Genomic DNA, 112,433 nt, shown 5'->3' on the forward strand with positions numbered 1-112,433 from the left:
TTTCTATACACTAATAATGAACAATCCAAAAAGAAAATTAACAAAACAATTCAATTTATAATAGCATCAAAAAGAATAAAATACTTATGAATAAACCTAACCAAAAGGTGAAAGACTTGTACTCTGAAAACTACAAAACATTGTTGAAAGAAATTAAAGAAAGAGCAAAGATGGAAAAGCATCTTGTGTTCATGAATTGGAAAATTTAATATTTTTAATATGTCCGTATTACTCAGCACAATCTACAGATTAAACACAATCCCTATCAAAATGTCAAAGGCATTTTTTGCAGAGATAGAAAAATTCACCCTAAAACACCTCTAGAATCTCAAAGGACTCAAAATAGCCAAAACAATTTTGGAAAAGAAAAATGAAGTTGGAGAGAGATCTCACACTTCGTTATTTTAAAACATACTACAAAGCTATAATAATCAAAATAACATGGTACTGGCATAAAGATAGATACATAGACCAATGGGATAGAATATAGAGCTCAGAAATAAACCCTTGTTTATACAGTCAAATGATCTTTGATAAGGACCACTCAATTGGGAAAGGACAGTATCTTTACCAAATGGTGTTAGGAAAACTGGATATCCAAGTGCCAAAGAATGAAATTGGACCCTTAGTTTACACCACATACAAAAATTAGCTCAAAATGGGATAAAGATCTAAATGTAAGACCTAAAACTATAAAATTCCTAGAAGAAAACAGGGGGAAAGTTTCAAGACATGAGATTTGGCAATGATTTCTGGATATGACACCAAAAGCACAGGCAACAAAAATAAAAGTAGACCAATGGCACTACATCAAACTTAAAAACGTTTGTACATCAGAGGATACAATCAATAGAATCAAAAGGCAACCAATGGGGCTTCCCTGGTGGTGCAGTGGTTGAGAGACCACCTGCCGATGCAGGGGACACAGGTTCGTGCCCCAGTCCAGGAAGATCCCACATGCCGCGGAGCAGCTAGGCCCATGAGCCATGGCCGCTGAGCCTGTGCTCCACAACGGGAAAGGCCACAACAGTGAGAGGCCCACGTACCGCAAAAAAAAAAAAAAAAAAAAAAAAAAAAAGGCAACCAATGGAATGAGAGAAAATATCAGTAAATCATATACCTGATAAGGTTAACACCTTATCAAGAATATAAAAAGAACTCCTACAATTCAACAACAAAAAAATCAAGTAACCCGATTAAAAAGTGGCCAAAACATTTGGACATTTTTCCAAAGATAATACTTAAATGACCAAAAAGCATATGAAAATACACTCAACATCACTAGTCATCAGAGAAATGCAAATCAATACCACAATATTATGTCACGCTCATCAGGATGCCTACCATCAAAATAAATAAATAAATAGATAAGCATTGGAGAGGATGTGGAGAAATTGGAACACTTGTGCACTGTTGATGGGATTGTAAAATAGTGCAACTACTGTGGAAAACAGTATGAAGTTTCCTCAAAACGTTAAAAAATAGAACCACCATATGATCCAGCAATTCCACTTCTCTGTATTTACCCAAAAGAATGAAGACATATTTGCACTACCATGTTCATAGAAGCATTATTCATAATAGCCAGGAGGTGGAAGTAATCTAAATGTCCATTGATGAATAAAAGAAAATGTAGCAACATACACACAATGGAATACATTTCAACCTTAAAAAAAAGGAAATGCTACAACATGGATGAACGTTGAGGACATTATGCTAAGTGACAAAAGCCAGTTACAAAAAGACAAATACTGCATGATTTCACTTATAAGGACGAATCTAAAGCAGTCAAATTCATGGTAATGGAAAGTAGACTGTGGTGGTAACCATGAGCTCGGGTGAGGGGGAAAAAAGAGTTAATGGGTATAGTTTCAGTGTTTGCCAGAAGAAAAAGTTCTGGAGATGTATTGTGCATTGTAACACTTCTGAAGTATATGCTTAAAAACAATTAAGATGATAATTTTTAATTTCTTTTCTGTAATTAAAAAAAAATTGGTTTAGGGACTTCCCTGGTGGCACAGTGGTTAAGAATCCACCTGCCAATGCAGGGACGTTCAAGCCCTGGTTCAGGAGGATCCCACATGCCACGGAGCAACTAAGCCCGTGTGCCACAACTACTGAACCCGCATGCCACAACTACTGAGCCCACGGACCTAAAGCCCACACTCCGCGACAAGAGAAGCCACCGCAATGAGAAGCCTGAGCACCGCAACGAAGAGTAGCTCCCACTGGCCGCAACTAGAGAAAGCCCGCGTGCAGCAACGAAGACCCAACACAGCCAAAAATAAATAAATAAATATTTTTTAAAATAGGTTTAAAAATAGTCTCTTTTAGCGTTAACCCAGGAATTTTATAAGTAATTAATTTCTGACACAAGAGACGTCAAGATAGTGGGGACAGAAAACTGGTACTATGCATACGCCTTTTCCACCACTGTTGGGGGTTGAGAGGGAGCAGAGACAGGCTGCCTGGGCAACCCTGGGCACAGAGGCCATCCCCTCTGTCCAGCGGTTCTCACTTTCGCCCTGTGAGTCTGGGCATGGTGAGTGGGAGTCACTGTGCTTACAGCTGTGGGTTGCAGCACATTGGATCCACTTCAGCGATCCTGTGAAGGGTGGGAACAACAGCAAGGCTGCCTTCCAGGTGGACTCAGCCATTCCCCGATGGGCAAGGCCAAGCTTTCTAGAGCGCCCCATAAGGAAAGCAGAAACACAGAATTGAAGAGAGGCGGGAGGACAGGGAGGACAGAAAAGGCCAGGCCCATACTGGGCAAAGTGAGCCCAAGGATTTAGCACCCCCTTTCTGAGACCTAAAGAGGAGGGTTATTTACTGGAGAAAGACTTCAATTCTCCCGTCGGAAGGGGGAGAGAATGAACAGAAGACAACACTGCTGGGCCAGGGGCACCAACTCCATCTCCTCTTAATTTCCTCAAGCAGATTCAAAACAAAGTGAAGTTGATTCTCAGTTTATTGTAAGTCCTCTTTTTACAGTATAAGTCTCCAAAAGGTCAAGGCAGTTTTATCTCATAAATAACATGTCAATCATATAAAACAGCTGGAACCAAAGTAGAGAAATATATACAATATAATACATTAAGTATTTTCAATATTGTTAATTGAATTTTTCATATTAAATTAAAAGAGGCTATTCTGATTTACAATGTCATTTCTCTAGTTAAAATTAAACCTGTCAAAGACGTAATATACATTTTTTACAAAACAAGCAGAGCAGCATTAATAAAACTGCTCATGATTGTAATTTTTATTTTTCTATAATACAACTGCACCCGTGTTACAAAAACAAACAAAAAAGGCATTGCACTAGATGGTTTGAATACTGCCTAAGTCAGTATGTTAACACTTGAGGAATAATGAATGGCCTGATCTATTTCACCACCAGGCTCATTCGCAAGGGTTTTCACTCTGCCAGCTAAGCAAACTTTCTATACAGGTAGATTACTTTCCTCAGCAGTTTTATACAAGCCCACCACACTAATGGGTAAAAAGCCAAGGAGAAGCTGATGCCACAAAAAACAATACAACCCTACTATTTACAATACCCAATAAAGGCCAAAGCTAGAAAACCACTCACTGCTGGATCAAGGAAAAAATTATAAGTAGGACATTCTGTAGGAAAATTTGAATATCTATAAATTTAAAATATTCAATAGACTACAAAAGGGCTTGCAACAGCTTATTCCCCTTATTTTTCTTAGGCTTGGGTAAGAAAAAAGTGAATCTTTTTTATTTTTAAATAAAGTTTTGATGGCATCAAAACACTTCACATTTATAAGTAAGATTTTTATACAATGCAACATGTTCACATAGCTTTCTTGTGCTATCAATTATTCTCAGAATTCATTTTTTTATTCTAAAGAAGAAAGTATTAAGATTTCTTCCTCATTCTTAACTTATCATCATCAAGGTTCTCCAGGCCTCAACGGGGAATTCAAGAGAGGTAAACAGCCATTCAGTGCCTGACACTGAGTACACAGTATATGAAAAGCCTTATGTATCTGGTAGTGGCCTAAACAAGAGCAGCAAGAGGCCAGGTATATAGTTCTACCACTCAAAACAAATTAAATTTTATATCTCCCCTTCATTAAGACAGTTTTAAAAGGACAGATCACCCTTGCAAGGCAACAAATATTGTTTCAGATTATATCATATTGGAATTTTTTTTAGCCACAAAATTACCTAAGCAGCAGCAGTACTTTAAAAAAAAATCGGTTCTTCAAGTCATGGGCAAGGAAAACAAAATCAACATGACACATTATTGTCAAGAGCTATTCCAATGGAGCATTCAAGCTATACACGTGGTACTGAGACTGAAACAACGTGATTACAGCTGTGGGAAGACACCTGCCCCTGGAAGTGCTCCTGACTGGGGTTAGGGAAATGGACAGGATAAATAACCCTAAGTCTCCTGACAGAAAAGATAAACAGCTGCAAAATATGTTTGCATTCAATATGAGATGCAAAATCCATGTTCCTGACACATGAGCAGTGAATAATGTTCCACATCTTTCAGCCCTGTACAACTCCTTTACTGGCCTTTGATGTCAAAACTAAAATCGTCATTGTTCTGTAGATTTTCAAAAGGCACATCACATGTTAAAAAAGAAAAAAAGTGCTTATCATCAGATCAGTAGTGAGTCCTTGGTCAGTTTGTTTCTAGTACAGAACCATGTTTCTAATAAGCACCAAACACCAAACTAATGCTTTCGTTTTCTTGAGCAAACTTTCCAAAATGTTCCTATTTTACATACTTAGTCTCTTTAATTGGAATGTAACCAGATTTCTTTCTTTTATGTGAAAGTTGCAATAGAAACGTGCTACTATAGGAAGCCTGAAAAGAGTGGAATCCTTAAAACTTTACAAACCCCAAATTATCCTTATTACGGGAAAGAAACCAAGAGAAAATATTCGGGGTTGTGTTATTTCCTCAAAGACAGTTTAGTATACTTCTGATCACTTTTTAAATAAACAAAAACTCTAGTGAACAATAAGTTTCTCACTAAGAATATCTTAACTGTTAACATTTCTCAGTAGTCAGAACTGGTCTAGAAACTGGTACAGAAAGTTAGAAAACAGGGATGTCCATACTGGAAACTTCTTAATTTTATAGATGCCACATAAATTGCTAGTTATATTGAAAAGGATACTTTACCTTTATAAAAAATAAAGCAAGTGCTTCTCTCACCCAATTTATTGGATCAGGCCTAATTTATTTTGTATATTAAAAAAAACCCTTCATTAATAATTATCCCTTTGGGGATTTAGTCACTGTAGACTAATTTACTAATGTTTCCCTGAAAGTGGGAGAAAAACCTAGAGTATGAGCATGTGTAGACAAGTGCAGTTCAGCATATTACTTGCACAAAAGCTGTAAACAAGCTTAAAAAAACAGCTCCAGAAAAAAGGCTTAAAGTTAATGGCTGTAGCCTCCTGTCACCCACAGACAAGTAGAGACAGAACTTGAAAAATATCAAACACACTTGAAAACAGGGCAAGATCCAGAACATGACAGGATTCTCAATTTAAGTCAAATTCCTCAGTAAAACAAGAATAGATTGCATCAATCTGTTTGTTTAACTGGCCACTAATAAAATAATTCAGAATTTTTTTAAGGTTTCAGAAATTCTGATAAGAGGTAACATTAAAGTGTTACATAAGAAACACAAAACAAATTCACCAGCTCTACAAATGCTTTCTAGGTAAAGAATCTGTCCAATATGATGCTGGGAGAGTCATAATCTATGAGACACTGTTTTCTCAACAGGATTGTTAGCAAATATGACAACCCATTTTTTCACCCTATCTCATCTCTAACCATACATTTGTCCTCAGCCCTTTGAAATGTGCCTAGATTTCAGCTTAAGTGAACAAAATGTTCATGCAACGTCCCAGCCTATGGATAGCTCATTTGTAGGTATCAAAAACCAAAGTGCAAATCCATGGAGTTTTAACCCTTCAGGCTACAGATGGCCTCCACAGCTGCAGAACTGAAAGAGCTTTCCATACAGTGGTGAATGTGATGAAGGAATAAAATATGTAGCTTATTTTTAGTCCTTGGTTCCAGGCCCCTTTTCTTCCTGGTCCATTTCAAAATATGTGCTTTATTTCAGCAGTTCAGACCCAAGCCTGTCCAGTGGTCTGGTACCATCAGGAAATACTTGTCCATTGCTTCACAAAATCTGGTCCTATACAACTCTGGAGAGACCACAGTTGGCATTTTACCTAGGATTATGAAAGGGAAGAGGGAAAAGGAAGCTGTTACATAATTGATAAGACAACTGACTTCAACGGCTATGTTCTTTCACGTAAACAGACATAAAATGCCATGGTCTGTAAACAAACGCACCACGGCGGGCTCAGAAAGGAGGGAGGGTGTTCACTGTGCCACATGACAAGGGACAGGTCCTTCTTGGTAGGAGTTTTTTTTTTTATTTTAAAAGATTCTCTTGCTTAGAGATGAGAGATGTCTAAAAGCACAAATGGCGCTGGCAGCTCTCAGAGAACTTAGAGGATTTCAAGTGTTAATTCAGGACAACCTGTTCAGAACTTCTGGCCTTTTTAACTTATCATTTTGAGAACCTCTGGCATCTTAACACAAATTTAAAACCCCGTATTTCCCCACCTAAACAATTCCCATTATTATTTGATTACCTTGGAAATGATGATAAAATCAAAGATAACCACTTATATTTTAGAATTTTTTTAAAGTATCCATTTAGTATATGTTAACTGATGAGGAAGATAATGAGAACAGTTTAAAGAGTAAACAGAACAAAAATTCTGCTCACCTTGTCCTCCTAAAATTCCTGTTGATTTCACAACCATCTCAAGTTTTTTGTCCCATGTAAATGTTCGGATATAATCTGTTGCAGGGGGCGAGATTAGCAGTAAAGGTTCTCTTAATAAATATAAGCAGATGACAACCGTAATTACCATTACTATTACTTCTACAATAGTTATTGAGTGCTGGCAGTACTGCAGGTGCGGACAATATGCCAGGGACTGTCCTAAGGGTTTTTACCATATTAATTCATTTAATCCTCATAACAACCTCATAGGGCTTCATCTTCAAATGACTTTTTTTTTTTTTTGCGATACGCGGGCCTCTCACTGTTGTGGCCTCTCCCATTGTGGAGCACAGGCTCCGGACGCGCAGGCTCAGCAGCCATGGCTCACGGGCCCAGCCGCTCCGCGGCATGTGGGATCTTCCCAGACCGGGGCACAAACCCGTGTCCCCTGCATCGGCAGGCGGACTCTCAACCACTGCGCCAGCAGGGAAGCCCTCAAGTGACTTTTGAATACAGATATTTTTGGTAAAAATAATGAAAATGGAAATGAGGAACCTGAATAAAAGGTACCAGAACAGAAAAACTATTATTTTTAAAATTTCAAATGAAAGTTTGTGAAATTATTCAATAAGCTATTACTAGACCAGATAGTCTTCAAATTTTACTCTGGCTTCAATCATGAACTATACATAAGGCATGCTCGTCAACTTACCTATAATTCCAACTACCAGCTCATTGCTGGTATCATCTCGCCCAACCAGCAAAGAATAATCTATAATGAGGTGGCTAGAAAGGAAGTGGGAGTCGCTACGGATTGAGGCTCTCAGCACAGCTTTGGAATGAGAACGGATATACAGAGGGTTGTCTCGAACCATCTTTAAGAGATTTTCATCCAACAGGACTACATCACAACTCTCTTTCCCGGTATCGGTTTTTACATTTCGATTCCTAAGTGAACCCTTCAAATCAAAAACCTAGCAGAAAGAAAACTCTCTGTCATTTATGTGTGAGTTGTTACAACTGGTTAATTAAATTAAAAAGGCAGAAAGCGTCCTTGTAGCCACTACTGTTATAAACACTTTAAAATTTAATTTTAAAACCTAATAACTTATATAAGTCACTAAATGCATACACTGTAATTGTATAATACATAAAACACATGGTGATGTAATTGTATCATATGAAATTAATAGCTAGGTACTCATTTATTGAAATATTTCAGAAATATACTGACCCACTTAATCAACTGTAAGAAACATTAACAAGTAACTCCAAAAATATATTGTTGAATCATAAAGCAGTTTAAAAAACAGATGCAAACATTCAGAGGAAACTTTAAGTATTGATACCAAAACTGCAATTACTTAGGACAATGTAGAAACAACAGCATATCTCTAGGAATTTCTGGGCATTAGGAAAAGCAACGCACTGAAAGGTCAGGGACTTGGGTACTAGACCAGTGCAACCTGAAGTGTTATTCGACAGACCACTGCTAGACAGGCTTTCCTGGCTCATGATGACAGAGAGGCTAGTGCCAGAATGTAAATCAATTACATCATTAAACCCACAATTTAGTACAGCAGATGCTTCTGCCATAGCAAGACATTCTCGATGAAGAAAGCAGTGCATTAAATTACATTCTATTGATTAGTACAAGCTCTTATCTCACCATGGACTGGAAACAGTTCAAAGACCAGCACATTGACGAGTACTGTTCTAGAATCTAGACCAACCTGAGTTCTAGGCATAGCTGTGTGACTTTGATAAAGTACTCAAAGTCTCTGAGCCTCAGTTTCTTCATCTTTAAAACTGTTATGTTGCAGCTGCCTTCTTTTTCTATAATTCTGTGTTTCCAGGATGTTGGATATGTTAAATTTTAGGACCAGTCCACAATATTCCTCTTTATTCTTTCCTACAGGGTTCAATAACTCAAAAGTTAAATTTTGCCTAGTAACCAAAGTTTAATATTTACTATCAAATATCATGTTACTCTCTGATTCACTATGTTCAGGAACCAGAAATACAAAGGGTAAATGCTAGCTAAATGCTTTGCATAGTCCAGTATCCTTACCTGTGCCATCTTTCTCCCATAGAAAAGATTTTCCATGACAAGGAGATCTAGCTTCTTCTCAGTGTTGTTCTGGGAATTCTTATAACCAATTCTGTAAACTCCAAGAATCTTGGCCAATGCAGTGGGCCTCTAATCAAGAAAAAAGTAAACTCTTATCAAAAAGGACTATTTATGAATATTATGCTTAGTGAAATAAGTCAGTGAAAGATAAATACTGTATGATATCACTTATATGTGGAATCTAAAAGTAATACAATTGAATGTACATGCAAAACAGAAACAGACTTAGATATAGAAAACAAGCTTGTGGTTACCAAAAGGGAAAGGGAATGGGGGAGGGACAAATTTTTTGAATGAGATTAATAAACTACTCTGTATCAAACAGATAAGCAATAAGGATATATTATATACACAGGGAATTATAGCCATTATCTTGTAACAACTTACAATGAAGTATAATCTGCAAAAATACCAAATCACTATGCTGTACACTTGAAACTGATATTGTAAATCAACTATACTTCAATTTTTCAAAAGGATTATTTATAATTTAATACCAATATCTGGATTATTCATGTATCACCCAAACATGATTTTCTATTAATATGATCAGTCAGAGGACCTTAAAACAACTCAAACCTTTGAATCTATGCAGCAAGTAAAGCAGCAATGCCAACGAAATTATTAGATCTTTAACATTCTCCCAAAGGGTAATCGTTTTCAATTTCTCAAACTCACAAATTTTATTATGACATAATTTCTCCAATAATAGGCAATAAACCCATAAATGGAAAAAAAAAATCTATGTGACTCTTTCATACTCACGGGAGGGTCACTGCTTCATGACAAGTGGGTAATCTCTGTCTATATATATATGTAGGAAAAAGAGTTTGAAATCCCTGCATTCTACCACACCTCAATAGCATAGCAGAGATCTAGTCATGTTCTGTTCACATATTACCACGGAGAAAACTGCCATTAGGACTCTCAGGATGTGAAAAAGCCCAGTAAACTTACAGATCAAGGTTTGGGTTTCTACCTTTTGTTGAACGGCATTTGTAATATAATTGAAGTAGTGTGGTGCAAAGTCAAGGAAAGACTGGACTTCCAGACGAGGCATTTGCTTCAAAATGAATCTATCATCTAAAAGGCAAACATTTCATGTTTATTCAATTGCAGTATTTACTGAGGTATTCCAAAATAAATCATTCTAAAAATCCCAAATGATTTGTTTGCTTCACATTTTTAAGGGATATTTTCTGACACCACTGAGAAGATTTTGATCAGAACACAGTTCTCAAGTAATTGAAGGTTTGGAAGGGCTTCTGAGGATTTATATAGTCAAGAAACCTCTACTTTTGACAGTACCACACCTGAAGTCATAGCTAAATGATCTATTTTTTTTTAACTACCAAGTAAAATGTTATAAATTCCTTCGTTGAATCCAATAAGTAACAGTTATGAAAGTTCTTATCTAGCACATCTTTCCTGATGCATTTTCTCAAATAATTTTGCTTTCAGTGAGTATGAAAAATGGAATGTGAAATAAAAATGGTCATGATCTTCTGTAAAACTTTGTAGGTTAAGAACTTGGCCTTCTGGTTTTCAGGTCAAATGTTTCTATTTTTATCTTTCTCTCATGAGCTCTGAGGTACCTTTTGAGTCTTCTAGAAGTTCTCTGTTATTATTTACATTTGGAAACCTCAGGACTAGAAAGAATTTAGTAAGGATTTGATCAATATTTGTCTCTCATTACACACCATACACCATATATTCTTTTAAATATGCTTCTTTCATCCTCTCAAGCATAAAAAGAAAAACATGTTTGCAAAAAGACAGTATCGTATTACCTCAGTTCAAGGGATTCATAAATTATCCAACGGAAAAAGATGGATACCGCTTAATTAGAAAACGATTAAAAAGACTTACCTTCAGTCGCGTAAAAGGCAGCTCCTGATTTGCCTCCTCGGGCCTGCCACGGAGAAGAGTGAGAAAGGGAACGAATGAAATCTTCTTCGCTGCTGCCCAGAATCACTTCTCGCATCTTATGAAACTCTCCCGCATAGTAGAGCCGACAGTAAAACTTGGCGTTGGCATCGGAAAATTCTATAAACAGAAGTGTTTTTTCAAAAAAAAGCTCCTCTGGATCAGAAATACCTTTTCCTTTTCCTTCTTGCTCACTCCCCACCCCCACCAAATGCAATCATTTACGTTTCTCCACGATAGCATTTTTTACATTAAGTCTACTACATCCCTGTTTATCACAATTCAGTTAAAGTTATCTTCAGGAAGGATTAAAGAGCATCTTATGACCGCCCTTCATATTTCTAGAAAACTCAAACAGAAAATAAGACCCATTTCTAATTTTATGCTGGTTACTGTATTTTCATCATTGTACTTTTACATCTTAAATGTTTCTATAGTGTTATAATGCTGAATAATAAATTTTTGGCACTCACATGTACACACACAATTCTAGATGCCTTATTAAGGCTCTGTGGCTCCAGATTACACAAAAAGTAATTATTTAAACATCAGACATTGCATTAAATTATAATTTATAAACTAAATTATAATTTTAATTAAATTTATAAATTTCCTTCTAAATTAAATAATGTATATTTTATAAACTAAATTTAGACTAAACAAATGTTCATCAATACACAGACTTAATATTCATTTCAAGAAGTAGAGTATTTATCTAGTGAGAAGCTGGAAGCTTCAAATAATGGAGTTTGCTCAATTATAGTCCTGGTCCCCAAACCAAAGGTATTTATCTCATACTTACGGAGCTCCACATGAGGATTTGTGAGTTGTTTCTTCTGTGTATCTCCTCCATCTACTTCATCTAAAAGATTTAACATCATTAGTAAAGCCAAAGTTTTAGATAGTTATCAGGTCATTTTGTCTGTTCTTTTCCCCGTGATATAATACTAAAAACAAGTCAATTCATGATATCCTAGTCAAGTCACTCTCAAGCAAGCATCATGTATACAATTAACTGTATAAATTACAATAAAAATCTATGTACCTTTTGAAAGATCAGTTTTTAGATTAAATATCAGAGAATTCAGATTGAAGAATAATTTTTCTTATAGTTAAGTAATCTCTATGATAGCAATAAAATAACTCAGCTCTAACATCACAACTTTCTGTGGCTTCTTTACCAGAGTTTATGACCAGTTTTCCCTGTGTATGGAATAATGCTTCCCCAATAGTCTGAGATGCTTTCTTTATCATATACTAAGATATATGTACAATATAGAAAATATACTAGTCTCTACTTCAGAGCTATTTTTTTTTATTTGACTGATTTGTCTGGCAAACCTACTGCCAGATCCACTCTAATTATTGCAGAGTTGTGATACATTTTAATATCTAGAAGAACAAGTCATCCACTAAGTTTCACATTTCAAAATTATTTTTTTCAAAGCACCAATGCCTTCCAAGGATCACAGCCCAATAGCAGCCTATAGAATACTTAACGCATATCTTAATTACTGATGAAAACTTACCATGCAATTCCTATTTTTTAAACTAATAATTCATGATCTAACCCAGGGGTTGCCAAACTATTCCTGTAAAGGGCCAGGTGGTAAGTATTTTACTCAGTTGCAACTACTCAACTTGCCAATATAATGCAAAAACAGCCAGACAGTAAGTAAATGAAAGGGTGTGCCTGTGTTCCAACACAACTTTATTAACAAAGACAGGTCAGCATAGTTTGCCAACTCCTGGTCTAATAACCCTGTATTCAAACACAATCAGGTAGATATATTTTTTAAATATCCAAATGAAGGTGGTTATCAACAGCTTCCACTTTACAGAGACTGGAAAAGAAAGGAAACGTCTGAGGGGGTAGTGGGATGAAAACATTTGAATATATACTGTGAGCTACATAGTGAAACAGATGTTTTACATGTAAAATGTCACTTAGTCCTCAGTAAACCCAGTAAACCTTGGAAGACACTGCTTTTCCAGTTTACGAGTACAGAAAGTAAGGATTTCTGATTCCACCACACAGTAAGTGATAGCAATGACATCTGAAACCAGTTGGATCCTCCAAGCACCATGCTTTTCCCACTCTACCCCCATCAAGGTGTGAGAAGAGAGGGAATGCCCTGGTCTCAGCAATAAAAGCATCTACTTCAAGCTATAAGGAACATAACCAACTAAAATAAGTAAATTGAAACCTAGAATAAGCACATTTGGTCTCCTTTAACACACCTTGAGGCTCAATGCCTTGATTCTCCGTTCCCTCCTTGCCCGTCTGCCCAACCTGGTAGTAAGCACTATCTGCTCCACGTAAGGTCTCTCTCTTCTGGGAAGAGAGATCAGGGCTTTTCCCTGCTGTCCCTCGGAAGAAGGACAACATTCCAGAAGCCTTTTTGGCTAAAAATAAGAGGTAACATATTAAGTACAGGTCACTGCAGGTAGAAAAATAAAAATTTTCAACTCATTCCTTTGTTAGCAGTAACCATTATATGAGAGTAATAAATATGAGTAACACTGATAGTTTTATTTGCACAGATTATTATTCCACATGTTTTATGGGATCTTTAGGGGGCAGTCAAGCACTCTTATTGTCAGAAACATAAAAGAAGAGCAATGTTCAAATAGCTATATACCAAAATGTGAGAAATTATATAGAAGGCCTTTTAAAAATATCTTTCCAAGGCTGTCAGAATATCTTAAGCAACAAGATTAAGTTAGGGGTGGGTTCTTACAGTATCACAGTATAGTTAATTCAACTAATACAAAACAGTATTCCGAGCTACAATGCGTCAAAGTTAAAGGTTTTTATATCATGTGTCTTCCTACATTTCAACAGAGCAAAACATACAATTTTAGTTTTAGCATTTTTCAAAAATAAGTAGTACAGGATGACCAAAAATATCACTAAAGCTTGCTCTATACTTTTATTCTCAGTTTTGAGCTTCATCATATCACTAATACATATGATCCTAATCTTGTACATTTACCATTAACAAAACCCACATCAAATGTCGATCATGAAGTGCTTACTTAGGGCAGCAGACACCATTATGGCCTCCTTAATATCCAATCCCACTTTGTTCCTTGCTAACAGAACTCCAGTTTTGTTTGAGGCAGCAATGTGTAGAGTCCCAGGAAATGAATCATGATTTATGTAAGCCAATCAGGACAATGCTGCTTACCACTTTCTCAGTCTCCTTTGCAGTAAAGGGTGGCCATGAGACTCACTTCTAACCAATGAGATTGAAGGGGGAAGGGAATTTCCCAATAAAAGAGAACAGTTGCACCTTGTACCTCCCTTCCTTCTGCCTCAAATGCAGAGATTAAATGGGACATTTTTGACCATAAGTAAAACTTAAGAGAATCAAAGAGAAACTACCCCTATGTTGTCATGACAATGCTGAGTAGCTGAACCAATGCTAGCAACTGTCTACCTGCAGTTGCTATCTTAGAAAAATAAACTGTCATTCAAGACCCAATAGTCACTTGAGTTTTCTGCTACTTGTAGTGAATATTCCTGACAAACTCAAAGAGATCCAAGTTCAAATCCCAGCTCCCCATTACTTGTGTAACCTTCAGCAAATTGCATTATCTAAGTCTTAATTTACTTTCTGAAAAATGGAGATATGTCAAATAACTCTTATGGGGTTATTATGGGAATTAAAGGAGACAATACATGAAAAGTTCTTTTCACAATGCCAACAATGCTACAAAAACAAACAAACATGCAAAAACTGCTGTTATATTTCTTCAGTTATATGCTTTAAACTGAAAGCTCTAGCCAGGAAGGCAGATTCTGCTTCTTTTTGCATAGACCTATGAGTTTCTAGGAGTTTCAAATTCAATAAACTTAAGGTAAGAATCAAAGAAAAGTGAAATATGTACAAAAGAAGATATACAAAAAATTTTACATCCATACTATATTTCAAAGACCAGAAGTAATATATCCTTGCCAGATGGCATTTCTTATTTAATGAGTTTTCTTCTTCAAACCACAATTACAAACAAAACTAGGAATTACTTCTCCATTTGTAATCTTACTTGGTTGTGGTTCTACTTCTGCTGTACGGTTTGTCTGTCCTCCACTGATCTCAGGTAATCTAATAGGGCTGCTACTCTTTGGTCTGCTGTCTAAAGTACTAAAATGAAAAACAAAAGAAAAGTTGGTTTTATATGATTCAGACACAAAATAGCAAGTACTCTAATTCCTGTATTAATCTACCCCCCACCTAACCCCACCCACAATATCAGAAATCTGATTCATAATTTATATAAACACAGGGTTAGCATGGAAGAAAAAGGCTTGAAATGTCTACTGGGCTTAAGAAAAAGCAAAATGATAAAGCTATAAAAGCGTATGGAAAAATATATGAAAGTATAGGCCCTTATAATATTTTTCACAAGTCTATCAGAGCTATATTAGCATCCATAAGTCCAACAATTATGACAAGTTCTGTCTCAAATGTCTAAAATACTGAACACACTTAAAGAACTGGTTTGGTGGGAGGCTGTTTTATTTTTTAACTGTTAAGATCTTTAATTATTATGGAAAATTCATAAATACTTTACTAATTTCAGAGGTACTATTTTTTAAACGAAAATGATAAAGAGAACTTAAAATGTTAAAAGCTTAAGTCTGTAATACACAATGAACTTCTATGACAAATTATCAGAAAATTGTATCCTAAGAGACTTAAGGTCTTTTGCTATACCTGAATTTTGTTCTATCAACTATTGGCTAAAGGATGAGTGCCACTGACTATATTCTAGAAACTTTTATATTGACAATAAGCTAAAATAAAATTGGAGTAGGAGCACCTAGAAAATGATGACGTAGCTCAATGAAAATAGATTTTACTCAATCGCAGATCACCTGTTTGTTGAAAGCCCTTCTTCAGCACTGTTCCGCAGAGTCACTTTGGACAATTCCTCTAAGGCATTCCGGTATTCTTTACAACTTAGGGTAGAAATAGGTTGAAAATGTTAAACATTATGGTCTTCTTTTAAAGTAAATCATATGCTTTAGAATAAGCTTTGCATTGTAGAAACACAATCATTGTAAGCATCCATAATTAAACAAACACGAGTTAACTAACAAGTTATCAAGTACAAGCTTCATGAAGAAGGTCAATGTCTTCACAAGAAATAATACAAAATATGACCCAACACACCAACCAGGCTCAATATCCTAAACTATGATTGTCAAGGCCTCCACACTAACATTTAGATCAAATGCCTTCAGGGGTTGAACAGCTAACTGAAAAGCATGAAACTTCGCTGTTTAGTATAATAGGAAAGGAACTTAGAGTACTTTTCAACTTAAAGGTACTGAACTTTAAGAAAAAGCATATTTTTTTAGTTTGCATTGGCCAAAAACATCCAACTCTTGGACTAGCAGTCTGGAAGCCCTGATTTAGATAAATCAGATGTTAGGGAACAAGGGAAGCATCTTAGCATGTATTATTTTTCCAAGACATTAGAAAAAGGTGACCTCAACTAGAAAACTTGCTTCCTCATAGTACAAAATATATGTTTTTCTTGGCTGACTTTCTTGCCTTTCTTATCTATTAATGTAGTATGTCTAACCAATAAAAGGAGAAGCAAATACTATCTTCATAAACGTCAAAAGGCAAAGATAAAAAATTTATCATATGGAATCTTCTAAAGGAAAAAAATTCCTCATTATCCAAATAGTAACTCTAAACTACATAAATGCTGAAGCCTATAAATCTATCTTGTTTACCCCTGTATACCCAGTACCTAGTATACCACACACTGCAGACATTCAAATATTTGTTGATAAATGGACAACTTGTAACCAATATTAAAAATAAAATTTTAATTTCCATGTCTTCCAAGAGGAAAAAAAAAGTTTTTTATTAAACATCTTAGATTCTACTTAAACTAGGTTCTACCACTGCCAAGGTACCATTAAGGTTAAAAAGCTTTATTCTTTTAGACATGATATATAAGTATTTTTAAAGAGGGGTCCTTCTTTAAGACACATGATAACTGTGGGCATGTAAATGGGTTAGGACATAGGAACAGCATTACTCTAAGTAAGGAAACTTTACCTGCTATGTGTGGGAAGCAGGGAGGAAATGAATGAAGAATACAAAAAAGACATTCAGATGATATAAGGCAGATATGTTCCAAGTATTATGTCAATAAATAAAGCAACGGAAAGGATACAATGGATTCATATTATAACACAGAGAATGGTTAAAGGATATTAAGGATTAGTAAATAACTTGCCTAGTTAATTTAATTATTAGGAGCTTAAGAATCATCCTGTTATTATTTGGGTAAAGAGTACATTATCAGATACAAAAAGAATAAGCTGTCACACCCAAAGAATATATTCTTTTCCTTATATTTAATATTTTACATTTACTTATATTTTGCTCTACTCTATGTAAAAGAACTCAAAATACAGCGATTAATAAATATACATAAAATATAAAGATACAACCATAGGTGAAAAAGCCCCATGAATAATACCTGAGAGCAAAAGCAATGATGGAGCTGGGCTCCTTCTCACAGACTGCAATGGGCACTCGTTCATGTTCATACATTAAGTAGTGTTTATCTGGGTCACTGTTCAAAATTTTTAAATATATAAATCAGAACAAAATTAGCAGAAAATCACATATACAAACCATTAGCACTATTACAAGTAAATCTCAGGACAATTTTAAGTTAACTAAATAATGCACAATTACAAGAATATAATTAAGCCAAAATGTATGCAGAACTTGAACAAACAGCCAAGGAAAATACATCAACAGAAAGTTTTTGAAGACAACTGAAAATTATCAGAATTGTTTTTCAAATCAGAGCGTTCTGGAATCATCACTCCAAACAAAGCTTTCCACACTAGCAGTGTAGAAAGCCAGCCTATGTTTTTCCCCACTCTGAGTGAGTCCAGTACAAACAAGATCACATGAAAACTTGTATAGCCATTGCAATTCATCATCACTATTAAAAAAGCATCATGTCCTAGTAGATTACTGGGTCAGTAATATCCTCATATACAATCAGCAATATGTTTTTATGATTATGAGATCAATAGATGTAGCAGTATACCTTAATAACATATATATATATATAAGCAATTCTTTTCAGAATCAGTACTCTTAAGCATTAAGTAATATTAGTTAATGCTTTTTTGTGGGGGGGGCGGTTGCGGGCCTCTCACTGCTGTGGCCTCTCCCGTTGCGGAGCACAGGCTCCGAACGCGCAGGCTCAGCGGCCATGGCTCACGGGACCAGCCGCTCCGCGGCATGTGGGATCTTCCCAGACCGGGGCACGAACCCGTGTCCCCTGCATCGTCAGGCGGACTCTCAACCACTGTGCCACCAGGGAAGCCCAGTTAATGCTTTTTTAATCCACTCATTTACTATATAATGATTACATGTTCTACAAATTATAACAAAAGACATCTCTTTTACTATGATGAAGTATAATTTTGGATTGAGAAATATATACAGTTAAATAAACATATTTAAATATGTAGAGAGTATATCTATAGAGAGATTTTTTAAATGAAGTAAAAATAAAACCACCCAACAGCCACTGGCTTTTATAATACTTACAAAGGAAACGGAATAGGGTTATAGCTGTTCCCTGGAAGCAAATTTGCAAAGATGGCTTTCATGGTTGATTTTTCCTTCACTTGGCTGTCTGCGGATCCCAGCAAATGTCCATCAAATACATCTAGAATGAAAAATGTTCTACTTTTATGTTAATATTCAGAAAGAGTAAAAGAAAGTATAAAGCGTTAACTATATTTCATTTCCTTTTTGGAACAGACACGTGCACACCGTAATTACCAATTATGGTGTAAAATTTTTGATCTAGGAATAATGACTATCAAACAGGAAGCAATAGTGAAGCATACATAGCACTGACCCCAAGTGGCTCATTTTTTTTTTTACATTTCAACATGTTTGAAGTTGAGATCATCCTGCAACCGATGGCCTCTTACCATCACAGGGCCAGGCGGCAGCCATGACGTAATTACTGGCCGAGCATGCGTGAACTCAGTCACAGCTGTTCCTGTTGCCACTTCAACTCAGTTATGCACACTGTGGCTATTACATCTGAGTTTAATTGCAATTTAAAAGATATTTCTAAAGTTTACGCTACAATTAAGTAGTTGGTGCTTAAACAGAAAGCAAGGAAAGAAAAAAGATATAAATTTGTTATTAGTGAAACAAATATTTTTTGTTAGACAAATGGCTGCAATTTTTCTTTCTTTCTTACAAGGCAAAAATCATGTGCTTTAATGAGACTTAAGAAAGTAATACCCCCAGAAAGTAGATGAAGCTGAATAACATTTTGTTACTGAGATATTTACATGTCAAGCAGTGCAACTGAAGAAGGGATATAGTAAAAAGCTACATCTGAAAGAGCCCTTTCAATAGTAAAAACTTTAAATCCTAAGGGCTAAGAAAGCATTGTGTCACAGCACTCAGAGTGTTTGTCTCTATTGGATGAAGTGCAGTAAAAGTGACTTGACCTGTACCTTCGGAACTGCTGGTGGTATCAAGTTCTGGGGGCCCTCCCACAGCCTGCTCTGGCACGCCTTCGGGAGGAGTGGGCAGCTGGAGGTGGGGGGAACTGGTGGAGCTCTGGCTGGACAGGGTAGCTAAGAAGCGGTCCTCTAAAGAAAAACAGAGTGCAAAGGAGTCACTTTAAAACATTATGTCCATTTCTATCTAACAGCAATGTTTTTAAAATGCCAACTCCTATTTCTGCTTCATAAACCAAAGAATTTTAGCTTCTTAAAAGTTACGTAGGCTATTTCAGTGCGTATTTTAGAAATGGATACAAAAATCCAGACAGGTTATATGACTTGACCCCAATCAGATCTTAGTGACAGCACTGTGACTGGTAACCAACCAATTCCGGCTCCTATGCCATATTCTTTGCACTAGACCATAATGCCTACCTAAATATTAGTTCATTCAATTTAATAGAGAATGCAATTATGACACTACTGGGGGGAAAAATCACGTGCTTATTCTCAAGGGGGAAATTCAGTTACTTATGATAGAAAAATGCCAAGAATTCTGAGTTGAGCTCTTGTTCTACAAAGATAGTCTAAGTAAATTTCCCTACCAATTTTCTCGGATAGCACCTAGAAAAGTTATTCTATGAAAATACTGAGGAAAAATTAAGTCTGGAAAAGATTTTAGTGATATAAAAATATAAATTAAACTTTATAAGATTTTTTCCATGAAACCTGGCAGTTGACTTTATAACAATCAAGACAGAAATTCAGTTTCCTTTTGTCTTTTTGTTCTTTCCCTAAAAGCAATCTTCTCTATTTATCATGTATTTCTATATCCTAGCTTATCTTATGCAATGTACTTTATGATAATCTTAAACTTAGAATGCTACAAACGTTTTACAGGAAGGAAAAAAAAGTCTATGTCCAATTGCATCAGAAAAAAATTCTCAATATTTAGTAGCTAAAAACAACTTATAGACTAAGAAATGTCTTAAATTCAATGACAGGTGATCACCAGACTCAAGGACCAACCTTTTTCCCCATTTTGAAGTCCTGGAGAAGCATTCCGTGGAGATGCATCCATTGCACTTATCTGTAGAGAACAAAATACTTTGTTCTTAAGGAAACATTAAATTTAAAAATTTAAATTAAAAAAAAAATTTTTTTAACCCAGTGAATCTTAACCATTTTGGCCTCAAGACCCTTTCAACCTCTTAAGAATCATTAAGACACTCAGATAGCTTTTGTTTATGTGGGTTATATCTTCCAATTTTTCCTTATTAGAAAATTGAAACTGAAAAAGTTATAGAACATGCATTTATCAATTCATTTAAAAATAACAATAATAAACCCATTACATATTAACATAAAAATACTTTAATTAAAAATAGATTTTTTTAAAAAATTGTTAAGAGTGGCATTGTTTTATACTTTTACAATTACTTTAATGCCTAGCTTAACAGAAGACAGTTAAATTCCTCTCTGACTTCTGCATTTAACCTGTTGAGCTATACTATTATGATTGAAGTATATAAAGAAAATCTAGCCTCACACAGATATACAGTTGAAAAAGCGAAGGCTTCCCCGGTGGCGCAGTGGTTAAGAATCGTCCTGCCAATGCAGGGGACATGGGTTCGATCCCTGGTCTGGGAAGATCCCACATGCTGCGGAGCAACTAAGCCCATGAGCCACAATTACTGAGCCCGTGTGCCACAACTACTGAAGCCCGCACGCCCAAAGCCCATGCTCTGCAACGAGAAGCCACAGCAATGAGAAGCCCATGCACCACAGCAAAGAGTAGCCCCTGCTCGCCACAACTAGAGAAAGCCCGTGCACAGCAACGAAGACCCAACACAGCTGTAAATTAATTAATTAATTAATTAATTAAAAAAGGAAAAGAGAAACCTTGTGGAGCCCTTGAAAGGGTCTTGGACCCCCAGGATTCTTGAACCATACCTTGAGAATACTGTTCTAAACAATAGCTCACAGACCCATTAAAGCATCTAGGAACTACTTATGATTATCCATTAAGCCTAGTAATCTTTGATTACCCACTGGACTTTCACAAGTCCCAACATCCATAGATAAGATACATTTTAAATGACTATCAGCCCTGCGTACAATTTCATTACAAAGTCATTTCTTAGATTGCTACTTAAAATGTTCTTTGATTTGTTCACCATACCAGAGAGACCTCCCTGGGCACCCTATGTAAAATAACTCACCATCACCTACTCCCCTAGCAATACTCTCCATTTCTTTTAATTTTTTTCTTCATAGCCTTGTTTCCATTTGTTTTTTAAATGTTTATTGGTTCATCTGTTTATTGTCAGTTTCATTAGACAAACGTTCCATAGGGACAATAACTATGGTCTTCATTCACAAATGTGAATTCCTTGCACTCAGAACAGTGCCTAAAAGCACTCAAGAACTATTTATCAAATGAATGAATACAAAGGCAGTGCTACAGATTTTCAAATCAACTTTCGATCTTTCAAAAAGATAATCATCTACTGACTGATTTTGTATTTTCAATTCTATGTCTCAATATTATAATTAGAGGTCTTACACCACTAGCTTCACTGTTTCATCAGTAGGCAAACAGAAAGGCCACTAGCAGTTTGTGATAGCCATTAATTGTCCTAAACTACTTGGCAAATACTAATAAATCATCTTCAGTAATTCTTATTCTTACTCTCACCTAAACTTAAAGGAAAAGTGATTCCTACACAGTTATTTATGAGACAAAAAGGAGGAATTCAGATACACAGTGTTACTAAATAACACAAAGATCCAAGGCACTTGCCCATCATTCCATGAAAATACTCTGCTACAGGTACTACACACTTGTACAAAAAGATATTCTCTCAAAAGCCCTCATGATAACAGAATATTAAGCCCTTATAATATACTGACATTAATTCATCTGTTCATGGTTAGCATGGTAAGTAGAATTCTGTGATGGCCCCCAAGAACTCCACCCCCTGGCACACACACACACACACAGTTATTCAACCAAACATTAATCCAGATACTGTTGTGAAGGGATTTTACCATGTATGTAAGGTTCCAAATCAGTTAACCTTAAACTACAGAGATTAACCAGGTAGGCCTGACTTAATCACATGTGTCCTTTAAATCTGTGTCCAGAGGTCAGACACAGCAGAAGAATTCAGAGATTTGAAACATGAAAAGGATTCAATCCACTGCTACAAGCTTTGAAGATGAACAGAGCCACGTGCAAGGAATCAGGCAGCCTCTAGGAGTTGAGAATCGCCTCTAATCAACTGCCAGCAACAAATGGGGGACCTCAGTCCTATAACCACTAGGAATTGAACTCTGCCAACAACCTAGATGAGCTTGGAAGAAGGTCCTGAGCCTCAGGTAACAGCCCTGGCCAAAACCTTCATCTCAGTTCTGTGAGCAGAGAACCCAGCCACACTGTGCCAGAGTCCTGACACAATGAGATAATAAATTTATGTTTTAGGTCACTAAGTTTGGGGTAATGTGCCGTGCAGCAAGAGAAAACTAATACAGTTAGGAAAGGTTAATTAAATCAACATGTAGAACCTGGTACAGACCCCTTAAGAAAAGTTTCTCACTTAAGCACAGAGATAAGAACACCCAAAACTCATAGTAAAGTAAATTAGGACTCTATTATACACTCAGCACATCCACACCTTCTCCTTTATAGCACTTACTGCCTCTGTGATACTATCCTCAGTGATGCCAGTAGACAGTAGCTTTTGATAAATGTTTCCAATAAATGAATTATAATGTATTTTATTTCAGGCTAAGATAAAAAAAATTAATCAAGGTCACATCACCAAGAAACCTCATAACTTCAAAACTAAAAAATCCTACTATTATTAATAAAGTCTATATTAAGCTACCACTTTATTTTTTTTTTGGCTGCATTGGGTCTTCGTTGCTGCATGTGGGCTTTTCTAGTTGCAACGAGCGGGGGCTACTCTTCGTTGTGGTGCGCGGGCTTCTCATTGCAGTGGCTTCTCTTGTTGTGGAGCACGGGCTCTAGGTGTGTGGGCTTCAGTAGTTGTGGCTCGCGGGCTCTAGAGCATAGGCTCAGTAGTTGTGGCACACGGGCTTAGTTGCTCCGTGGCATGTGGGATCTTCGCGGACCAGGGATCGAACCCGTGTCCCCTGCGCTGGCAGGTGGATTCTTAACTACTGCACCACCAGGGAAGTCCCTAAACTACCACTTCTAAGTGTCATAAGAGAAATTAATTATATCTATACCAATATATATATAGGCTCAAAGACAAAACTACATTTCATTACCTTGCTTTCTTCCCCTTGCCTCAGTCTTCCAGGACTTGGAGGAACTGAAGGCCGCTTTCTACCCTTTTCTTGCTGGAAAAGGTCCTGCAACCTATAGTTAATGAAAAAAAGGAAAAGAGAAAAGAAGAATATGATGTTCCTTCTAATATCCTGAATAATGTTTACACATATTCTCCTTATAGCTTTGAAACCAGAAGAATTAGATTTTCCTATTTTGAATGCAATAGATTTTAAAGCTGTACATAACTAAGACTAAATTTTTGTTTTCTTTCTAATCAATTACTCACTTGTTACTGATATGACTATAGTTATAAAAGAATAGCAAGTTATAATGAGACAATACAACATAACGTAGAAAACACAGGTGTTAAAGACCAACAGACCTGGGCTCAAAGCCGAGCTCTGACAATTAACAGCTATAGAACTTGGGCAAATCCCTTAGTCTCGTGGAGCCACAGTTTCCTCTGCAAAATGGAATCAGCATATATACACTGTAGGACTCAAAATCAAATAGAAGAGTGCATGTCCATCTACTGCCTTATTTAGTGCCTAGCATGGTCCAAGTGCTCAATAAATGCTATAATAATCTAACTGAACGTTTCAATAAGCATTAAAGGGAAATATTTCCCCAAATAAATATTTAAATAAAGGTATAAGATACACAAAATAATAGAGTTGAAAGTCATGACCTAAAACCCAATAATCACTCCATGACATACTAATACAGATAAATTAGATTCATTAAGCACACACACTGTATTTGAAACAGCAATGAAGGCTATTCTCATCTTTGTTTTTTTTATCTTCACAACCTACACCTTAAAGGATGAAAGAGGTGAAGGGTGGTAGTGGCAATAAAAATAAAGCTCCTACAACCTGAGAGTAAAAGGAAACGTCCGAATTAATAAGGACATCTACATCAAAAACATGATAGCAGAGAAAATTTTGCAATAATATAAAAGAAACACCCGACTGCAAAGTCACACCTGTTATTCCAAGCCTGCAGCACTTCGCAAAGGCTTTGTTTCTTGGCGATGAGTGACTCAAAGACCGACTGCAGTTGCTGAGGGGTCTCCACAGAGGAAGACAGGAGCCGTGCTTGCATCTTCTCAGTCCAGCTCTTGAACTCGCTTTCTTCCATCTACGAGGAACAGAAACCACTCCAGCAATCTGAGACACACCCCAAAAGGAACCTCGAACAAGTTCACAGCTAACATTTGGGTTTCTGTCAGAAAAATGAATTACCTCTTTTTGTGCAAAGATATCTTCCATTTTCTCCTCTCTTGTTTTGCTAAATGTATCAGTTTTCAAAGATGCGAGTCTTTCATCCACAGCAATATATACCTGTGAAACTCTAACAATATAAACATAAACAATATTAAACACTTTAGAAAAGTCAGAATCAAATTGTCTAATCTCACACAAGTAGAAAAAAGATGTACACACAAAACTTTAACTAGGTCTTATCTAATTAAGAATCACATACAATTTTGCAGAACAAAAAAGGACGTATATCAAAATTTTAATAGTTGTTATGCCTGAGAGCGTTTGACTTCTTTGTTAATACTTTTATGAACTGTCTACACTTTTCCTTTTTTACATCAGGCATAAATAACATACAATTAGAAAAATAGGTTATCTCTGCTTTCAAAGAAAGCTAAATGAACAAACATGATATTTAAAATAGTTTAGATTTCAGGCAGTACTAAACAAAAACAGATGACCAAAGAAAATAAAACTTACTTTTGAAAGAAGTCCTTCAGATCCTGAAGGAGGGACACTTTTAGTGGGACCTGACGTTTAATGAATATTTTGGGAAGTGGAACACATACTTCAAGAAGCCGAATGGGAGAATAACTGAGAGGAAAAAATACAAGTAATAGTAGAAAAGTGAAAAATATTTTAATATTTTGAGTTGAGGTGTATCATGACAGTCAACTAAGTCCTATGAGGTGCAAGAGATCATAAAGTTTCTATGAAATGGCATTTTTAAAACAATCAAAAATACTGAAGGCAACTTTCAGCCATTACAAACACCCTCCCCAGTTTTAAAAAGATTCTGTTTTATTTTTCCTCTGCATTGTGATGTCATCTTTTATCCCCCGAGGCCATCCTCATGTGCTTTAAAAACAAATGACTGGGATATAAACCTCCATGAATGAGGAGAGGGACTCCTTCCTACAATTAACTTAGACACAGGTATTCACTACCTTCTCAGTTCCCAAGGATTCTTTGTGAGTTTCCTTTCCACCTGAAGTTCACGATGTCTAGTAAATGCTATATCCCACCTAGGCCCTAGGTTCATGGCTAATAGCTCTTGCTTAAAAAAGGAAATAGGGTTCAATTAAAAGGATTTCCTATTTGTGTGCCTACTTATGCCTATTATGTGTCAGATGCTGTTTTAGGTGCTGAGATACAGCATGGAGTAAGGGCCAAAATTCTTGCTCTCGGGATTCAGGAATAATAAGACTTGGGCAATAAACAAAAACAAATACTTCAAACATATCTTACACCAGACAGTAGGTGTTACAGGGCAAAATAAAGCAGGAAAGGGAAGCAAGGAGTGCCAAGGGTGAGAGGGAGTCAGGGCAGGTGAAATCTGAACAAAGACCTGCAGGAAATAAGGAAAAGTAAGCAGGTATCTGGGAGCAGGCAGCTCAGAGACAGACGAGCAAGTGCAGGGCTCCCAGGCAGGAGCCTACCTGACACAGCTGAGGTCCAGCCAGGAGGCCAGTGAGGCTGAAGTATGGTGAGCGAGGCGGGAGTAGTAGGGGGTGAGAAGCCAGAGCATGTAGGGGCTCACAGGCTCATAAATGGACTCTGGCCTTCACTCAGTGAAACAGACACCCACTGGAGGCTCTAGAGCACATGAGTGGCCTGAGTTGATTGTCATATAACAGGACCACTCTGACTGCTGTGTTGAGAACAGGCTGCAGCGGGTAAGGCCAAAAGGAAACTGACTGAGGTTAGTGCAATAATCTAGTAAAAGACAACAGAGGTTCAGTCCAGAGTGGTAGTGGTGGAGGTGGTGAGACATGTTCTGGGTATATTCTGAAGGCAGAGCCTGAAGGCTTTCTCAAATCATTTAAGAACAAGTGTAAACACCCATCCTTTGAACTAGTGATTTTAGCTCTATCCGGAATATCCGATTACCCTTATGCTAAGTAATGTCTTAGCAAAAATTCTGATAAGCTCTCAGATGCAAAAACAATGGTTAAGAGTAACACCTGCAGTAGCAAGAATCATGGATCATGACTTGCTAGCTCTATTTGTCAGCTATAAGCTAAGTTAGGGTGATAATCATACATATTTCTTAAAGGATTAAATAAAATAATAACACTGAAAGCTCTTCACAGAGTATGGCCCTCTACCTTTGCAAGAGTGGGACTGGGGAACAACACACACCAAAAATTAATTCAATCTAGTAATACTGGAAATGTTACAAAGCCTTCCAGGGAGTATGTGATTGTGACAAGGTCGCTCAGACTTCTTACCTGAAAGATGCCACCATCTGGTTATAAGAGAAATACTGGTGATAATCATGGTGGATGGAGTGACCACACGGCTCAGCATTGGCTCTACGGGTGTACTGGTGCCCATAAAACCTAAGTTCAAGGTATTTTGCAAATGACATGGACCAGGACTCATTGGAAAGAGCAACAACTGGTGTTACCTGAAATTCAGCATAAATTGTTACCTAATCACATATTGAGAATCTCTTTTTTAAAAAACAATGTATTTTCTTCTCTAGTACAAATCTAGTATATTCTGACTGCAGAAAACTAGAAGAAGAAAAAAATGCTTTGAGGTGGGTGGAGTTAGGGATGGCTGGGGAAAACTGTCTTGCCAGTAATCCCACTACCACCATCAATATGCTAGTATGTTTGCTTTCTTTCTATACATGAATACATATATGCTTAGCTGGGATGTTTATAAATAGAAACTGTTCCCTATAATTAGCTTCATAACCTTTTTTTATTAGCAATATATCATATTTTCCCACATAGAATATTCTTGTACAATTTGATTTTTAATGGCTGCAGAGTATCCCATAATATGGAATTGTTTAACCAATCCCTATTGATGTGCATTTAAGACATTACAAGTTTTTCACTGTTTTGATGAACTTCCCTGTTTGTGTGTGTGTGTGTGTATATATATATATACATATATATATACACACTTATAAATATCCATAATTATTATTTCCTTGGAATAAATTAATGAAAATGGAAATTGGTAGGTCAAAGGTCATGGATATTTATATGGTCTTTGATACTTTCTGCCACATTGTGTAAACCAGTACACCTGTTCTGGGAGACAATCTGCAACAGTATCTGAGAATATCAATTTCCCTACTTTCTTACCAATCTCAGGAATTATAAATCTTTGAAATGTAACTTCTTTAAAAAATAAATAAATAAAAACACATTCCACTTATTTTATTTATTTATATTTATTTATACTTCTTTATTACTAATGAGTAAAATGTATTTGCACATGTCTACTGGCCATTTGTATTAAATTGCTTTGTCACATCCTTTGCCCATTTTTCTATTATCATGGCTTACAGAAATTTAATAGTAAGTATACTAATATTTGGTCATATATAACTTTTTTGGACACCTAAAAGTTTCCATTTCTGTGTAACAAAAACTGTTTACCTTTTCCTTCCTAACATAACCCCAAAGGCAGAAGTTTTTGTTTTAAAATATAAAGTGCATACACCAAACATGCAAGATATAAAGATCGAATTTAAGTTATTCATTTAGTTCACTGGTCAATCTACAGAAGTTCACATATTCTACAACAAAATATTGCCAGCTGTCTAACAGCAACTAAAGGCCTAGAAGAACAAGTATAAAAAGGCCAGTCATTGCAAGAAATGATCTCATGGCTCTGTGTTCCTACCAAAGAAGGCACTACCTTTGACTTTGCCCTCCTCAACCTCTGATACTGAAATGGGTTGCGCTATTATTTTATCTATAATTCCCATATGTGCTTCCAAACATACACTCCAAAATAAGCCAATTAAAGTAACAATGAAGTTAAATTTGGCATATGCTCACTGTTAACAATTTGAATAAAAAGTATATATTAAAAACATAATATTGGCACCAAATATTCCCTCCAGACTTAGAAAAACACACAGAAGAAATAAAACACATGGTTCTTTCCTCAAGAATGTATATGAAAACTAGCAGAGATCAATTAAACATGATATCTCATCTGTATGTCTTAAGATAGAAATGTTGACATAGACTTAAACTTACACAAGCATTCTAGCATACTGTAATCACTGTAAGTCTGTCTCCCCCACTAGAGGACAGGAGCCTTACCTTTTTCTCCCTTCTTTCCTAGGGCCTAGCACAGTACCTGGCACCTAGGTGGTGCTCAATAAGCGTTTACTGAATGAATAAACAAACATAATGGAGAACTGTCAAGATAAAATCTCCATCTATTTTACTGGACATGGTACCTATGTTTTATAGAATGACTGATAAATCCTAAAATGGAATCTTTAGGAAACAAACATTAAAGGGAACATACAGCACTAGAAGGTAAAATAAATAAGAGCCCAAAGACAAATACTAAATCCAAAAAAATAGAGGCCACCCTCCCCCCCAAAAAAGAACTATATAAATACAGAAATAAAAGATACTATGTGATATATTATAGCAACAGGGTACACTTACCTGTTTGCAGATTCTGCACCAGGAATAGGTGAGAATTGTATGCTGATATCCAGGTACTGGAGAATCCAACTCCTTCAGGATTATCTGCACACAGCCTTGGCCATGGACAAAGCGTCGAATGTGATGCACCATGGGGGTATCACAGAACATGCTAGGACACTGATAGGAAGGCCTTTGACAAAAAGAAAGTCCTCACGTTAACCACAAAACCGAGGAGCAGTGTACAGTGAATCCTGGCTAATCAGGACCACTGTAGAGAAAGTGCAGCATCCTCTCAAGAGTAAGGATGACTGGTGGATGATCTGCTCAGGGTACCACTCATCCTGCTCAAAGCCTGCAGCTGAACATCCTGCCTTCAGCCACATCACAGTGATAGGTTCCACTTGTTAAGCACCTTCTATTTGCCAAGTATTTCTAAAACATCATCTCATTTTACCTATTAAAATTCCTGACATTTGTGGAGTTTGTTAATACCTATAAAGGGGGCTGGTAAAGATTAAACTACTTGTTCTTTGTCATATTAAGTGGCAGGTGATAGCTCTAAGACTTAAACTGAGGTCCTTAGCTTCTCTTGCCTCTCATTTGAATCACTGTAAAAACAGACATCCTAAAAAATGTCTGTGGGATTGCAGGGCAATTAGGTGGGCAAAGATCTGAGGAATGAACTGGAGAAGACATGCCGGGTTGAAATATGAAAGGATTACTTCTCTGTATAGTAAACCCTGGCATGTGGCATGAACAGGAAGGTCACACAACAGTGCTCCAACTCATGTTTATATTTAGGTTGAAATTCTGGGCATCAAAAAAGCATAAATGGAACATAAGGAGAAAATTGGTTCTTACCGGAAACAGTATCTCTCTAAAAATATTCCTAATGTAAGATCATTTTTTCCATAAAATTCCATTGTTACAATCCTAAAAGAAAAGATTTCTTAGAAACATATCATATGAATTACCACCCAGCAAAAGATATTTCATGAGACTCCAAACTGATACCTGTTAGATCTGCTTATAATACAGTATTAAAACAGGTACTATTCTTTTGTTGTTACAGAACAGGTTTTACCTCAACTGATAAAACAGGTGTGTACTAGCCACACTACAGCATTGTATCCATTCCCAGTCCATTAGTATCCCATGAAACTATTTAATCAGGATGCACAAACTGTAATATTAAATGAGTAAAACTGATTTGAGTTAGGAAGAAGTAGAAGTTTCCTCTACAAAGCCTTAAGCCCAGTCAGTATAAAATGGGACTCCTGTCTCTGCTCTCTAGTCCACACCATCGCTGAGCACAAAGAGCAGCAGCTCACACTCCTCCAGGAAAGCCAATTCTTAACTTTATACCCAAGTTATAAATGCCCACAAATAAGAGAGTTCAGCTACACATAACCTGTCGAAACCCACATCTTATATCAAGCCTTGACCTAAACTCCCAGAGAAAATTTCCATGGGCTCACCCAGCCCCAAGTCAGACCGCTAGAGCTCTACTGATGCTGGAAGAATCCCTGATCTCACTGGTAGAAATAAGTGTTTCTGGTGTCCAAAATTAAAATATGCAACACATTTTGTCATGGAAAGTACTCCAAAAACAAGCAGTTATGTTCTTTAGTACTTTTAAAACTAAACTATGTAATAACTAGGCTTTTGTGACTATCACTGGAAATAAATTATAACATTATAAAATGCGTTTCTATCTATCTACTTAGAATTAAGTTTTAGAATAAAACTTAATACAAAAGACTGATGGCTTTTATGAAAACGATGCCTAAAGAAAACCTGCCTGATTGGTACATGTTATCAAAATGCTTAAAACTAGCTTTTATGTATCAACTTTCTCACTTTTATAACTACAAATTTCTCTTCCATCCCTCACATCCGTTTTCACGCTCACTAAAGGTACTTTCATTTACTTCTACCTATGAACAAATACAAATTTCATAAGTAAATCAAAAGTTCAAAAGTTCCATCAATTCACATATGACCAGCAGCATGCCATACACCTAAAAACAGAGCCTAATGGCTGAATTTTTTTTCAGACTTGCTGGAATTCTATCCTCAAGTACAACAGTGTGGGGGTGCAGGGGGGTGGGCAAGGAATCCTACCACGGACTGACACAGGCACTGGGAGCATTGCTGGACTGGGCAGAAGAGCTGCTGAAGAGCACGCACAGCCTCTGGTGGTTGGCAGGATTCAGACAGTCCACCTGGAAGAGAAGGAACATCCAGATGAGCACCCGCAAGTCATAACGCACTCCAACCCCAAGGCCCGCCTCCGACATCCAACACACTCCACTCGATTTGTAAAGCCTCTGTCATCGCTACAGGGGTTTCAGTGAAGATTCAAAACTACAAGACACTAAATATAAGGAAGAGCAGTTAGTTTTTGAGGTAAAACAATCCAAAAGGTTTAAGTGAAAACGTAAAAATACCAATAGATGTCTAAATAGCTTGTTTTCTTAAATACTCTTATTTTTACAAAACTACATTAAATTATCTTGGAAGTAAATAGTTAATTAAATATGAAACTGTCTGAATTGATAGCTGGATATAACATCAACCTGAGATACCCAGAAATCTAAATCCTGAGGTATTTATTTATTTGTACTTTATACCTGTTTTTGATCATTACAAAGGTAACACCTGTCTCTGCTGAAATTCAAACAGTACAGAGGTATATCAAGACGTTCATGAAGTACTTAAAGCCTCTCCTCCTTTGATGCTGCCCCACCTCCCAAAATGACAAATTTGACTGTATGGTTAAAAACCATGTACTTTCGCTAGCTCATACACATAAACACACAAAAACACCCACATAAGTATACACAGGTGATTTTGGTTTTTTACAAAAATGGTTTGATGCTACATATATTAAAACACAATTTGCTTTTTTAACACTAGAAAATATATCATGGGTTCTCTCTGGGTCATTAAACGAGATCCAACTCATCCTTTTAACAGCAAACTATTAGAAATAATGCTTCAGTAAACACCCTTGTACATATATTATAATAAAATGTAAGCATCCTTATACCAAATGCTTACTTATCTGCAGGAATAAGTTATAAAAGATGGGAATCCTAAATCAAATATATATATGTACTCATGTAAATTTAAAAGACCTCCCTATCACTTTTAATAAGTTTACATAAATGTATATAAACATAAATTTATTTAGTTTATTATAAGTATTTTTCCATACCTCATTAACCATGGCTCTTATCACATTCTTTTTTGCCAATTTCATGTATTAAAAACGGTGTACCATTATTAATCATTCCCAGACTTGTGAAAGTGAACATCTTTTTGTTTTATTAAAAAACTGTATTTCCTCATCTAGAGAGAGATTTGTTCATTAGTTTTATTACCACCATTATCAATAATATATCCATGAATAAATCTTCCTTATTTTTTTAAAACACATCCATTTCCTACAATAAACTTCCAACCCTTACTGTCCTGCTCACTGCCATTAAAAGGATCAAGGACGCATCACACTAAACCCAAGTCATCATGCCAGAAATTTTAAGCAGCTCCACGCTGCCCCCCTACCTCAGAGCTCCTCCTAGTTTACTGTGAGCTTAGCCTAAAACCCTCAAAATCCAGTTTCATTACATTACACTCCTATTTCATACATTTTAAGGAAACACATAAGCCGAAAGACCTAGACAAAAAAAAAAAAAGCATAGAGGAAATATTTAATAAATCTGCAGACAATTTGTCATATGTGATTATTTTTACCCTGCCATAGCAGAGATTTTCAACACTTTTTTTTTTAAAGACGTGTATGTTAAGTAGATTTATTTATTTATTTGGCCGCACCTCAAGGCGTGTGAGATCTTAAGTTACCCGACCAGGGATCGAACCTGTGCCCCCTGCAGTGGGAGCGCGAAGTCTTAACCACTGGACGGCCAGGAAAGTCCCCAACACATTTTAAATTTACACAAGCACACAGAGTGGTCTTGCTCACCTTTGTTGACCACACTGCATCACTTGTAATCAACCCTTTCTCTTCGTCACCTTCATTTTTGCTTCCGGATTTGCCACTTGAAGTACCCGATGCATCCTTAGAATAAGCGAAAGGGTCTGCATTTTTTTGCTGAATTCTTCCTCCTCTGGCCCGATAATCGGCCAGCATTCTCCCCAGGCTCTGGCTATCACCCAGGTGCTCGGCAATTCTGGTGCTCACTAGCTCGTGTGAGGGCAGGACTTGAATAGACTTGGCCTGAACACTTCCATTCATGCCCTGAAGGCCAGAGAGATCCCTGAGCATCTGTTTCTTCCGTCTGCTCTCCATTTCTTTGAACTCTTTATTGAGGAGAGGAGACCAGTAAACCTGCTCTGCAAAGTAATCTCGGGTAGAGCATCTCATCCCCTTTTCAGTTAAAAGGAAGGGCTCCCGGAATGTGATGACTGGGGAGATACAGAGGATCACATCTTTCAATTCCTGTTTAAAGGTCAAAGAATAAGTCTTTCGTTTATCTTCAGAGGAGGTAACTTCCTCTGTAATATACAGGCCAGTGTCATCCTGTAGAGGGTCTCTAAAGGCTCTCATCTGGCTTTTGGGATCCTGTAGCTCCTCTGTTTGCTGCAAAGCCTCGGGCTGCTCACTGCCTATGGCATCCTGCTGATCATCTATATGGAGAGGCAGCAATGATTCCGGTACCGATGGAAAGAGAGCACAGGGGGCACCTGCTGGGCAAGCTGCCGGGGCATGCTCTTGATGCTTCGAAGAGGCAACATCCTGTGGCACACTTTTAGTTTCCTGATCACCCTTCTCAAACAGAATCCTTGATTCGAGCAAACTGCTATCATCAGAGGGCAGAAAGTCCGGAGGGAAGTCAGGCTCCCGGGGGAGGGGACTTCCGCTGAATGGCTCTTGTGCAGCCCCTTCATCCTCCTGTCCCTCAATCAGAGAATGGAAGGAGGGGTTTGGTGTTAATGTAGGAGGCATAGCAAATTCATCCATGAGGAAGGAGATTTCTAGTTGAGAATGATAAGCTACACAGATCATAAATATTAGGATCTCCTTAACTCGAGCCAGCTCATAATCAGAGCCTCCTCTAAGCTTGATTGTACAGCCCAAGTGCTGTGGACAGCCTTCAAAAAACATCAGTGTTTTGGTTTGTTCTACAAATAAACAAACACAAGGTTAGGAAGGCTTAGGTGGCAATCCAGAAGTCCAGACAGAATTCACCATCTTAACATCTACCAGAGAAAAACCCTCAAGTAAAACCACAGTTGCCTGTCCTCATTTAACCACTGCTAATAGCTATTTCCTACTAAGTCAACCTTGTAGTACTGATGAATTTACTCATGTCCTCAGGTCCCCAATTCCAGGTAAATCTATACTAGAGATCACTCACCATTAGGCAACTGAAACATCTGCATGTAAAATTTGTGACAGGTGCCCAGGTGAGGTTTTGTAAGCAGCTGGTCCATCGACATCACCAAATCACCTTGGGTCATCCGACTGATTCGTTCTAAAACTTGCTAGAACACAGAACAACATTATATTACAAAATTAGACAGAGAAGAATAAAATTCTTAGAAAATTTAATATGAAAAAATAATAGGAACATATGAAAATGCCCTCGCAACGAACTTCCTTGATTTTAATCATTAAATGACTTTTACTGACTCTAGATTAGTCTACACTTAGAAATCAATGTGCCTACTAAAATAAACCATACTCATATTAATGACATTATCAAAAGACATTTAAGCATCATGCACTGACAAAAGGTACTGATTCAGGGGCAGAGGGTGGGAAACTTCCAGAACTGACCTCTGTTCTGAAGAGGGTAACTTTTCAAGGGAGAGAACATTTTCTGCTACAAAATGAAGTCTCCACAAATACTACTTATTAACTAATGTCTATCACACCTTTGGTCTTGTAGAACCTATGATGAGCATTATATAACTCGTATGAGTGCTATATGAAATCGTACTTTCTTCCAGCCTGAGATCCTCCAGTCTTATAAATAATGAAATCACTGCCATGCCTGTCCTACTTGCAATATATATGGCACAGCAAAGAAATAAATAATTAAAGATCCCTGCATATCTACCATACATGCATATAAATTTACAAGCCGTGATTATTTTTAAATGATATAAAAATAGAAAAATAAGAACACTCACTGATTTTACATTAATGACCAAAGTAATGCCATGTTCCAGTAACATATCCTGGGCAATTCGAGATACTGTTTTCTCAACTAAAACCAATGTTGGCCGAACATCAACTATTCGCTGAACGTAGTTCTTCAAGAATTCCCTTTCCTAAGTAAAATAAATCAAAAATATTATGTGTGATACAACTCAAGATCTAGACATGTAAAAATATCAGGATAGTTTGACTATTACTATCAAACTCAGCCGAAGTTTTCTTTGCCCACAAACCACGACTAATAAATATTTCCTACTAAGTAAACACTGTAGTACTGATGTGTTACTCATTTCTCAGGTCCCCAATCTCAGGTGAAACTATGCTAAAGAAAGATCACTTACCACTGCTATAAGCAAATTAACTCAAACACAACCAAGAATATTTTTCATCATTTTAATCTGCTGATTATGCTGAAAAGAGTTTCAGGAGAAATTTCCTTCTCCAACTCACTAACTTTACTTCGAAGGATTTTGAATTCTTAGTAACCTATGACATAAAAGCCAAGAATCCAATTAGCTAGCTCTCAAAGGTTATAAATTAATTAATTAATTAAAAACCCTAACCCTAAATGAAAGGAATTTCTAAACGTTTTTAATATAATTATGAATTCCCCCTTTTACATTCTGAAACTAACCAGAATATTTCTTCTTTTGGGTATCTGAATAAATAACTCTCTAACAGATGCTATTTCAGCTACTTCCTAATTTCAATCTCCGAACAGGTAATATTCTACCTAGAACAGCTATAGTTAAAAATTAAAACATTTTTAATACAATTTCATGACAAAGGCTTACTTTCAAAGCAAATGAATATTGTAAATAACAACCAGAGTTAAAACAATATAATTCATTGTTTCATAAAATTTCTGGGCCCAGAGAGGTGACAATGGAATGTGGGAGCACGTCTGTCACTTCTGCTCCCTATGCCCAGTGCTTTCTGAGTAAGACTGTATTCATGGTCAGTGCCACCAGCAATGGACGAGCCTATTCCCTGCAATGAACCTGCCCTGTTAGATGGAGTATATTTCTTCTCACCCTTCTCTGTTTTACTGATAGAAATTGTACATTTTCAAATTCTCCCATTATTAACAAAATGGAATTTTTTTCCTTGAAACATGTTAATTTCCTTCTCTGCTTACTAAATTGTTATTTAATGACATTTTAAATGATTTTATTTGTGCAGCTCCAATAAAGAATAACTAAAATAGGGCTTCCCTGGTGGCTCAGTGGTTGAGAGTCCGCCTGCCGATGCAGGGGACACGGGTTCGTGCCCCGGTCCGGGAAGATCCCACATGCCGCAGAGCGGCTAGGCCTGTGAGCCATGGCCACTGAGCCTGTGCGTCCGGAGCCTGTGCTCCGCAACAGGAGAGGCCACAACAGTGAGAGGCCCGCGTACCGCAAAAAAAAAATAAATAAATAACTAAAATAAGTTGATTTTTTTTTTAAGTTTCTGGCCTCTGATACAGGGATAGCAAATACATTTCCTCTCAGTTCCAGCTCCAGTCAACTATTATGATTATACATGAAGCACCATGCTAAAAAGGGGTCCTGGGAGAGGCTCAGCAAGGAAAGAGTATCAGAAGGTAGGCCAGGAACACAATGGAGCAGTGGCAGACCAACAGATCTTGAGGGCTGACCTTGTGAAGACAGTATGGCACCACAGGCTAATTATCTCTTTGGCCACTGTTTCTCATCCTCCTTTTTCTAACTATTTACCTTTCAGCTTCTTCTTTGATTGGTTATTCCACAATGAGTGGACCAAAAAAAAGGATTAAAAAAAAGTCATATCAATTGATACTTTCTATCAATTCAAACTAAAAACTTTAATAGGTCAGAACTTAAAGATATACTAAACTATGTTTTATAGCACTGATGAACCAGATGTTTTAAATTATATGAATTAAATGTTTACTAATATACATTGCCCAGAGCATACTTCTCTAACATAAAGATTTTAGTCTGTTAACCTGGTCGTAAGGATGGAGTTAAAATAAAGCAGATAGGGCTTCCCTGGTGGCGCAGTGGTTGAGAGTCTGCCTGCCGATGCAGGGGACACAGGTTCGTGCCCCGGTCTAGGAAGATCCCACAAGCCGCGGAGCGGCTAGGCCCGTGAGCCATGGCCACTGAGCCTGCGCGTCCGGAGCCTGTGCTCCGCAACGGGAGAGGCCACAGCAGTGAGAGGCCCGCATACCGCAAAAAATAAATAAAGCAGATAAATTTAAGTATAACTTTTTTGTAACTAAATATCTATGGATTCTGATTACTAGTTCATCAACTCCAAGACATAAAATTTTACACATTTTAACATCTCTGCAATTAGGACGCATCTTGCAATCCATGTGGTTGTGATCTTTCACTGACATCTTCAGTGAGATCAAGAAAAGCCCCAGCATCACAGTACCTTAGATTCCACGAATGATAATTGTGTTTCCCCTTTTCCCTTATTTCAGTTGTCACTGAAAAGTCATAGTAAATTAAGAGCTAGAAGGAATGGTATAAATCTAGCTGAAACCCCTCACTTTTAATGATACATAGCTGAATTCCAAAAAGGAAACAGTCCCAGTTAACAGAGTTCCTTAAGCAACAGAGCAGAGTTTCATGACCCGTGGTGCCTTTCACCACAATTAAGTTTCTTCTGTTGTTGTCTATGAATTCAGAACAAAAGTGATTGCTCTTATCACTCTTGAGAAAATGTACCTATCATCTATGAATTTTCAAGCAATGTTTTTCCTAAATGTTTCTGGAACTGAATGTAAGTGTTTCTGCTATAATAGGAATACACATTCCTGAAAACTCCGCATTTTGAACAACTACAAATTAATTAATAGCATTTATGGGAGAAAAGAGATTGGGGCAGACAACTTTTAAAACCTATGTAACTGCATATTCAGAGCACTAACAAGAATAAAAATTAGTACCTTGACAGAGAACTTGGACAGCCCAGACAGGCAGCTCAGTGTAGCTGGAGGTGGCCTCAAGGGAAATTTAAAATGTACAAAAGCAAGTGCAACAGTACAACTGGAAATGGAACTCTGAATAGTGAACGCCTAAGAGCCATCCAGGACCAGGGGTTGCATCTCTCTAGGGAGAGAATTCTTCAAACAGGAGCTCACTTCTAATTTCTTAAAATAGAGCTAAAAGGGTTCCTGCCTTTATAGGAGCTGAGCTGAGGCTGATTTTCTTTCTAGCTGAGGGTTATAATCCTACCGCAGTTATTCTGGACCTCCTCACTTAAGCAAAACCAGACAGAAACTGACACAACTTCCATAGGATGTTATTCCCTTTTACCAACTGTGTGTAAGCTACTTAGTGTTCTAGAAACACGTGTTTTAGTAGAACAGACTGTATTAAAAAATCAGGTATTATTATTGGGAACCTGACTAAGTTAGAGAAATCCTTAAAGTAAATCCATGACCCAGGTGGGAAGGAAAAGCAGGATTTGGATTGTCACGTTTTCTTCATATATTCCCAAAAAGTCATGTGTTGCCTTTTAACACTTTGAAACTAAAAATAGTGACAGAGGTTTTGGTAAGCTTCTAAAGTGTGATACATAAAAACATCTTTTATAATAAAATTTTTAAATGAAACAACAGCAATTAAGTTTGTCTGTCAAATTTAACCAGCTGGAATGCGTTATAAGAGCTGGCAAGCATCATAGTACACAAACATCCCTCCAGATTACTGTTTCAGTAAGTTCTTACCTGAAGCACAATAGGATCAATGCAAGTAAATTTAGTTTCTTCTCTGTAGAGATACTCAATGGAACACTTCAACAGAAGAATTTTGGGGTTTTTAATAGAAGAATTCATCTAAAAAATAAATGAACAGTTTGTTAAAACTTTGAAGTTTGCACCTTATAGTCCTTTAATCACAACTTTAAATTCACACTGTTCATAATTCCTCTTAAATAGATGATCTCATTATATTCATATTAAAATACTCTCATTTAGTTCTTTTGTGGTATTCTCTTACTTTTTTTCAAAGCAAATTATTAGTTTAGGGCTATGCAAAATTCTTCAAAAATTGGCTTCTTTTCTACTAATGCTATTTTACCTAATCTTCTATACTCTTAACTATATTTTTTTTAACTTTTTTTTTTTTTTTTTAATTTCTAATGTTGCAAGAAAAGCTATCCAGCCCTGGGTAGGGCAGAGAGGGGCTTAAAGACAGTCTACTCCACAAACTCCCACAAATCAGCAACTCTGAAGGCAGAATTTAACTTTTCTGAAATTCAAGAAGGGTAGATGAGGGAGAAAAGATTTAAAACACCTGCTGAATATATTTTTAATGGAATAAATTTCCAAGCAGTCGTAAATTTGCAAGCCAAATTGGGTAATAAGAAGTTAAAACAGAAAACCTTTAAAGCATATCCTGAAGCAGTGACTCAAACAATATATCCTAACCACGCAACTAAAGCCACAAGCAGAACAGCCAGGTCCTGCAATCGAAGTTTTCGACTGACCAAGCTTATCAGGGCCAAACCAGTAAATGGTTCTGAAAACAGTGATTCATCAACTGGGAAACTACATTCAGGGCTCTTTTAGCAACTACAAATTAAAGACTACCTCTAAATATGGTCAGTGGAGCAAGACAGTCATTCGTGCATATGTGTCTACCACATACACATAACAGTTTTTAATTCCGGAGATGAGCACAACATACATACCTCTGAATTCAACAAAGACCATTTAATTTGATTTAAAGTACTACTTTGGGGACTTCCCTGGTGGTCCAGTGGTAAAGAATCCACCTTGCAATACAGGGGACTTGATCCCTGGTCAGGAAACTAAGATCCCACGTGCCGCAGGGCAACTAAGCCCGTGTGCCACAACTACTGAGTTTGCCACCAAAACTACTGAGTTTGTCGCCTCAACTAGAGCCCGCGTGCCGCAAACTACAGAGCCCATGTGCTCTGGAGCCCACGCACCACAACTAGAGAAGAGAAAACCCGCATGACACAACAAAGATCCCGTGTGCTGCAACTAAGACCTGACACAGCCAAAAATTTAAAAAAAAACTTTTTTAAAAAAAATAAATAAAATAAAAAATAAATAAATCTTTAAAAAAATAAAGTACTACTTTGATGGCATAAAATGTTTTAATAAGACTATGTAGACATATGAACTCTGGATCATTGCTATAATATCAAATCCAAACATACTTTTATTTCTCTTTGGTCACTAACAACTTTCAGGAGGCTTAATGACTTACAAAAAAAAATTATTAGACTCTGCTTAGAAAAGAGTGAAAACAGAACTGCAGTTTCTCCATCTAGTTGTTCAGGCTTGAGATCTGCCTGAGCTCTCACTGTAACCAAATCAGTATCCTCAGAGGTGGGGCCAGGGTGTCTCTATGTTTAATAAGTTCCCTTAGTGATTCTGAAGCACAGCAAGGTTTGAGAACACTGTTACAGGTCAATGGTTTCTCAAAATGTGAGAACCAATAAACGACACTGGAAACTCCCAGAGTGCCTCCATTAAAAGCAGTCCCAGCCGAATGTGAACTGGTGCAGCCACTATGCAAAACAGTATGGAGGTTCCTTAAAAAACTAAAAACAGAGTTACCACATGATCCGCAATCCCACTCCTGAGGATACATCCAGAGAAAACTCTAATTTGAAAAGATACATGCACACCAATGTTCATGGCAGCACTATTTACAATAGCCAAGACACGGAAGCAACCTAAACGTCTATTGACAGATGAATGGATAAAGAAAATGTGGTACATATATACACAATGGAATACTACTCAGCCATGAAAAGGAATGAAATAATGCCATTTGCAACAACAAGGATGGATCTAGAGATTACCATACTAAGTGAAGTCAGACAGAGAAAGACACATATTACATAATATCACTTGTATGTGGAATCTAAAATATGACACAAATGAACTTATATACAAAACAGAAACAGACTCACAGACATAGAAAACAAACTTATGGTTACCAAAGGGGAAAGTAGTGCAGGGAGGGATAAATTGGGAGTTTGGGAATGGTAGATGCAAGCCACTGTGTATAAAATAAATAAACAACAAGGTCCTACTGTACAGCACAGGGAACTATATTCAATATCCTGTAATAAACTATAATGGAAAAGAATATGAAAAAATATATATATGTGTATAAAAAACTGAATCACTTTGCTGTACACTGGAAACTAATATAACATTGTAAATTAACTATACTTCCTTAAAAAAAAATTTTTAAGTAGTCCCACCCTTCCCCTACCCACCCCCCAATTCCCACCCCCCTAAACCTACTGAATGAGAATTTCCAGGGTTTGGACTTAGGGATCTACCTTTTTAACAAGGTCCACAGGTGATCCTGATGCACACTACACTTTGCTAATCAGTAGCCTTCAGAATAAAGTGAGATACAAAGCCCCTGCCTGCTTCCTCCAGCCCCATCTCCTGCCATTTCCCATCTCGCACATTAGGATCTCAGAGTTTCCTTAGTCCACCAGGTTATTTCAACCCACTCTCTGTGCTAGTGCTAGAAAGAGCCTCAGGGTTGAAGGTAGAGATAAAAGGGGAGAAGGATAACAGAATTCCAGTGATAATTCTGAGCTCAGCCCTATGAGGAAGAACAAAGTTGTCAGATGGCAGGCCTCTGGAAGGACTCTAGTCTGTTAGAGAATCCTGTCACCCTGAGATGCAGTGGGGTGAAGGGAGAAATGTTACCAGTGTCCTGTCAGCCTGCTGGTTGGGAAGCCTTCTTCTGTCTGATGAGTCCCCACTGTACAAGTACCAATCATCATCAGCTCTGGGAGACTCTCCCTCAATCCCCAAAATGTCACCCCTATGGGAGACACTGCTAGTTACCCCTCAATGTCCAATCTCCTTTTCTTCCACGATTAAGGTACCCCCAGCTTGTTAGCTTGGCACATAGTCATAGTTTGCTGAACTTCACTGTTGAACTGAATCACATTACCTTTTTATGGGCAATATTCTTGGTACAAACAAACCCATTGACAACCACAGAATCAAACTTCTTTCCACCTGGGATCTAATGAAACAATTAAGAAAACAATAAAATTCAAGGATACATCCTTAGAATCCAGTCAAATGAATTCTATTATTTATTATTTATTTCCAAATAAGTACAAAAAGTTCCAGGATGCATTTCTTCCTTTCAACCAATAATTAATGGCCTCTTAGCATGATCATCAACACTCTAACATACTACCTGGTACTTGATGCCAGATGTCAATTAAGACCACTATTAAGTTACATATAATAGGCAAAAAATAGAGGCAAAACTCCACTACTCTCTAAATAAAGCAATTACCCACTGCTTTTACTCAGAACAGTGACAGTAATCTGTGGGAAGAGGACTTCTCATAGATGACACATCAAGAAGAGGAAGCAAGAAAGTTTGGGTTCCCAACTCATTGCAAGCCCAACTTACCCCCCACCCCCATTCACCCCTCACTTTCTAACAGTGGCTTCTATGACCCTTAAGTGCACTGCTAACAAATAGAGCAGGCAGAAAAAACATCCCCCTCCTCACCTAGCACCCCTCCTGGTAATGACCCTTTCAGATTACCATTAAGAGACAAATTACTATCAGGCCATCTCATCAATTCCTAGCATTAGGAAAGCATTAGCAGAGCTCACTTTTTTGATGTGGACAAACTGACGGACATCCATGTCATCATCCCGGTTCTTGACATCAGGTCGGACTGTCTGAACAACCTGGCAGACTAGTGATACAATGATGTCCCTCCAAGATGGTGACAATGACTCACTGTGGAGCAACTGCTGGAGTAGTGCCATCATGTGGTTGTGATTAGCTGAGCTACAAAAATGTTACAGGAAAGAAGTCTGCATAGTTAATACTGCCAGAGACAACAGTTTTGAAGATACAACACAGTCTACAAAGAAATAAGCACACTAATTATGGCTCACAGATGAGATCTTCTTGGTCAATTTTATTCTTTCTGCATATCTGCACCTTAATGATTTTTCACATAAAGAAAATCTGTGAATATCCTCAACTAAGATGACCCATTTAATTTGATTAAACTTTAACACATAAATGACAATGGGGACAGACAAGCACAATTTAGGACACTTTTTGTTTTATAAGAAATTTCACCAGAACAGGCTTTATTTCCTAAGTAATGTTAGTATTTTTGACTTTCTAAGGAAGAACTATGCACATGCCTATCAAGTCACTGAAGATTATAAAAATGGAGAATTAAAATTAAAAAGCTCACTGCCTTACAGCAACCTCTCCATGGCTTGTTTCTCTCCATTCTCCTCCCTCAGCAGCTCCAGGTTGTTATGATGCCAACCCAAAGGTGTGAAAGGCAGCTCTTTGGATTTTTCCTCAACTCGACGGTTAAATAAGGATTCTAAGTGTAAAATAAGAAATTATACTTCATTGTCACGTTTTATACCATCTACTCATAGATTTAGAAATTGCCAACTTAACGTTTTTACATTTTTTAAGGTAGCCAATTCAATTGTTGGTGTAAAAAAGCAAGGACATGTTTAAATTCATAAATTAAAAAATGAACTCTGAGTTAGATCATCAATATTCTCAACAGACAAAATCAGAGACAGAAGTGTGAAAAGTAAATTTACATAAGCAACCAGGACTCTCAAGAAAATAATTATAAATACGGCTTCTGAAAAGCAAATGAGATTTTTTTACAGTCTTTTTATTTATTTGGGGACATTAACAAAACGAGGTGGTTTGTTTTTCCTATAAAACCACAAACTGAAAACTGCATTCAATAGAAGTCGGAATGCAAGCAGAACACGTGATAGTGTGGGTGCTGAACTTTAAAGAGAAAAGCTCAGCCCTGATACGTCTGAACCAGTACATGACAGTATAGAAAAGTCTACTCAGACAATCCTTTTAGTGTTTCTTTTTCAATACAGGAACAAAAGGCTTTCTTTTTAATTGGCAAAACTTTTACAAGTCAGACCTAAAAATTAACTGTAAAGAAATTAAAACATGGTAAATAACAATTTATGTAAAATTTTGTCAATGGATCAAGACCAAAAAAATAATAGATAATACTACATGCTTTGCAAAAAAAGATGCTCACTAAATGTTGAAAAATGTGATTCAATAAATGGAAAGAAAAGAGGTGAGAAATGCTTACAAAAATTGTCAAATCTTTCCCCTCTTAAAGCAAACTAAACAAACAAAAAAACTTTCAACTACACATTCCAGCAGCTTACACAGTAAAGCAAGTGTCCATGACAAGTGAAGTACAAAAACGGCACATTTCAATTATTTAAAGCCCTGGTCTATAAACATCTAGCTGAACCAGATGCTTGGAGGTGAATTTAGAAACACTGCTAGGTTATGACACCAGCTGCAAGTGGCTGCCCTTGTACCAGCTTGCCCTACCTTCTCTCTTTTATGTGAAACCCTCCCATTATCTGAGGCCTAAGCTGTAGAGTGTTATGGACCAATTAAGTAAGTGTGTCTTCACTCCACAGCAAGCTAAGTAGGGTCACGGTTAGAAAAGGCTTGTACTTCCTCTTGTCCCCAGGGAAATGATCAGCAGAATTAGTTCTTTATCTCTTTATCTCTTCTGTCCACTTGTCTTCCCAACTCCCCAGGGCAAGCAGCATCCTCAATTGGATGAGATCTGCCTGTAGGCTTTTTGATAAGCTTGAAAAAATCACTGATGATATGTATATCAATACTTAATACTATACTCATGATATAGGGAAGCATAAGCTATTCATGCCTTTAAATGAACGAAATTCAAAATCTATTTAAAAGCTTTTAAACAACTACTTTTCAGATCAGAGACCTTCTTTCAAACCAAGTCCAAGTTTATATTTTTGGTTCTCAACAGTCTCAAAGTTACTACACATATTAAAACCTGTGTTCCCATGATACTAAAATAATCAAATACATTGTCAGTACCTAGTCTGCACCTATCAATGTGCTAAGCCCCAAGTATATCCCCATGAACAAAAGAGACCATCCCATGTATAGCTTTTGATAAAATTACCTTTGATGAAGGCGTCACTTATTGAGAGCTGTTGTCCTCCATTGTCAGAAATCAAATACTCTGCATAGCAGGGAGAGAGCAGAGAGAGGAGGAAGGAAAGGAGAAGCTTACGACTATAACATGCCAGCATAATTATACAAAAAACACACCCACACACAAAGTATTACCCATACTAAACCCATCAGTACACAGCCAAGTCACGAAAACTTTGGGCTAAAATAATGCTTTATAACTTGTTCTGCACACTTCATACTAAACTTGATAGACTTAAATTAATAACTCAACAGAACCTTGAAACAGTAATGACAGATAATATTTAACAGATCATTTTTCCCTTATCAAAACTGAACTGGTTTATGAAAACTGAGATCGTCAGTAATTTTCATGACAAGCCTAAAAAGTTACTCTTTTTCTCATGTACAACTGTATTATTTAACAAACAATGGGTTCAGATAGAGAAGCCACCTCATAATACAATATAAGGTGGGGTTTTTTAAATTTCAGAATATAAGCTATAAAATAAATTAATACAAAACTGACAATGGCAGGGAATAAAGACATAAAACCTAAGGATTTATATTAGTTTTTAGAGTTTTAATTTTCAAAACTTCTAACCAAATAGTTGCTGAAAGATAACTTCTGAACACACTGTGAATGTGTTCTTTTAGAACTTTTAGAATAGTAAATATTTTTCTTATAAGTGAAACTTATTCTTTACTTCCCCATGACCTTTTCTCTAGGTCTGTGACCAAGCACAGCTCAAATGAGGTTCTTTCTACCGTGCAAATTTAACCACAATGCATTTTAAGCCCTTTAAGGTAAAGGTGCTCCACCAAATTCTTTGCAGGTAGAATTTATAAACAAATGGGCTTCAAAAGTCAATGTGTCTATAAGCCAATATGCTCATGCTTCAAACAAGAAAGTGGAGAAAAAAATTTAGAAAGTTCAAGTGTGCCATGTCAAATACAATAAAATCAAGTATTATATGGACCAGTGAAAACAGATGTTATACTTTATTCCTATACCTCCCGCAAAGAAATTAATAATGTCTACCCCTATTTGTTCAACTAATGTAGAGGCTTTACAAGCTTTACTCTTCATACTAAAGGATATTTATATATATTTATATATATTTTTATATATATATATATAATTCCAGAAGATGGATTTTCCCCATTATGAAAAAATTTCAAACATACAGAAAATCCTGTATACCCTCCACCTAGACTGAACAATTGTTAATGATTTGCCATATCTGATTTCTCTCTATATGTGTGCTTTTTTTCCAGACCATTTGAAATTACACGTATCATGACATTTTACCACTAATACTTCAGCATGCATCTCTTAAAAATAAGGGCATTCTCCTCTATAGCCGTAGTATTTACACACTTAAGAAAACTAACAATTTCTTAATATCATTGAGTTAGTCCATATTCAAATTTATCTAACTGTTCCCAAAATGCTTTAATAAATGTTTTTTTCCCCCTCAAACCTGGATCCATTAAGGTTCATACATTACATTCTCTTTATTCTCTTTTAGTCTAAAGTAGACTTCCTACCTTTTTTTTTTTCATGATATTGAATTTTGAAAGAACCCAGGCCAAATGTCCTGGTGAACATCCCACATTCTGGATTTGATGGATTGTTTCCTCATGGTGCTGTTTAAATTGCTCTTATACCCCCTGTTTCCCTATAAATGGGAAGTTAGGTCTACAGGTTTGCGGAAGCCACAATTTTGACTTTCTTCTCTAGGTTCTACTTGCTAACTTTAAAAGAATGGTTCAGAATCCTGCATCCAACACAGAAGAAAATATATTTTAATTGCATAACTCTCCAAGAGCAATAATGAAAAAGTAATCAAACCAGAAGATCGCACTGTCTCAGTTTTACAAGTTTCTGAAAATGAGGGGTTTGCTTATGTAACATAAAAAACATGACCAGTTTTTTTTTAAGTATAGCTATTTCAATCAATTTTATGAATTCAAATTTCCTCAGCCTTAAAAGCTAGCAGATGATCCCAAAGAAAAGATTTAATAAGTATTACCTTTAACTTTAATGGAAAGATAAAAAGCACCCATTCTCATTTTTATTTAAGAGAAATGAAAACCAGAAGCAGAGGAAGTCTTTCACTTCCCTAACTAGGTCACTCTGACGACCTTTATTTCCTGGTAACCGGTGTTCCTTGTAATTACAGTGAAGAAAAAAATAATTTATTGTATCTCAACTTCACAAGAAAAATAGAAAAAAGAATAATTCCTGTTAGTATACTAAAAACTAACGAGAGAACTGTGAAAGCCAGAAATGTTTATTAAGGGATTTATAAAGTCCTCAAATTACAGGCTCTCAAGGTTGCAAATGATCTAAGAGGTCAATCTAATAATTACCTTCTTTCTGGGGTAGGTGGGTGTGTGAGAGAGTGAGTGAGTAAGTGTGTGAGTGTGTGTGTGTGGGTGGGTGGGTGTGTGTACACATATACAATGTAATATTACTCAGCCACAAGAAAGAATAAAATCTTGCTATTTCTGAAAACATGGGTGGAACTAGAGGGTATTATGTTAGGTGAAATGAGTCAGAGAAAGACAAATTCTGTATGATTTCACTTATTTGTGCAATCTAAAAAACAAAACAAATGAACAAACAGAACAGAAAAGAAACAGAGTTATAGATACAGAGAACAAACAGGGGTTTCCAGAGGGGAGGGGGGGTGGAAGGAGAAAAGAAATAGGTAAGGAAGATTAGGGGTACAAACTTTCAGTTGCAAAATAACTAAGTCATGGGTGTAAAATATACAGGGTGGGGCATATAGTCGATAACTATGTAATATCTTTGTATGGTGACATACTGTAACTAGACTTAACTGGTGATCATTTCAAAATGTATAGAAATATGCAATCACTATGATGTGTAACAGTTGGAGGTCAAAAACAGTTGGAGGTTTGTTCAAAAACAGCTGGAGGTTTGTTCAAAAACAAACTCAGAAAAAGAGATCAGATTGGTAGTTACTAGAGGAAGGGGGTGGGGGAGGGGAAATTAGACGAAGGCAGTCAAAAGGTAGAAACTTCCAGTACTAGGGACGGATGTACAACACAATAAATACAATTAACACTGCTGTATGTCATATATGAAAGTTGTTAAGAGAGTAAATTCTAAGAGTTCTCATCACAAAGAAAAGAATTTTTTCTATTTCTTTAATTTTCTATCTATGTGAGATGATGGATGTTCGCTAAACTTATGCTGCACACGTTAAACTTATACAGTGCTTTATGTCAATTATATCTCAGTAAAACTAGAAGGGAAAAAAAACAACAATGAGGCATTCTCTAACTCTTCATTATTTTGGACTTCACTTCCTCTTAACAGAGAGTGTTCTTTCCTGGTTAAGATTATCTTGACAGAGGTTAAAAAAAAAAAACAGTTCAATTAATATTGTATCAACTTCCCCAAATAACTGACCTAATTTTTCTTTCTTTGCATCACAATTTTAAAAATCTTTCCCAAGATATCCTTGGCATTTCCTCCAATCTTCAGTGCAGTCTGGACTTCTGCTATCCTGTCACTTTTCTAAAAGCACTGGCCCCTCTTTCAGACTGATCCTCATATGAAGGTTTCCTCTCATAATTTTTCTAGAAAAAAATTTTTAAAGGTTGAGACCAGAAAGTTGCCAGAGGAGTCATGACGGGTTTTTTCAACTGCAGGTGCTGCCCCTTTAATTTTCCTTATAAATGCAGTTTGAGGTTGTACTGTAAAAACGTCATTATCGGAGCCTTCTATTCCCATTCTTCCCCCAACATTATGAAGTTAGGCTTCCTCAAGCAAGTGCCTGACTGTGCTCAGCACTCCACCTTTTGCTATTATTAGTTGCATGATGACAGGTCACTTTCTTCATGATTTTCAAAAGTTCCTTAACTTTCCAAGAGGTGAAATCACCAGCAAGTCAAAAATGTATTTCACACTCTTCTTTCAGCACAATGAAATTGCCAACAGAAGTGTCCAGAGAACAGATACCCTCCATCATGACAGATCATCCCACCTCTGAACCACATCTGTCATTTATATTACAAAAATCCAATATCCTCCATGTGACCACAGTCTACAGTTAATTCTCCCACAAGTGCCACGCCTGCTTCACTGTCCTTTCATACTCACCCAAATGTCTGCCATCATTTTTCCAATTTCTGCTTTGAGGATTCCCATAAAGATGTGTATCTTACTTGTGCTCAATGCTAGTCAGGTCTCCTCTTTTCTCACACCCTCTCTAAGTTTCTATTCTTAAATAAGATATACCTTTTTATTACTATAACCCTTAAATGCCATTTTACCACATCTTGATGATAGTGGCTAATATCAACAATTATAAGAAATCTGTTGTAGAAATGTTAATTTGTTTCCAATTATTTTAGCATAGATGTTTACATTCAAAAGCTTCTCTCTTCTGATAATATTCTGAGGCTCAAAGTAGGCAGCAGCAAAGAATTAGGCAGGAATTTCAGATCTAAGTAAGGAGACAATTCAAATTTAGAGCACTAAATATTAAAAATTCAAACTACAGGTGAAATCATGGAATAAATTGCTTCATCTGTAGAATAATGATTTTTCAGTTACTGTAACATAATGAAATGCCACAGTTACTTATTACTTATGTCTTTTTCTTTTTTTTGGCCGCACAGCATGCGGGACCTTAGTTCTCTGACCAGGGATCAAACCCATGCCGCCTGCAGTGAAGTGCAGAGTCCTAACCACTGGACCGCCAAGGAATTCCCAATTATGTATTTTTTATTTATTTACCTTTACTAATGCCACTTTAGAGCTAAAATTTTTATTGCCTTTTAATTATATCCAACAAAGTAAACATCATCATCCATTTTTAAGGAAAGCATTTCATTTCTATGTACTGCTATGTTAGTTTTAGTAATGGTTTACCTTATTTTTCCTTTTATACCGAATGTCTTTTGAATTATTATTCTTCAGTAGACTAAAGCCTCAAATAAGACAGCTAAAAGAATGAATTTGTTTTGTATTAAAGAAGAAACCTTTTTTATAAATATAGCATATGCACAATAAGCATTTTAAATGAGAGTAGAAAGATGTTTTGGAATGTGTGAATGTTTTTCACCAATCTAGTTCAAGCATCTGGAAAGGTTTAGTGGAATACTATGCTACTGGATAATAGCATAAGCAAATAAGCTTTAAAATATTAAATGAAGAAAGAGAAATGAATAGAGCAGAACATCCATGTTACAAATGCAAAGAAATGCCACCTTGGAAGTTGCACATTATGCTAAGGGAAAAGCAGTCAGATGTAGTTCCTTTTAAAGACTACAAGCTTTAAACTGGGTGTGGTGGTAATGAGGTAGAAAACAAGAAATAAAAGGAACCAGAACCAACCAAAAAAAAAACAAAACATGTGGGGGAAGAGGTGTGGGGAAAATGAGAAGGGGTGGACCAAAACCCACACCAAATCCCCTCAGCCATAGGGGTCAGAGGAAGCCAGAAGGCCAAGCTGGCTTGAGATCTCTCCAGCCTGTGTTTGGATTGCAGATGGTGACTACCTCCTACCTTTTTGGTCAGCAGGGTGAGGGGGCACATGTGGGTACTTGGAGGGCTTCTTGATATGGAAGTTCACGTTGTCCAGCTCCACGTTCAGGCTGATAGAAGCGGCTGAGTCACTGTCCACTGTGGACTGGAAACTGCTTACTGATGTGCGCTTGCTAGGACTGGCAGAATCTTTTAGTGTTGGGGAGGGGAAAGAAATATAGGGAGAGGAGGGGAGTAAAAATGGGTTTCATCAGGGTATTGGAGGAAAGGAGAAAAATGGTTTTTTTAATATACAAGCCCAATGTGCAATACCAAAATGGATACAGTATTTTCATGTACTTCTGTGTAGACTTAATAAAATTTGAGCAAGTTAAATAGAAAATGAATGTTTAAAATGAAGAAATATGTTGGAGGTTCTGCAGAGAGAAGGTCTGATATCATAGTGAAGAGGTGAGAAAGTTGTCTACTGCAATATTAGCTCAGAGTTATTTTTAAGCTGCTGCAAACTAAAGACTACAGCGAAATCTGAAAACACCAGTAGCCTAACAAGTTGGTTTCTTAAGAAAATACTGTATCTAGGACAAGGATTGCTATCAGATGTTGTTACATTTACTTGGAGCCATAAATCTTAAAAGTAGGACTGCTTCAACTACATAAACAAAACACTCATTTTATCATACACACACAGTAATGATTCATAAAAACTAAAATGTCAGAAAGTGAAACTCACTGGTCAAATTATCGTCACCTTCTTCAGCTATCTGCTCTGTGTCGCTGTCATCAAACTTTATGTCTTTAAACCAGGATGGCTCGGAGTGTCCTTCCACAGAGTTCACTGAGTCACTGTCCGGAGAAGGGGTCTCGGAAAATTCTGTACTCTGAAAGGGTCAAGACAAGATCCAAGCAATTGACCCTCAATGGCAACAATGTTGAGGCTGTCACACTACAAACAAATTCTAGCCCAATATTTGTACAAGGCTAACCACTAAATAAATTTATGTAAAAATAAGCAAATTAATAGAAGCTAAGTTGTAAACCAGCATTATGCTGGCAACTCCACCCTTACACTTATAATATTTATGAATCAGTAAGCTTAAAGGCAGCATATTATGAACAAAACATAATATACAGATTTTATAGTGTTTCATTTCATCTTTTATTCCTGAGAGTAAAGACAGCTTAGAATTTATCCTAACCTGTGCCAACATCCTGGAAAACAACTGTTAGATTTTAACACATAACACCACACTAGTGTTCTGGGTCATTTGTCCTTTCTAACCATTGATTTTTCAATTTTAGTTCTCAAAGGTGTTACTGAATATTATTTATATCAAATTAACATAAACCAAAAGTGAAAGTATACCTTTTTTAAAAGTTCTATCTTTAAGTAATTTCCAATTTCCTAATTAAAGTAAAATAAAAACAAAACAGAAAAGAGAATATTCACCGTTTTACCATTACTATACAGTTGAATACTGCTATAGAGTCAAAATCTATTGCAATGGTACCATTAAGTTTTTTCAATTGTTTTACTATATATACTCCCTCTTAGTCCTAAAAATACAGACACAGTAAAACTGAAAACCACTGAAGATAAATGACAAGCAACTACAATATCACAAAGCCAAGCTTAAAGAGAAGCCACACCAACTGAACAGTGTTTGATTCCAATGGGTTTTTTAATCACCACTACCTATCAAGTAAAAATGTTTAACTTTCCTCAAATAGCAGGGAAAACATGTTAGAAAAGTGTATCTTTGGGTAATTCAACTAGTTTTTATTCCCACTGATGAAGAAGACTTGGCAACAAAGCTCACTATACTCTCGTTAGCGGTACCACTGAACACTACCTGCAGCGGTCTGTATAGCGCATACTCATCCCTGAAGAGCTGGTCGTGATGACTGACACAATCCAGCCAACGTCCATCCACCATTGCCTGTCCAATTGCTATAGCTTGTGCCCTGAATCAAGACCAAGAAAAAAGAAAACTTTTAAAAGTCAGTCAGAATAATTTTACAAGTACAAGATGAGACACAAACCGAATTTTTTTTCCATTCTAATCAGAGTTGGAATTTCAAATGGTCCTTGGATAGGTGAGGGATAAAACAAGAGAGACTTGAAGCTAAATTAAAAGATCTTCCCATGTACCATAGTAAAGGAGAACCAGTCCCAAGAAAACCTAATTTCAATTACACAAACATTTACAAGTACTCAGTGCATGCATACCCCTGTACTTACTAGGAGTAAAAAGTGTTGAGAATAGCATGGCTCCTGTCCTCAAGGAGCTTACAGTCTTTGATGAGAAGACAATACCAAATATTATAAATATAGATATAAAATGTATATCTATATATATACATGAAATAGACACTTATTAACACGTTACATTTATATGGCAATGTACCAAACACATTAGCCCATATTATTTCATTCTCACAGCTTCTTCATAGGATCACATATTGTCCTCATATTAGAGCTGAGAGGTCAAGTCTCTAAGAGATTGAATAACTTGACGAAGGGCACAAAACTAGAAAGAGATACAACCCAAACTGGAACCCAGGGCTTCACTGCTTACAGCTGTTTCTTCTCTTCCTACATACTTGTTTCTTCTAAGCAAGCAGAAAAGCCAGGTGATGCATTACCCTGAAAGGCAACAAGACCTGTCTGTCTCTTTCTCACAAATGATTTGTGAGGCAGGCTAGGACACTCCGGGTGTGGTTAATGGACCCAATTCTCAAGACAGGTTGAAAGTTCAGATTAGGGAGCAGTAGCAGGAGAATCTACTGTGGCCTTAGGATCTAGCTGCATTCCCCAATCCGGCTTAACTAGAGAGCTCTGGGCTTTGGGAATTAACTGCACATTTCTGCTTTTAATAAATAAGGTGAACTGTGACCCCATTTGGCTCCTCGCATCTATTCTCTACTCATTACAACTCAGAAGGGAGGAGGGTTGAGAATTAGCACCCCAAACACCAAATGCAGAAAACAAGCAGCATCCCACTCACAAAGAAATTTGCTCCCTTTATATCTACATGATATGTCATTAAAAATAAATTCATAAATAATATCAAAAAGTCTTTCTTAAGCTCCATTACCTCGTAGTAATGTGTCCATTTCGGATTAACCAGTTGACTAACTCCTTTCCTACAATGCAGTTGGGATGAGTTCTCAGCCAGTAGCGGTGATCCTGAAACTCCATTCCGCTACTGTGATGGCAGATTTTTTTCCACAGGTCTTTTAACTGAACACTGTCCTGAAATCACATTATGAGGAAGTAATTACTCCTGAGAAGGATGCTATATACCTTTTTAGACTGCTTCTTGTGATTTTTAGATGCATAAAAGGAAACTCAATTCAGATTTTTTTGTCATAGCTAAGTTACATGATTTAATAGAAATGACACATGCATGGGGAACAGCTTGAACTCAGCTCATCTAATTGCAAACACAACTTTTTCTCTTGAGAAAAAAAAACTATCCCAAATAATTTTTTTTCAGTCAATGGCACATACTATCAGTCTCCTGATTATCTAAACACAGAATGTCACACCACTCTTTGGAGACAGAACAAAAGAGAAGGCGGGAACAGTGAATCACATTAATCTAAAGTAACTTTCTGTAGCTTTTATCCCACCAGATTCTTACCATTCTCACATATACCCAACTGCCAGGTGAATTTCCTAGAGAAAGGCCATCAGGGAACTACTCCCTGCTCAAAAAAACCTCAACACTGTTCAGCACCTACAGGTTCAAATCTAAAACTTATAGAGACTGAATTCACCACCTTCCACCAAGTAGCCCCAAATAACTTTCCATTCTCATTGCCCACAGAATTGAACTAAATATCCCTCCCAACATCTCCCAATTAATAGACCTCACTTCAGTCCACAAAAAATGCCATGCTTATTCTCATCTCTATACCTTCTGAATTATAAACCTGAGGACAGAAGCCATTATCTTCCATTTCTTTGAGTCACTCTTATGATTGAACACAGTATTTTACAAAGATAAATTCAATAAACAACTGATTACTACCTACTTAAACATATAATATTAAATGTATGAAAAGTATTCCATGTGTATAAGAAACATGTTCCAAAGTTTAAACAGCGATCTGGGACCTAACTCAAAGTTAAGCTCTAGTATTATGTAGGCATCTGAATTCTGATTTTGCCAGATGAAAGCAGTCAAGGAAATATTAATGTAGCATAGGAGCACGGAGTGCTTGACCAATTTCAGGTCATCCTAATAAAAACTTAATCAAATTATTTCCTCTATTTAATTTATATGATGACTGGCTATTTCATTTGTATTTGTCTTTTAAAAAAAATTAGTGAGATAAACATTCTCTATACTCAAAAGTTGCAATGGGTCAAAGATATTAGACCGGTACCAGAAGAATTTTGCGTTCATCCTCAGTAGTCTCTGTCCTAACATATGTTCGGTTAGCCTGGGGACTGACAGATGTCTCATATGATGGTACCATGGGAGACCCAGATCGATCCAGTGACAGATTAGTAATGCTGGCTGATCTGGAAATAAAAACAGAAAGTGAAAACACAGTTGTAAGTTCTTCATAAATAAACAGGATTACAATGAAAGTTCATTTTTAAATAAATGGTTACTTGCCAATGTTAAGGGCACTTTTAAAAGTAGTTATGATGGTTATGTATGATACTATCATTGGGGAAGCTGGGACAAGAGTATCCAGAAATTCTCTGCACTATTATTTCCAACTTCTATGTTAGTCTGTAATTACTTCAAATTAAGTTTAAAAGAAAGTCATTATGGACCTAAGTGTCCATCGACAGATGAATGGATAAAGAAGATGTGACACATATATACAATGGAATATTATTCAGCCATAAAAAGAAACGAAATTGAGTTATTTGTAGTGAGGTGGATGGACCTAGAGACTGTCATACGGAGTGAAGTAAGTCAGAAAGAGAAAAACAAATACCATATGCTAACACATATATATGGAATCTTAAAAAAAAAAAAAAAGGTTCTGAAGAACCTAGGGGCAGGACAGGAATAAAGACACAGACATAGAGGATGGACTTGAGGACACAAGGAGGGGGAAGGGTAAGCTGGGACAAAGGGAGAGAGTGGCATGGACATATATACACTACCAAATGTAAATAGATAGCTAGTGGGAAGGAGCTGCATAGCACAGGGAGATCAGCTCAGTGCTTTGTGACCACCTAGAGGGGTGGGATAAGGAGGGTGGGAGGGAGACCCAAGAGGGAGGAGACATGGGGATATATGTATATGTACAGCTGATGCACTTTGTTATAAAGTAGAAACTAACACACCATTGTAAAGCAATTATATCCCAATAAAGATGCTTTTAAAAAAGTCATTATGAAAAGACTACAGGAAAAAAATTATAGATGTAGTTCATACAGCAGTAATATCTCAAAGGAAATAAATACAAACTCTTCTTAAAATGCTGAAAATTAGGGTGTTTTCTTTTTTTTTAATTGACGAATACAAAGCATCAGTCTAAATGCAGAAAAAATCTTGCAGATCAGGCATGGGAAATTATGGCCCACAATCCAAAAAGTTTTTGCATAACCACTGAACTAACGAGTTTTTTTTTAGTCGAACATCTATAATATTCTGATGACAAGAAACACACTAATTTTGAACCCCAACTCAGCAAAATCATCCCACGAAAAATAATTCCTTTCTTCTCATTAGTAGACCTATGTTAAAAATATTGTCCTCAATTATTATTATATTTTGAATTTGATCAATAGAAAAGGTAGTGAAAATTTATTTCCTCTCTTGGTATATAAGTACTTACAAAATATCCTTTTTTTTTCAACACAGGAAAAAATTGTACTTCTAAAGTTTACAGTCAGTCATTAGGTAAGTGTAATATCAATAAGTTACCAGATAAGTGACTTGCAAATGAAATATCAATAGCAGCAAGCAAGCTTTTACTTATAAATTTTAACTAGAAATTTAGCTAGCTTCTACACAGAAAAAATGAAACCCAATTTTAGATTCTATATAAAGGATAAAAGGCAGAAGCATCTACAATGTGTTCAAGTCCCTCTCAGGATGTATTTTCCCTCATTTGGTCTCAAAGAATCCTATTGAATAGGTACAACTAGATCCATTCTACAGATAAAGAAATCAAGAGTCAGAGATTAAGGAATTTGTCTAACTCAGCTAATAAATAACAGGACTGCCATTCAAACCAGGTCTCAATTGAATGTTCTCCTAGCATAAAGATACTCATAAAATAATTTAAGAAATTTTTCACAGGTCTGTAACAGGTTTAGGCAAAAAATCATTCTTAATAAGAAACCCTGATATCAAATAAATATAGTCTATAAACAAGACTTTTTAAGTAATCAGTTCTTCATGGGGTTTCTTTCCTCTTTTTTTTTCTTCTTCATGACTTGGCATATTCTTTTAGTGAAAAGTTGCCACTATGTCTTATTCAACCAATTAAAGTCTCTTGTCCAATATGTGCTTTATCCATGCATTCTTCTTCTCTAAAAGTCCATCATCCCTACACATATTCTGATATAGTGGCAACGAAAGTAAAAGAAAATTAGTCAATTTTGTTGTCAAATATTCAAATAAGTAGCCTAGTGGTAAGAATACTAGCTAAAATTTTATTTAGAGACAGTACTCACTGACTAAATTACATCTTTCCTAAAGACATATATCAATATTAGCACTAATTCAAAACACACAGAGATATACTGTAAACTAGCACAGCTATCTCTACATTTGTATATGTGCCAACAGGAATCTTGGAATTTGTCCCATCTTTTAAAAAACTGCCTTGACTTCACATTCTTCTAGTGCATTCCCCTGCTTCAGTATAACAAAACTCGTCTCCAATTCTTCTTCCACTCTCGCCAGAACCCCGAACAACCCACTGAAATTGCCTATACCAATGTTATTGTTAAATCCCATAATCAGTTTTTACTCCTCATCTCATCTGATGTATCAGCAGGATAACTCCCTCTTCCCTGAAATACAATACTTTCTTCACTTGGCTACTAAGACAACACACTCTCCTGACTCCCTTTCACCTTATCACTAGTCTCTCCTTCTCAGTCTCCTTTTCTGCTTTCTCTTCATTTCCCCAGTCTCAGTCCCTGGTCCTTACTTCCTCACTTTCCACACTCACTCTTTTGATGATCTCCACACAGGTTCATGGTTTTAAATACCATCCACATGATAACAACACCCAAGTTTATATCTCCAACTTGTACCTCTCTCCTGAACTCTACATGTATACATCCAACTATTTGATATCTCAGTAGGTGAGTGGATAAATATAACTGTGGTACTTCCAGACAATGGAATATTCTTCAATGCTAATAAGAAATGAGTTATCGAGCCATAAAAACACAAGAAAGGGGCTTCCCTGGTGGCGCAGTGGTTGAGAGTCCGCCTGCCGATGCAGGGGACACGGGTTCATGCCCCGGTCTGGGAAGATCCCACGTGCCGCGGAGCGGCTGGGCCCGTGAGCCATGGCCATTGAGCCTGCGCGTCCGGAGCCTGTGCTCCGCAACGGGAGAGGCCGCAGCAGTGAGAGGCCCATGTAACGCAAAAAAAAAAAAAAAAAAACACAAGAAAGAAACTAAAATGCATATTACTAAGTGAAAGGAATCAACCTGATAAGATTATATACTGTATGACTCCAACTATATAACATTCTGGAAAAGGCAAAACTATGAAGACAGTAAAAAGATCAGTGGTTGCCATAGGTTGAGGCAGGGAGGGAGGGATCAATAAGCGGAGCACAGAGGATTTTTAAAACACTGAAACTATTCTGTACTTTCCTATAATGGTGAATATATGTCATTATATATTTGTTTAAACCCACAAAACGTACAACACCAAGAGTGAACCCTAATGTAAGCTACAGACTTGGGTGATAACGCTGTGTCATTGTAGGTTCGTCAGCGTTAACAACATGCCTCTCTAGTGTGAGATGGTTATAGTGAGGTAGGCTGTGGGGAGCAGGGGGATATGGGAACTCTCTGTACTTTCCGGTCAATCCTGTTGTGAACCTAAAACTGCTCTACAAAGTGACGTTTATAAATTTTTTTTTAAGTAAAGGATGATGATGTCTGCAACTTACTCTCAAATAGTCTAGAAAAAAAAAGTAACAAAGCAAATGGGCAAAATGTAAATTAGTGAACCTTAATGAAGAATATATGAAAACTTATTTAACTCTATTACTTGCAACTTTTTTGCAAGTATAAAATATTTTCAAAATAAGTAAAAAATGAAACTCGCCAACGGCTTCCCATCTCACTCATTAAATGACAAAGTCCTTACAATGAATTGTGAGAAGGTTCTACTCCTGGCACACAGGACTCTTTGTTATTCCCTGCCAGGCATGTTCCCTCTCAGGAATTAGTGATTCCCCGTTTGTTTGGTAAATTCTTCTACAAAATTTCCACATGGCTTACTCCCTCACTTCCTCAAGTCTTTGCTTAAACATCACCATCTCTGTGAGGTCTTCACTGACCACACTATTCAAAATTCCAACCTTGGGACTTCCCTGGTGGTCCAATGGTTAAGATGTCACCTTCCAATGCCGGGGCGGGGGGTGGGGCAGGCAGGGGAAGGGGGGGGTTGACCCCTGGTTGAGGAGCTAAGATCCCACACACCTCGCCACCAAAAATCCGAAACATAAAACAGAAGCAATATTGTAACAAATTCAAAGACTTTAAAAATGGTCCACATCAAAAAAAATCTAAAAAAAACCCACCAAAATTCCAACCTCCTCCCCTATTCCTTATGCTTTCATATGCTTTAAATTTCTGTTTACTTGATTCACTGTTATACAAGCACCTAGTTCATAGGTACTTATTAATTACTTGTTGAAAGAATAAATTGAAAGTATGTTAAACCATGGTGAGTCAGATATCTAGTTCTTCAGGTTTATAACCACTTACCAATTGATTTTGTAATGACAGTATTTTTGGCAGGGAGGTGTAGATGTTAGTAACACTCTATTAAGTTGAAAAGGAGAAGGAAGTGTGCAGGTATAGAACAGTTATGGGCTATCACTTCAAGGAATTTGGCTAAGAAAATAAATTGAGACTACAGATAACTAGAGGTAAAACACAAAGGAGGGGTTTTGTTTGTTTGTTTGTTTGTTTTTAATAGGTAAGACATGAGTTTGTTTAAATGCAGACAGTAAGGAGTCAGCAGAGAGAAGTGAAAGATAAGGAACACGAATAGCATAACTAATAAAAACTAGTAAGGGATGAGAACCAGAACACAAGTGGAGAACCAGAAGTGAAGAGAAAAAGGATGAGCTGCAACTGTGATCAAGTTGGTAAGTGATGTTAAGAGTTGAGGACATCCTCGTGTTATCTCCCCTCTTTGCTGTGTAACTGAAAGAAAGGTCACCTGTTAAACGTGAAGAAAGAAGGAATGAAGGTTCCGAGATCTGAAGCCAATAGAGAATAGTAGAAAACGGCCACTGAGAGAATGCAAGTGACAGCTAACTAGCAAAAAGGAAACGATAGTTTAGCTCAGCTTTTAGAACTAAGAAAGTGTGTAACAATCGATCCCCTCCATTTTATGTCTGTTCTACTCATTACTATAAAAAAGAAAAACCAGGGACTTCCTTGGTGGCACAGTGGTTGGGAACCCACCTGCCAAAGCAGGAGACACGGGTTCGAGCCCTGGTCCGGGAGGATCCCACATGCTGCGGTGCAGCTAAGCCCGTGCGCCACAACTACTGAGCCTGTGCTCCAGAGCCCGCGAGCCACAATCACTGAAGCCCACGTGCCTAGAGCCCCGGCTCCGCGACAAGAGAAGCCACCACAATGAGAAGCCCGTACACTGCAACGAAAAGTAGCCCCCGCTCGCCGCAACTAGAGAAAGCCTGCACGCAGCAATGAAGACCCAATGCAGCCCAAAATAAATAAATAAATAAATAAATAAATAAATAAATTTATTTTAAAAAAGGAAAAAAAAAAGAAAAACCAGACACAGAACAGTGTTTTCATTTGGCAGTTTACCTATTTCGAGCAGGAGATTTCCCAGCGTCCTCTTGAACAGATACAAGTCTTGTTGAAAGAGCAGTATTTGAGGAGTCTGGATGAATCAAACTATAAAGAAAATAAGAAAATACTGAGATGATTTAAGAGAGTTATAGGCAAATCCAATTTCAATAAAATGCTTTAACATTTAAAAGCAGGTTGTTTTTCTGCAATAATGAGCTTATGGGTCATTTTTGTTTTTCTTCTTTTAGTTGAAGTGGAAATAGGATGGGTTTTGTCTTAAGGATATCAAATACCAAAAGAGCGAGCAATAAAGAGAGTTTATTAAGTATAATGGGTGTCAATAAAATAATAAAATTGGCTGGATGAGTGACTTGTAGAACTCCTTCTCACATCACATATACAAAATTGAAGTGCTCTGAGGGGGGCTGGAATCCTGAGTTCAAATATTTTATTCTCAGTCCCCATAACTAGGTGGAATGGCACTGCAGTCACACAAACCTAGGTCCAAGTGCAGGCTCTACCTCTTACTAGCTGTGTGACCTTGGGCACATTACTTAATCTCGCTGAACTTCAGCACCCACATCTGTCAAAAGGAGAAAGTAGTGCCTACCACAAAGAAATGATGGCTAAAAGAGAATGAACATTAAACTATTAGCACAGAACCTAAAGTTATTCTGCCTTTGACATCTATCCGGCGTCTCCCAGGAAGCTTTCAACCCTGGTTTGTTTTATTAAATCACACTTGCCAATTCTGGGCTCACACAACAGGGCCAGGCATCCACATGGCATTGCTTACTGAAGTAAGAAATGAAGAATCCCTCTCCTTTCTTTCTTGTTCATTAAATGCAGAGTCAATCTTTAAAACTTATAAAATATATGTAAGGTATAAAGAATCATGATACCACAAACACCAATGCACCCATGGAGCAATTTAAGAAAAAGAACATTACCACCGACTTTGAAGTGCTTGTTCCCCTGACCCAATCCCATTCCCTTCCCTGTCCTCAATGAAACTACTGTTGTAAATTTTATATTTATCATTCTCCTCCTTTTCTTTATAAGTTTACCATGTTTGTATCCCTAGATAGTGTATTCATTTGTATATTTTTGAACTTTCTATAAATAATCACTGGCTATATCATATGTGGCTTTCTTTTCTCCTCCACATTATATCCCCGAGATTCATACATGTTGAATGTAGGTATAATTCATTCATTTTTTACTTTTGTCTAAATTCATTGGTTACCTATTAATTCCTCACTCCATTAAGAGGTAACTGAGAAAATAACAGAAAGATGCTAGTTAATATTTCAAGCACTCTGACATGGCCATATTTGGTATGATGCATGAGAAAATTATTTAGCTAATGAAAAACAACCAGAAACTGATGAATCTAGGATTCTAATTCAAACAGTTCCAGGTAAAGAAAGAGTAACATCCTCCACAACCAGACAGTGTAGCATATTTAGACGTATGAAAAAAGATGAAATGTTCCTCAGGAAGGGAAAAAATCTAATTTCATTTGCAAATATTATGAACACAAATCTTATGAGCATCCTCCTTCTCAAAGAAGGCTACATTAGAAATTATTAATGGAAATAACTTCTGTTGTTTATTCAACAAATATTATCAGGATCATATATAGGCCATACACTGTTCTTGGTGCCAGGTGTAGAAGAGCAAACAAGAAAAAGTCTCTCCTCCTCTTGTGGAGCTAACATTCTAATTAGTCAACATTATCACTATCCATAAACATCTTCTGTGATCCTTCCTAAGGCAAGCTGAGAAAAAGGTGTATTTTCAGGAAACAATTCAAAGAGGTTAAATGTTAACTTAAAGCACCCTTAGGTCACAAGACTATCAGTATTTATCAAATATAAATAAAATTACATGTAAGTGGCAGTACCTTTGCCAGGCAAAATCATCCTCTAAAAATATGTTGCGGCTGGCTTTTCTACTCCCTACAGGTGTTCGGGGTTCACTCGGATCAAGTACAGACACAGAGGAAGCAGAATCTGAAAGAGCGTTCAAGTCTTCACCAATGGAATTACTGTCTGTGGAATGAGCATAACTTAAGGCTATTTTTCTACAGTATGTACAGGCTCGGAGGTCCCCTAGGAGGAAAAAAAAAAAAGAAAATTAAGTAAAAGATAACTAATATATTACTTACCAGAACATATTAAACCCTTGGGTTACTAGTTAATCTAATAACAGGAACCATCCTCAAGTAAAGACTACCAAAAAAGACATCTTTTAAAAGTGAAGTAACTTTGTTAGCTCTGTTATCTATTTTAAAAACCATCATTATGCAAAATCCATCCAGGTATCCAAATTACCTCAAATATTTATAACAAGAAAATATGACTCAAGGTACAAGAAAACTCTGCTAAAAGAATATTCTTCAAGGTTCTAAAGTGAAGTAAGGGATCTATCAGAGACAGGAGGTTCAAGAAAAAAAATTTTTTTAATTGAGTACATAAACCAACACAAATAGAAGTAACACTTTTTCCCTAAATAACAAGTAAGGAGGAAAATGTTATTTAGCTATCTATATGTAGCCATGAAGAGTGGCCTCCACAAGGGGGCGCAGTTTTAAAAACAAACTAACAAAATTGGCTTACAAGCAATATGAAATATAGGGGGGGAAGTATAAAGGAAATTCTTATAGTGAAAGTAAGGGTGGAAATGAAATATTCTTGGGAAGACAAATAATAAGGCTATTTAATAATTTTAAATGCATTTTTTTTCAGGATGCAGTCCTGCCCAAATGTAAGTTTTCATTTCTACCCTCTTTTTCTGTAACAATTTTTTGTGTGATTCTATAACAATTTAGTGTACTAAAAAAGGAGGTAAGATAATTAAACTTTACTAATAACATGTTACGTAACAATTCTACCTTAATTCTTTTTACCATTAACATTAGAGGACTGAAGTGACATGAACAAAAGACTTCTGAAAGTCAACTGTACTGTGTTTTTACCATAATTACTACCAAGTACAATAAAGGGTCTCTTATTTTTCATTTTAAGACAACTATTACATAGTACTCAGCTTTATTAAATTATGCATGTATTTTTTTTTTTTTTTTTTTTTTTTTTTTTTTTTTTTTGCGGTACGCGGGCCTCTCACTGTTGTGGCCTCTCCCGTTGCGGAGCACAGGCTCCGGATGCGCAGGCTCAGCGGCCATGGCCCACGGGCCCAGCCGCTCCGCGGCATATGGGATCCTCCCAGACCGGGGCACGAACCCGTATCCCCTGCATCAGCAGGCGGACTCTCAACCACTGCGCCACCAGGGAGGCCCTATGCATGTATTTTAAGCAAAATTAAATATCACTTGTTGTGTTACTCATTTCTAACACCATGATTCAACAGATGAATCTAAAGAACGATATCTCCAATCAAGAGCCCCCACAAAAAAATTGAATTCCAGTCCAGGATAAATGAGAATACTAGGACATACTACCACCAGCTGACCAAAGCAGAACTGTAGTAAGGAGATGAAATTACTTCCTGCAGAAAGGTCCTTAAGTTGCCATAACAAAGGCTTGGTTCTTACACTGTAAAGGAAATCTCCCTTCATCATTCAGCTCTTAGAATGAAAATGATCAGATCAATAAAGGGAGCCAACCCAGACCAGAAAAGTTTTCATTTCCTGAAGAATCCTCACCAGCAAGGGCCTACTGAACGCATGCCTAAATTAAAGGATGTGGTAAAAAGGCTGATGAGACACAGCCCTGCCATCAAAGAACTCAGTCCACTGGGGACAAGAGAGACATATAATCAGAAAGTTGCATGGCAGATACAGAGATAGAACTGCTACACCACTATAACTTAACATTCATTGATCTGTTTCTATGTGCCTAGGTATTCTAGATATTTATTCGCAGCCTGGATATATAATTGTGTCCAGAATTCATTGTCCCATCTGCAATGGTTAATTTTATGTGTCAACTTGGCAAGACTGATTATTTGGTCCAACAATAGTCTAGTTGTTACGGTGAAGGTTTTTTTTTTAAGATATGATTAATATTTACCATCTGTTGACTTTAACCAGATTACCCTCCATAATATGGATGGATCTCATCCAATCATTTGAAGGCCTTATGATCAAAGACTGAGGATTCTTAAAAAAAGAAAAAAATTCTGTCTCAAGTCTTATTTATTTATTTATTTTTGGCTGCGTTGGGTCTTCACTGCGCACGGGCTTTCTCTAGTTGCTGCGAGAGGGGGCTACTCTTCGTTGCAGTGCGCGGGCTTCTCGTTGCAGTGGCTTCTCTTGTTGCAGAGCACGGGCTCTAGGCGCGCGGGCTTCAGTAGTTTTGGCTCGCAGGCTCTAGAGCACAGGCTCAGTAGTTGTGGCGCACGGGCTTAGTTGCTCCACGGCATGTGGGACCTTCCTGGACCAGGGATCAAACCCGTGTCCCCTGAATTGGCAGGCGGATTCTTAACCACTGCGCCCCAGGGAAGCCCTGTCTCCAGTCTTTAAGACAGAAATTCTGCCTGAGTTTCCAGCCCGCTGGCCTATCCTAAGAATTTCAGACTTGCCAGCTCCCTTAACCACTTGAGCCAATTCCTTAAAATAAATCTTTCTTTCTATATAAATGTGTGTGTGCTGGGGGGGTGGGGGTGGGGAAGGGCATAAATACCCTATTAGTTCTGTTTCTTTGGAGAACCCTAATACAAATATTGGTACCAAGAGAAGTTCTAGAGCAACAAAATCTTAAGGTTGAATTTTCTGAATTGGTTTTTGGGTTTCTGGAATTGGTTCTCTAATTAGATTTAAAGGCAATAAGGACTCTATTCCCAGTAGTAAAGAGAATGCTGATAGTCCACGGTGTGATGGGGCAACAGAGTCACGTAAAGTATCACCTATGTATACTCCTAATCAAATACTTCTAAGAGGCAAAGACCTGATTTACCATGTACTGCACATCTTAGAACATTTTTGTCAAACTAATGAGTATGAGATTAGCTGCTCCTAATTGCACTGGACAAAAAGGGAAAAGAATGACATCAGGAATTCAGATTCCCAGCTCAAGAACTGTACAATGTACCTGAAAGTGTCTATGTCTTCCCTGAAAGAAACCATATACAGCTGCAGAGCTGAGATTGCTGAAAATCAAACCAAGAGTCTCATCATGCAAGTAACTGAACCACAACACACACTGAATCACTTACCTTTACAGTGTGTCTATTAGCGCATTGATTAGAAAGGAATGAGATCCTGAAAACTGGAAGGGGATATTTGGGGAAGCTGGGAACACTGAACTGCCAACTTCTACTTAGTCTTCTTTGCGAGTAGAAATAGCATTTCCACCCTGTCTGAGATTAACCCTGCTTTGCCTGAGAAATTCACAACGGCCTCCCATGAGTTAGCTGCCTTGCAAGACCCTGCTTATTCTCCTCAGGACCCACTCCCACTACCCTCTTTGCTTCTAGGCCTATAATAAGACTCAGGTCCCCTGAAAGGAGAGTTATAAAGTGTGACCCATGAGGAAGTACACTACACTCCAAAAGAACTACATGATTTTTCCAATTTAGACAAAAAGAAACCCAGGGAATACGTGTGGGAATGGCTACCAAGGGTATAGAATAATACTGGAAAGAACATAAAGTCAGATCAAACTGGATCTACTGATATGGACCCACTAAGCAGAGATTCTGGATTTAATTATAGCTCAAGGTGTTCAAAGGGGCTCTAACAGTCTGGTTAATTGGTTGGTTGGCTAAAACATGGACCAAAAGTGTCCTATACTAAATGAAGTTGAAATGCCAGAATTACCCTGGAATGCTATAAAGGAAGGTATCCAAAACCTTAGGGAGACTGTTAAGAGCAGATTTACCAAGTAAGATCTGCTCACTTGCCCCAGGAGGATCCAGGGGACATACCTTTCACCATGACTATGAGAAAAAAAATTTGTGAGGGGAGCCCCAGCATCCCTGGAGAGCTTTGCAGTCACCCATTATAGTGGGAACTGCTGGTGCTGAACTGGGAAATCTAAATGCACTGGTGACCACTGGATCCCAGGTTGGCAGGGGCAGAGTGGTGGCACTTAATCGCCAAAGACAAGGTAGGCATGTTACTAGAACAGACATCAGAGTCAAAGCTGTAAGCAGAATAGTGTAACATATACAGAGATCTATGACACATCTGATCATGGTGTTCCTAAAAGTCAATGGGCAGTCTTCTAAATTCTTACTGGATTTGTATAAGAAAAAGAGTTCTAGATCAAGTGAACAAAACTCAAACTTGAATCAAAAAGAGTCATGACCCCTCAACCCATTCTCAGACTTAAGCCATTTACAGACCCAGAATTCCTTGAATGAAGGGAGGCTGGGTCACCTTGAGGAAGGACCCCACTACACTGCCAAAAAATGTATACTGCTTATCTTCCTAAAAGGCTTCCCTAAAGGACCTATAGCCTTTCACCAGAGTGACAGTGCATTGAGAAAAAGGTAATAGTCAAACTTTTAGATGACTGGACTTTGGCACTGAATTAACACTAATTCCAAGAGGCTCAAAATGTTACTATGGTTTCAGGTCAGAGCAGAGGCTTACAGAGGTCAGGTGATCAACAGAGTTCCAGCTTCGGTCCATCTTACAGTGGGTTCAGTGAGTCCCCGAACCCATTTGTGGTTATCCCTCAGTTCTAGAATATATAACTGGAATAGACATACTCAGCAAATGACAAATCCCTACATTTGTTCCTGACCTGTGGAATGAGGGCTATTACGGTAGTTCTGGCCTCCAGAACTGTGAGACAACAAATTTCTGTTTGTCCTAAGCCACTCAGTTTGTGGTATTTTGTTAAGAAAGCCCTAGGGAATCCATACACCAACCATATTAACAAGACAGGATTTTATCCTATAGGTAATGAGAACTCTGAAAGGGTTTTACACAAGGGAATTTGACATGATCAAATTAGCATTTAACAGGATACTGACTAGAGTATGAAAAGTGAATTTGAGATAGGGAAAAACTAAAGGTAAAAAAATCTTTTAAAGGCTGCAGCCATAATCTGGATGAAAGATAACTGGGGTCTGAACTCTGAAGCAGTTTAGGTGAAAAAAAAAATCTTTTTTTTTTAAGTGAGTAAGGCCAAAAGGAAGATCTACATGATAATACAAATAACATGAGAGAGATACTAAGAGTGTTCTCGGACTTCCCTGGTAGTTCAGTGGCTAAGACTCCACGCTCCCAATGCAGGGGGCCTGGGTTCAATCCCTGGTCAGGGAATTAGATCCCACATGCCGCAACTAAGAGTTCACATGCCATAGCTAAAGATCACACATGCTGCAACTAAAAGATTCCCGCATGCTACAACTAAAGACCTGGCGCAGCCAAAATAAATAAATAAATATTTTTAAAATTTTATGTACACACACACACACACACACACACACACACACACACACACACACATATATACTTTAACAAAAAAGAAGTGTTCTCTTTCTGGTAACTTCTGCCCACCTTCCACTTCCACTCCCTAATCACTACACACACCGTTTAGTTTTTTTCTGCTTCAACAAATAATTTTAAATCTCTATATTACTAAAATTTAGGGAAGAATATGAGTAAATGCAATTTGCTAAAGCACAGTGTCATATAACTCAAGGAATATCTGTATTTTGTAAAATAAAAACTCTCATAATAATATAAATTAGTGATCACTCCAACCAACTTGTCTAATAAACATTAACCTGGTGGCGCAGTGGTTAAGAATCCGCCTGCCAATGCAAGGGACATGGGTTCGAGCCCTGGCCCGGGAAGATCCCACATGCCGCGGAGCAACTAAGCCCGTGCGCCACAACTACTGAGCCTGCGCTCTAGAGCCCACGCGCCACAACTACTGAGCCCACGTGACACAACTACTGAAGCCTGCGTGCCTAAGGCCCGTGCTCCGCAACAAGAGAAGCCACGACAATGAGAAGCCTGCACACCGCAACGAACAGTAGCCCCCCGTCACTGCAACTAGAGAAAGCCCGCGCACAGCAACAAAGACCCAACACAGCCAAAAATAAATAAATAAATAAATATTTTTTTTAAAAAAACAAAAACAACAACAAAAAAAAACATTAACAGTCCTATGGTTTTTTGGTAGCATCTATGATATACTGTCTTTTACTCACGTTATTTATGAATATCCCCATCTACTTTATTATTTGCCTATAAGGTCCTTAAAAGCAAAGCCATGTCTCCCTCATGTTTGTGTACCCCATAACTCACACATGATGTCCAAAATAAAAAAATGACTTAACATGGGTCCTGTATTATAACTATTTTATTGTTATGACCTTTAAAAATTGTAAACTTGTCAATACAGCTCATTTACCTGTATAACCCATAAATTTTCCAGGGATTTCTTGATTGCAGCAACGACTGCAGAAAATCTGCCCACACAGTCGGCAGTGGTGTCTGCGTCTAAAAGTGGTAAATTTCTCATTACAGTCATAGCACTCTTTACACTGGCTATCTGGCATCCAGTATTGCTTCAGGTCACTATCCTGTAACAATAAAAATGTGTGAAGGCTTTTTGAAACTACTGATTATTAAAATGCAATGGCAAATGCAATGCTAATCAAAATCCTAGAAAATTTCTTTTGCAGAAATTAACAAGCTATTTCTAAAATTCATATGGGAACGCAAAAGGTCAAAATGACCAAGACAATCTTGAAGCAGAATAAACTGAAGGACGTATAATGTCAGCCATTAAGATTTATTCCAAAGCTACAGTAGTTTTAGACAGAGTATTAGTGGAAGGAAAAAATGGAGCTGTAGAAGAAAAAGGAGGGCCCTGGACATATATGGACTCACCCTCACACATATAAATGGATTTCTGACAAGATCTGTAATGCAGTCAGTAAAGGGTGGTCTTTAAAAAAAAATGGTGCTGGGACTTCCCCGGTGGTCCAGTGGTTAAGACTCTGAGCTTCCACTGCAGGGGGCACGGGTTCGATCCGTGGTCCAGGAACTAAGATCCCACATGCCGTGTGGCGCAGCCAATAAATAAATAAATAGATAAATTTAAAAAATTTTTAAAATGGTACTGGGTCCAACTGGACATCCATGGGGGAAAAGTAAATCTTGATCCATATACTTCACACAAATAATAAAGCTTCTTAAAGAAACCATGGGAGAATATTTACTACCCCAGGCTAGAAAAACATTTCTTAAACAGAACACAAAAAGCACAATCCATAAATGAAAAAAATTGATAAAGTAAAATTAGGAACTTATGAGTAAAAAATATGGTGTCCACAGGTGAAGTTAGTACTAACTGAACTTTCTTTCAAGTGGCATTGTACCATTTTTAGTGAGTACCGCATGGTCCCCATGTAAGTGCTTAATAAGTAATCTTCTAAATTCTCTAGACAGTACCTGGCTCTTCCCCTCCATGATTTCCTTGAGGCGTTTTAATACTGTGCTGAGGCTTCGGAGCTGAACAGCTGTACGAGGGTCATGACCTCCAAAGGCAGGTTCTGCCTTCCTTCTGGTATCTAAGTGAGATTTACAAAACAAAGAGCAAAAAAAACTACCTTAATTGTCTCTAGTATCAATGCAAAGTACCTCTTATTTTTAGTATATATCAATACTTACGTTCTCCCAGCCAGTGACACAGACTGAGAGTTAAAACTAGTCTTTATAAGGGTAAGAGGCTGTTGAAAGTGTTTATTACCATGTGAAACACTGCTTCACAAGCAAATGAGGGCTACCTGAGACAAACACTGTCTGAGACCACTGATGATTTTAAGGCCTGGATGGGAGCTTCACTTAACATGGCCCAAAATTCATTAATGATTTCTTGGGTCCTTCAGTCCTGTTAGAAATACCTGCGAGAAATTTAACAGAAGGAAAAGCAATCCCTGTGTGTTTTCCTAGCCCAGTCTCTACAGTCAAACAGGTCAGCGACAGGGTTGAACAGTTCAGTTCAGTCTGCAGACCACAAACCCAAAGGCTCGTGAAGTAGATCATCAGAAGGAATTTAATAGCCAACCCCACAGAGTCTGACAGACTTCAGAACATCCAGGATGGTAATTTATCTACAAACTTCCCTTCACCGATGTCCAAGCAGACTTCTCTTCCCCAAAGAATTGCTAGAACCCCAATGCAACCCTTCCCTGCCACCTCCCTACTCCTACAGTTCCAAACTAGACGGGATCACTTGCTCTTGAAACTGCAATACTGAAGCCAGTCCTGTCAATAATAAAACACGCCCACGTTCCAGCTTTGTGTCCACCAAAGCTGTCATGTATCATTTCCTTATTTTAGAGCAAGATTACAACTGAAGTTTCTACCTATTCCTGGCTCCAGCAGTTATTAAACCTAAAGATGAAGTAGAGGTGGCTTGACAAAAAGGATGAACATCCTTATTAGCTTAATCTCATTACCCTAATAACTTATGGTAAAGCAAGATGGAAAATAGCCCTCTCTAAATCCTTCCCAAACTCACTTGTTTGCTAGATTAGATTTAGATGTTCTTTGTTTTGGTTGAGTAGAAAAGAAAAAATTACAAAAAAATGTGAAGTTGGTATCTAAATCTAAATTGATGAAGAACTTTCCAAGATATTAATTACGGAAATAATTATCTAAACAGTACCTATGTTAGAAAACTTTGAAAACTTTATCTTTCTATAAATAATATCTTAATTTCAGCAGATACCTCAGATGTGTTATTACTAGAATAAAAATGTATGTGTATTAGAATGACCAAATTGTTCTTGAGTCTCTGTGATAAACCAACTCTCCAGGATTTATGAATTGAAAAAGGAGACAGATGAAGCTGTTAGAACAGTAAGGCTGTGCTCCCATGCACAGGCAACAATTAATTGTGAAGCCCCTTGCATTTAGCCACTTAGGAGTATGAGAAAGTAAAAACAGCATCATCCACAGAAAAAGCAGGAGCAAGACTGTTCTGGAACCAACAGATGATGGTTTCATCATGGATGAAGGTGAAAGAAACATGAGAGGAAATCTGGTCTAGCACTCTGCCCTCAAGCAAATCATCTTAGTCGCTTCTCTTGTACAATGAATATTAGAAAATTAAATAACTTCCCAAGGTCACAGAGCTAGTAGATTGTGGAATCGCAGCCTTTTAGTAGGAAAAGATTGGTAAAACAGTCCCAGGCTTGTGAAACTCAAATGCCTCTAGCAGCTAAGGCAGAATCAAAGAATCAAGTGGACTTGATAAAAGACAGTAAGGAATGGTGGGGATTGCAGCAAACTAGACATTACAAGCTCCACCTAGTGATATTTAAATTCAAGTTTATCAAAACACCAAGGCAAGGTTTGGTAGGCTGTCAGTTTGTAACCCCTAAATGGTTAGATTCTAGTCCAACTCATCAATTTTATAAACAAAGAAATCCTATGCTTGACTCAGTATAGGATTTAGTCAAAAGAGCTCCCTTAACAAAAATAGGAGTGTTGCCACGGGCCAGGTTCAAGAGCTAAGGAGAGTTTAAGGCTAAAAGTGGGGATGGTCTCTTCCTTCCATCCATTTGGAGTAAAGAGCTCATTTCTCTCTCTCCCCCTTCCTACCTTCTGATTCTTCCTTCCAAACAGCTGATATGACCCAGGCTGAGTCCCTTTGCCCTGGGAAACCTACAGAGGTGATACTGCCAGCTCCACTCTAGTCCTTAGCGTGAAACTCCTCTTCTGCTTGGTTTCTCCTTCTCCTCTGACCCAGCAGAAGAAGGTTCTGAGTCAAGTCTCAACGAGCAATAAAATATCCTTCTGCTAACAACCATTACCTGTGCCTGCCTACTTTTCACTCGAAGACCTCACGGGGAAGACTGGCCAGACAAGGCAGGATCTGACATTCACATTGGACACCTGACTTCCAATGCTACATCCCTTTCCCTCTCTTATGCTACCTCTCATTGCCTTTCTCCTGTCACCTTGAGTTGGGCAAACCACTGCACTGAGTTTAATAATCTAACAGAAATAAAACATAAAACAACTCACTTTATCTAGTCTGTGGATTCAGGCTGATCCCAGTACAGCATGAAAATGAAGGACATGACGACGTAGCAGACCAGGATGGAGAACAAACAGGCAAGAGGAGCTCAGCTTATCCAGCCACACTGACAGCTTGCACCCCGACAAGGACAGAAGGCCAAGAGCAAGTGGCAGCCCACTAATGGAATTGAGAGACTTCTGCAGCCAGAGGCATGCACATCACATTACACTGGCCACCCCAAGAACAGATGCAGCAGTCAGTCACACAGCTGAAACTAACCTGTGTTCTCCTGGGGGTGTCGCAAACTGTCCTCTGCTGAAACCCAAGCACGCAATTAATCAAAAAACAGTCAAAGAAAGCTCTGCCTTGCCTCAAGTTTAATAAAATGTTTAAGAACTCTTGTTTAGGTATCAACAGTTATCCAGGTAACAGTTTCATTAATTCTCAAGAGTACCTGACTATTCCAAATAGCAAAAAAGTTAAGTCAGTAAACAACCTGCAAAACACAACGACTGTGGGAAAAGTCTAATACACAGAGAGGAATGAAATGAGAACAGTGTCATACCTATCACTGAAGATCGCCGCTGGAGCTCCTCATTAAGCTGTTTTTTATAAGGTGTAGGTGATCTCACAGATTGTGTCCTTGAAGGGAGCTGAGGGCTGGTCCAACTTCCACTCAGAGACGGTTGCTCTCCCTGACCCCCTTCTCCTCTCTCTGCAGCAAACAAAAGCTTGGAATTATTGGAAAAACTAAGACTCAGAGTTCAGCAAAGAGAAGGAAATAGATGCGAATTTTTTAGGAAAGAATGTGTACTTGTATTACATGCCTAAATAAAAATTAGGGTTTTCTTAAAGAAAAAAGAGAGAGAAATTCAAAGAAGGTGGCAAAATTACATCCTTGGTATATGTGACCTTCAGTTTGTTTCACTTTTTTTTTTTTTTTTTAATATTTATTTATTTGGCTGAGCCGGGTCTTAGTTGCAGCATGTGGGATCTAGTTCCCTGACCAGGAATTGAACCCGGGCCCCCTGCACTGGGATCACAGAGTCTTAACCACTGGACCACCAGGGGAGTCCCTGTTTTACTTTTCATTAGAAATTTCTCGAGCATATTTAAGGAAACAGAATGCAAGCTCCACAGGAAGGCAGTGATTTTTTTGTTGTTCTGCTTTATTTATGGGATAGATCCCTTGTACTATTAAAATAGTGCCCAGTAGATAGTAGGTGCTCAATAAACATATGCTAAATAAAAAGACTACTGTCATTTAATGGCTAAATGTAACGTATCCTAGACAGGATCCTGGAGCAGAAAAAGGACATTAGGTATAAACTGAAGAAATATGAATAAAATACTTACTTCAGTTACTAATAATGTATCAATAATAGTTCATTAATTATAATAAACATACTCTACCAATATAAGATGTTAACAACACAGGAAACTGGGTGTAAGGGTATATGAAAACTTCCTGTATTATTTTCCTAATTTTTCCATAAATCCAAAACTATTCTAAAAAATAAGATTGTTGCAGTTTCTTTAAAAAAAAAAAGATTATTGTCTTCCAAATGGACTAACAGGTTTTACAGAGCTTTAAACATGAGTGTTAATAAAAGTCAGTTAATACTATTAAAATTTCTACTGAGTTAATTAAACTATTAACCCCCAAATCCATTACAACTAGAGGGATTACTTTCTAACACATTTCAAACAATACAAACAAATATAAAGCAAAAGATGTAGGCCATGTTTTTTTTTTTAATTCTTCTAACAAGTAAAAAATATATTACTTAAAAAGAGCTCATTTTAAAAATATCTTTTCATTTGGTGTCATTAAATGTATACCTTAACAGGTCAACAACAAGCCTGCTGACAGCTTTCAATTTTTAAAAAATATGAACCCTTCCTCCCATGTGCTGGTCCTTTAGTTTCATTGCTTTAATTAAAATCTTTTGGCTATTAACCCCTAAAAGAGAAAAGTCCATTCTATGAACTTAAGAAAACTGAGATATTAAGAAAGGAAAAAAAAAATGCTAACTTCTCTTTAAAAAGAGACCTCCTTTTAACATTTAGTTTTCAATTCTGATCTTCAGTTGCCAATAATTAATAAGATTAAAGTGAAAATTCTAGCTTTCTCTTCTTATGCAGTTAACCCCAGTGACCTATGATTATAAAGCTACCTCCTTGTTAATATTTCACTTTCTTGCAAAGACATAGCATGAAAGTTGAACAAGAGAATTTCAGAGAATCAAGATGGTAGGGTCTCTGATCTTTAAGAATAAGTCTTACCTTTGTTAAATCGAAAGAGATTTACAAAAGAACTATACGCTGATCTAAAAGGAGGTTCGTCCTGATCAGGAGTCAAAGGTTTAAAGTGTGTGAGGTGAGAAGGACTAGTAGGAGATCGAGGCAAATCATCAGCAGAGTCCAATGTAGGGGATGTCTTATCATCTGTGGCCATTTCATGAGTCTAATAAACAAAAGAAATAAGCAAAAGTAAGTTCCTCAGGAAGCCCGAAGGTTGATTCCAAACAGCATCCAAATATCTAGAAATCTGACTTCAAAAATTCAGACCTAAAAAAACCAACGAGTAAATAAATCTAGTTCAGCATACACTCCCAATTAAGACTTCAAAACACTGAAGTCTAGATCATAAGGAAGAGTCTCAATTATCTAAAACTAGGAACATATAGTCAATCTCATTTTCAAAATTACTATTCAAATACAGAAAAATATCAAAATTATTAAAAGTTTGAAGGCAAAGCATAAATGTGAGCAGGCAAAAGGAAAAAAGAGGATTTTCACATGATTTATACAGTTTTCATTTTAAGATGTTTTTTGAAAAAAATAGCTTTTTAAAGGGTAAAACTGGTTTTACACAAGCATACAAATTCCTCAAAGTTTTATTTTACTTATTTCAATGTTTTCTTTCAAAAAATATAAAAAATGAATATTTCCAAGAACAGGAAATGAAATAGTCATCCCTTAACGACATTTCTATATAACCTCAAAAGTTACCTCAAACTATGCCTCATCACCTATAAGAACTATCCAAATCAACAAGCTGATTGATCCCCATCATATGTCTTCCTAGGCACAGGAGCCTGGTTTTTCTCCTTTTAAGCCTAAATTCATATAGGCATTAAAATGAAGATCTTAAAGAGCTTTTTTTTTTTTAATAACCAAAAATTATAATTCAACCAAAGCTGTAAAGCTAACCACATCACCAGATGCAGGTAACAGAAAAGCACTGATGTCTATTTTCTGCCATATTGATTAATACTTCAAAGAGAAGACCATGAATTATGCATAACTCATTAAAATGCTATAGCTTGTCATCTAATTTATATTTACAAGGAGGACACTACACTCTTACAAAATGCTTTTTTCACTTTCAAAATCCTATCTACCATCTCATTTCATTTTTATAAAAGCCTGAAAGATACAGAGCTGGGCTTATTACTACATTTTACCTCTGAAGCAACCAACGTACACTGAACCTAAAACAACTTTCTCGAGGGTCACATAGCTAGTCAGTGGTAGAGCTGTAACTGAATGCCAAGTTTTACCCCAGAATTACTCTTTATTTTTTCCTGAGGGCAGCATTTTATTTAATTATTTCTTCTTTTAATTAAAGAGATATTTCGAGTTTGCATTGGTTTTGAAGGCAGACACGCTTGGTTTCAAATTCTGACTCTGAAGTATCTTAGCTGAGTAAATGTGGGTAAGAGCCCTGTGAGATATGTATTACCATCTTCATTTTACATAGTGGAAACTGAGGCTTAGTGTGATTAAGTGGGACAGTATATGGGAAGCACTTTTAGCAGAGTGCTTGCCCATGAAAGGCACAGAGTTAGTCTTTAGAGCAAAATTATCTTGCAGCTCTTCCCAGACTTTCAATTCTGGTCTACCTGAATTCTAACTACTCAGGACACTGCCAAATTAAAACTTTAATTGATTATTAATTAAACAAAGCAAAAATAAAACCGCTGATGAGGAGAATTCTGGCAACAAATGTTTATTGGAATGGAGGGAGGGGGAAGAAAAAAAGGAAGGAGAAGAGGAAGGCGCAGAGGAAGAAGAGGAGGAAGAGGGGGAGGGGGAGGGGGGAGGAGGAAGAAGGAAAGAGGGAAAGGACACGTCTTTCTAAAGTGTCTCGACAACCCATATTCCAGCATAAAGGATTGGGAAATCAGCTGGTGATTGATCAAGTGTAAACTCAAAAAGGTAAAAAGAGGAAAAAAAAAAAAAAAAAGAGGGTCCTGGAGAGAAAGAATAATGTGATAGCAGTAACGACCTGAAGGCCTCAGAGAACATCCTACATTCTACTTTGATGCAAGTAACATGAGAAGGAGAGTTAGCAACCTTCCTAGAGTCTTAGCATCACACCTAAGGGTCACCCATGTAGAAACTTTTATTAGGTTTTGAAGGTGTGAGGATAAAAATTACCAAGAAAACACTCACCAGTGTAGTTTCTAAAACAATACAATCACACAGCGTTAATATTAATAACCACATAATAATACCAGGACCCTGAAAAAACTACCTTACAACTCTTATTCTGTGGTAGCTTAATAACTAACTGTCGGTGATATAAACTAGGATTCTTTGCTATCTGAGAGGTAATTAGAAGCATTCACTTACTCATTCAAAGACCTCTCGTATATCACCAGCACTTTGCCTCTTCTCATTTGAATGCGACTAGTGTATGCAGACCCACTCAGCACTATCAAGAGCCTTGTCAGGAACTGAAATTTAGAAAATAAGCCTGCTCTACCAGCCAAACCAAAATTTTAGCAAACAGAAAAATGCAAGTATCAGTTCAGTCATTTCTAAGTACAGTGGGAGTTTTTTTTAATACTCAAAATATGTCTAACAATGCAGGACAGCTGAATACTAGAAATGCTAGTTTCCATCTACAAAGATTTTTTTGTTCAATTTTTGATCGACGTACCAACAGATGGAGGTTTTCCAAAGGAAAACCATATGATCCATATTATTCTTCCCAGAAAGAAGAAAAAGAGAGGTCACAGGAAAGTCGTCTTGCTCTGCAAAAGAAACTTAACCTGCCCTTCTTTGTCACAAACTAGAATCTATCCGAAAGAAACTAAGAACTTTTTTGTAAGAATCCTGATAGTGGGAGTGCCAAAACACAAGATTCAAATAAATCAGAAATAAGACACTACAATATACCAAGAGACCACCTCTACTGTCAATATCGGAGTAGTTTTACAAAAGGATGCACTGAATCAGTACGGGATAATATAATAAATACACTCACCAGATAAACAGGAATAACTTGACTAATACAGAATTCCAGCATTTCTCATATTTCTTGAATGCCTTAACAGTGACTTCTACATAGAACATAAGACCCCTAATTCCTAAAAATATTCCACTCTCATCCTTTTGTTGGGAACGTTCTAAACAAGGGGAAAATACTAACTGGGAAATCAAGTCTTCTCCTCAAGAGACTTTGAAACATAGGTACAAATGGAATAGCCTCAAAGAGCAGAGGCAAGCATTTAAGGAGGTATATACGTATTTGAAACCCCACTACCGGTACCGTTTCTGTAGATGAGCAACTTTCTTGTCCAGTCTACGCATACACCTCTGAAACACAGGCTCAGAGCTTATCCATCAGAGGGAGGAGGAACTGGACTATGCATCTCCGAAATAAGTTCAAGTACACGGGACAAGAGAGGAACAAGAGAACTTCAAATGCTTCCAAGGAAACCTCTTCCAGAACAGCCCCACCCGGCTCCCTTCCCCACTCGCCAGACAAGGGGCAGCCGGGGAATCAAGGGAGCCGCCTGAATGCGGGCACAGGTTCTCTGCCCTTCCTTGCCCAGCCTCGGCCGCAGCCGCGGTTGCGAAGCCCCAGCTCTCACCTTCACTTCAGACTTCCCCTCCGCTCCGGCCCCAATCCTTCCTAAACCCGCCTTCTTCCCCACTCTCAGGCCCAGCCGGCCGCGCGCCAGCCCCCTCCCTTACCTGCGCCTCCCGCCGCGGCCCCGCCGGCCACCCTCCACCCCAGCCCCCGCTTCACCGGGCCCAAGCGCAGGAATGCAGCTTCAGAGCCCAGCGCCGCGGCTCTCAGGCAGCCGGCGGTTGCGGCAGGAAGCAAAGCTGCTTACATGGTTGCTGCGGCTTCTCTCGTCCGCCCCCCCAGGCTCCGCCCCCTGTTCCTCCTCCCCTCCAATCCGTAACTCTCCCGGGCGCCGGCTCCGCCCTCCCTGCTCCGCCCGCACGACGTTCGGATCAGACGCTCAGGCAGAAGGAGTCCAGCCCAGATAGAGTCGTGCTCAACACCTTGACCAAGATTAGGCAGCCTCAGCCTTCCTAGAGGAAGCCACGGCGACTGCGCGCGTGAGCGTCTAGTGTGCCGGGTCACCGGATGGGTGCTGGCTGGACTGCGGTTACCGTATGTGTCCGATGATATGGGCACTCATAATATGTTACCGCGCTCAGCGTTCTTACAGACTGACATTCACTTGCGTAGCACTTGTGCCTAAAGCGAATACTGTTATCAGACTTGGGTGACTCCGCCAATAACTAGCCAAGTGACCTTAAATTACCAATTTCTTTAGGCTCCAGGCCTCTTATCTGTAACACGGAGCTAATGATAGTACCCTTAACAGATAGGTTTTTGAAGATTAAGTAAAACATTGTACGTAAATGTTTGTAGACATTTGGCACAATGTCTAATCCGGAATAAGTGATCTTAGCTCTATAGCTATTTTTTTCACTCAAGCTTTGTGTTGCAAAGACTGGTGCAAATAAAGTTACCAAGCCCCATATTGCTCAGCCTGGCTAGCATTAGCCATCATTTTGTCCTGCTAGAGTGTTTTGCCATTAGCTGAAGAGAACATACCAAAACCTGCTGACAGGATTGTGGGACTTGGCAGGGGCAGTCAGAAAGGAAGTGAAACCCAAAGTGAGGTGCTGTTTTAATTAACTTCTGCAGACCCATTTCCCCCAAGAGTTTTGGCAAGTTCCCACCCATTTCTCCTTGAGCTGGGTCTTTTCAGCCACTGGAGAGTAGCATCGAAGCCTGAAGGCTGATAGCAGTATCAATGCCAGTCACCACCCTTAGCTGAGCCCCTCAGCAATCTTCCTAGGAGTCAGCAGTCAACTTCCTCTTCCATTCCTCACTACTGCTATTCCGCACCAACACCACCTGGACTATCATTCTCAGCAAGAGAATCTCATCTACCTGAGTGAAATAGCCGAGGTATTGGGTGCGATCCCTAACTACCTAACCACCCCAATCACATTTACCTGCATTCACATCCACCCTGGCCTGACTCCTGCCCTCATTTCTGGGAGAAAAGAGCCTCTTCTGCTCAATCCTCCCAGCTCTCAATCCAGTCTCTCCTCTCTCCCCTGGGAGGGTCACCAAGTCCAAGCTCCAACTGCTGGCAGCGCGACAGGCCAATAAATCGAGAGACGAGGTGTTGGGGCAAGTGACTTATTCAGAAAGCCAGCAAACCAAGAAGATGGTGAACTAGTGCCCCCAAAGAACCACCTTGCCTGAGTTAGAATTCAGGCTTCTTTTATACTAAAAGGGGAGGGAGTGAAGTCAAACATTTCCTGGTTCCAGTCAGCCTCCACAGGAGATGTGTTCATTTCTTCCTCCCTGCAGTCATCCAAAGGTCCGCCTGGTCAGGATGTTTCCTGTGAGCTAAACAAAGGTACTTTAGCTTAATGCTCATTACCTGGGAGGCAGGATTCCCAGAGATGGGCCATTATGTATAATTTAAGCTTACAGGCAACATTTCTTTAGTGATTAACTCATAATAGAGTACAAAGTGTCTTCCCTAATACAGAAGTTTGTGCCGTCTCTTCAACCTCTTTTTCCAATGACTCCTTCCTCCTTAACCCGTGAACGTGCTCAGGTCTATGCCTTCCAGAAACAAAAACAAAGACAAGCAAAAAAATTCCCCCCTCTTGTAGTTAGCCTGGTGATGTTAATATTTCATAAACATACAATAAAGTATAAATTAGACCAAGGGATCATATGAACAGAATAGATAGCCCAGTAAAGATCGCCCAGTGTACAGCAAAGTGATTCAGTTATACAGGTGTATACATTCTTTTTTATATTCTTTTCTAATCTGTTTTATCACAGGATATTGAATATAGCTCCCTGAGATATACAGTAGGACCTGGCTGTTTATCCATTCTATACATGATAGTTTGCATGTTCTAACCCGAAATTCCCAATCCATTCCAACCCCACCCGCTCTCCCCCTTGGCAACCACAGGCCTGTTCTCTATGTCTGTGAGTCTGGAAGACTGGTGTTCTAAATGAATCCTCACATGGCATCCAGTGGAAAAAGCCAAGCTAAATTCAAAAGAACCAGAATGTAAGCAGTGAGTTTCACATTCAAATTGCAAGCAGTAATTTAATTTCAGCCAAACATCGTTTGTTACGTTTAATTAATTTGACGATGGTAATATATATATATATATATATATTTTTTTTTTTTTTTTTTTTTTTTTTTTTTTTTTTGCGGTACACGGGCCTCTCACTGTTGTGGCCTCTCCCGTTGCGGAGCACAGGCTCCGGACGCGCAGGCCCAGCGGCCATGGCTCACGGGCCCAGCCACTCCGCGGCATATGGGATCTTCCCGGACCGGGGCACGAACCCGTGTCCCCTGCATTGGCAGGCGGACTCTCAACCACTGCGCCACCAGGGAAGCCAAGGGGGAGAGCGGGTGGGGTTGGAATGGATTGGGAATTTCGGGTTAGCACATGCAAACTATCACGTATAGAATGGATAAACAGCTAGGTCCTACTGTATATCTCAGGGAGCTATATTCAATATCCTGTGATAAAACAGATTAGAAAAGAATATAAAAAAGAATGTATACACCTGTATAACTGAATCACTTTGCTGTACACTGGGCGATCTTTACTGGGCTATCTATTCTGTTCATATGATCCCTTGGTCTAATTTATACTTTATTGTATGTTTATGAAACTATACTTTTTATAGTTTTGCTTCTAGTCATTTTGTCTATAAGGTTGTTATTTTATAGTTGTAGAGAGCTATCAGCACAAGGAGCATATATCTGTATATATTAATATAAGTCACTGCTCGGGATCTACAAAAAAACTTTTCAGTTGAAAAGTACTTCCTGCATTACTGACTTAGGAAACGCTGTTTTCGATTTTTAGAAAGGTAACGCTGTTACCTTTCCTCCCACATTGGCTTAGAGCCAAATTTGTAGCTCCCTTTCGGCACTGTTTAGGATTTGATGGAATACATTTTGTGATTAAACTCACAAAATGTACAATTTCCTGTATTTATTCTGTCTTTTCCTCACCTATATTCAATGTTCTTTGTCGTGCTATACTGTATGTATCTTGAAGGTTGCCCTAAATCCTTTCTGGAACAAGAATGAATATAAATAATTTTAGTAGTGGACAAGGGGTAATAACGTGAGCCTGATATAATATAGAGTAAACTTACAATCTCAGGTGATTTGGACTCTCAAATTAGAGATGAAAATACAAGAGCATATACCTCTATAATCAGTTCTATAGGAATAAATGGAAGTGACCGCTACTTTCAGTTAATCCATCTCAATAATCAACAAGCGCGAGGCTGTGTATGCTTTTCTTCTTCCTTTTCTCTTGGGAAAAATACTAGTGCCCTCTAGTGACCAAAATGCACCTCGCATAGTACCCTTCATAAGAGTAATAATAATAACCCGATATTAGAGATAATTTTAAAAAATAAATTTGGGGGCATTGAATCCTGGACCAAGCATGCGATTATCCTGCAAATCACGATCTAAAATACTCTTCCCCCGCCTTCCATGTTTTCAAGAGTAAGGAATACACAAAAAATAATCCCCTGCAGAGGACAGAATTTTTTTTTTATCCACTGTTCTCTAAGACTTCCGATCTTTATTTGAACTTCTCTGGAACCCAGATAATAATCTCATTATCCTTATCTTCTAATGCAAATGACGACTGCGTTTATTATATAGTACGCAGTAGTAATTGAAATTATAGATACAGAAGCTCTAAAGACTTAGTCATCGGTGGTGGCGGAAATTTACTGTAGCATGCCTGCTTGTGCAATTGTTCAACCCTTTGCATTCCAGCTGCGCGAAGCCCCCAAAGCGACGTCACGCTTGCCCAGGGCACTTTTCCTTCTGTCCAAGCGCGTTCCAGTCTACCACACAGCCGGGGCGCGCAGGGAAGGGGATCGGTCCGAGCCGCGCCGTCCCCGGTTTGCCTTTATTTGCAGACGAAGCCCGGGGGGCCCCTTCGCGGCGGAGGATTCAGAAGACCAGCCCAGGCTTGCCCTGCTCCCCAGCCTGCAGGTGGCAATCTCGTCCTTCCGCCGTAGAGGAGTGGCGGCCGAGTCCAAAGGCGCTGCAAGCCCTTCCCCGCCTCGAGCGCTTGGAATTCGCCGCGGAATTCGGCCTAGCCTTCCGGGACCCGCCCCTGGGCCCCTGGACCCGCCCGTCTCAGCGGGTCAGCGCGCGGCGATTGGCGGCGGGGCAGGGGCGGAGCTCCGGGAGATGGACTGAGGGGGTCGGGCCTGGGTCGGGACAAAAGCCTGGAAGGGCCGCCGTTTCAGATTTCGGTTTCTGCGGAGGCCGTGTCACCGGCTGAAACAGCTGGAGCACAGCTGGGATTGCCAGAGTGTGCGCTTGTGGGTTAACCGTGAGAGGGCTGTGGCGTTCCCGGGTCATTGCAAGCGTACCTTCTCCTGCAGGTAACCACAGGCTTCGAGGGGCGTCTCCGGCCCCTGGCTTTTGTGGGGAGGCTCTGTCAATAGCTGGAGTGGGAAAAAAGAAGGAAGCTCAGATCTTTGGTATGGTAGGGGCAACTTAGCGGCGAGTCGTGGTCGCAAGGCAGGGGAAAAAATTCCAGGTATTGGGCGTGGGAAAAAGAAATGGGGAGGAAGAAGGTGCTGGATGCCTGGATGTGTAGAAGGTCGCTCTAATGCAAGGGAGGACGAAAACTGGGCGGCGGAAGGTTGCATGCCATGACAGACGGAAGGCCAGGTCTGCAACAGAAAGGAAAATCGGGGTGGGAGGATGCAGGGACGCGTGGAAGACTAAGTCTTGCGTTTGCGGGGAAGAAAACGTGCGGTCTCGGGAGCTGGAGGACTTGGGAGTGTGCATCGACCTTGGGCGGCTGGGACTGGCGGTGCGGCGAGCTGGATGCGTCCGCCTGGGGAGCCTGAAAGGGGTCGGCGAGGGGCGTTCGCTAGGCCACCTGGTGGCGGTCGGGGGCGGAGTGAGGGTGGAGGAAACCACGCCGCCGCCGGCATCTCGAGTTCTGGGGGAGGCGTCCTTCGGCCTGCTCCTGGCGCCCGGGTTTTAAAGGTCCCGGCACCTGGGAGGGAAGGGGCGGACGTGGAGACCTGGAAGGAGAAACCGAGCCAGCTTCGGTTGCAGCCCTCTTGCACAATGGCCACAAGGACGCATGCAGGCCATGAGCCCGCTGGTCACAGCGTCCCCTAAGAACGTGCCAACCCCAAGACTAGCTAACGGACGACGAACTTGGGACTCCCCACGGACGCACCCTCCAGTGTGTGCAGAGATATTTACTTTATTTGAAAGGCGCCTGCGGACCTAAAACTGCCCTTTGCCCCGCCCCGCCTGGGAACACTCAGCACTGTACTTTAAACCAGACAAACCGGGTTTCCTGGCCCGTATCGAAATCAGCTAAATTCTCCTGACAGGAATGCCTTGTACCTTACCTTTCTCTTCCCTTTTTTGATTTGTTTTAGGAGATAAACTGCACTCAGCTGAGTCTGCAAGATTGAGAGGAGTTGGGGTGATTATAAGTTGTAAAGGTGAGAATTAGCAATTTCTCCCATTCTTTGGTATGGCAATACTGCGTTTAATTGGTCTTGGAGGTCTTGGAAGTGGTCGGAGCCACTGCAAGGGAGTGAGTCAGGAATATTTCCAACAATAAATTGCACTTGCTTCCTAGTTTCTTTCAGTCTAGTCTTCTCTGCAAGAAACTTTGGTTTTTGGGGGGGTTTTACCCAGAAATTAATGTAGTTTATGCACTCAGCCCCCCAAAAAATGTGGCTAAAAATTTTGAATCATGAAAATAAAATTAAACAGGGTGAGCAGCTCTTCTTTCTTAAACTACTTTGTATTAGTCCAGGTTTATTTTCTAGCATTGCACATGTGTGTCAGGAGATTGGAATTCAGCTGCTTTCAGAATAAATGAACTGGCTTGTTGGAAAAAGCCTTCCTTCTGAAGTCAGGGTTTGGGTGGAGACAGAAAATCTGAGGGACCAGGGTAGAAAGTGAATTCAGTGGTGGCTAATGCTCACTGCATGGAATTCAAATCTAGGAGAAATAAAATAGTGTCCTGTATTGTGGTAAGCCAGGGTCTACAATAAAGCTTCACTTTTTTAGTGAAAAGATAGTAAAAATGTAATGGATAAGTAACGTGAAGAAAACATGAAGTGTTTCAGTTATGCATTATGAAATATAGAAAGATTACTGCAGAAAGTGTTTCAACTGAGAAGAAAATAGTTAACTAAAAAACATTGTCACTCATTATTGAAATTTCAAGTATGATGTATGACCTTTTATTAACTGTATTTGCCGTCAAAGAAAAATAGCCATCATAACCCTTGCCTAATACTATGTAGGAGTATGGCCTCAGAAATGTATCAAAACTAAGATAAGTTTGCTGCCTCTTTTTGTTTTGTTTTAAATACAGGGACAGATGTGACAGTGGGATCAGCATGACTAAATCATACACTTTAAGCTGTAGTTTAAATTATACTTGAAATTACAAATGGGAACTAGCTGACTCATTCACACCAGTTTGTTCACTTTTTTATTCTAGTTGAGTTCCAGATGTTTCCCCAGTAATGGTCTAGGGAACCTCCTAAATACTAATAAGCAGGATCCCAGAGTTAGAAATTGGGAAGTGAAAATGGGCCTAGGGGTTAGGAATATGTCCTGGCTTGTGGTGAGGAACTGAAGCTCACAGTCTACTAATCATTACGTTTTAAAATTTAAAGACCAAATTACTTTAGCTTAACTGTTTACAGGCCTCTTACTTCATAATTTTTTTAGTCAGTTCTCCTGACTTCCAGTCCTCAGCCATAACTTAAAAGAATAAAAGCAATCTGCAGTTATGTTGCTAGGGGGAAAAAAAGTTTCCATTAGAGCACCATGAAAGGGAACCTTTAGCAGGCTCAGAGCCTCCTCTGCCTCTCAGGAAACACGCCTTTCTTTAAAGCCTCATCCAAAGGGTGTACCCCTGCCCTCTCTGGGAATCAGATTGATTTGAATCTGGCATCCCCCCACATCCCAAGAAGACACCTCTTCCTGGAACAATTCCAATCCCCTGTCCCACCCACTGGCGGCTTGTCTTTGCCCACTAACAGCCAGAAGAACAGTCCAGGAGTTGGGATACCGAGGACAGGACAGGGGCGTGTCCTGGTCAGTAGTCCTTCTCTATACGTACAGATTTCTCTAACTGAGAAATCACTTTGTATTCAGTGTGACATCCCCAATATCCACTATTGTCTCTAGGAAAATATAGTTCCACCTGGAATTCTTCATCTTTCACTTTTTAAAGGACTTATTAAAGTTTCTTTAAAATGGATCCCTAGAACTTGTTGAATCCCCTCAAGGATAGTTGTTTTAACCAAAACAGCCTCTTAAAAGAGGGGAGATAGTAGCACACATCATTCTGCTCCTCTTGAGGGCCCAGTAAAATGAGGAGTTGGGTAGAGGTTTTCAAATAAACATGATATTGTGGAAATAATCTCATTTTATAGGACACACCAACAGTCAAGAATAATGATTACATTATTAAGGGCATGTGACAGGCTCAGGCTCCCCGACCCTCCAGCCGATCCTCCAGCCGGATAGCCTTGTGAAAGCATTTTTTTCTTTTAGCAAAGTAGAATGGAAAAATAATTTCCACCTTACAGGGTTGTTGTGAGTGTTGATTCAGAAACCACACAAGAAGCATGTAACACAATGCTTTATACAGCAAACGTATTCGATTCTAATGGTTAATGTAATTGTTATTATTAGCTTTTTATGCAGTCATGCTGTTATGAATCGTTCTTTTAGTAGTCACCAAATTGTATTTTGTTTTTACATGGTAATGAGGCAAATGATGAGATGTGTGTCTTATCATTTTTCCTCTTGAAGGTTTATTGAAGTCAAAATGTCTCAAAAAATCCAAGGCGGTTCTGTAGTAGAGATGCAAGGAGATGAAATGACACGAATCATTTGGGAGTTGATTAAAGAGAAACTTATTTTTCCCTATGTGGAATTGGACCTGCACAGGTAAATGAATCACTCTGCCAAGCAGCAAAGTCCGAAAGCATATGTGATTTCAGGGTATAAGTCGCTTTTTTACATAGATACCACTGTATCTTGTGTATAAAGCTTTTGGTGAGCTTACATGCAAATGAATGTGTAACTGGTGTGCCCCGGGTGCAGAAAGCCAAACTCTGACAGTAGGTGTTTGCAGCAAAGTAAGGGTTTATTTGCAAGAAGGGTGTGGGAGACAAGTCTCAGATCCACTCCAAATTGGTCTTTGAGTTGGGGTTGTTTTTAAAGGGGAAGAACTGAGAAGCTTGTGAAATTTCTGTGACATTTCTTAAATGTTTGTTTCAGTGGGTCAGGATGTGTCCTGTTTACCTTCTCTGGCCAGGTGGTTCATGGCTTAGGGGTCTGTTAGCTCATCTTGACCTGGAGAAACAACCTGAGTTTGTAGTAACTGATGATATCTACAACAGCAATTTTAGTCATCTGATTCTGGTTGATTAGTGTTAAATTAGCACAGGATTGAGGTCAGAGGGGACCAGCAAGGGGATAAAGTTTCAGATAGAGAGATTAATCATAAACTCAGTAAGGGAATTCGATTTTAGGGGGACGGGGTTTCATATATATATGCAAATGAATCTTCTATTTTAATTTTAACATAATACTAGAAACACTGAACTTGTCATTTTTCAGAAGAGAAGAATTATGATGGCAACAACGTAATTCTCAGGTCTTTCCAAGCCTCTATTTCCTGTGAGGGTTTTATTTGTAATAAATCAGTGGCCAAGAGCAGCATGAGGTATTATTTGCGGAGGGGAAAATAATAGAGCTACGTCCTCTGTTAATCGGTAAAGAATGTAGTTAACACAATTTTGTCCTTTGAGAAGGTTAGTGTATTTTCTGTCACTCTACTTAACTAGTCAGTGGACCTTGTTACCTTTTCATTCCTTGTCTTTTACCCTTTTCATACAATTGTAGCACAGAAAGAATTCTTGACGTTATCTAATACAACCCCGACCTTTCAGAAGTTCCCTAAACCATTTGTGTCCTGGAGATTGGAGCCTTTGCCCTGTATTAAAAGTATGTGGGGGGCTTCCCTGGTGGCGCAGTGGTTGAGAGTCTGCCTGCCGATGCAGGGGACACGGGTTCGTGCCCCGGTCCAGGAAGATCCCACATGCCACAGAGCGGCTGGGCCCGTGAACCATGGCCGCTGAGCCTGCGCGTCCGGAGCCTGTGCTCCGCAACGGGGGAGGCCACAACAGTGAGAGGCCCGTGTCCTGCAAAAAAAAAAAAAAAAAAAAAAGGTATTTGGGGACAGATATGAAAATCTCTATGGATTTCTTTCATTTTTTTTACCCCCTATGTTTTTCATACATTTGCTCATGCTCGTTGTACATTTGGACTAGGTAGAGACAGAATTTTCACAGGGGTGGAGTGGCTGAGGACTGGCAGGGTAATATGTTGAACAACACATTTCAGCCAAACTATTGGCAACAGTAAGTGTGTTTGCCTTGACCCAGAATTATTCCTCAGACTGTCCTGAGGACCTGTTTTTCGCTTGGGTGTAGACATTGAATTCACATGTTGTCATTAAATGCCCTTTTTAATTATTCTAAGCCTAAGGTGTTGATAATATCTATATTGCAGCCATGAGAGGGCGGGAGCAAATATCTGCAGAGGTCCACCAAACACACAGGAAATGACACTTCAAAAGCATCATCCAGGGACTTCCCTGGTGGTGCAGTTGTTAGGAATCCGCCTGCCAATGCAGGGGACACAGGTTTGATCCCTGGTCTGCGAAGATCCCACATGCTGCGGAGCAAATAAGCCCATGTGCCACAACTACTGAAGCCCGTGCGCCACAACTACTGAAACCTGCATGCCTAGAGCCCGTGCTCGCAACAAGAGAAGCCACTGCAATGAGAAGCCCCCACACTGCAACTAAGCGGAACTAGAGAAAGCCCAGCCACAAAGACTCAATGCAGCCAAAATAAATTAATTAATTAATTAAAGTAAAAAAAAAAAATCATCCAAGTGGTTAAAGAAGCATTTTACAAGCATTTTACATGACAATAGGTGAATTTGCAGAACTCTTCCCAGTACAGTAGCTGCAAAGATGCTTTTGAGCTGCCTTAGTAAAGAGGCATAAGGAGTTTTAAAGGACAGTCATTATGCCTAGAAGGCAAAGAGTCACTGGCTAAAGACTAAAGAATTTTTGGAGACTTAAACAAGTGTAAGTTGTTCCAAAATTGCTATTATTATTACATGATTGGTTCTTTTTGAGGGGAATGGAGTGATTCGTTTGTTTTATTTTCTGTTGGCTAGGCAGTAATCGAGGCCATTTATTCATTCTCTTCGCTTAGAAATGTTAAAAAGAGAAGCAAAAAATCCACTAATTTGCTGGCAGGTTCTTCTGATGAAAAATGTTTCCCACGAACATAAATACTGCTGACCACATTGCTTGTTTAAGTTAGGAGTAGACATTTATAGATATTGAGCACTTCCTAAACCATAAGATAAGAAAGCCAGTGGCTTTGTGTCGATGAAAAAAAAAATTAACCAATAATCGATCTAAGAAAGAAATGGAAAATTTTATTCATGCCAATTGAGGATTATAACGCAGGAGACAGTCTTTCAGAAAGCGCTGAGGACTGTTCTGCCCGCTAGAGGTGAAAGAGCAGTTGAAGTTTTTGAGTAAAGGGTTGTATTGACCCAAATGATGTATTGACAGTTTACACACAATCCACATCTGTTCGTACAAAGCAAGTAGTGGGTCATCATGACCCCTTACAACACTAAGAAGGAAGGATATCTTCTAAGGAGGTCTGGTTAATGCAAATGCACGATACACCCTCAGGGGGAGGGAGGAAGCCAAAACAGTCAAAGCAGTTTGGAATTATTATTTGGAAATACATTGTAAGATTGGATTCCCTTTTGCATTTCCATCACAAGTTGGGATATCTAAGGAAAGGAAAGTACAGGAACTGAAGCGAGAAATCTAGAGGCTTAAAGGTTCAACAAGTTTTGAAAGCTGAAAAAATTTGGAAAACTTTTAAAGCCTTGGAGAACAAAATAAACTGTTCATTACTGTTTTGTTTTTCCTGCTTTTGGCAAACTATTACATACTTTAAATAAAGCTTTACAGTCTTTTTCTATACTTCATGGACAACCAGCATTCTTTCCTGCTCTGAATAACCTGCAGTCTGGGTGTGGGTGTGTATTAAGCTATAATTCACTGGGGTATATAAAACCACTGCTGGATTCCATTACTTATTCTATAAAGTGCAGGCTTGTTTCCAGAAGAAAGAGATTTGCCCAAGATTTAGGGAAAGGTTCTTCAGATGACTAATTGTCATTAATGAAGGGGTCATTAGCTTTTTTTGGCAGTGTCCATCTCATCTGTAACTCCAACTCTTCAATGCCAAAATACTAGAAACCCTTTAAACCCTCTGACCCCTTTATTTTTAGAGCACAGTATTTACTAAGGGAAAATTAATGTTTGGGCTTGCATTCTTATGTTAATCGTGCGGAAGGCAGTCTGCAGAAAGGTTGCTGGTGTGCTATTATTGCCTCTATGGTGAAGAGGAGGCAGCAGGGCAGAGCGCAGTGGTTTCCATTTAGTTTCCTTCTAGACAGCTTCCCCCACACGGGGAGGCATGCGTGGCCTAGCAGTCCAGCTTTTCTTGGTGCTTTTTTTTAGTTGGCAGCCATCTTCTGTGTCTAGGATACATTAATGCTAAAACTTGGCAGATTTGGGTACATATGGAGTCTTCACTTTCTGCAGGGCAGGCCCTGCATGCCATCACCATGCACAGAGTGGTGCATGGGGATAGAATAGGAGTACCCTCAATCTCCTGTCAGTTTGCCTGGAAAGTTACGCTTACAATTTTTCCCTCCCAGCTATGATTTAGGCATAGAGAATCGCGATGCCACCAATGACCAGGTCACCAAGGATGCTGCAGAAGCTATAAAGAAGTACAACGTTGGTGTCAAGTGTGCCACCATCACCCCCGATGAGAAGAGGGTAGAGGAGTTCAAGTTGAAACAAATGTGGAAATCGCCAAATGGCACCATCCGAAATATTCTGGGTGGCACTGTGTTCAGAGAAGCTATTATCTGCAAAAATATCCCCCGGCTTGTGAGTGGATGGGTAAAACCCATCATCATAGGTCGTCATGCTTATGGCGATCAAGTAAGTAGTGTTGGCATAACTTGACTTTCCATATTCTTTTTTCACAGGCTTTGACTGCCCAGCAGTTCTGATTTATATGTGCTTTATTCTTATCTTTATTTTATCTTATCTACTCCCATTAAGTGAGGTACAGAATTGAGAAATGAATGTATGTATACATTTAGATAAAAGTAAATACAGATAAACTTACAGATAGGTACCTGTCTCAACACAAATGATTTTTTTCAGGCTTTTTTTTTTCTTCCTTACCTTTTTATTAGATTAAACCATATGATGTGGACATTTTTATTTAGATAATTTCCTGTGGTTCGGCCAAATCAGTGGTTCAGCCAAACCCTGTGGCTGTACAGTAAGGTCCCTTTACAGGTTTTTTGGTGTTTGTTTTATTTTGCTTCGCGTTTTAAAAAAATTTTGTTTGTTTTAATTCCAGTGCCTGGTCCCACCCTACACCAGCTAAGTCTGAATTCCATGGCATTTTAAGGCTCCCCAGATGATTCTAATGTGCAGACAGAGTTGAGAACTACCAAAGATTATATTAAACATGATCGTTTCATGCATAAAAGGAAAAACTGGCTCAGTAGTTGAAAACAGTCTCTTTAAAACATTCCCTTCCTGCTTGGGAAAAAAATAGTACAGTTTCTGTACTTCTATACAAGTAGGCTTGTTGCCAAATTAAACAAAAATTGCCAGCTAAACAAAATAAAAGTTCTGTGTTGAAACTGAAGTTTTAGACTTTCATAGAAAGCAGCTTATGTCTTAAAAGAGCCTTAAAAACAAGACTCCCTGATGCTGACACCCAGAGGCTTTGATGTAGCCGTCCTTAAAAATAGTATGGGTAGAGAAGACCACTCTCCGTTCCTGGGGGCAGGGTCACCAGGTCGTCCTTGAGGGGTAGTTCACTTTGTTCTACCGTGTGGCTCAGACTATCCCTTCATCCTGGCCAGTCCCTTCACAGATACCTCTCAGAGGCCCAGGAGAGGGGATGTAGATGGGAGTGCTACAAGCTCACTAATCCTGGGAAAACCACTCTTAAGTTCTTAGGAGTTCAATGATGTCCTTTTCCTTTCTTTTTTTTTTTTAATTATTATTTTGGCATCAATCACCTGGAAGAACAGTCATTCTATTTATTAAAGTCTAGATTGAAAATTCCAAACCTCTAGAAAGCATTTATTGTACTTTGGTGCCTCGGTTTCTGCCTTTTGAGAAATGGGAATCAATTACCACCCATAGTGAAGGACTTTATATGTCAGAAATATTCTGTGTAGAGTAGATATTTAATCTGGATCGTTATCTGACAGCTTTTCTACCAGCTGTTATTAGTATTATTCTACACAAACGTAGACAAATAGGTTTGGCTGGCATCGGCTGGTACCTGACTCTGAAAGTATTCTAATCTAAGCCATTGAAGAAGATACAAAGCAGCAAAGATTGACATAAGCCTAGTGTGGGCTGGGCGCATTTTCCATACCCATGACAAAGGTAATTGTTCTCCACAGGCCCTTTCCTAAGGGTCGTCAGCCTGTTGCAGCTGCTTTCAGAATGATTGCTTCATGTGGACAGGTCCTGGGCTGGGCATTAGTAGCAGTGATTACCATGAAGAGACCGAGTCCTGAAGGTCCAAGGACCAGATCCCGAGTCTTTTGACCCTAGATGCGTTATTTCCACTACATCACAGTTCCTTCCTTGTAAGATTGAGGGAAAAATCTAATGAGGTAATAAGGGATACAAGTTAATCACTTAAAGTATGTCATACAGTGAGAATCAGGCATTAGCATTCTCATCATCATCTTCAGTGCTATAGCTAGTATATTATCTCCCTATAGGAAGACTTCCTTGACCTCCAGGTTATAGTCATTCCTCTTCCTCTGTCTTCCAATAGCATTTTTTTTTTTTTTTTTTTTTTTTTTTTTGCGGTACGCGGGCCTCTCACTGTTGTGGCCTCTCCCGTTGCGGAGCATAGGCTCCAGACGCGCAGGCTCAGCGGCTATGGCTCACGGGCCCAGCCGCTCTACGGCATGTGGGATCTTCCCAGACCAGGGCACGAACCCGTGTCCCCTGCATCGATAGGCGGACTCTGAACCACTGCGCCACCAAGGAAGCCCCAATAGCATTTTTTATCTGTGCCCCCTTTTGACATTTGAAAGCTCTAATGTTACTTCTTTTGTATGTCTTTGTTAGGTCGTAAGCTTCATAAGGGGAAATACTTTGTTATTCTCTCTCATACCCATATCTGTACTCAGAAAACTGCCCCATGCATGGTAGGCCCCTGATAAATATTGATTTCTAATGTGTACTACCACTAACTAGGACAGTTTTGGGTTTTTGTGGGAGGTATTTTTGTTTTTGTTTTTTTAATATACCTTTTTTCCCCCATACAGTACAGAGCAACTGATTTTGTTGTCCCGGGGCCTGGAAAAGTAGAGATATCCTACACGCCAAGCGATGGATCCCCCAAAACGACATACCTGGTACATAACTTCACAGGTATGTATAAGTCCACCATGAGCTACATCTTTCATTTTTTTAGTAGATCATTTAGACAGCATTATTACTGGTTTTTTAAAGTTCTGTGAAAACTGTGTGGCTGCCTAAAAATACAACCTGAATCTACAACATTTCCATAGCACTCAAAATCAATGCCATGGCTTCCTGTGGCATTGCTAAAGGCATAAAAAGAAGTAGCCACTTAACTGGAAATGCATATAGATAATTGGAAATGCAAGTAGATAATTATGCGTCTCTCTTAAAACATGGAGGGAAGGTTGACAGGAGTCTGTTGTGCACAAATTAAACATTAATAGCCCCAAATCGCCTGTCATGTAATCCTGCCCTTTGGCTCTGGTAGGGTTTGTATTTGAAAATGGCTGCATTATTTATTTGCTGAAGTTTTCTTCTTGTCCTTCTGAGTATTTGTTCTGTGAAAGTGGAACGTTTGGTTTTTTTGCCTCTTCTTTCCCCCCGTCCTGCTGCTTCTAAGGTCCATTGTGGCAAATCCATCCCAAAAGCTGTTGAAAGAACAGAGGACCCTCTTTCTCCACTGTTAAGGTTGTTAAAAGCACTCACACGAACAAAACCTCAAAACTGACCTAGCTGTTGTTTTCCTTGACTCCTCTAAATCATATCATTTTAATGGAATCTACTTCTGCCAGAGTTTCAGCAGCTCTAACATCCTCAGCCCAAGCTGGCCCTGGGCAGTGGCACAGATTCAAGTTCTAGCTTTCAGTAATAACAAAGTTCAAACAATAAGAGCTGTGAAACACCAGTAATTACATGGAGTGTAATTATTTCTACCAATGGCAGAACGAACTTTCAGTATCCGCCAGGCAATTACAAGAATTTTCATCCAGTATTTGAAATGCAAAGTTTTCTCAGTAGCTAAGGATTGAGTTCACACTTAGAGTTTAAAAAACATGCTTGAAATTTTTAAAGTATGAAAAGAGTTTAAAAATTATTCACCTCCTGAGTGTATTTCTGGTTCATTTCAGTAGCTTTTGGTATTTCAAGAACTTTAGGATCCTAAAGACTATGTTTTTGTCATTTATGTTGCCCTTTCAGAACAAGTTAGAATGTCCTTACCTAGAACTGACTTTCCTCTGATTACGTGTCTCAGGAACTCATGGAATATTGAAGTCTGAAGCCTGGACTCAGACATGAGAGCTGGGAATTGGGTGTTTTGGGGATGGTGGGTGTATATAGACTTGTTACAACTATACCCTGTTTACCTTTCTTTTTTCCCTCATTGTCGTCCCCCCACAGAGGGTGGTGGTGTTGCCATGGGGATGTACAATCAAGATAAGGCAATCGAAGAGTTTGCACACAGTTCTTTCCTGATGGCTCTGTCTAAGAAGTGGCCTTTGTACCTGAGCACCAAAAACACTATTCTAAAGAAATATGATGGACGTTTTAAAGACATCTTTCAGGAGATATATGACAAGTAACTACAGTTCTTTTTCTTTTTTGTCACATAAGCTGGCATTTACAATATAGAATTTGTATGCTTATCCCTTTGATTGTGGGACAAATTGAGTGAAAACCATCACTATCCCATTCAGATAAGGACAAAACTGAGATTTAACAGGAGTGAGACAAAACTCTTGAATTGCTTTTAGAAGAGAAATGTGTTCTCAGATAAAGTCCCCACATTTATTTTCTTCAGGGCCAGAGTTATTTAATGTGTGAGTAAAGGTACCCTGTTAGTGATAGAAAGTTCTGATTTTTCATCGGTGTGAGTTTGAGTTTGGGCCCATTTCCATTCTTTCTGAAGCCCACTGTTATGATTTGAAACTGCTTTTGGGGGCTTCCCTGGTGGCGCAGTGGTTGAGAGTCCGCCTGCCGATGCAGGGGACACGGGTTCGTGCCCCGGTCCGGGAAGATCCCACATGCCGCGGAGCAGCTGGGCCCGTGAGCCATGGCCCCTGAGCCTGCGCATCCGGAGCCTGTGCTCCCAAAGGGAGAGGCCACAACAGTGAGAGGCCCGCGTACCGCAAAAAATAAATAGATAGATAAATAAATAAATAAATAAATAAAACTCTGCTTTTGGGAATTCCCTGGTGGTCCAGTGGTTAGGACTCCACGCTTTTACTGCCAAGGGCATGGATTCAATCCCTGGTCCAGGGAATTAAAATCCCATAAGCCGTGGGCCAAAAAGTTTAAATTAATTAATTAATTGATTGATTTTATTAAAAATAAATAAATAAAATTAAACTCTGCTTTAGTGGAGTCATTTGAACTTAAGTCTACATTTATAACAACTTTGAGTTCAACAATACCTGAGCACTTGTTGACTTTTAAGATGTCATCCCTCCCTTTTAGATACAAGCATTCAGGCCACGGCTAGGATTTTAGGTATCTTTCCTGAGACATTTTAATTCCTCCTACTTCCTATCTTATCAAACCTAGAAGCTGTCCTAGTTTCCTGAATGATATTGAGCAGCAAAGTAGTCTTTTTCTCTGCGATTACATTCTTAAAGTAAGCTGAATCTCATGAATCTCATTAGTGGTGTATTGAAAACTGTGAAAGTAGTACTTGGAACACTCCACCGTCTTGCTTAATTCTCACATCTCTGCAGAGTGGATGAAATCACCCTTACAGAAGGGGAAATTGGGGTTTCACAACTAGAAAATGAGTGGGCAGAGAATTGAGCCCATGTCTGTCTGGTTCCCAAATTTGTGTTGCTTTAACTAAAATGTGCTGCTTCCAACCCCACCCCGACTCCTTTGGAGAGGCACATGGTATCCCAACAAAACCAGTTTTTTTTGTCGGTTGTTCTCTTTTCTTTCTTGTTTCTTAGGCAGTACAAATCTCAGTTTGAAGCTCAGAATATCTGGTATGAGCACAGGCTCATCGATGACATGGTGGCCCAAGCTATGAAATCAGAAGGAGGCTTCATCTGGGCCTGTAAAAACTATGATGGGGATGTGCAGTCGGACTCCGTGGCCCAAGGTAAGGAGCTGGAGAACCAAGTGGAGGTGGGCTTGGCCTGCAGCAGACAGGTCAAGCCCTGCTAGCTCTCTGGTGCAGGAAGGGGGATTCTATAGCCCTTTGCTGCTAAAAGTCGTGAAATGTTAACACCGCAAGGCGTCCAGGTCTGTCTTCTCAGCTGACAGATGAGGAAATTAAGCTCAGACTGGGTAGGCGACTTCTGGCAGGGACGCACAGGAATTAACTCGTGGGTTGAGACTCCCGGCTCCAGCCTCAGAGGCTGACATAGCTTATATCTCAGCCCTTTCCCCGCTTGAAGCTTCCCTGCCTCCAATGGTAGCCCAGCGGCCAGATCTGAAAACCACTCCCCACCCTTATCTGCCTTCTGATGAGAACCTAAAAAGCTAGGGGACTCGGGCAAGGAGGGCTCAGGGTTGTCTCCTAAGCGAGGGGCCTCCCTCCGAGAGCCCATTCATCTGGAGACAGTTACAGGTCATGCCCCTTTTGCCAGCCTTGACCGCTCTTCTGTCACCCTGTGAGACACATGTGTTTACTGCTTAGCTTGAAACGCACAGAATTGAGCAAAGAAGCCCCGGGCTCTTCACAGAAATTCCAGGAACCCGGAGCTTCATGCCAGAGATAAGGACCAAATGAGCAAAAATGCTCCCTTCCCTGATTTCCTGGGCACCAAGTTGCCCTCCAACTTCAGTTACTCAGGGTAGCTGTGTAAACTGAATTTCCCCTGATGAATGTTTGTGGTAGCTTTAATTATGTTTGCTTTTCCCCAGGAAGTACTACTTTTTCTTTCTCTTATGAAAAGTTAATCATCTCCTATCAGTGTGAAAATCAGTAAATCTGCCTGGTTAAAGATAATGTTTCTGTCAGATAAATGAGTTAACCCAGTTCTCCTTCTTTACCCTCCTTCTGTTTCTCTTTCGTCCTCACCATTGTTTATATTGAATGCAGCAGAGGAAGGAGTGTTGCTTTGTGGTGACTCTGTGGTGCGTAAGAAGGGTTCCTGGTAATGACCCAAATCATTCCATCATTTCTAAATGTCCTCATAGCAATAAGAAGAGGGTATCTGGAAGGATATCTCCAATGTAATTGTCAAGTTATGGAGGTTCAAAGGATTTCAAAATAGGAATGTGGAATTGCAGTGTCCAGCAGTACACCGATAACATACCTCTCTGTGTCTGAGCAGCGCCTGTAGATAAAGGTGACCTCAATGTAGCTAAACAGATTAAAAGGCAGCCAAGCTGTTCTTTCTTCCTTTTTTTTTTTTTTTTTGGTGGTACGTGGGCCTCTCACTGTTGTGGCCTCTCCCGTTGCGGAGCACAGTCTCCGGACGCACAGGCTCAGCGGCAATGGCTCACGGACCCAGCCGCTCCACGGCATGTGGGATCCTCCCAGACCGGGTCACGAACCCATGTCCCCTGCATCGGCAGGCGGACTCTCAACTACTGCACCACCAGGGAAGCCCCCAGCCGAGCTGTCCTTACGTTCATTCTTCTCTAGAGCGATGAACTACTTTGGACTCACACCAAACATTTTATTTCTGTCCTCAGTTTTGACAGTGGTACCAACTAGTGTTTCCTAATATAAATAGACACATTCACCGTGATATGGCCCTAAACGTCTCCAATCAATGAATATTTGAGACTCTACTAAAGCCTCATACCAACACAGTGATGGGAAAGGAGCTGCTAATTCAGTACAGAAATTGCCATTGTACTCAAAGATGAGTTTAAAAAGGGTTTATTTACTTATTCTCAAACAGAGTAGCAGCCTATTATAAATTTGCATTATTAACTCCACATAACTCCACAGGTGTTATTGGGAGGTAGCAGAAATGGAGAAAAGTGTTCTTGGAATTCGAGTGTAAAAGAAGAAAAAAGAAGAAAAATCAGTTGTATGGTCTTAAAATTTGTAATGTGGTTCTCTGAATAGGAAACCACAGAATAGAGTCGTTCTGGGGAGGCTGTGAAAGAGAGCAGGGGTGAGTGGGAGGTGCTTGGATCCATCCCATTCTGTGTTTTTTTTTTCTGTTTGTTTGTTGGGTTTTTTAAATTTATTTATTTTTGGCTGCGTTGGGTCTTTGTTGCTCTGTGCAGGCTTTCTCTAGCTGTGGCGAGCTGGGGGCTACTCTTCGTTGAGGTGCACAGGCTTCTCATTGCGGTGGCTTCTCTTGTTGCGGAGCACGGGCTCTAGGTACGCAGGCTTCAGGAGTTGTGGCTCACGGGCTCTGGAGCGCAGGCTCAGTAGTTGTGGCGCACGGGCTTAGTTGCTCCGCAGCATGTGGGATATTCCCAGACCAGGACTTGAACCCGTGTCCCCTGCATTGGCAGGTGGATTCTTTTTTTTTTTTTTTTTTTTTTTTTGCGATACGTGGGCCTCTCACTGTTGTGGCCTCTCCCGCCGCGGAGCACAGGCTCCGGACGCGCAGGCTCAGCGGCCATGGCTCACGGGCCCAGCCGCTCCGCGGCATGTGGGATCCTCCCGGACCGGGGCACGAACGCGTGTCCCCTGCATCAGCAGGCGGACTCTCAACCACTGCGCCACCAGGGAAGCCCGGCAGGTGGATTCTTAACCACTGTGCCACCAGGGAAGCCCCATCCCATTCTGTTTTTAATCAGCTTTCTCTTCCCAGTCCCACATGAGCCTGTGAGCAGCTTGATGGCGGGAGACAACTCATTAATCTTTATTTTCCTGGAACAGCAGAGTATCTGCACATAAGCATGACAGTAATATATTGAGCTCTTACTCTGTGGTGGGTACTAGTCTAAAGAATAGGAATATGTATTCTTTTCATATATATTCACGAACGTATGCATATTCATCTAGTTCTCACAACAACCCTATGAAATAGGTGTTTCTACTATTCCCATTTTACAGGTAAGAAAACTGAGCCACAGTAGTTAGGGAGTCACGGAACTAGGGTGGAATGCAGGCAGTCAGACCATGAGTTCGTCATCATGGAGCAGGTGCCTCTGAGGTAGATAAGTGAAGAAAAAGCACAGCCTTTTCTGAAAGGCAGAAGAATTATTGGTGACTCCATGTGCTCATGTTTATTTTGCTCACTGAGACCTGTCAAGACGAAGTCATTTTCTCTCATCCCTGGGAGACCCAGTGCTCTGCGTGCAGTTGAATCCCTTACTTCATGTTCCACCACTCATAGGTTATGGCTCTCTTGGCATGATGACCAGTGTGCTGGTTTGTCCAGATGGCAAGACAGTAGAAGCAGAGGCTGCCCACGGGACTGTAACACGTCACTACCGAATGTACCAGAAAGGACAGGAGACGTCCACCAATCCCATTGGTAAGACATTGTTTGCTGCTACGTTGATTTCCAACCAGAATAGAAATCTCCAAAGGGGCTCAGACGTGTTCCTTTGGCTGCCCAATGCCTTGTATATAAAATCCTCACCAAACAGCTGATTGGCTCTACTCATAAGAACTGTTTTAATATGTTTCTTAAAATATACACAATATATGCTTTTCCAGTTTGTGGGAGAATATTCATTACAGAGAAGAATGTTATCAACAAGCATTTTCCTTTTTCTCTGCTACAGTGAAATGTCACATGTAGCTAAGAATCTAAAGCCACATTGTTAGATCCTTTTAACTAGGTTTTAGGGATAGCACTTTAAAACAGGTTATAGCCTGGAAAGAGGAGAAGAGACCAATATAGACAAGAGGTAGAAGAGATTGTGACCTTTTCCAAATTCGTAAATGCCTTAAGCGTCATGTATTCCTACCCTGAATATGTGCTTTCTTAAAAGTCTAACAAAATCCAAAACATTTCCTCTACAAAAATGCAGGTTTTTTGAAAAGTTTCAATTTGGTAAAATGTTTCCAACTTTCCTAAAATTTAGAGCTCATGCAGATAGCATCCAATGAAGTCAGTTGCCTAAACAAACAAACAAAAAAAATGTTCTATTTTGGGGAACTGAGGTACTTGGGAATATTTCTAACCAATGTGATTGAAGTGTGCTTTTTTTTTCTCCCTGTCTTTTAGCTTCCATTTTTGCCTGGACCAGAGGCTTAGCCCACAGAGCTAAACTTGATGATAATAAAGACCTCAGCTTCTTTGCAAAGGTTTTGGAAGAAGTCTGTATTGAGACCATTGAGGCTGGCTTCATGACCAAGGACTTGGCTGCTTGTATTAAAGGTTTACCCAAGTAAGTATAAGATGCCCTAAGCTCTGTGGTCAAATTACCATTTATCCTCCCTGGACTCAGAATATCAAGTGCTTTTTGGAGTTGCATGAATTAGTATTTGTCATCTGGTTCAGGAGTCAGCAGACATCTGTAAATTGTCAGATAATAAACATTTCAGGCTTTGTGGAACATACGGCAATTATTGAACTTTGCCTCCATGGCAGTAAAGCCGTCAGTGGTGACACAAAAGCTAATGGGTGTGGCAGTGTTCCAATCAAACCCTGTGTACAGAACTGGGCTGCAGCCCAGACTGGGTTCATGGGCCAAGCTATAGTTTGCTCACCCCTGATCTAGTTACAATCAAGTGGGTGGCAAGGTTCTGCTTAATTTAACAAGAAAATTATAGGCATTTAGAAACAAAGGGACCCCCAAGACTATTTTATTCCACCTCTTTATTTTCTTCAATTTACAGTAAGAAAAGTAAGCAGTGCAGGTATAAGATGTCCGGTTTATCATAGTCACTTCCTTAAGTATCTGTAACCAGCAGTCAGATATTTGAGGGCCCATGTATCACCCAGGACTTTTTTGAGAACATGGTAGCCTGTATCCCAGCTGGATCAGCTGCTGATCAGGGATTCCTCCCTCAATCAAAGTTGGCTACTATGACTCACATCAAGAAACAATACTAAAATTTAACACCAATCCCGTGTCCCATCCATGTGTCCTCAGAGATCTCTGTTAGGGTCAGTATACCTCAGTAATGGGGATACACTCCATCACTAAATCTTTCTTATCTTAAATTTCCAGCAACAATACAGTGTCTGCAATGTTCCTATGGGTGTGTTACTTCCAAGCCGATTTGAATAGGCACCTATTAGCAGGATTAGATAGCCAGTCCATTGTCTTTTGCTTTTTAAGTAAGACAAAGGTAGAAATAAGAGCACTAAAGCTTTTCTTTTTTTTTCAATGTGAAAAGAAGTGATGAAATTGTGTTTATTTTCAGGTTATAAATTATATATCTATAAAATTCAAACAATTCAACAAAAAAAGGCTAAGGTAGCTGGATACTAGATAAATAAGCAACAACAAAGTAGCTTTTCCTTACACCACCAATAAACAAAAATGGAAATGGAAGAACCATCACATTCACAGTGGGAGCAAAACTATTTTTTTTTGAAATATTTGAAAAACGTATTTGAAATATTCTATTTATGATAACATCAAAAAGAATAAAATACTTAGGAATAAATTTTTACAAAAGGTTTTTTTTTGAGGACATGTGACATTTTGTGGGGATATGAGTAAAAGCATCACTGTACCTGGATATGTTCTATTATTTTTAAGAATGAGGAATAAGAAGTGGGATGATTTCAGTGTCCCAGGCATTAGTCTGAATGAAGCTCTGGGGCAGTTTCACCCTCAAAGCTACATGGCCAGGAGCCTCCTGTGAGTGTGTGTGTGGCCCAGCCTCTGCTCAGACTGCCTGTAACCTGGGTTAGCCCCTTGAACCTTGAACGCAGGCATTGGCCATAAACTTATAGCTTGTTCACATTAATCAGTTTTCTTCTAGAAATAAATAGAATGTCACTTTAAGTAGCATGTCTAGGACTTTTCCTCTACCTGCCACCAGATCAAAGACAAACTAAATTTCCTTCTTTTCTTTTTCCTCTGCTATTAGTGTGCAGCGTTCTGACTACTTGAATACATTTGAGTTCATGGATAAACTCGGAGAAAACTTGAAGACAAAACTAGCTCAGGCCAAACTTTAAGGTCATCCCTCGTCTTTGGAGGATGTGTGTTTTGGGTAACTAGGTCCACTGGTTTACATTTTTCTCTATAACACTCAAGGGTAAAGGCAAAATCAATTCTGTAATTTGTTTAGAAGCCAGAGTTTATCTTTTCTATAAGTTTACAGCCTTTTTCTTATCCATACAGTTATGCCACCTTTGTGAACGTGGCAGGGGACTTTTTTTAAATTTTATTTTACTTTCTACTAGTAGTCTAGGAATTACTTTTAGTGTCCATTTGTACTCACTGTCACTTTTCTTCATGTTCTGATATAAATGACCAAAATGAAGAGTGCTTGAAAGGGTAAATTATAGCCACAGTACTAGTCCCTAAAATTGTATAAACTAGAAATTCATTCCCTTTCCCACTTTCCATGGCCTGTGGCACTGGGTGGTTTTGATTTAACAGGTGTCCCATTATGTGAGGTGGAAGCTGTACGTTAAACTGGTGCATGATTTGGAATGAAAAGCATGGCTGTAACTAAAAGGTGTTGAAGACACAGTCATCCTTGTAAAGAGCTCTAGCTGAATGTTTCAAAAATACTACATATTTTTGAGCTCACTGGAGAATCCAGAATAAATACTAACTAGGGATTTGTCCTTTGTATTTGTCTCCTCCTCCACGCCTTGTGTGGCCTAAGTATTATGCTACCCTGAACAGCATATTTCATCCACGTGCAATACTACAAGCTGCACCTTTCTTGGACTTCTGCTGACCTGTTTTATTTCCTTTATATAAATGTGATTTTTCAGAAGTTGATTGTAAACACTATTCTAGCCCTGTTCTTAATCTAAACTGTCAATTTTAATTAAAATTAAGTGCTGATGACTAGTCTTCTGAGTTTTTATTTATCAAGTATACTTCAGTTGCCAGGCTAGGTCCTAGCCATAGGAATTTGATTTTAAAAAGTCTCTGCCCTCTGGGCTTCCCTGGTGGCGCAGTGGTTGGGGGTCTGCCTGCCAATGCAGGGGACACGGGTTCCAGCCCTGGTCCAGGAGGATCCCGCATGCCGCAGAGCAACTAGGCCCGCAAGCCACAGCTGCTCAGCCTGCGCTCTAGAGCCCCCCCAAGCCACAACTGCTGAGGCCCGCGCGCCTGGAGCCTGTGCTCCGCAACAAGAGAAGCCACCACAATGAGAAGCCCACACACCGCAACGAAGAGTGCCCCCGCTCGCCGCAGCTGGGGAAGGCCCGTGTGCAGCAACTAAGACCCAACGCAGCCAAAAATAAATTAAAAAAAAAAAAAGTCTCTGTCCTTAAGGAGTTTACTGAGGGGAAAATGGATAAGTAAACAAACAGTAAGATGTGGATTCTACAGTGAAAGGGAAAGAAGACCAAAGATAGAACAAAAGGGTAATAATGAAATATTAGGGAATTGAGTCTATGCATATGCTAAGGGGTTTAGGTATTACTAGCACGTAAGTTCATAGGGAACCAATTAAGACTTAGGAAAGGAGGGACGTGATCATATTTTCATTAAAAAAAATAGCACTCTGGGCAGCTTTTATGAAGAATGGATAGTAGTGGAGTGAGGCAGGGAGTAGTGGGCACAACTGAGGAAGGAAGACCAGTTACAAGGTGGGAAAAGGTGAAGATCTCAACTGGGACAATGGTGCTGAAAGTAGAGAGAATAGGGTGGATCCTGAGAAATGAAAGTGGAATGGATGGGGATTGGGGGATCCCAGGATATGTAAGGTTTGAGGGAAAGAAACAAGTCAGAGAGATTCCCCAAATTTCTGACTCCATACCTGGAGAAAGGTTGGTCCACATCCCAACATTATCTGTATTTGGGGGAAGAAAATTGAGGCTTAAGAGGAGTTTTGTTTTTTTGTTTGTTTGTTTGTTTTGCGGTACGCGGGCCTCTCACCGCCGTGGCCTACCCCGCCACGGAGCACAGGCTCCAGACGCACAGGCCTAGCGGCCACGGCCCATGGGCCCAGCCACTCCGCGGCACGCGGGATCCTCCCGGACCGGGGCACGAACCCGTGCCCCCCACATCGGCAGGTGGACCCCCAACCACTGTGCCACCAGGGAAGCCCTTGAGAGGAGTTTTGATCAAGCTGACACAATACATCTGTGGCCATTTTGACCTGGAATCCAGGAATCCTTATAGCTGAGCTAGGGCTGTTTCTACTATGCCAGCATACATTCAGGTTTGGATGGAAGGGGAAAGCATCCCGTGAAACAAAATGGTGGCGTTGGATTGGTTGATCTTAAATAGTCCTTCCAGCACTCACACATCCTGGGAGTCAATCAGATGTGTGTTCGTGGTACCAAACCCCACTCTAAACGATGTCTATCAGGATGAGCATTTGGCCAAGAACCAGTTAATGTTATAACATAATCAGCAAATGAACAGATGCTGACCAATACATCCAGAAGCTAATGGTTTATTTTGTAACTAGAGGATCAAAATTGTTGGCCTGGAAAATGACTGGTACTTAGCATAACACTGAAGCCAGCAGGATCCAGGGACAGAGAAGATGAGAGTTCTAAATTCTCTGTATTGCAAGTATCGTTTCTTAGGTAGAATTTTTAACTGAAAAAATTTAAGATCTAATCTTAATTAGAATCACAGCTGCCTGTATTCTTGCTTGATACAACCTTTCTGAGACACTTCTGACAAGTGATTTCCCATCTTCCATTTGAATATTTACCTAATAAAAATTTCCCCCAAATTCAGGGTTTTATCTCTTCCTGTGAAGAAGGAAATAAGATTAGAAACCAACATAAAAAATATTAAGGAAGACTTTGAATATTTATATAAATACTAATAAAAATGTACTTTTATCACTTAATATTTTGTTTCATAGTCCCTGTTTTTAATACTAGGGAGAATATAAAATCCAAACTGCTAATTCCTCTGCAACAAGAAATTTGAACAACTCTGAATTTGGATGCTTTCTCAAACTCTGAAAGGGGTGAATTTTGCAGACGTTGTAGCATTGTTTATAACTTGGAATTTTGATAGTGCAAATTTACAGAAAAATTATGAGAACGGCATGAGGAAATCCCATAGTCCTTTACCAAATTCTTACTCACACACTTTTTTTTCCTGAACCATTTCAAAGTCGAAGACTTGTGCCCCTCTATCCCTAAGTAATCCCGTGTGTATTTTCTAAGAAGAACAAGGACGTTCTCTTATATAACCACAATACAATGATCACAATCAGGAAATTTAATATCAATACAGTATAGTCCCTATTTAAATTTCAACAACTGGCCCAATTATCTTTACAGCTTCCCCTCCAGGATCCAATCCAGGATCATGCTTTATAGTTAGTTGTCTTACCTCTTAAGTCTCCTTTTGTCTGAAACAGTTCCTAAACGTTTCTTTTTCTTCCTAGAACTTGACATTTTGAAGCGTATAGGCTAGTTATTTTGCAGAAAGTCCCTCCATTTGAGTTTGTCTGATGTCTCCTTGCAATTAGATCCAAGTTACATATTTTTGGTAGAAATACCAGAAATACAATTGAAGTGGTATAGTATCCTTCTCAGGATACAGTAGTGGGGAAAGGGGGAAAGGACGTATGATGTTGGTTTGTCCCGATATTGGTGAAGTTAGCTTTCCTTTTGTTGGGGGGGCGAGGCTGCACCTTGTGGCATGCGGGATCTTCGTTCCCCGACCAGGGATCAAACCCGAGCCCCCTGCAGTGGAAACTCAGAGTCCTAACCACTGGACTGCCAGGGAATTCCCCCTATAAGATTTTGACACTGCAGATTTCCCACATACATTCCAAAGTGTTTTACTATTTGATAGAAACTGAAAACTTTGATTCTGAATTTTGATTCTAACATTCTAGAGCTACTCTCACCTGTTTAAAAATTTCCATATTTTCTGGTTGCAATTATTCCACTTGCTAGAATTACTCAATGAGTTTATTTTTCATGTTTCTATTTTTATTGTTTGAGAGAGCCTGCATGTTGGTGACTTGTTTATTGCTGCAAATTAATTAACACAGTGGAGTACTAGCCCATGAAACCTACAACTTGGATCTCAGACAATGTTTTAATTCTGTTTTTTCCATCTGTATCAACTTATTTATATGAGGGTTTTTTTCTTTTCTTATATCTTTGAACACAACTCACCCAACAAACAGATGAAGTATATCCTCTAATTCTGACACTTTCTTGGGATATCAGTGTCCCATAAGGCCCACAACCTCTAGGTTGTGGTACTTCTCTCACAGTTAAGGTTATACCAGATGCTCAAATTGTACCGGGCAGCTTGGGTTTTGAGTCATTGGGTTCATTACAGTGTTTCTTTACTGTTGTAATGGGAATGACTTTCAGAATTTATTTAGAGTTAACTTGGGTCTGTTTCCATGAATACCTTCTTCAAATGTCCTAAAGCTATGGCAAGATACACAACATCTTTATCTGTACAATAAGTGCTTTAATCCTCGCCCTTTTGCACAGTTATGTCTAACTCACCTGGTTCAGTGACACTGGTTCTATTTCCTCAGACAATTACTGGAAAAGTATCAGTAATTGTGATACTGCTTCACAGACTCCCAGCTGAGCACAGGAGGAGATTTAAGACATCAGAGGATGGAATTTTCCTACCAACACATTTATTTCTAGTCTAATTCTCTTTTAGGAAGTGGTTTGAGGTTATTCCTTTCTCAGAGTCTCCGGTGATAGACTCATTAGTGATTTTGTGTATAGAAGTGGTATTCAGATCTTATCATTTGCCTGTACACGAGGCATTAACCCATTTTTGGATTTTCAACTACGTTTGGAATGCTTTCAATGCTTCCCATAACAAACAAGGTGGCATGTCATACCTTCTCAGAGTCAAGAAGACATAAGCCTTTCCACTTGAAATGGTTTGCAGATGGTTATTTTAATTATATAGTGTCAGTCACCCTTGAGAAATGGCAGGCCACTAACTATTTTGCCTATAAATACCATAATAGGAATCAAGTCCATAGGTTTATTTTTTATGTAACTAATACCCGTGTTTCTTTGCTATAAACTTCGTTGGGTTTGAAGCCACAGATTAAAAATATAAAACCTGCTATAACTGTGAGGTAATCTGATTTTGCAGTAGAGGTTACCATACCTCATTAAGAAGAATCTGTCAGGGCTTCCCTGGTGGCACAGTGGTTGAGAGTCCGCCTGCCGATGCAGGGGACACGGGTTCATGCCCCAGTCTGGGAAGACCCCACATGCCGCGGAGCGGCTGGGCCCATGAGCCATGGCTGCTGAGCCTGCGCGTCCGGAGCCTGTGCTCCGCAACGGGAGAGGCCACAACAGTGAGAGGCCCATGTACCGCAAAAAAAAAAAAAAAAGAAGTATCTGTCAAAAGCCAATGGCAAGGAGAAAATCTTGAAAGCAGTAAGAGAGAAGCTACTTATCGTACAAGGGATCTTCAATAAAATTAACAACTGATTTCTCATCAGTAACCATGGAGTCCAAAAGGCAGTGGAATAATCTATTCAAAGTGTTAGGGGTGGAAAAAAATAGTCCAGACACACTTGAGAATTGTTGAGTCTATATGTAAGAATAGCCTAGGAATTGGAATGATTTCTGAGGGTAGTTAGATCACTTATTTTATATATAAATTTATTTGCTTATTTTTGGCTGCATTGGGTTTTCATTGCTGCGAGCGGGCTTTCTCTAGTTGCAGTGAGCAGGGTCTACTCTTCCTTGTGGTGCATGGGCTTCTCATTTCGGTGGCTTTTCTGTTGCGGAGCGCAGGCTCTAGGCACGCGGGCTTTGGCAGTTGTGGCACGCGAGCTCAGTAGTTGTGGCTTGCGGGCTCTAGAGCACAGGCTCAGTAGTTGTGGTGCATGGGCTTAGTTGCTCCGCAGCATGTGGGATCTTCCCAGACCACGGCTCAAACCCATGTCCCCTGCACTGGCAGGTGGATTCTTAACCACTGCGCCACCAGGGAAGTCCCAGTTAGATCACTTTTGAACTTCCTTTCTCACTACCAGGATCTGTTCAACCTAAAAATATGTCAATGAATATGTCTCAAAGTAACATCCAGCATCTTATTGGTATCACACAAACATTTTTTCCTAATCTGCTGTATAAAGAGTATGGATTTCTAACAACCACTAAAAGGCCTTGTTAACAACTATTAACTCTGCATATATTTATATCTATCACACATACTTCATGTCTATGGTAAAAATATTAGGAAAAAATACTAGTAAGCATTGTATAGTCTGGAGCTCTGTACTATCTATTTGGTTTAATCTCTTTATCAACTTGGTTTTTAGGGTTAATTGATACACTATTTAGTAAGTCTTCGATATTGGTAGAGGCCATTTCACATGTCTTTGGAATGACAGTGTCTTAGTTTCCACATTATCCACTCAGCAGTCAGAGATTTCACTTTCAAAATAAAAAGGAGAAAATGCGTTTTAAAGATTCTTCTTTTTGAGTCTGGAGGAGTGAATCACTAAGGGACCACCGTCAAAAATAGAGAACTCCCAAGAAGATTGCTGGTTCCAAGCTAAAGATGAGTTCGGTTATAGACACAATGAATCTGAGATAGGCAGAACACCCAATTGGAGAATTCCTAGCAGCATTTGAAGATGAAGGATTGAAGTCAGGGCTAGAGATGTAGTCAGTAGCTGAAGTCTTGAAAATAGATACGCTCTAAGAAAGAATAGCAAAATAAGAACAATAGATGGTCAATGATTGCCACATTTAGGAATCAGGAAGAAGGACAAAGAAGGAACAGTCTGACAGACAGGGGAGGTCAGTGTCAAAGAAAGTCAGAAGAAAAGCTAATTCATGTAGAAAGGGGTAGGCATTCAGGTAGATGTTAGAGAAAAATGTTAGAGAGAGAGAGGGATCAAGGTGAATGAAGACTGGAAAACTCTCACTGGCAACTCCTGACGATTATACTCTAAAAGGCCTCCTAAGATTTTAAAATAAACGTTTAAGTAAATGTTTTACTCATTTGTATGAGACTTATCGCATTCCCATCTTCTAAACTGATACACCTTGCCATCTGTGACTAAGAATCACCTTGAACAAAGGCAGTAAAACCATTATCAGTAAGGGAACAAAATAAAGGGCATCACATAAGCAACTGAATAAAGTTATTTTTTTAATTGAAGTATAGTTGGTTTACAATATTATATTAGTTTCAGGTGTACAACATAGTGATTCAATATTTTTATAGATAATACTCCATTTGAAGTTACTACAAAATAGTGGTTATATTTTCCTGTGCTGTACAATATATCCTTGTTGCTTATTCACTTTATACATAGTCGTTTGTATCTTTTAATCTTCTACGCCTAATTTGCCCCTCCCCCCTTCCCTCTCCCCACTGGTAACCGCTAGTTTGTTCTCTATATCTGAACAACTGAATACAGTTCTAAAATTTAACTCTACTTAAACTCCAAGCCTGTGTATTAATCCAACAGATATTTTTTGAGGATCCGCTGTGGGCCAGTTACTGGTCTAGGCAATGGGCACACTGCGGTGACTTACACTCGACCTCTGCCCTCTTGAAGCTTAATATTACACCATTTACATTCTACCCAGAGACAGGGGGGCTGGTAAGAGTATATGTTATGTGTATTACATATCACTTTAGATCGGCATTTAGGGCCTACGTTTATAAATTATACAGGCAATTTTCATCGAACAAGTGTAAAGCCATTTATCATTTCAATAATTATATCAATTCCTCATGGAGGATTTGGTCTTGTTTTTATTCAGATACAAAGTGAGTAGGCACTTCTGAAGTTTTGAACTTTTGAAGTTTCAAAAACTTTTGAACTTTTGAAGTTTTAGTCTCAAGTGGCATAATTATATCTTAAATATAATTTTCTCATTCTGATCTGCTTATGGAAAAAAATTAGTTAACATTTTGCAGGGGGTAGGGTGGACTAGGAAAAGAAAATACAAAGAAAAGAGAAAAATGAATACCTGCAGAGTCCTAGACAGTGAAGGGGTGACCAATTCTAGACATAAGTTAGCGTGGTTGGGGTATATGAGTAGAATTACCCACATAAACTGGAGTTATGGAAAAGCAGATTATAGACTGAGTTCTATGCAAAGTTAATGACCTTAGCATTTATGCTGACAAGCTGTATAATCAGAAAGTAAATTGTTTTCTGGACACATGGCTTTCTGTAAATAAGGTTAACCTTATACCAGGCTGAAGTTACAAGCCTGCAAATAGACCATGTTTCCAAAGTTTGTATAATTCAGTTGTTTGCCACTAGAACACAATTTCTTGTGGAAGTAACATAGTAAGTGTTTAATTTCTAACTAAGTTGAGAGAACTCACATTTGTGCATGTGGTCCTTGACATGCATTTGCATTTAATTCCCACCACGATATATCACTGCATTTTATAGGGGGAAACTGAGGCCCAGAGAATAAAAGTGATTGCCCAGCGGCGGCTAATAAGTAGCAGAATAAAGGTCAAACTTCTCAGTCAGCTACACAGAATGTTTCTCAAAACATGAACCACTGGCCTCATGAACCTGAGGCTCACTAGGGATGGGCAGAACACCCAACAGAAAATTAAATGGAAAACCCCCAACTGGATATTCACATGCAGATTCCTGGGCTCCATCTACGGAATCACACTCTGAAGGCAGCATTCCAGGAATCTTCAGGTTAAACAAGCTTCCCAGGTGATTCTTATGAATGCTAAAGTTTGAGAACCACAGAAGAGGGTTAGGAAAAAGCCCCCAGATGTATGCAAATTTTTACACAAAGTTTTGATTGGCTAATAACAGCCATTTAATAAAGAGGAGGAGGATGATGAATTGTGAGTAATCCCTAACAGGTGCAATTTAAGGTGTATTACTTACTTTATGCCCCTTGTATTATTTACTTGAATTACTTGTATTATTTATACCCCTGTGTTATTTACTTTATGCCCCATCGGCAATTTTCATTTATAGAAACTTTCTCTGAGGTTCACTACCCAACCTGTTGTTTTCAACTTCCTTCCTTTCTTCCACTTCAGAACCCATAGGTTTTATCAAATACTCAAGCTAGGGTTGGTGTCACTGTCATTCTTTTAAGAACTCCCAGCGGTGAGGTCAGGAGAGTGTCAGGGCCAGCTGTGGTACTTTGTAAAACAGGTCATTTGTAAAGCAGGAGTTCTTGATTGTCTAGCTATTGAGATACTTGTCCTAGTTTTCAGGCAACTCTATGATATCTTCCCCAACATCTCCTGGATAAAATGCACATTTGCATTCAAAGCCACCTTGGATGTGAAAACCTTAATGATAAAGGCCAGTAATCACAGATACATCAGGAGATATGCTATCACAACATTGTTACAACTGCAGCAGGGGAATATAGCTCAGGTTATATTTTAATGGTGTTTTGTGATAACTCAGATAAAGAGTTCAAATTGATGATGCAGGAACTGTTCCATCATCATTGATGATGCAGAAACTGTTCCATCATCTGTGTGTGTGTGTGTCCCCAGCACCCCTACCCTCCTCCCCCTGTCCCACACATACAGTTTTTTTCCTCTCTCATTTTTTTCTTTCTGTGTAGGGATTAAGTATTACAGACAAGGTTGACTGGGGCTGAGTTAGTCAAAGTGAATCCAGATT

The 112,433-nt window shown here is 38.9% G+C and overlaps 2 protein-coding genes across 4 annotated transcripts; one reads left to right on the forward strand and one right to left on the reverse strand.

The window, feature by feature from the left end:
• Positions 1-6,124: 6,124 nt before the first annotated feature.
• On the reverse strand, positions 6,125-75,494 carry PIKFYVE (phosphoinositide kinase, FYVE-type zinc finger containing; the record flags this gene model as incomplete). Of its 3 annotated transcripts, XM_079710610.1 has the most annotated exons (41): positions 6,125-6,240; positions 6,807-6,881; positions 7,519-7,780; positions 8,878-9,006; positions 9,917-10,020; positions 10,807-10,983; positions 11,666-11,725; positions 13,105-13,269; positions 14,914-15,011; positions 15,746-15,829; positions 17,374-17,469; positions 18,468-18,588; positions 19,400-19,537; positions 20,420-20,480; positions 23,687-23,777; positions 24,673-24,827; positions 24,932-25,040; positions 25,430-25,543; positions 27,181-27,359; positions 29,383-29,554; positions 30,226-30,297; positions 31,489-31,589; positions 33,353-34,512; positions 34,749-34,875; positions 35,527-35,667; positions 39,255-39,362; positions 42,487-42,561; positions 43,173-43,353; positions 43,783-43,912; positions 45,539-45,598; positions 51,098-51,265; positions 51,807-51,954; positions 52,927-53,038; positions 54,172-54,329; positions 55,469-55,607; positions 61,092-61,181; positions 62,983-63,190; positions 69,413-69,584; positions 70,459-70,577; positions 73,602-73,751; positions 75,323-75,494. In XM_079710610.1, the coding sequence occupies 41 exons, from the start codon at positions 75,492-75,494 to the stop codon at positions 6,125-6,127; spliced, it is 6,297 nt and encodes a 2,098-aa protein (XP_079566736.1). The 3 variants fall into 3 exon arrangements, with proteins under 3 accessions (XP_079566736.1, XP_079566737.1, XP_079566738.1); XM_079710611.1 differs by lacking the exon at positions 51,098-51,265 and having other exon boundaries at positions 73,569-73,751; XM_079710612.1 differs by lacking the exons at positions 6,125-6,240; positions 6,807-6,881; positions 7,519-7,780; ... (27 more) ...; positions 69,413-69,584; positions 70,459-70,577 and having other exon boundaries at positions 51,087-51,265.
• Positions 75,495-83,668: 8,174 nt separating this feature from the next.
• Positions 83,669-102,861, forward strand: IDH1 (isocitrate dehydrogenase (NADP(+)) 1; the record flags this gene model as incomplete). The annotated part of the gene is made up of 10 exons (XM_079710164.1): positions 83,669-83,771; positions 84,795-84,860; positions 87,202-87,339; positions 91,222-91,513; positions 93,892-93,997; positions 95,270-95,447; positions 96,805-96,956; positions 100,111-100,251; positions 100,951-101,113; positions 102,771-102,861. Exons 3-10 carry the CDS (start codon positions 87,218-87,220, stop codon positions 102,859-102,861), a joined length of 1,245 nt encoding a protein of 414 aa, XP_079566290.1. The 5' UTR covers positions 83,669-83,771; positions 84,795-84,860; positions 87,202-87,217.
• Between the last annotated feature and the right edge of the window lie 9,572 nt (positions 102,862-112,433).

Source organism: Hyperoodon ampullatus (genome assembly GCF_949752795.1).
Source record: "Hyperoodon ampullatus genome assembly, chromosome: 8".
NCBI classification, from domain to species: domain Eukaryota; kingdom Metazoa; phylum Chordata; class Mammalia; order Artiodactyla; family Ziphiidae; genus Hyperoodon; species Hyperoodon ampullatus.